The sequence below is a fragment of the Chelmon rostratus genome, chromosome 1 (assembly GCF_017976325.1).
Source record: "Chelmon rostratus isolate fCheRos1 chromosome 1, fCheRos1.pri, whole genome shotgun sequence".
Classification (NCBI taxonomy): Eukaryota; Metazoa; Chordata; class Actinopteri; order Chaetodontiformes; family Chaetodontidae; genus Chelmon; species Chelmon rostratus.
Genome location: NC_055658.1, coordinates 8,163,926 through 8,306,478, shown reverse-complemented (window position 1 = coordinate 8,306,478; position 142,553 = coordinate 8,163,926). Strand labels below are relative to the sequence as shown.

Genomic DNA, 142,553 nt, shown 5'->3' with positions numbered 1-142,553 from the left:
GAGTACAGTTAACGTTTACCTCACAAGCCCACTCGCTTGAATTGCTGCCATGTGGACAAACTGAAATTAGACAGCACTGTTATCATATCATTTTCTCTTCTTTTTTTTGAGACATGCAATGATAAGAAATTAAACGTGTGTTTTTGTGTTTTGTTGCATACATTCTGCTTATAGCTACGATACATGGACTCACCTGCGTATCAAAATCAGTGCACACCTTTTCCAGAGTCATTCCTCATGTATTGAAAACCACCTGTTGCTCACAGGATGGCATAAACAGGATGGTCATATAATGTGTATGTCATATGTGGAAATACTGTTTGTCTGAGTTAAAATGAAATCATCAGCAGCAGACAGTCCTCTGTCACCTGCTGAAGAGGAAGCACTGTGGAGCTACAGAGCAAAGCAGATCTCTGCAGTAATCATCCCACAGGAGGATGAGTGGCCCTGCATTGAGCTCTGGGATTTCCCTGTTATCCTGACCTTTGACCATGACCCCCTATCCCCACCTCCCAAACCTGCCTGCTTATTAACCTGGTCGTCATGCATGTGACCCATCGGCACTTCAGAGGAAGTCCCCGCACAAAGTCATCTGTGGAGGGTTAAACCGTTTCAGAGAGTGAGAGAGAAGGAAAGGAAGAAAGAGAAGCGCAGAGTCAAAGTGTCATAATTCATGCATTAACACAGGAATGCCATTGAGAAGTGGAACAGGCACGGTAGTTTGCAGCAGCGGGGGGGCAGCATGAGCATGCAAATGATAATCTAGTTAAAGGGAGAATCCGCTGCGAAACAACATCCATGTGTGCTGTTGTTGCTCTGATCTGGAAGGGCCCAGATAGATGAAAATAAATATAACCACACTCAGTTTATTGGCACCATTAATGGGTAACAAGGGCGTTGGCTGAAAGCAAATACTGAGATTTAACAAATACAGACTCATGTTTTTTGTTAGGATCCAGTGGGGGCCATCCATGATGGCAGTCATTCATGTGTGGAAACTTAAGTTCATGATATGTGATGCTAATTTTTGGATGCACAGTGTTTCTTGACCAGTGATGCTTTATAGGGTGGGAATATTTGATGAAGCCCAATTTGTTCAGTTACTGTAAGCCGTCACTGGGCCAAGGAGCAGAGGTAGGAAAATAAAATAAACATGAAATATTTAACTGTTTCATCGCTATTTTAAGGTACTGGACTGCATTGCTATGGTTCAAACTGATGTCTGTGTTGTGGACCATGGACGTAATACATTTTTATGTGTCAAAGTATCAATGATTTAAATAAATCAAATGACACAACAGGTCATTTGATCCGCTGGGTATATAAAAATACAGATTAAAGCAATTTAAACTGTCTATTCTTCAATAAATACTCTTCCTTTTAATAAGCACATTTCCCTCTAACACTCAGCGCTACACTGCATTATTTTTCCTTCATCGCCAAAAGATGCTCCACACCGCACTCATATGATCACTCACATTTAATGTGCATCACGACTGTGGGATTAAAACCCAACGGACATCTGTGGAGACGAGTGTCTCACAATAAGAGATGAAAACATTAGGATGAAAACATAATTGCTGCAGATGGAGGCAGTCCTTCAACACACACTGCACGCACACTGTGTCTCACTGCTCCAAGAGTTTCACAAAAACGAAGCAAACACAGGTACAACTGCTGACCCACAGTTACGTGTGTGTAAAGAATCAGACTGCACTGTGTGTGTGTGTGTGTGTGTGTGTGTGTGTGTGCACGTGCAGGGTTTGAATGTTATAACACGTGTGTCTCAGACCTCATGGGTTTTTGTGGATGTCCAACCAATAACACCCTATCAGACAGACAGGTACACATAGACAAACATTCCTTTCTTGACCCAGTGGAGAATAAATTATCTAAACCTCTTTGCTCTCAGCAGAACGAAAGACTTCTATTTAAAGTTGTAGAGAGGAAGGACAGATGTCTCTGTCACAGTTGTTAGGACTGTACAACTGCACCAAATTCCACAAAGCCTCACGCCGATTGGCCTAATAAAGACAGAGGAGGAAAAAGCAGAATGGAGATGAGGAGATTAAAAAACAGAGAAAGTGGCGAGACTGATCTCAGAAAAGAGCAAACAAAACAAAGGAAGACCTCAAGACAAAAAGAAAGAAATAAACAACCAAGTCGGAAAGTGGTCTGAGGCTACAAGAGTTTGCAGCTCACGAAGGCACACAACCAGATGTGTGATGCAGCTATAGTTCGCATGCTTACATGCAGAATGCAGAGAGACGTCTCGGTTAACCATGACTAGCTGACAATACTGTGGTCAGTAATGCTGTGTTTGCTGAATATTTTCTATGATTTGATAGTTGTTGTGCACTATTAAACCCCCCATACACAGAGATATATTCTGCTCATCATCATCATCTGTCAACCAAGATAACTAAACAACTTCTCAAGATCTGAGAAACAAAAAGCAGAAGCTCCAGAATCAGACCTGCAGGACAAAAATGAATTTGTGCTCACTGAGTAGAGAGGCAGAAAGTAATAGGAGACGCTGCGTGTAGCGAAATACTTCCTGACTAATATATATATATAATAGAATTTAATAATAATCCCTAATTGCACAGGGTGACTACATGTGTTTGCCACAACAGTCCGTACGGTAGGTCAGAGTGGAACCAGGAAATGGCTCTGTGAAGTGTACTGGATCTTCACACCACACAGTTTGAGTGATAAACTTTCCACAGGCCTTTGTTTTTTCTTGCAAATACATTTGGCTAATGGGGGTTTGTTTAAAACACACAGCCAATTAGCATCTGACTCCTCTTCCTCTTCTTTCTTGTTTTGTCAGACCTCTTTGGAGACGTCACCTGTTTGCCAGTTTCAAAGTTAACCTGTGCACGGTGTTACTGCTCCCTACAGGATAGAGGCCGGAACTGTGAAAACAAATCACAGTTGTAGATCACCTTTACCCGAGACAAACGAGTGCAGAGATATGAGACCAGTGGCTCTGAACCCGTACCCTGTGGACTGATGTCAGGTGTTTAACCGCTGCGTTAGGTAAAAATTCAGAGCTCACTGAGAGCTCATGTCAGAGTGTCTGTTAGTGGAAGGCTGTTGACCCTGACACACTCAGAGATCACATTCATTCTGTCCTCAATAAACTGCACCTTGTGGATTTTACAACAACTTCTTTCCACCGAAGACAGAGTCCAGATTAAAACAGTTGACAGTGAGGTCTGTAGGACATTGCACCTGTAAAGTGATTTCAGCTGGTTTTGAAATATCATTTTTTATGGCTTTGAGGAGCACAAATAAAACTACATTTAGAGGGTGGCTCCAACGATTGTTCACGCATCAAAATCTGTACGACTGGACATGAGAAAAAGCTCCAGATGGAAACGTGTAATTTCTGATAAACAGCCTCAAGTGATGTCATTTGAGTCAGCGTCGGTTGGGGCTGAAGACTACAAATATGATGATAAATCTGGGGTGGAGCTGCAAAAGAAGCGAGCTTATTAGACCTCTGTCGCCCAGTTCTCAATTTTGCTTTATTACTAGCATAATACACCCCAAATCGCTGACTGGTTGAGTTGCTTTGTGGGTAGCTGCCTTCTTCAGCTCTCCTTCATCCTGTCACACAACTTACATACAATCACATGCCCACAAAACAGGCACACAACTGTCAAACAGACTGACTAAAACTCACAGACACTGAACATGTCTTTCAATTTTCAAGCATCTATTTGTTTTTCTCTGTTGTTGACCGATGAAACCAGTCTTTAAGTCCCGTAACTCGGGAGACTGTTGTCTTATTTGTGGGATAAGCAACACACGGCATTGCTCTTCTCAATGACAACCAATCAGCATTTACACTAATAACAACAAAAGTATTACTTATGGAACATGCAACTGTATATGAAAGGCATGTCTGATAGTGGAGACAGTGGTAAGAGACCAACAGAATGGGAAAGAATTTAGGTGGTTGACATTAAACCAAGATGATAATTTGGGCTCGAACACAAAACACCACAACATGGAATGAGTCTCAGCTGCCAACCAACCAGCACGCTGCAGCTAGACCCAGATTGTTATAATAGAGGGGATCCCTCTGTTATGTTTTTAATGCTCTACAGCACAGAAAGTGATTACATGAAACTGTCTTCTGATGTCATTTACACACACTGTCTGTGAAACATCTCCTGACAACATTAAAAATGACTTCAAGACGTGTTTGAAGTTAGCCTGTAACTTCTAATAAGACCCATCTGAGCTTTATACTACTCCACCACGATCATCTTGATTTATTAAACTGAGCGCAATTTGATGGACATAATTTTATTAAAATTACGCCCATCAGGTCATGTTTATCTACTGAACTGATGTATGTGTTCATCCATCCCACATGGTCTTTTCTTTGTGCACATTCTGCAGCTCTAGAGGATGCAGAGGAGTTCCCAAGCCAGATGGGGTGCCTCTAACATGCTGGATCAGCCTCCCCTTCCACATGCATGCAGTACCCTCACATGGAGGCATCCACCTACAGAAACACGAAGAAGCAGCGATTCTACACTGAGCTACATCCACATGTCCGGCTTTCCACGCCGCCTTCAAGTGTGGCCTCTCGGAACATCTTTGAACACGTCTGATTTCCCACGTGGTCCAACAGTACATCATAAGAACCAGGTCCGATCAAGTATACCCCGGCGCTTGGACACAACTGCACCTTGAGCTAAGGGCTAGCATCAGTGTGCTAACATGCTCACAATGAGAGCGCTAACATGCTAATGCTAAACAGGTATAATGTGGAACATGTACAAATAAAAAGCGAATACAAATGTTTTAGCATAGTTAGAGTTAGCTATTCTAATAACTTTCTATAACTAATTCACCTTCACAGTTGGTAAGAAAAGCTTAAAACTCCCAACTGTTGAAATACAACACCATCATTCAACCATGCACTCAGCATCCTTCTGCATGAGATCATCCCACTATGTCCTTTAACGGAAGGACAGATTTTTTTTTACCCACTTAGATATAGTTAATTTTACAATGTACCTTGAATATAGAATAAATGTCTACAGCAGCATTTCCAGATGTGCTTTTTTGTGACACGAGCAGACATTTTTAGGAATTGACAACTAGTTAGTTGAGTTAGACAGCTGATGTGGCTCCACCTTCAGGAAAACTGGCCCCATGTCATATTTAATACAATATCTGGGACCACACTGCACAGCTCTTAAAAATTGGTGGGAGGATTTTTTTTTTCTATTCTGTGCTGTTTTTGAGTTTTTGCGTTCGCATTAATGTGTCCACAGTTAGACAGATGGACCCACACAGACGCCACTTTGACAACTCGCTGAAACCCAAATTCTGAGTTGACTGTCAAGTCTCAGGAAATCAATGTCAGTGATGCCCTGCAGGCAGACAAGCCACAGGACAGCCCACTGGCTTCAGCAGGTTCACATTAAGGCTTTGACGTATGCGGATATTTTGCCAAATGAACATTTTCCTCTGCGTTTGGGCCTCTCGTTTGGGAGATTTAGTTACCTAAAGATGCAGATTTTTCAAAAATCCAGTTTTTGTGTCTGTGTGTTCATGTTTGTTAAACTATCACCTTAATGCGTCATGAGCATGCATCTGAAACAACAATAGCAGACTACTGGTTAGCTTATGTTTGGTTAGCACTGCTAGGCTGTGTGCCAGAAAAGCATTAAATAACTATGAATAAAAACATAACTAGCTACTATTTTTTTGTTTTTAAGTTACTTCCGCCAATGGAAAACAAGGGGATTATGCCGGCTCTGTATGTTCTTCTCTGGTATTTGACATGTTCTGGCCCGGCATGCTTGTTTGAACATTTGGAATCGTTTTCCATGTTGCTGTGTGTACGAACATATTAAAAAAAAAAAAGTTGTGTGGACAGAATTCTTTTTAAACAGGGGGATTACTGCTTTAAAAAATATCCGTATTTGTGTGGTCAAGGCTTAAAACACATCCGCTGCTTTTACTTCTGAAACTCACAGCAGAAAATATTTTGTGGCCTCACCAGAGACCAGAATTTAAAAACAATATAAATGTTGTTTGGCCTGGTGACTTCTGCATGTCGGAGCAGAGCAACGTACTTGGTTTAGTGGTAGAAAATAAAGGTATAGCCCCATTTCATGTCATATGTCCCCTTTGTATGGCAAAGTGTTTTCACTTTAGTACCGTGGGGCACGTGGGTGATACCACCAGCAACTGTCCGAGGACTATTCTCAAACCCTCGTCCACCAACAACATGGTATGCCCTAAAAATCAATGATTTCAGGTGGGTGTTCACTCATTCAGATATTACGTTCCTTGAGTTGGGAGAGATAGCGAGAGGAGATGGTAAACACCTTGCAGAACACACACACATGCACACACACACGTATTCAAAAGAAGTGGGGGGTCCCAGGAGAGTCTCAGAGGAGATGGGCTAACATATGGCCAGCAGATCACCCACTGGGTGGAGCAGGGTGTGAGTGTAGTGGGTAGGTGGGACCAGTGTGCGTGTGTGTGTGTATGTGTGAGGGTGGGGCTGCTGAATGGTCTGACTGAGGGTGCAGATGAATAGACCAGTGGTTGCAAACAGTTAAAACTCGATATTCATTTTCACTGTTGCTCTGCTGCCGCTTGTTTGTTTGTGTGTGTGCGCGCGTGTGTGTGGTTATCCAAAAGAATCCAGATGATGGACAAATTTTGTTATTTTTGATAATAATTACTGGAAAGACTCAACACATTTCCACACATTATTAGAAAGACAGAAACAAACAGAGAGAGAGGGAAAAAGCACTGTTTCTATGAGGGCTACAGGAAGCATGTAGGATAGACGTGACAATCAAAAGACTTCAGCACTAATGAAAAACTACTTTATTATTTCTTATTGTTATAGTTGTAGAGTTCAAATTGCAACTAATTTGAATATAATAAAACAGGACTACCCCAATTTTATCTTTTATCTCCTTTCCTCTCTCCAATTAAACCTTAAAAACCAAACAATTTCTATCTTTGTTGATCAATTCAATTGTACAGTGTTTTCATCCTGGTTTGCAAATGGTCTGGCAGAGTTAGTAGATCTGCTGAAGACAAAGTCCTCAGTCAGCTACAGTATAAAAAAAGATCTGTGTGAATGTGGAGACCAAAGGGGAAATGGGATAACGTAGGAGCAGGTCGTCCTGGAGGGTCAACCTCATTTCATCAACATGTGGGAATTCCTCCACTCGGCCAGTCAACTCCTAAACATAAACACATAAAACACACATATACACACACACACACACACACAGCCAGGGGTTGTTTGACGGGCTATTTGACTGAATGGCCTATCACCATGGTTACAGCAGCACTCCATCAGTCCATTCAAGGAACAGATGGCCGATGTGCAACAGGAGGCATATGTTTCAATGAACACACACACACACTCACGCACACACACACGTATTCACACAAGGACAGACACACAAACACACACCCACGACACCCTCTGTCTCATTCACACACACACACACACGCACACGCACACACACACAGGGCACACACATGCATGGATGCGCCCCCACTCAGAGGGAGGGTATTGAACAACCAGCAGCATATGTTCCACTAGTCAGAGAGCATTCATTCAAGGACAGACAGAGAGAGGAGAGGAGGAGCGGGAGGAGGGGATGAGGCTGTGGAGAGAGAGAGAGAGATAGGCGAAAGGCAACGGAGCGAGGGTGGGATGGATGGAGGTGGAGAGAGATAAAGGAGGATGAGAGAGGGGAGGGAGGGAGCTGATTGGAGGAGAAGAAGGGAAGGAGTGACGGAGAGCTCCGACCCACCTCTGGAGCCAAACACGCTGGCCGTGTGTGCTGATGTTGACACGCTGGAGCAGAGAAAGGCTACACCTCTGTATTCAGCTGCTGAGCATGGGGTCAGGTATGATTCCTGAACGGTAACTGGCTGTGAAACGTGTCTACGAGCAAGCACACAAATCAACTTATGGAGAGTAAAGTGGTTTTCAACTGAGCTTTTCTGTGAAGGAAATTTCGATTTTCCTTTTTCTGAGTTCCAATTTCTGTAGTCATTTCCAGAAAACTTCCAAGGAACTGATGAGGAAATGAAGAAAGCACTATTTTATTACAGATGATGATTTTCGGTTAATGTCAGTAATCAATGAGGAAACAAATTCCTTTAGCACTCACTCAATAGTAGCTACAGTTTCCAAAGCCCAGATTGTTTTGTCTGTATGAATCCAACCAGGCTGATCAATCCCACAAAACATGAGCTTTAAATGAACACCAACAGCTTCCTGTTTACACGTTCCTGCACTCCACCACAAGCAAATATTGATTTGCTGAACACTTGGCACCAACAGTGTACTGCTGTGCTTCATCCTAAAGCAACAGACGGAGGAAAGCTTAAACATTATTGGATTATACACTTATTCATAGTGTTCCTGTTTTCGTGACAGCAGTTTATCGTATTATTGACGTGTACTGAACAATCAACTATATAGATGTTTGAAAATATCTGCTTACTCTGAATTTGATGCAGCAACACGTTTCAAACAAGTTGGGACAGGAGCAACTAAAGACTGAGAAAGATGTGGAACGCTCCAAAAACACCTGTTTGGATCATTCCACAGGTAAACAGGTTGATTGGTAACAGGTGATAGTGTCATGATTGGGTATAAAAGGAGCATCCTGGAAAGGCTCAGTCGATTACAAGTGAGGATGGAGCGAGGTTCACCACTTTGTGATCACGTGACTGTATAAATAATGTTACTGCATGAGCTCAGGAACACTCCTAAAATCACTGTGGGTAAACCCAGCCATGGCTTTTTGTTGCTGTGATGAAACACCAGTGGATTTTGGAGCGGCACTGGGAAAGAGTCGCCTCATGGCCAGTATGAGCAGAATAAAAATTCTTTCACTGAGAAGGTGGTGAGTGTGCAAGGTGGCATGTAAAGAAAAACAAAACCAGCAAATAATTCAATAGTTGCGTTTTCACTGTTGCTTTCTTTTTTGTGTATGTCTCATGAAGTGGAGTTTGTAATCAGTGGTGATTACAAGAAAGAACAAAGTGCCTGACGGTTGATTTCTATGGTCAGCGTTGTTGGTATAATATGGGACGTGAGACGTCAAATGAGAGGACGATCCAACACATTTGAGCTTACAGCTAAAAATCTGTTTCTCTTATCTGCTTTCTCTACAGTGTTAGTTTAGTCTCTTTTTCTTCCTTTGTTAATAACCTCTCTCTCTGCCCAATTCCAGTAACTACTACATCAGGCAGTAGTCTAGAGTATGCTGGGACTGGTTATTCACACACACACACACACACACACAGACGTCTTGGAGTCATTCGCTCTGTGTTTAGGCCTCAGCTAAAGAAAGGAGTTTATATTTATAGACTGTGCTGTAAATACAGAAGGGTTATATTTGGTCTCGATGGCTCTGCGTATTTTTGGACGCCTGTGTCACTTTGGTGCGTGCCTCTGTAAAATCGACTCAAACAACAACAAAATAACAGAGCCATTTCTGTCGCCAAGATTCTGCAGTTGTGTATGCGCACGCACGCACGCACACACAAACACACAGGCTCAGAGTCAACCAAGAAAAAAAAACGGCCTTCTTAGCATGTCTGTTCAACAACGGTTTGGATGAATAAAGAGGCATCGCTGCTTAAATACAGCTGTTCATTTAGACTAAAAGCTCCTCCAGGAATGATTTGCAATATACTGTTCTCTAAATGCCTTTAATGAGCTTCCCGCTGCGATCCTGGAGCTCACCCTGTACGCAAGAAGGTGAAAACACCAAACGGGAACACTTGAACCTGAAGGTACTTGTTAACTTAGTAGAACATATGTCATTCACCATATAATAATAACAATTACCCTCTATAACAGCTGGTTTGATGGCAGCGTGTTAACGTGTGGTGTTGCGGTTGAAGTAAATTCATGTCTGCACTCACATTTTCTCCCAAAATGCTGTAATTGGATGCCGCTCAGAATTTGAACAAACAAGGGAGCGTCATCCACCTCATACATCAAGACTGAGAGTCTACAGCCATGCTAGCTTCTCTGTGTGGCAGGGTGGTGCTTTCAGCTAAATGCTAACGTCAGCGTGTTAACACCGAATGCTAAGATGCCGATGCTCAGCAGGTGTAGTGTTTATCATGTTAGTTCAGTGTGTCAGCATGGTAATATCTGCTAATTGCTGAGGACAGATTTTTGGCCTGATGGCAGACAAGCACCATGCTTGGAAAGCAGGATGGGGACCTCCTGACTGGAAGAAGAAGAGCTCCTTTGCTCGCTGGCCGAACAACATGAAAAAAAAGAAAATAGTAATAATATAAAATTAATAATTTCATTAAAATCTATCAAATTGATTACGACTTTTTCATTGTTCATGTCTTGTAACTTTTAATTTCTACCAGTGCTGTAGTTGACTCATGCAGGAGTATGTACTGTATATACAGTATATATATATATATATATATATATATATATATATATATAACAAATACAGTCTGTACAGTTTGTATATTAGCTGTTTGTGTTGAATAAACACTGACGGGACTCCAGCGGTCAAATTCACATGAATAAAGGAAATTAAAAATTCTCCTTGACTTCAATCATAATGCTCGATTGTACAAACCAGATTGATGCTGGAAAATATAACATCCGAAACACTGTGACAAATACTACACAACATGAGCATGTCACACCTGTGCAGAGGTAAGTGTACAATCATTAAAGAGGAACTCTGCCTAAAAAGGAGCTATTCGCTCCGGCTGAATTTTAGTTCGTGGTGGTTTTGTGGTCACGACGTGACCATTTCGGTGCCACCCATTGTGGCCATCGCTGGACACCACAAGGGTTTAAATCAAATCCCCTGGGTCCAGCTGGGTTACACAAGCGGACGCCTAGTTTGATGACTTTGTCAGGACAAAAGCCTCAGAAAGTTTAGATAAGACGTAGAGAGAGCGTCAGGCAAAACGCAGCAGACGGCCTGTTGAACGACTGCCACCGGAGAGGAAAGAGGCCTGAGCCAATCCCAGGGAGGAGGCCTCGCAAGGGGGTTTGACTGTTTGTCTCCCTGCTGCTGGAGGGACCACGCCCAGACCTCCACCACGCACACACACACACACACACACACGCAGGAAGCTGATCTGTCAGGCAGCCAACAGGGTTTCCTGTGGTTGAGGCAAGACTACGGACTCAAATTGCTTGTGTTCTTAACTCCTCTGTCTTACCCTTTTCCTCTCCTCTAAATTCACCTCCTCTCTTTTCTCCACTCTCATCCTGTTTTCTGTTGTTTTCTCTATTCTTAGTTTTCCACCTCTCCATCATCCACTCCTCTGGTGCCTTTCCCCCCTTCTCAGTGTTTACTTATCCCCTCTCCTTTACACTCCTTCATTTCCGTCTTCCATTTTGTTTTTTTCCCTCTTCCTCTCTTTTTAACCTTCCATCCCTCGCTTCCTCTTCACCACAGAAAACATCCCTCCTCCTGTTATTGTTATTATGTAGAAAGGGGCAACTGGGCCCAAGTCATGCATGTGTGTTGCATGCCCCACCCTTGCCGCCCCTCCTCACGTACACACCCACACCCACTCACCGCAGTCACTAACCCAAAAAACACACACACGCTCTGTTGTTTCTTGTGCTGCCTGCAGACTGAGAGGAAAGACAGGGAGTGGACGCTTCGGTCACATCCCCTTAGAAAGGTTTTACATGTGACTCTAATAATCTCTGGGCTGCTCAGCTCTTTGTCCCTAACCCCTAAAAAACCTCAGCATGATTATAAAACAGGAGGAAAAAGTGATTTCAACACGTAAGATGCTACGTGAGGGATTGCAATCTGTGTGACCCATCAGCAATAAATATTCCCATCTGCTTATGCATTTTCCTGGACACATTATGATCCGACATCACATTGATAACGTTAGCTGAGAGAAAAAGCAAGTAGGCCCAGATGTTGATGCCTGTGCAGTGAGCCAACACGGCTATTACACAATGCTATTTTCTGTTTTTACTTTTGGTCGGAGACAAGTGTCTGAAATGGCTGAGCACTGAATCATGTGTATTTGGGAAGGTGTGGGTGGTTCGTGCACATTGACCCAAAATATGTTGTTTTGCGCAAGTCCTCATGTCCCCATATCTGTACAACGGAGGTGATGGGCGCAGATGGCATGGCTCGAGGTTCAAATATACGGAAAATGTCCTTTAACAGATGCAGCACACACAAGATTGTTTGACACAGAAATGTCTGAGCACGAGTTTTTTTAAAATATCTAAGTTGGCCTAACTTTCATTCCTCCATTGGTGCTGCCACTGTGCTGAGAAAAGAAACCTCTGCTTTACATAATGTTGAAGTTTCATGTTTGACGACTTGATTTTCTCCTTCCACAAAGCAGTGATACATTTTTTTTGCTTCAATTTTTAAATATTTATTGCAGTTTGTTTCCATAAATCTAGCACTTGACACATATTGATGTTTTTAAGTGGTTTAAATGGAATTTTAACCAGCTGAATTTTATTTATTTTGGTCTGTAAGTAATTCTACAATTATGAAACATATAAAAAGGCAATAATTTCCCCGAAAAGCCAGAGCACAGTAAAACAACATATAAGCTCACTACCTCTAACACTGGTCACGTGCTGAGTGAGCTGAGTTCAGGATCAAACCTACTGATGAACATGTACGTGCGTATCTTCAGTCCAAGTTAGATATATAGCTTGTATCTGGCCCTGTGTAATGAGTGGCTCATTGAACTACAGGGAGTAAACTCACGTAACTCTGTATCACTATGAGTTCCCCTCATTTGTTTACATTGGTTGAGAAATTCACTCTCACATTTCTTCTTCTTCTCTGCTTACAGGCAAACTGTGTCACACACACACATACACAGAGAGAGAGAGAGGGCGAGAGAGAGAGGAATAAAAGCACTCAGGCTGTGGAACTTTCTCTGCATCCTTTTCCTCTCTGGTGGGTTTTACGACGTTCACGGTGCTACAGGAAGACAGCCGGTCAGCGTGACTGCAGGGGCTATACATTCCTCATCAACCCAAGAACAGCATAAGAGTGGTTGTTCGAATCAGAAAGGATGTGCCGACATCAAGACTCTTTGTTTTTCCCCACAAGAACTCAAATTAGATTATGGTGAAATTGACTTAATAATCCACATTACTGGAATTCGCAGTGACGCGTGCAGTATGTTTGGGGATTGTTGCAAGCTTTTCCTGTGTTGTTACAAAAACGGGAAATAAACATTACTGATTTCAGATGCAGCAGAAAAATGAAAACTTCTAGTTAAAAACATTTGGTGATTTTGGAAAACATTTAAATATGATATTAAGCATGAGCAAATGATCAAATCAGTAATGTGAATTACAATGTGCAACTTGAAGCCCCTCTGAGCAGAATTAGTGTTGTTCATTTATCACAGAAAGCTCAGAACAACTGATTTGCAGACAGAGGGCAAAACAACTGTACAACTCCTGTCCTCCTGTGTAAAAAGCGTAAATTCAAGTTGCGTCACTCAGTTTTGGACATGTCACAGATGGCTCTTGGTATCAGTTTATAGATGCGTATAAATCTCCAGTACTGATGCCCTATTTCAGCCGATATCTGACACCAGCATCACTGTTTCTCTAGTCCTTTAAAAGGATTATGCCACTGGATACACACAGATTTTAAGATGTTTGCCCTTTTATTGTCACAGATAAGAGTTGAAAACAGGCTTGAGGATTGGCCATTAATCCACTTCTCATTGCATGTTTGAAGTGGCTCATGTCTGTGTTTGTTTGCTGAGTGCTCAGGCGTCCTGTTCATTTTCTGTCACAGTGAAACAGGTAAGTTGTCCTGAGATAAAGGAGAGGCTTGAAAACGACTTTAAAAGTATGTCTACAGGATTATTCTGAGACGTGCAAAAAGACATATTGAGGTTAAACTGGCAAATTAAATAAACGTCTTCCTAATCTCCTCATTCTGCCTCCTCTTGATCCCCATTTCTCGACCTGCTGCATCCTTTAGTCAAACATTCCTGACGGGTAATTCACTGATCAGTTTGTTCAGAGAAATTTGATTCCTTCACTCCTTTCATCATGTCTTTCCCATCCTCTTAACTCCTCAAATCCTCCCCTCTAATCCGCCTCATCTGTCCTCTCTGGTCAGGGTGGAGTTATGTTCCTGGGGCAGGAGGCTGTGACCATCTGAGAGGAGGAGAGAGGAGAGGAGGACACATGACATTAGAGAACAGATAAGAACAGAAGAAACATTGGAGAAGAAGATGTTTTACTTTCATAATGGTGTTACCTCGGAGCCAGCCGGTATCGCCCTCTGCTTTGGTACGATCCACCTCTGGACTGATTTGGTGGACGGCTCGTGTTCTGGGGTCTTCCATCGTGGAAGTTGGAATCAGAATGAGGACGAGGGTGAAAACGTGGGGCTCCTCTCATCCGCCCTGCTCCGTAACCTCCGCCTTCCCACAGTCTCTCTCTGTTTTCACATTCACTTCGGCCTCCCCATGCCTCCCTGCTCTCCCTCCATCCTCCCCCATGGCCTCCTGTTGTCTCTCCTCTGTCCCTCCAGCTCTCACCACCACCTGGAGGCCGACCTGAAAGTGAAAATGAGTATTTTGCAGAATCGTGAGTCTACACAAGCCTTTATATGTTTCTAAGTCTGGGAACGGACGACATGTAGTATATTCCTCTCTCTTTCTCAAACACACACACACAAACACACACACGCACACACACACACGCACACACACACACGCACACACACACGCACACACCTTTCCTTAAAAGTCTGTCCTAAATTATTCCAAGGCTACCCACAGAACAGCAAAAAAAAAAAAAAAAAGTCATTTCACAGCAGACATACACACTCATCAAGAAAGAAAGAAAGGTTTCATGAAGCTGAATGATGACAGACCTCTTTGTCAACTGTTATCTAAAAAAAAACCTCAACTCAGATGAGACGTATAGCATTCATTTTCTTTCTGATTAGCTGTTACCATCTATTCTTTTATTCAGAAAAACCTGTGACAGACTTTTCGCTTAAGGAACTCTGACAGATGTGGCTGATTTCAAGACAATTACAAAGTGCTTAAAATGAAACACCAAGTCCAACTTAAGGCCTTGCCAAAAGGGAGCTGTCCCCCCATAAATCCGCTCACTGAGTGTGAACGTGCAGGAAAAAAAGCACATAAAAGCATGCCATGCATAAGTGAATGTGTCAGTCAGGCCACAAGGACCGAAACCTTTTAAAGGTCTGTTTCTGTGGTCAGTGTGCTTATGGAGAAGTTTCAGTTTCTCAGATCGAGATTCAGACTAAAACCAAAAGAGGGAGACAAATAAGATTTGAGAAAATATGTTATCCCTGTGTCAGAGGAGAGTTAAACATGTGTTAATGAAAACTAACATGATTAGAGGACGGATTGCAGGGGAGAGTTGAGGTGCAACACTGATCTCAGCCAGAGTAAAATGTACTCCACAACCAATCTGAAAATGAGGTTGTTTTCATTTACTTTTGTAGTTTGGGGCAGAAATAAACTGAGGAGACGTGGGAGAGCAGCTACACTGGATTCTCTGTTGGAGTGTAATTGCAAGGGCAGGCGGGCAGAGGAGATATTTGCTGAGGAGACTAAACATCAGGCCTGATTCCAAACAAAAACCAAACCGGGCCCTCAACGATACCACATAGCGCCACCACTACTCTCACGCACACACATACTCTCTGTCTCTTTCTCTCTCTCTCTGTTCCACACACACACACACTCACTCCTCATCCCCACAGTTCTGTAGTAATGATTGCTGTCTGCGTCTGGCAGAAATGAAACACTGAGGTATAAAGAGTGTATAGCCTTCCATCTATAAAACCAGAAACATCCTCATGAGACCCACAAGGGTTGACTTGGGCAAAAAGCAGACAGTTCGGCGCAATTCAGAGACTCTGTGCCAACATGGCACACAGAGAGACGGCCTCAAAGGTTTACAAGTCACAGGGTTGAATAGAAACTACTGGTTCACATTTCATAAGCTACTGCTGAGTCGTCCTGTGAGACTGACAGCTGAGCAGGACGGAGTACCAACAGGACACAGTACAACTACGAGTGTCATGTACAGACAGGCCACATTAACACTTGCGCAAGTGTGCTAGAGGGTGAATATGTTAGAAAATGTGCGTACAATGAACTGGAAAGGCGTCTGCACGCAGCACCAGAAAGAGAACAGTGAGAAATACAAAAAAGAATCAGATAGAGTGTAAAGGAAAAAGAGAGAAAAATAAAAGCATGAAGAGTTAGACAGAGGGGAACGACTGCGGGGAAGGGGAGCAAAGCGAGGGGAGAGACAGGAGAGAGAAGTCTGTAATCAGTTAGTCTTGTTGTGTGTCTTAAAATAGAGCTCTCCGCCTATAAACAGAAACCTACTATTACTAGTGCACTGACAAAGCAAGTCTCGGATCCAAGCGTGCACGTGTGCGCGTGCACACACACGGCGGTATGCGTGAAGGCCGCAGCACACATGGAGCTCGTTACAGCACGGCCCTCTGGGTAATGTGGTACTGTGAGGGGCACCAGAGAACTACAACCACAGATGAACTGTCAGATTAAAACGCTGCTCCTCTGTTTGGCTCCAGCAGTATTTTCATCAGATTTTCAAATGAGCTACAGTATGTTTCTACCGTTCAGACTACTGGAGGCCTGTTTAGTTGTCTGTACTTTGAACAGTGATCAGAAACAAAGACTCCAAAACATAAAAACTAAACTACTGGAGCCTTAGAAATAATAGAGACATCATAACATCACTTTTATAATGTTTGTTTTTGCCATATTTGTCTATTTATTGGAAAGTTTACAGTACAGACGCAGACAGGAAACATGGGAAGAGAAAGAGGGATATGACATGCGACAAAGCTCCCCAGCCTGATTTGCACCAAGGACATTGTGGTTACATGGTATGCATCTTAACCACTAGGCCACCAGGGCGCCCTAGAAACACCATAACATTTCTTAATTCAGGTCACAACGTTATTCTCTCCCTGACCTTTGTTTAACCAGGATGGTCTGAAGATCAAAAACTCTTTTTCCAAAGAGTCCTGGCCAAAATGGCAGCATAATTATGTTAAATGAAACAACACAGAACCAACATTCACTCTCTGTGCATGCTGGTTCTGTGTTGTTTCATTTAAGAGAAAGGAAGGAGAACACTTAAAGGGCATGAAATCACTTTTAAAGCACACACTATCTCAACAAATACAAAGCTATTAATAAAACCAACTGAACATGCGCCTTTCAGGGCTTAAAATATCCAGGATTTTGTGTTTAAAATACTCATTTGAAAGTGTGGAAAATCTGGCACATTTAAAGACACAGTTGCCATGCTTTCATCGTGCACTGTGACCCTTATTCTGTTTGAGCTCTGAAGGTAAATGTGTCATTTTTAAATGTTTTAGATGTCAGTCATGCGTCTCACCTGTGTGTCTTTCTCTGTATCTGGGTCCTGGTGTGGTTTTATGACTTTGCTCAGGTGCATTGGGTCTGGACTGAAGGACTCTGCCTCGCTTCCTGCAGGTTTCTGTCACTTTCTCTCTCAGGAGGAGAAACAGAGACAAACAGGACGACTGGAGAGAGGGAGACAGATGGAGACACGTGTCTCAAAATCATGCTGTTGATACAGCTTAAAAACAAAACACCCAATCATACAAGTAGGTGCAACAGAAGACAACTTCATCGCTTTTTTCCCCTCAAAATCTTGCCACATGCAACACAAACACACACACACACACACACACATTCCCCTTTTTGTTTGTCTGCCCCCACTCACATCGCCGTCCAGCAGCACAGTTTTCTCTGTGCCGCTATGTGCCAGCAGGTACTTTGAGTGGAACAGCTGTCCATCGAAGCTGTGCCAAGGCATCAGGGCAGCGGCGGGCAGCGGGCAGCCGCTGGCACAGTTAGCACCCAGCAGGTGGCTCAGTCCTCGGACGTAGAGAGAGCCCAGCTGCACCGCACGGCTGGAGAGGAAAGCCAGCTGAGAGCAGGGGAAGAAAAAAGTTTGGTTTTACATTTGGTTGGTAGTATATCTTTATCATGAGGACTGACACTTTGGTGTATATTTTGTCAGTGAACTGGCACTTTACATTTTCAAAGCAACGGTGATTCTCTTTTGATCTTCCTGCAGGTCATACTTGACTTGACCACATCTCACAAAGCAAAGACCAGATCCTCACTCCACCACAGTGGCTGACAGCCGATCACTCCCCCATAAATTGACAGAGACCTCACTGTTTTATTTAGTAATGCAATGAACTAATTAAATTACATCATCACATCTAACGGTCTTTCTCAGTAGTATGTCCGTATTGTTCTATCATATGTATCGATATGGTTCACCTTAGACTCACTGGCATATTTATTCACATTAAAAAAACATTTTAAACATAACTTAATCAGGAAGTAGAAATCGAGGAATCCATGACAACTTTAGCTTCAATCAACACACCACAAGTATCTTCCTAAAATCTTGTAGCATCATTTAAACTGTCCTTCTGTTAAGAGTCATCTGTTTCTTCAGTACACTTAGCGTCACCCGCAAACTTTTACTAACAGCTGCTAAAATAATTCCTGTTTCCCAACCCCAGTTTGCACAACCTAATCTGCTCAATCCTGACACATAAATCACACAGTTACATACAACTCAGACCACCCACTCCACTGTCACCATCGATCCTGCTTGGTATGTATAGGCGACAACACTGATTGGCTGCCGTGGTTACTATATATGACAGTTTAACTGCTGAGATTTACTCACTGCAACAACATTTCACACTACTGTGAAAGTAAAATAATACAGTATATGAGGCATTTCATTGAGGCCTCATGCTTTTTTATGAAATGAAATGATACACCACAAATTTGTTTGCAAGTGTGACAGATGAGGAGCTGAAACGAGTGCAGAGTAAAGTGAGTGAGTCTTCCAATTATTAAATAGAAAAATTATAAATAACTAAGATAAATAACTTAAATAAAGACAGCATCTAATCTCAACATCACTGACCACAAAAGTCAGCAGCAGGGAGAGAAGAAAGAAGAAACTGGAGGAGGACAATAATAAAAAAGAAGATGAGGAAGCTAACTCTGAAGGCAGCAGGCAGATGTTCTCCGCAAGTGTGCGTGTGCTTTCAGCTCTCACCTGTCCTCAGGCAGATAGCACTGATAACAGTGATTACGTGTATACACACACACACACACACACACACACACACACACACACACACACACACACACACACACACACACACACACACACACACACACACACACGCATGCACACACACAGCCCTGCCTGCCACCTGCTTCCAGTCAAACACAGCTTCACCTTCTGAAAACAATGAACCACTGGACAGAGACACAAAAGCCTGAAGGCGTGCGCACGCACACACGCACGCACGCACGCACACACACGCACACACACACACAAAGAGAGAGAGAGAGAGAAAAAAGAGATAAAGAGCAACGTGAAGAGAGGCAGAAAGAGAAAGTGGTCGAGTGTAAAAAGTAGAAGAACATGAGAACACATAAAGTAAGAGAGACAAAGACAGAAACGTGAGTGTGTGTGTGTGTGTGTGTGTCCAGCGGGGCGGAGTGTTCTTGGTGTAAATAGCTCCATGTGGTGAGCGTCAGCCAGGACAGACAGGCGGCTGTCGCCAGCACACTCTCTGTGTCACACACACACACACGCACACATGCACACACACACCACAATCATAGTCCCATGGGGAGGAATGTTGCAATGAAACCAATGCATCCCAAAAGCTACCCACAACCCCTTTCCCCTATACACACACACATAAACACACAAATGGTGTGACTCATTTTTACTTAGTTGAACACGCACACACATGCACACACACAAAGTCTTTATTTTTTTTAAATCGTTGTTTGTTGGGGAGGGGGTTGTTGTGTGGGGACACAAAGAGGCAGGTTTTCAGTTTGCATTGTGATGTGCTGTGTGTGTGTGTGTGTGTGTGTGATTCTGCATCTTTCTGCCTGTTACACACACACACACACAAATGCATACACAATCAAATATCAAAAACTGACTAGTGTGTTAACCCACATCTGGGTGTATATGTGAGTTGAATTTAGTTGGGGTGTGTGTGTGTGTGTGTGTGTGTGTGTGCTGTTAATCCGTACACTAGTCACTCAGTTAACTCCCTCCTGCAGCTCTGAACCTCTTCCAGACAGCATATTCAAATCAACGCCCAGCCGTAATTATTGTGTAGAAAACAGACGAGCAGCAAAAATACAAATTACTAGACACAAGTATGGTAATTAAGCAGTAAAAATAAATGGGCTTACAACAAGGCAGCAAACAGCACGGCCGTTTTCCCAGAGAATGGAAAAGCACAGCTGATTCGCTCACTCTCGTATCTGTGAGAGCGCACGAGCCAGATCAACCGAGCTAACTGAAGACTGTGTGAGAAGACACAAGGATGACGCTGCCATGCTGATTTCAGCAACACTTCTGTCCTGATTACGACCGTCCACGATCGATTTACCCATGAATTATTGATTCAATCAAACAAGTTTCAAAGCCAACAGCCCAAAACCCAAAGATATTCAATTAAGGGTGATGTAACAGAAAAAATAAGCAAATCCTCAAGTTTAAGCAACAAGAGAAACAGAACGTACAGCATGTTTGTTTGATAAGCAACTCAATTGATTCTCATAAATGCTTTTGATTAATTTTCTCTCACATATCTATATTCTGATCAGTGGCTCTTCATTGCTGAGCATCAGATTCATGTTCTGCCAACATCTGCACGCAGTTTTATGTTGTACTTTAATACAGCACCAGTAATCATTTATAGAAGAGCTGAACTTTCTCATCGTTTGTTCATCAGCTGTAACAAGTGCTAAACAGTTATCACAGACATCAACTTTTAATTACAGCTAACTCAGCTTTAACTTCGTCGTCAATACAGTGATATCAGATTAAAACATGAGGTTGAGTCTGCAAGAATGCGTCACCATTACTATTAGAAACTGTATCATTTGTTTAACTTTATTTTTCAAAAATTACATGAATGAAGAAGAAAAATCAGGAAACGTATCTGCTTTAATTTTGAACCAAAAATTGGTTCTTTTTAACAAAAAAAAAGGTTTAATACAAAAATTACCATTTGTAATACAACCACACTGCTGTTCAAACATCGTTGTTTTGGTTTTGGTTTTTTATTTGTTTGTTTGTTTTTCTGGAGACTCCATTGGCAGCTTATTTGTGTTTTCTCCCCATTTGTCTCCTCACTTTCTATAAGTGGAAACATTTTCTGAGTTGTGTTTGCCACAAGCGGACCTTATTTACTGTAAACTACGGGGGACATTGTCTTCTTTTAGCAGGAAACTCGACAACATCATGGTGCATGGGGACAACGCATTCGAGTGAAAAATCTGACAACAGATCTGTGCCTCTTTTTATTTTTAAATTCTATTTTTGGTTGAAAATCAGTACAAATTGTATGTATGTTTGTGTTTGCACTTGTAACTGACCTTGATCTGTTGAAGCTCCTGAGCGGACTTACGTCTCAGACACACAGCCTGACTCAGGTAAGCGTCCACATCCTCTTGAGACAAAGTTTGTACCTGAAAACACACACGCACAAACAGGCACACAAAGACGCATGCATACAGAGGAAAATATATGGTTAGCCAGTTCAGTCGCATCCCAGTGTGTCTTCTATGTGGGTCAGTTTGTTTTGTCTGGTCTCTGTGCGGCAATTCAACAGAGAAAGAAACAATGCTGAATGCAGAAACAAGGCTGCCCAGTTGTGTGTACAAAACAAACAAGCCCTGAAGCTATTTAAATAGAAGAGTGACAAGGGAATGTGAATGCAGCGGTGATCAGACAACAACAGCTACTGTTGTCTGTCAGCCTGTCTGCTGGTCTTTGATTGTCCACTCATCTAAAAGTCCATCTAACAAGCTGCTCTTCTGTCTGTCTGTTGGTACTTCATCCATTTTAATTGGCTCCAAGTGTCCGTCCATCTGTCTGGTTGCCTAAAAATCTGCATCAGTCTGGAATTCTGTGTGTCTATTAGGTCAAAGAATGTTGTAAATGCTAAGCTGTACAGTAGGGTCAAGATCCTATTTCTTTGGTTTGTTGAAACTTCACTGATGGTATGTTTGACTCCGGCCACCCCTCTTGCTTCATCAGACATTTTCATTGTTCGCTACAGTTGTAGAGCTCGACTTTAATGACTCTTTAATGCCTTTATTGTGTTAAGTTCATTTTTACACTTACATGAGGTTACAGTGGGAGGCAACATTTTACTGTCAAGTAAATGCCATATTAGTGCATAGACTGTAATTAAAAAATGTTAAGACTAATTAATTTGGCAGGACAGGACAATGTGAATAAGTGGTTGTTTTGCTAGTAAAGGAAACTACCCCCATTAAAGTCTGTTCACAGGTCTTGGGGAGTACGACTGGATATGTGAAAAAAGTTGTATAAAGCCTTTGTAACTCCACAGGGACCTGAACAAAGTCTGATGAATTGCCTCATGTGATGTCAATTGAGTCAGTGTCAGTTGGGTTTGAAGACCACAAATTTGAAAATGAAACAAATCTCGAGGTGTGGATTTAGAAGGAAGTGACCTCTGCAACCCACTCTTCATCTCTGTTTAGGGATATAGGAACATGAGCCGCTACTAGCATAACACACTCAAATCTACAACTATAGGTTGGAGTTGCATTGTGGGTAATGTAGGCACCAGGTTCACCAGAAACATTGCTGAACTGGCACACGCATGCAAGCAAAGCCTGATTCCATAAGCACATTTTGAAAACATTTGAGATAAATTTCCTTGAAGACATTCCATTCTTGTGGAGGCATTAACGAGCGATTTAAAACCTGTTTGTCACACAGCTGATAAATGAATTTACAGCATAATTTTTGTTTAGCTTCTGCAAAGTGACGAATGCACCTTCATCCAGGTGATGTGAGTCTTTGATCTCTGTTGTGTTAAAGCTCAATCCGATGACGTCAAAGTAAAATGTACAAACCAAAGACACAAATCTCTGCATTTTCCCTTTGAAAACAAGGCATTACGACAGAATTATAGAGAGCATAAATGTCTATAGTGTAAAATTTACCACCAAAATAAGGACACAATTGCAGTAAGGTGAATTAAGAAATAGCTCCTAAGATATTCAAAGCCCCTGGGCGGTTATCAGAGCACTTGTTGACGTAAATGCTGGAGTTACAAAGACCAGTGTCTGTGGCTAATCCGGGGACTCAGTGGGTGATGGCGGCTACCATTAAGCCACGGCAAAACAACACAGAACAGACCCTCAATAAGTGATGTTTAACTTCAAATCACAAGTTGACAAAGGAGCTGAATAATTGTTGTATATGTTATAGATGTAAATCCCAAATCAAAAGCTGGCTTGTGTGTTTAATTGTCATCAAATACATTTGCTGTTTTATTTTCTGTTTACATAAATCACCAGGTGTAGCTTGACTACCCAGGCACTGGCATTATCTTGACTGAAATGCCTAAATACAAACTGACTCCATTGTGCTCGACTGTTTCATTTAACGTCTTAACTTATTCACTGAAGGGTGAGCAAAACATGCAGACCAACCAATGACAACCAAAACGTCTATCAATCACAGTGGTGACGAGGTTTATTTGTAGCTGGAACAACTAACACAACTCCAGAGAAGGTTGTGGTGGATTACGTGCTAGTATAACATCAGAGAAAATCACTTAAACATAATTTCAATTAAAACAAAACTAAATCACTTTTTCCATTCATGATGGTTTCTATACTGGCTCATGCATTTATAGGATTATTTCCCATAATGAAATCATTAGACTGCATGTACAAATCTTTGATTGGGGTTTTTGGTTTACCTTTCTTGGAGGATTACATGTAGTTAAACAAAGTATCTCCATCTTTTCCTGTCTAATTCATTTGACTTTTGTTTAATAAATACTCTCTTCAATTTGGCTAATGATATCTGTTTTCTCTCTTCTGGTTGCATTGTCATTACCCACTAAAAACTATCAAAGACACAAGAGGAAGTTGATACCTGGAGGACAATGTAAGTGACCAGGCAGAGAGCAGCCAGCAGAGAGTCTTCAATAGCACCGTACAACTCCAAATAGTCCCGGCAGTCAAAAACTGAAAGGAAGGACGTCAGGCGAAGAGCAGAAACTTCGGGACCGGTGCCAAACCATAACAGGTCCAGACTGGGCTGATCAACTATACATTCAGACAGAGAAAAAACACTGTGGCACTTTGCTTTGGATGCAAAAACACTGGATGAAATGTGACATACGTCTTTAACATATTTAACATAACCAGGTGCAACTTTTCAGAGTCATTGTGATGACCAGTCATATCTAAGAGGTCTACAATGAATTTAATTAGAGGGAAACATCGTTCCTACAAAACATCGGAAAAAATAGTATAACTACATAACTCATTTTGTTGTAACTGTTGTTTTTGTTGCTTATTTGGAGCACTGTAAACTTTAAGTGCAGTGCGCATGACTGGCACAGTGTATTGTCATCCTAGCGAGACAAATTCAACAGAACTAACAAAAATCTCACATCCCTTCATCTCGTAGACTTGCATCAGATACAGTAGCAGGTAGAGTACAGAGTTCGACCCAACCGGTCGAAGCAGATGGCCGCCCACCCAGAGCCTGGTTCTGCTCGAGGTTTCTGCCTCCTAAGAGGAAGTTTTTCCTCGCCACTGCCGCCAAATGCTTGCTCATGAGGGAATTGTTGGGTTTCTGTAGATAAAGAGTTTGGTCTGTACCTGCTCTATATGGAAAGTGTCCTGAGACAACCTTGGTTGTGATTTGGCCCTATATAAATAAAATTGAATTGAATTGAATTGAATACATGGGAGGCAGACAGGGACAGGGTGGACCATGTCAGGTTCCTTCAGAGGGTTTCCAGGGTAGACAAACCATTCCTTGACTGCTGGAAGGTCGACACTGCTGCCTGAAAACACCCAAATAAGTCAGGGTTAGAATTGGACCGATTTCGCACCACTGTCCAGAGAAGACAAAAAAAACTTGTCTTTATTTTTTAACTACAGTAAACACATGAAAGTAAAAAGTAAAAGCACAAACTCCACTGTCAAGCATGTATTTCTCCTGTGGTGTCTGTACAGTATGTATATGCCCACGTGTATATGCACAGTCTGCATGTTTTGGTATAGTACAGTACAAGTTTACATGTGCATTTGTTTTACTTGAAGTGTGGTTTTCTGACTGCGTGCATGGTGTTGCCAGACCACATGTGTATCTGCGCATGTGCGTTCATGACATTGACCGTGTGGGTGACCCAGCCACTAAGTTTGCTGTCCTACCATCATGCCCATGCAACAGCAGCAGCCCATAGATAAGTTGTCTGCAAGGTTTGTACACGAGGGCCTGAGGCAGCAATTCAGGATCCTCTTCATCCTCCAAAGTGTTGCTACATTCAATGACTCCCTCCCACACAACACTGTAAGCCATGAAACCCTCTGCTGCTACATGCTTCTTTCTACAGGCCTGGGGAAAACCACAAAGTAAAACATAATAAGCCAATGTGACATTTGATACTGTCAAAACAGAAGAGACGGAATGAGGCACAGAACATACCTTTAATATTTCTGGACTAACATGTTTCTCAAAGGCTGGAGCAGAAGGAAGTGTAGAGATGTCACCTCCCTGAAGCGCTTCCTGTCCAGGCAGTAAGTAGGAGCAAATCCCCCTCTTCAGGAGCTCTCTGTTAGGAGCTGACAGATTCACAGACTGAGGGATAAGCCCTGTCTCTTCTGCCTCTCTGCCCCACAAGGAGTTCACAAGGTGGGCTACAGCCAGCACCATGTGACCCTGAGGAGCACCAGAGTGTGGTGCAGGATTGTGTATCCTGGGAAACAATAAAAGTGTTGTCATGGAATGTCCTCATCTGAATTTTAATTACGTTGCTCTCCGTTAGAAAATATTATGAGTGGGTGCATCTCGCATTCATGTTCTTATAACTAGCTGTAGTCAACGACAAAAGGTAACGTTTATTTGGGACAGGATAAGAATGAGGAATTATATGAATTATTACACAGATAAAACCCCAAAGTAAAACACCAGACACCTGTATGTTGCCATAGCGTCATTTCTGATGTGCTGCATCCGCTCCTCTGACACCACATCATTACCTAGGAGACACGCCAGCACAGGCAGCTGGGTAACAGCCAATCCAATGGTTTGGCAGAGCCTCTGTCGGTCGTACAGGACAGTAGTAAGGCTGTCTATCCGCAGCTTTGCCACAGACAAGTAGGGGGCACTTTAAAAGATAAAGCTACATGGTCAGGTTTGACAGTTTATTCACATTTTCCATGACTTCCATGACTCCATATAAATCCCCAGAATCTGTTAATCTCTTCAAATTCAGCATTTAAACTGTGAACAGTAGTGTGATTCTGCATCAATTTTCAAGTATTTTGTACATCCGACAAAGTCTAAAAGTTTTGCATGATTACTGTAACAAACCTGTCATAAATAATGAAGTCCGAGTCCTGTCCCAGAATGCCCATACTGCCGTGCAAACGAGCATAGCTGGCAATCTCATAGTCAGCCTCCTGCACTGAGCAAAACACTTCCTGACCCAATGACCTGTAAGCAACAATAAAATCTACAATAAAAAAATAATATCAAAAAACAGGGACAATAATTCCACATAAACCAATACCACCAATAACAAAAAGCATTATCACATATCAGCTGAAACCCCATTTAACAAGTATAGTCTTTTAAGTACACTAACAACTTCATTATCACAGTGTATATGTGCAAGAGGGCTACTGCATCGTGATCTGTCTTGTAAAAGCTGACCTGAGAGCAAAGCATGTGAACGTTGCCAGACCAGAAGGAAGACAAAAGAGCTCTCTACCAGGCTGCTCTCCATGTGCCTTCATGTGACGAAATATTTTAGAAATCTCCCCATTCACTCTGCGTCTCCTCTTTACCTGTGGACAGGAGGGGATACAGGAGGTGGAGACTGTGCAAAATTAGCTGAGTATGCACCGGTTCTGCAAATTCAATATAATATCATACATCATATTTACTGTATGTGTTCTAAATAATATGGCAATATTAACATCTACACAATAGTACCACAAAAATTAATCTGTTATTAAAATGTAACTAAAGAAAGTCTTTCAACAGATGCTATTCTAAGGTGTGTTGAGTCACAGCAAGCAAAATATGTTTTCGGAAAGGAAATATTTGAACATGACAGGTTTATAGTCTCTTTCCTTACCCACTCCTGTCTCTTCTGCTCTCCCACCACCCCGTCAAAGAAGAAGACTAGTCTGATGCCTGCTAAACTGAAGGACTCCACCCAGCTCTTCAGCACATCCATGTACTCCCTCCACTGGCCTCCACACACCCAGTTCTTACATGAGTACCAGTGGCGCAGACAGGCCATACCATCCACAACGAGTGTGGGCCCTAGATGAGAGTGAAAATACAAATGTAGTAGAGAGTTGCTCTGACACACACATCCCCAAGAAATGTCCAGTTTCCTGTTCCTTTATCCTTCTGGTTTTACGAAGCGTACATTCATTAGATCATCAAAACTGTTTTTCCTCAATGTCGCCAGTAATGCCATAATGTTCATCCAGACAGCTAGCCTTGTCTGTCACTGATTTCACTCACACACTCCTCTTATCTTTCAAAATAATAATAACAATAAAATGAAATATTCACTTAGATTCCCAATTCCTTCCCTGACTAAAGAAGAATAAGTTTGACAAAAACATGAACTACATCAGTTTCAGGATACATCCACTGCTGATGATCTGTCATACTACTTGCACACAGAAATCAACTCAACTGGTTGTGTTAGCTGAGGTCGTGCAGCCTTGCTGGCTTTTGGCAACATGTTGTCTGGCCATCTCTCTCAGGTCCACAGTCACACAGGCTTCTGGACAGAAGCGGTCCATGAAGGACTGAAGACCTTTCACGCCCATTTCTACAGAGGGGAAACAGGCAGAGGGAGAGGGAAGTCATTGGAAACTTTGAAAGTAACTTAGCAAGATGCTAAATTATGACAGTTTATTGGGCTGCCACTTCAATTTCACGTGTGCGTAACAGCTTATGTTTTAGGTATTTAATGAGTGAGACTGTTTCGGTGTCACATCGCTGTATGACGACAAACACAACGTGACAGCTTGCCAAGTTATTTAGTTCAACTGAGAACAGACCTGAATGCTAACCGTTAGCTTAGCTTCTAGCCGCTAAATCAATTAATTCCTGGGCTGTCGCATTTCTTGTCCTTACAAACTATCACGTCTTATAGTAAGATATGCCTGTAAATGCTTTTACCCCGTAGTATTGCTTCGCGTGGCAAAAACTTACTTTAAAGTCACGCCGTATACGAGCTGTATTTATCCGTTTTGTGACTACTCGGTGAAAATTCAAATTACTTCCTGTGATATACGCGTGGCGTCATCACGTTGCAAAACAAAGCACACGTGCTAGGCGCTCGGGTCCCACCAGGACTGCAGTGCAGTAGTAGCTATGATAAGTTCACTGTGATTAAACCAAAACTAACAGAGTGTTCAGACTCAAATATAAAATGTATCCATGAAATGCAAATTGGACAGCTGATTTAGTTCAACACTGTATTGATGCTGTAATGAAAAAACAAACATCTTGATGTGGCATGAATGAGAATGGACCATTGAGTTTTTTTGTGGGCACAGTCCCCCATAATAACTCCCCGGGCTGGGATCAGAGATGGGCTAATTGCTCTCCAGGCTCTCTTGGAGAATAGGGACTCTTTTCTGGAGTCACAAGCTATTAGGTCTAGCTTCTCAACACAAAGCACCCCCGTCCCTTCCACTCTATTGTCTGAGTGGAGCAGGAATAAAGAAAGGGACATATGCTGGATGTCAGTCCAGCTGTCAGCATCTGTCGTTCCTCAGCCAGATGCTCTGTGTACTGGGAGGACAATCCACCCCTCCCAGTCAACTGATCTTCAAGTAGGGAGGAGCTGTGTTGTAAATCTGCCCCCCCGTGATTGCACTGGAGAATTATGACCACTGGACTCATGAAGACCACATAGGCATTTTGTTTTTAGATGGAACTTGGCCAGTGGTTTGTGCCTCAGTTACCAAAAACACCTGCGGCTATAATGGCACTGGTTTAATTTTAAGTTCACCTGATGGGATCACCTTAACCTTGAGGATACGTTTTGAAAAACAGGGCTGCAGATGTGTGCAGATGTTGAATCAACGGCTGCTTTACCTTTTCTCTGGGCCGACGTGTCTTAAAGTTACATATTCATATTTAGTACTGTTGCACTGTAGAGCCTCAGGTTCGCGACATATACAAGAACAGGTTGTTGATCAGGACTACTGGAGGATCAGCTCTCAAGTTAGAAGAAATGGTGACCAGGTCTAATGTTGTCCTGTATAGTGGCTGTCAATTTGTCCAGTGGAGTGATCTTTCAGTAGACTGAATAAGGACTAAATGGATGATTTGGCTTTATCTCACATATTCTTCTGATCCATCATTTATGCTATTGATCATGGTTTAGTCTGATATGAAGTGCAGAAAAAATGATATCCTATTAACTGGAATTTGGAGTTGCAAAAGGTAATATGATATGTTACTGCATATACTCTGAAATTTCACTTTGTTTTCACTTAATTTATTTGAATTGCTGAAGGAATCCGAGATGTGGGTCGCAATAGGCATGCTGTGTTGTATATCAAGATGAAAATATGCTTTTATTATAATTTTATTGAGTTGATACAGCATGCACCCCATCAAGCTCACCCACTGATCAAATGTGTCTTAAAGTTTTCGGATCCTGATATTGTTTTCATTGTCCCAGGGAAAAATGTGTCACAACCTGTACGTGTTCATGTAATACATAAAAACATACACACAATGTAACCTGGATGTGGACCCTTATACACACACTTTATATATTCATGTCCCTGCATATATCCTCTATATGCAAACACTAAATACCAGAAGTGGAATGGTGTTTGGATCTGTTGCCTATTCATGTTGGATCTTTTCAACTTCCTCCTCCTCCTACACTGGCTCTTCCTTCTCCTCTTCGATCTCCTCCCCTTTGAGTCCTTCCCCCCGTTGCCTCCCCCCTCCTCCCCGCTGCTGACCAAAGCTTGACTCAGGAGAAACAGAGGCAGATGTTCCAGGAGCACACGACTGCCCTCAGCCCAACCCCCCAACACCTCCCATTTGTACTGGATCAGCAGTTAACCCCCGGAAAGAATTGACCATACAAGCACGCACACACAGATACAAAGAACACCGCTGCACAAATCTGTACTGGCTCAACAGTTGTCCAACTGAATGAACAACACACACACACACACACATATATACACACACACCAAGTGCTGTCCAAATCCCCTCAGTGTCCCTGATAGTAGCCACCCTGGGGTCAGGCTTGGTGTCAGCGTCCAGGGCCCAGGGTCTCTCTGGGCAGCTGGCCTGGCTAATCCTGCTGCTGGAGGCCACTGGTTCTCAAACTAAAGGCCAAGGACCCCTGGAGGGCCACAGGGCAGGGATCTCAGAGAGCAGGGAGTGTGCGATTTGTTCAAAATGCAGGGTTTTTTTTGTTTTTTTTTTCTTGCTTGCTTTAAGTCCATTAAACATTAAACATTAAATTTCATGGTGAAGCGAGAGTTTAACTGTGACAACAAAGACGACTCATCATTACAAATTAATCTTTTATAAACACGCATTTTGAAAACTAGTGGACGTTAGAGTTTGAATTTTAGTATTTCAGTCATGCAACTAACAAATATTTTCAATTGATATTCTGATCATTTTTTTCCTCAATGAAGCAGTGACTTGTTTAGTATTTAAAATGTCGGAAAATGGTGAAAAACCATCAAGCATTGTAATTTCCGAAAGCCAAATTATTTGTTTTCTTTGTTTTGTCCACAATCAAAAATAACATGTGACAGAACTTTGTTCATCCTGACGGAAACTGTTGTGCAGCAGTTACGGCTTTAGATAGAAAAGAGCACAAAAATAAATAGTGTAATGCAAGACCTTTCAATTTAATATCGCTAAAGTAACAGAAAAACTGCAAATCCTCTCATCTGAGATGCTAGAAGTGAGCAACGTTTGGAAATTTGGCTTGCAAAATGACTGGAATGATCAATCAGTTATCAAAGTAGTTGTTAGTTGATTATTTGACAAGTTGTTTCATCTTCACACAAATGTAGTGGAAGCAGTGGAACAAGCACTCGTGTGAAACACACAGAATATGTGAGGCCAAGGTGGAAAAAAAAAGTTGACGTTTAAGAGGAATCTTCTAAATAGCAAAGTTCAAAATGTAAAATTACACAACTTTAATTCAGATTTTATACATATTTTCCAATTATACGCTCTGTCTTTAATAAAAACATTAATGATGGCACAGACAGGCGGTCACAATATCCTACATGTACTTTAACACAGGTAAACATTATGTTCACACACTGAGGTTAACAGGTGGTGTGAGTTGCTACAGTCCTGACTGGGATGGTCCTCAGGTCTCTGTGTATCAGATGGGGAGGGGACACGTGTGTCTCGAGTTTCTGACATCACAGTGTTGCTGTTGCTGGGGGAGTCTTATCCATCAAGCCAGAGGCCCAGCCAAAAGACTCTCCCCTTATCATTATAATCAGCCTGGAGACATCTTCACCGCATCATCTATCTATCTATCTATCTATCTATCTATCTATCTATCTATCTATCTATCTATCTATCTATCTATCTATCTATCTATCTATCTATCTATCTATCTATCTATCTGTGTGTGATGGAGCAAATGCATTATGTATGCAATGAATCAGACCAATGAAACAACATAGCAGCCCAGGAATTTGTCTAATTGAATATGGGTCTCTATTCAGCCATTCTTAAACCCTTTCAGCCTGGGCCCAAATTAAATATCTCAGTCAGCACCCTGGCTAATTAAAACCAGTATTCTTGTTGTGCATGTGGGAACTTGGCGTAGAAAGAGTTACGTTTGTTCTGGCTCAAACTGAACGATCCAGAGTCCCTGTGAACTTTGATTTCTATAACTGACCAGACCAAAGGCCGCCACGTAATGTGCAACGGTGTGTGTGTGTGTTCGTGTGTGTGTGTGGGTAGCTGGTGTGATGGCAATATTGTGGAGGTTCCCACGACAGCCATCCGTCCATTTCTTGGCACGAATGCACACACACACACACACACCATATGGCCACCTCATACCCCTTGCATGCCTCCACTGTGATTTGGCCCAGGGACCCATCAAGCAACTAGTAGCTTCACCTACAAAGGCATGAGGCCTGTAAATCAGACGATGGGGAGAGAAATAAAGGAGTAAGGGGAAGAGGAAGGACAGATAGATGGGAGGAACAGACTGATAGAATGAGGAGGAAGAAGGAGAGGATATAAAAGGAGAAATTAAAAGGCTTTATAGAGAGAGACAGAGATGAGGAAGCCGTTTGGTAGTTGGTTGGTGTTGTGGTGTTTGGTGAGCAGATGGCTGGGGCTCGAGGAGGGGCGTGTCTTGTCCTCGCGACCCTTCACAAATCACACGGTTTCTCCCCCGAGGGGCTCGCGACTCGCCGTTCAATAAGAATCAATGGGAATTACTTCGCAAGAGAAAGGGATGAATGGGCGGCGGAGCGCGAGACCTCATCCTTTGTTGTCCCCCTGCGTGTCACGGGGCTCCTGGTCTCACACACACACACAGGGACACACGCGCGCGCACGCAGTTGCACGTACACACATAGACAATAGAAAAGCACTTCAGTTAAACAATCGGCCTCCAGTTAAACAATTTTTTAACCTCACACGCGCGTACACGCACACACGCACACAAAGAGGGGGGTCAGATGGGAGGAGTTTCTCCCTTTTGCTGTTTCCTTTAGACACAATTAGAGAATCTCCTCTCATAAATGATGTTTTAGGGGAAAATGTCGTCTTGATGCTGGTGAAGGAGGGGGGTCACTTTCCATCTCATCATGCCTTTCAGTCACGCTTTGCTGGCGTAATCGGAAAATGTGTGCCACGTCATGGTGATGAATGACTGATAGTATATTGGCCTAATACAGAGAGGGAGAGAAAGAGCGCCGGGGACCTCTGAAAGTCGCGATGAGTGTAAATAAAAGGCTTCAAGAGAGGGATTTTACGCCACGCCACATAGGAGCATTGTAGGCCATTGAGAAGAGGGCTGAAATCAACTGGTTAAATGAAATGAGCAGCTCGGAGCGGCGTCCTATAGCTAAACACACATACGGGTATCTGGAAAGACTGTGGCAGGCAAGAATAATAGTGTTAAAGCTTAAGGTTAAAGGCCCCTCAATCAGCCTCAAGGGGTGTAAAGAGCACATCACGGACACGCAACCGCATTAAACACAGGCTGCTCATTTATCTATGCAGCGACCACTGCGGCCAGGCAGCGCCATCAGACTTACTCAATGGTTGGACGACACCAACCCCACACACACACACAGCAACGCACCAGCACTGTGTGTGTTGACATGATAGGCTGAGAGTTGCCCATATGGGATAAGTTAATTGTGGTGTGTGAATGAAGGCCCTGTGTGGGGACAGCAGCAGACCCAAAACAGTGATTCTGTGTAGAGGGAGCAGCTTCAATTAGAGTTGTTAATTAAGACCCCCCCATACGTGTGTGTAAACATCAGAAGTGGCGTACTTGTCCTGCAGTGGTAATAATGCAATCATTCAGACAGGAGACCCTTTCTGGATCTATGTTAAAATGTGTTGTGAAGGTTGAGTTAACCCACCCAGCAACTCGCCTCCCACCCTCTCATCTCTTTTATTTCCTTCTTTTCTGTGAACAGATAGCACTGACAGATTGATTTTTTTTTAAATTAAAATCTCATGAGGCATTAATGGCTCAGCAGCAGATTGAATCGCAGAACAGCAGAGCGCACTGGCCTCTGTTTAAGTTCGATGAAAGGTGGACAATGCTCATGGTATACGAGCATCTTCAGTTACTTCACAGCCAGAGATAAGCTCATAATAAAATCCTGCCAACAAGTGCGAATTCTTTGCCCACATTTTTCTGCGGATGCACACAGATATGCAAATGAGACCGCGAGTCCATGTGTGGAGTCAATGTTATGTTCTTTCTAATGTAAACAGAGAGCACTTTCAGGGGTTTCCATTGTGCGCAAGGTAGCTGTAGTTGTGATGTTTTATCTCTTGTGCTTGTATGCAGGGAATGTGATATTTTATTGTCAGACATATTCTAAGATTATACTGTTTGTGTAACCGGCCATGCTCTCTCTCTCTCTCTCTCTCTCTCTCTCTCTCTCGTTCTCTCTCTCTCTGGTGCTGTATTATTGTGGGAGAGCAGGTGCTGCCGGCCCTATTACCATACAGCTGAAAGCACAAAAAACTTTACTCCCTCTATCCCCCGCCCCCCTCCCCCTCCTTCTCCTCACAAAGTCCCTTAATGACAGCCACGCGAGTGACACACCAGCAAGTCTTTTTTACTGCCTCCACCAAAGAGCAAGTAAAGGAAATACCGGGGCATGCACGCAGTGGAAAAGGTTCAGGTGTGCTGGCCTGCAGCCAGCGTGTGCTCATGTTTGGTGCGTCTTGACGCACTTGGTTTGGATTGTCCTTCAGAAAATGTTTTACGTACAGCACATAAAGCTGGTCTTTATCCATTTCAAGCTGTTCAAAATATAATGAAGGGCTACAAACACAGTCAGTTAACAGGACTTTGGAAAGTGATTGCCGTAAACATGGGGTATGCAGTGAATTGCATGTTTACGCGCGTAACCATATTCTTGGCATTAAGGTGAAATGATAAAATTATATTGGATGCTATTTTCTACAGGAAACGACACGAATCGATAGATCAAATGCTGTTTATTTACTATTAGATTAGTAGAGCAGGACGCCAGCATTTATAGTGATTACACATTACGTAAGATGACATAAAATATAATTATATATATAGTGCGCGCATGTGGAGACGGACTTGGACAGGCATGGTATGGGGCATAAAACCAAGAAATAAAGATAAGTGCGAACAGATCGACCTGTTTTGGGGGGTGTGAACATGCGAAGTCCACGACAGGGGTAACACCATAGGAATGCGGCGGAGCAGATGGCCGTTGTAACGCAGTTGGGACGGCCGGCTGCCGGCTGGCCATGCAGGGAACAGGCCAGCCAAGGCTTAGCGTAACCCCAGATATGAAGAGCCACCGTCCGACTGGCTGCTGCGTATATAAATCAGTTGATGCTGCGATGTGGAGGATTTCGTGCAGAGGTTAAAGAATTTGTCGGAATGTAAATGGGCCCCGTGTGTTGTGTTGCGGAGGAGGAAGGCATCAGGGGAAGCAAGGGGTTGTTGCACATTTAACAGCTCACTAGCCATTTGGTCTGTCCCTTTGAGAGAAAGAGAGGAGGGGGTTGGGGCGGGGTGGGGGGGTTTACAAAAGTTGTGCGCACCCCCCCTCCTCCTCCTCCCCTCTCCCCTTTCTTTGTGATGGCCCCGGGGCGGACTTGTGGTGGTGGTGGAGGGAGGGGAAGAAGAGGAGCAGAGGGGCTCATTTGCATCTTATTACCGTTCGCCTGCTGGCCCGGTATAAAACCCTGTGCAGGGCAGGAGATCCATCAGACATACGCACTGTTACACCGAGAGAGGCAGAAAGAGACGGAGGCTAGGATCAGCATATCATTATCAATCAAGTGGGAAAATAAACAAGGCCATCGAGAGCTGCCTCTATCTCCTACAGCCACTGATTGGAATTAATTCTCTGACATTTCCATCGGGGATTTCATTCACGCTTCTCCACGGGGATCCTTCTGCTGAGGAATACTTATCACTGTAAACCTTTTTTGGGTATCTGTCAAAAACTCGTGCCTCGCATGGGGAAATAGAGGGGCAGACGACAGACGCACCGGAGGAAAAGTTTTTCCTTCACCTTCCCTCCTGCGCGTCACGAGTTCACCTTGACTGTGACATAACGGAAAGCTTTTAAAACTTTCTCCATGATTGTTTGAGCCGGGCGACACGGACCTGTGGAGCTTTCACTGCTTGTTGAAGGGCTGTCAACACAATGGGACGCCTGTGTCTGCTCCTGGTTGTCACTCTCTCCCTACTCACCTGCCAGGTAGGTTCGGTAATAGTCCGTAAAAACACTGCAGGGTTTTACCGCGCACGATGTGCGTGTTTGCATGCTTTCTGTGGTTGTAAAATACGTTTTTAAAGTAAGCATGAAGTATGCTCGTGTTTCCAAACACATGAAGCAACCTGTCTCAAACACGCCGGACTGACTGTGTGTGTTTGTGTTATAGGTGCTGTGCTCCGGAGTTTTCGAGCTGAAGCTGCAGGAGTTCCTCAACAAGAAAGGGGTGACGGGGAACGCCAACTGCTGCCCCGGAGGCTCTGCCCATCCGCAGGGCCAGCACCAGCAGTGCGAGTGCAAGACTTTCTTTCGGGTTTGTCTGAAACACTACCAGGCCAACGTCTCCCCCGAGCCTCCCTGCACGTACGGCGGGGCTGTGACTCCCGTCCTCGGCTCCAACTCCTTCCAGGTGCCGGAGACCAACGCGGACAGCTTCACCAACCCCATCCGCTTCCCCTTCGGCTTCACATGGCCAGTGAGTGTTGATACGCATCGTATGAGGGATATTATTTGTACTACTATTCCCTGCAACTTTTCCTTCTGTGCGTTTAATTGATAGTTTTGGTGTAATGTTTGTGTCAACTGGTTTATATTACGATTAGTTTCACATTTTTAAGGAGTATTGAAAACCTGTAGTTATTTTAGCCGTATATCATTGGGACATTTTAGCTTTGAAGAGTGCAAAACGCAACAGATGCTCCCAAACTCAACACTTGTGAGGGTCTTTGTCAGCAGTGTGTGAGAGGGGCTATTGTAGTATTTCTGTGCTCTTTGGTAGGATAAAACGGGGAGGGGAGGAGGGCGTGTTTGTGTGTGTGGAGGGGGGCTGTTTTCACCAAACGCTCCTCTCCTCCGACCAGCCGTGGTGGGAAATTTAACATCCTCTGAGTTGGCACATCATTGGCAGCGCAGCGTGAAATTCCGCCTCGTTTGGTTTTACGGCTGTGTCAGAGTGTGATAGTAGCAGGGGTGTGAAAAGGGAGCAGGTAGTAGCCCTTATTAGGCCCCTAATCAACACGGGAATTAGGCTGTGAAGTTTATTGGGAGGCCTCCTAATGGCCCTCTGCTGCTCTGCGGAGGGAGGGAGGCGTCCAGGCCCAGCAGCTGTTGACTCTCTCTGTCTCTCCTCAGGGGACGTTTTCACTGATCATTGAAGCTCTGCACACTGACTCCCTGGACGACCTGACAACAGGTGGGTGGCAGCCACAGAAGGCAGCAGTGTAACTCAAAGACAGGCCAGAAGGCTAATAGCGGCCTTGTTTTCTCCCAGTAGCATGTTTTTCACTGAGTGCTCAGCCATCAGTGCTGAACAGGGCAACCACAGAGTTTGATGAGGGTTTCAGCTTCTTCCCCTTTAGACCAGTATGCTGACACTCCAGTCAAGAGCAAATTATATACACTTATTTCCTACACACACAGATTCCTTCCCAAATACATGGCATGTTATTTGATTTGTCTGGTCTTCTATATTTAAACTGAAATGTCAAAACACCCAAATATGCTGAAAATTAAAGCAGCCTGTCATAAAAACCTGTAGATTTGATGATAAATAACTTGATTTGAAGACATTTTCCATTTGTCACACTGCTAGAAAAAAATCTTCTCTTTAACACCACACAGGAAAAAGGCTACTCTCACTGTTTGCAGGGGCCAGCTGACATTTGCACCAGTAATTGAGATATTTGCTGTTGTTATCTTTACGTCTTGCTCTTATCACTGAGCTAATGATGACTAACTGACCACAGCACGAGTGCGTGTGTGTGTCTGTTGGCCGCGGTGGAGATACTGAAAAAGCTGGCAGACACCAGGTGTAACCTACAGTCTATTTGTGAAAGGAGGGTGCACAATTCACATCTTAGAAGTTTTTATTCATACAGCAGCATCCAGCGCTTCACTGTCTGGCAACCATCTTAAAGTCTATTACTTCTGGGACTAAACCACCTCCCCTAACAAAATATTAGGTCAAAAATAATTCTAAATGTGTGACTGTCTTTCTATAGAAGGCTGAACAAAGAAATTGTAGTTATAAAATGAATGCAAGGTCTAAAATCTAGTAGGCAAATGAGCTTTAACCAATAATTTATGACAATGACAGGATGTCACCACATCTCATCCACTGTCAGAACATGACTCTTCTGCAGAACATCGTGATGTTGGCTTCCAGTCGCAACACATACAATAATAACATTCACTGACTTCTGCAGACAACCCGGAGCGCCTGATCAGCAGGATCACCACTCAGCGTCACCTCACCGTGGGAGAAGAGTGGTCCAAGGACATGCAGACAGCCGGCAGAACTGAGCTGCGTTACTCCTACCGCTTCCTTTGTGATGAGCACTACTACGGCGAGGGCTGCTCCGTCTTCTGCCGGCCCAGAGATGACGCCTTTGGGCACTTCACCTGCGGCGAGCGCGGGGAGATCATATGCAACTCTGGCTGGAAGGGACAGTACTGCACTGAACGTAAGTGGGTCTGCTTATTAATCCGACACCTGTTGTTCAGGTTGCATGAAGCAACACGAGGACGTGTCTTAAGTGGGGCGTAGCAGGGTCAGAGAAGACAAAAGTTCATCTAAGTAGTATTGGGCTAGTTAATATTTAAATTCACTGACAGGTGTGTGTGGGATAGGAAAGGTGAAGGAGCAGCACACTCAGTAGTAGTAGATGCTGATGTTTACATAAAGTGTCTGATCCCACAATACTGGCTCAATAATAATGCAGCTTTACATTAGGTTTGGCTTAGAGAGGAGCTGCTCCCTGCTTAAAAGAATATTATTTAACCAGTTACAAACTGGCACTGATGAGGCAGAGAGTTTCCGAAAAGTTTCTAAATTACTTTTCAAGTGAATCACTTGCCTGTCTTTATTGTTTAGGAGCTGTTTTCCACCTCCTAATGCGGGGCCCGTGTGCAACAGGCGTCAGTTAGTTATCCCATAGCACCAGAGGCCTCCATTCTAATGAGCCGCAGTGGCTCCTCAGTAATTCACACGCCGCGTGCCTTCCATTAGACCACTGGGGCCTCCTCGCCTCAAACCTCCTCCCCGATTGGCCAAGTGGGGGTCCTGTATTGTTGCGGCTCGAGCTGGTGATTGGCCGAGCGGGGTTGTGCATTGTTGTGGAGGGGGCAGCTGCTCGGTGAGAGGAGACAATGGAGCAGCTGTCTGGTGGTTAGCTCCACACAGACCAGCTGGCCCTGGGGGGAGGAGGAGGGGGGTGAGGAGAGACGGGAGGAGCGGAGGAGGGAAAAGCAGAACATAGAAGAGAAGAAGAGAGGAGGAGAAGAGAATGGGGAAAGGTTGATGGAAGAGGAAGGGAGGAGATGAGGCTCAGAAGGAGGAGGGGAGTGGGGGAGAGGAGGAGAGGGGCCAAGGGTGAGAAAAGGGACTTCTGACCCACAGTCAAGGGGAGAAAGGAGGCTTTGTGTGGGACGCTTCTGTGTTGGAGAGCAACCATGTTAAAGGAGAGGGCTTGTTGGCTGGTTCCCCGGTTTGGTGACTGAAGCTGCTGTAGCTCCCTGTAGGCTGTTAAAGCTGAAAGGTAACTTTCAGCAACTTTCACAGCGCTGACACATTTCAGCCGGTGGTCAGGGATGACCTGGTGACCCCTGATTAACCTCAAGATTTTATCATTTTCCACTTTGACAGCTGCATCTGGTCCAGAGTGTCTTCAACCACCGAACATGAGCCACAGGCCTCTTTGTTTATTGGCCCCTATGACAGAAAAGTACAACAACAAAGGGGGAATGAAAGAGACTGTAGACCGACAGGCAGGCAGGCAGGCAGGTAAACAAATTGGAAAGACAGACAGGCAAGCAGACGGGTTGAAAGACAGGCAAACATATAAGAAGGCCGGGGCGCCACCAGACAGGCAGCGCTTTGAAAAGGCCCTCTGTGAATGGGAGACTGATGGAGGGCAAACATGTTTCCAACACTGGATTTCCCATGATTCACCTGTCACTGTTTGTCCCCTCCCTGCAGCAATCTGTCTTCCTGGCTGTGATGAAGAACACGGCTTCTGTGATAAACCTGGAGAGTGCAAGTAAGTTACAAAAAACAATGAAAGTTAATTGTTCCATGAACCATAACTAGATACATAACATCTTTATCCTGCAAAACGTTTTCTCATGGTTGCTCTCTCGCGTTGTCTCGTCGTGTTCCTAGGTGTCGCGTGGGCTTCAGTGGGCGTTACTGTGATGACTGTATCCGTTATCCAGGCTGCCTCCATGGCACCTGCCAACAGCCCTGGCAATGCAACTGCCAGGAGGGCTGGGGTGGGCTTTTCTGCAACCAGGGTGAGTTTACTGAGAGATTTAATACTTTGTCGGGTCAGTCAACCCTTTTTGTTTCACTTCTAAGCTGTATTGTTTCTAAATGTTGCTTCTTGTTGATGTTTCCAGATCTGAACTACTGCACACACCATAAGCCTTGTCTCAATGGAGCCACCTGTACCAACACCGGCCAGGGCAGCTACACTTGCTCCTGTCTGCCCGGATACACCGGTGCCAGCTGTGAGATCCAAGTCAACGAATGTTCTGGAAACCCCTGTCGCAATGGAGGCAGCTGCACTGTGAGTATCAATCAAGACAACTGACAGATTGAAACAAGTATTTTTGTGGCAAGCCCGTGTGTAATTACTGTTTACATTATTTCCAATATAGGACAACGATAACAGCTATAAGTGCACCTGCCCACCTGGTTTCTATGGCAACAACTGTGAGTTAAGCGCCAACACCTGCGCAGATGGGCCCTGCTTCAATGGCGGGCGTTGCGCCGACAACCCTGAAGGTGGCTACTTCTGTCAGTGCCCGATGGGATACGCTGGCTTCAACTGCGAGAAGAAAATTGACCACTGCTCCTCCAACCCCTGTTTAAACGGTATGTTGTCCTCCGTGTTTCTAAGTTAATCTACACCCGCAATTAAAGCTAGACCTGGAGTTAAGATATCTGGAGACTAATCCTCTGTCTTTGTCTCAAACCCTCTCCCCCCCTGCAGGTGCAGAATGTGTGGATCTGGTGAACTCATACCTCTGTCAGTGTGCTGAGGGATTTTCAGGTCTGAACTGTGAGGACAGCAGCAGTATCTCTGGATACTGCCTGTCCTTCCCTTGTGAGAATGGTGGCACGTGTCAGGAGGAAGTGAGCGGCTACACCTGTACTTGCCCTCCAGGTACCTATGGCAGCACTCAACAGATGTGTTTTTTGTTAACATTATTTGTTTTTTATGTTGATTAGTTCTATTCTGGACTCTCAAACCCTGCTTCTCTCGCCACAGGGTATACTGGTGAAAACTGCAGCTCCCCCATCTCCCGCTGCCATCACAACCCCTGCCACAATGGAGCCACCTGCCACGAGCGTGATGGTCGCTACGTTTGCGCCTGTGTGCCTGGCTACGGCGGTCACAACTGCCAGTTCCTCTTACCAAAGGTGCCCAGGGTTCAGCCAGTCGTGGATGGACCGGATCGGCGATATTCTTCCCCAGATCGCGACGACGTTGTAGACGAGGAGGATGACGACAGCGGATTCCCCTGGACGGCTGTGTGTGCCGGCATCTTCCTCGTTCTTGTGATCCTGATCGGCTGCTCAGTGCTGGTGGTCTACATTCGGGTCAAACTGCAGGAGCGGCACAGTCACCACGGCGACAGTGTCCACAGTGACAGCCACGAGACCATGAACAACCTGACAACCACCAACAATTGTCTCCGCAGTGACAAGGAACTGGGCACGATGATGACAACGTCAATTAAAAACACCAACAAGAAGGCGGATTACCATTCAGACCTCGCTGGGTCACTGGGTGGTCTGAGTGGAATCAGCGGGCTCAACGGATCAGAGAAGAACGGCTTTAAGACTCGCTACCCCAGTGTGGAGTACAACCTGGTCCACGAGCTCCGGCCTGAGGAGCTGTCGCTGTGTAAAGAAGAGGGCGGCAATGAGCCAGAGGTTAAATGTGAAATGCTGGATGAGTCTGACTCAGAGGAAGACTACAGGAAGAGACATAACAGGTACGCAGGTGTTGACATATGCACACATAGGTATACTGCTTGGACATTTAGATTTCTTAAACTCAGCTAATGGAAAATACATAGATAAACTGCACACTTGTCAGCCTAAATGGAATGAAAGCATGTGTTGTGTGAAGGACAGCCCTCTCAATCTGTTTGTGTTCTTTGTCCCACAGCGATGCATCGGAAAAGAAACAAGCAGATGAGTCACCAAGCTGCAGCGAAGCAAAATATCAGTCATCCTGTGATTTGAACTGTCACGCGGCAAGTGATCTTAAATACCAGTCAACCAGTGACATCAAATACCAGTCAACCACTGATGTCGAATACCACAGTCCCAGTGACAGCAGGTACCAGTGTACCACCGACACCAAATACCAGTCTGTCTACGTCATGTCGGACCAGAAGGATGAATGTGTCATCGCTACAGAGGTGAGTACACACAGAGAGGATTATCTGCCTGGCAGTTATATACAGAATAAACTGAATACCTCCGCCTCCCCACTTATAAAAGCACACTAAACCCCGACCTTCTCTTTTACAGGTATGATACCAGTCCAAACAGACCAGTTTCCTCTGGTGGATGGCGGTCCACACGCACCAGCCCTGAGCAGTAGAGCTCAGCTTGTCTCCAGGAGGTTTTACTCCTGCTGTTTGCTGCTGTTCCCTGGGATTTACCAGAGGACTTTGAGCCAAGGTGCTACTGAGCCAGAGGAGTCAGTACCGACTTGGCAAGGACTTAGTACTACAGTAGTACTACGGGTGTTTTTCAACCTTCAATGGATGTAGGTCTAATGCTGACTCAGTGCTACGGATGAAGTACCAGAAGACGGCGATAGCACTAGTACAAACTCTGTACAGAAACAGTGCTGAATGAGAACTCATGCAGTCAGATGGTGATTGCTGGAGAACTGGTCGAGAGCTCATTTGATGTCTGTTACAGTAGTGGAAGATTTACTACGCATACATGGATGAACTCTTCTCCCCTGATAACCTATGGAGTATTGACTTGGATGTTGACCGATGATATTGTAGTACTGTGGAGTACTGATTGAATGAACAGTGTAGTACCTTTGGAGTACTGAGAACTTTTGAAGTACTGTTGTAGTACTGTTATGTGCTGTGGTTTTACAATGCAGTGTAAAAGCTGTCGTGGATATTGGACAGTTCCTGTTCTGTGCAGTGCCGCAGAGCCAAAGATGAAGTACTAGCCACAGTAGAAGTACTTCATTAGTATTGCAGCTGCAGCTCTTGCAGTCTATTTACTGTTAAGAATTTATTTGAAAACATTTCAATTGGAGCTTTCCTGGCAAAACCGAACCAAATGAACAGCAGCTGTACATCTTTGACTCTGCAGCACTGACAGAGACAGTGTTGGCTGAGCTGGTTCTCAGCAGAAAATAGAGAACTGAAGACTCCAGTAGTGACTGCAGATCGATCCAGCATGGATCCTGTTGGGCCATACTGGCCCCCTGACCCTTGAAGGTTGTGATACACAGGGCAATGTTTTGGGCAGGGCAACTTAGGAAACACAACAATCATCATAAGAGAATGAGCAAAGGAAGAGACAGTAAAACACATCAGACAAAACATAAGAGAAGCGTAATTATCCAGTTACATATTTTTTCCTGGATTACTTGTTTGAAATGACTGTTACTCAATATTGAAGCAGCTACTAGCGTCAGACACAATGTATTGACCAAATAACCTAAAAAAGTTGCTCAGTGCAAAATCATTCCAACATCTGATGATGCTGTTGTGTTTCCAAGTAAGCTAAGCTATAAATGACTAGTCATAACTGCCAAGACCTCATTGCACTATGGAGGCGTGTGTGTGTGTGTGTGTGTGTGTGTGTGTGTGTGTGTGTGCGTGCATGCATGGGTGCCTGTGTGTGGTGTCAAATGTATGCACTGCCCACTCCCGCTCCCTTCACTCCCAGTCTTCCACTATTAGCCAATTGAAGGACACCATCACCCTGCCTGCCCTTGGTTAGGATCAGTTGTTTTTATTTTATTTGTTATCTAAAGAAAGATGTATTCTTTTAATTTAATTATGTAATTATTTGTGTTCCATACTGTTGTGATTCTTTTTTGTTAAACCTGTCATAATTTAAGTTGGATTGTTTTTATTTGGCAGATAATGTATGTATGTAAGTATGTATGTATGCATGTATGTGTTAGGCACTTGAGACCCCTGTGACTGTGTTGTATTTAAGAGAGAAGTCGTATGTACAGAGCCTGTCATTTTTATTACTGGAAAACAGCGCAATATTTTTCCAAAATAAAAGAGGAATGAAATATAGCAGAACTGCTGTTGAGTGATTTTTTATTTCAATGTGGTTTACATGCACTTGAAGAACAAATAGAACTACTAGGGCAAATAATCAACTCCCCGCTGTGTGTTGTGACACTGGCAGTGGCTTCACCTGACAGTAATGGGCTGGATGTTGTATATATAGTGTGCACAACTAATAATTTAGATTAATTAAGTGGATGGCAGAGAGAGCTTTGCATCATCACAAAAGATGCTCTGACAAAACATTACCAAAAAGCTGCACTCATGTACAGCCATTTCTACATGTGTAGTTCCCTTAAAGGGCAATCTAACAAATTCAAGCTGAAGCATTTATTGTCACTAAGTGATAGTGTGTTGGCATTTGCATATGTGTGTGTATGTGTGTGTGTGCGTGTGTGTGTGTGTGTGTTCGTCTGACGCAGCAGAAGACTGTCTCCTTGTGGAACCACTAAATGAGACAAAGACACACCCCATAATCATAGACCGCTTGGCTAGCCTCCTCTGAGGCCAGAGCCATCTCTTTGTGTGTGAGTATTTGTGTGTGTGTGTGTGTGCGTGTGCGTGTGTGTGTGTGAGAGAGAGAAAGATAATAATCTTATGTGTGTGTATGAGAAAGAGAGGGAGAGAGAGTGCGTGTGTTAGGTTGCGTCTTGATGTGTTTGTGAATGAATGTTTTGTCTTTGAGCCTCTGTACATGAGTATCAGCGCTTGCGTGTGCGTGTGTGTGTTTGTGTGAGTGCGTGTGTGTGATCTTGTTTTAAGCAGAGGGGTATTTATAGCCACAGAAAGAAACCACCAGTCTGGATTTAGTCCCGGTTGCCCCTGCCTGACTATTCTGTGAGTATATGCGTGTGTGTGTGTGTGTGTGTGCGTGCGTGTGTGTGTATGTCATTTAGCGACCACTGGGAGTGTAGAAGTAGTCATCAAAGAAACTCATCTGGTTTGCAGTCTCATAGAAACACACGCACGCAAGACGATGAAATTGGATGACGGATGAACAGACATTCACGACAATTACAGAGGACAAACTGTATTAAGTGTCGACATGGAGCACATTTGAACACACACACTCAGACACACATAAACACAGGTCATGGCATTGCTGACTCGAGTTAGAGTCATATAACGAGGGAAAAAAGAAAAGAAAGTCCAGTTAGGTTCATTTATTCTTTCATATATTGAGTCACATTGCATATCAGTCAAGTTTCCCCCACAGACCGCCGTGCTGGAGCAGTGACCTGCCCAGTTGTTGCAGACACAGGGACAGTTGCCCGTCCAAAGACTGCGACTGTGACTGCTCAAAAAGTATTTGCTTGTATTACACATGCGGCAGGCAGTTGTTAGCACATACCATGCTAAGCTTTTTAACTTAACTTTTTTTCAGCGCCACAATAGCTTTTCGCTGAGTTGGAAAATCACAGGAGACAGGCTTAAAGCTGGTCCTTTGTTGTTGTTAGGCTGTCCTCCGGCCCCGAACGGTCGCACACACTCACATCCTCCCTCTCTGCATCTCTCTGGTGTCAATAGTCAGACAAAGCCCTGGTCACTGGCTGCCATATGCTGCTCTGCTGCACATAAAGAGCAGCACTCTTTGAACTTCTGAGGGGGAAATCGAAACTTCTTCATGGTTACATATATATGAGTGTTTATTAGAGCAGTCACATATTCACATGGATCAGTTTTTCCTTCGCATATGTTCTTTATCAGCCAGTTTCCATCTTCTCCTGTCTTACACATCCTTCTGAAGGATATCTAAGTTATACCGTCCTTTATATTGCAGGATTTTCAACCTCCAAACAATCATAGGTGATGCTGAGTGCCGACCCTACAAAAACAACACAAAATGTGCACACAAATGTGAAAACACACAAAGCATCCATGTGAGTCGGATAATATATTGTCTCTTTTAGTCTCCCCCTCTTTCTGTCCTCGCACACTCTCACACACACTTTTTATTCTGACAGGGAGTAGGCAGGGCCGTAGCTAATCCACAGAACAGGCTGTTTAAGTGTGTCTCTGCTATAATCTGATTAATCTGTCCATTCATACGCTTTTCTCCTCTCCTCTCCTCTCCTCTCACAGATCTGCTTGAATGTATATGTGTGCGTGTCAGTGTGTTTATGCGTGTAAGCACGCATGTCAATGTCCGTTGGTTTGTGTGTGTGTGTGGGAGAGAGAGAGAGAGATTGCTGGGAAGACGGTGACAAGGGGGCAAGAAAAGAGCTCACACTTGGCCATTGACCCTTCTTTTGTCCACACACTGGTCACCTGTCACACACTCACACACACACAGTTGTGTTTCCATCACTTTTGGGGACATTACATATACTTACACCCATTTCTTGGGAAACTTAGCCTAACCATAACCATAACCACTACTTGCCTTAACCTAACCTTAACCCAAGTCTGCACCCTTAAAACTGAATGATTTACATTGTGGGGGCTTGCCTTTTGTCCCCATAAGGAGGGCGAGTCCCCGCAATGTGACTGCGTAAACAGATTTATGTCCCCACAATGTAGGTAATCTATGTGCACATACACACACAGCATGTTGCAGAGAGCAGTTGAAACTCAGGGCCTATCGAGGTTATACTGTGTAACCTTGTTTCAGTCCAGCCAGCCCATCTCTCTCATTTCCTGTCAGCTCTCTCACGAAAGGATAGAATTTCTACATATGAGGGCCGTTGCGATGATTGGAATTAAAAGTTTGCTCTTATGTGAAATTTTGAAATGTTATATTATTAACATTAAATGAACTTAAAGCTGGGGTAGGCAGTTTTTTAGCATCATTTGCCAAAAACTCCATAATAACATTTAAGCATATTGTAAATCAAGTGGTCTGAGATAAAACTAGATTTCTGCACCTCCTCTTGGTTCTGTTTGGGTTCAGGTTTTAGAAAATCTAACCCGTGGTGGGAAATTTTTGCCAATCACAGTTCATTTCAGATAGAGGGCGTTCCTGCAGGCTGCTATGTATGTAGATGTGCAGGCTCGTCACTTCAGGTGGTGAAAGTGTAGTCTTGTCACCTTCAGGACAAAACACATGTGTGACACGTCCCGATCACACGGAGCTCCAGGCTCATTATTTTTGATTCCATGGTGCTCGTATTGACAAGTGGCAAAGAGGCCTGATGACAACCACCAGCTTTTGAGTGGGGACAGGTGTGTGTGTTTGCGGTGTACTACCAGAAATCAGGTCCGCGGTTGTTCCTTGTCCCTTGCTGATACATTAAGCAACGTTCCCCTCCATCCATCTTCTCGTGCTAGGAGGATGTATGAGAAAGGAAAGCTTCAGTTAAGTCTTATTCAGTTTTAAGGAGTATAAAGTAGTCATTTTTCTGCATTTGCATTATAAGTAAAGATAAAAATGTGGGAAATAATGTTTTATAATACTGTCTCCAAGCAAACCTTACAGTGTAAGCCTCACAGATTTCTTAAAGTAATAAAACAGTTAATTGCTGATTATGACCCTAATAACTACTAAAGATGCATTTGCTTAGTTGCAAATTGTCTCTGGTTATACACAACAAGCTGAGCTCTACATGTATTCTTCTAAAATCATTTTATCTCGACACTCGTGAGTCATGTGTTGCACTTGCATTATTTAAGATTCCAATTTAAATGCCACTTCGCCACTGAATGCAAAGCGGAAATGCATGAAAGTCTTTTCTAAACGTAAATTGAATTGTCAAAACACAAAGCACATGTGATCACATTTCAGCCGATCTTTCAGCCTCTGTCGCGACAAAAGAAACAGAATCATAGCGGTGACTCACTGACTTTACACCTCTCTCCACTCCATCTTTTATTAGCATTTCAATTTGTCACCAGGACAAATCCCCACACACGGGCCAACACTGACTAGTGATTTTTTGGGGCTAAATCTTGTGGGAAAACAGAGATTTCTCTCTCAGCCATCCTCCATTGTTGGATTTGAACAAACGAAGTGACCACAGCAGCCTGAGTCACACAATGACAGACAGCTTATTCAGCTACTTCATCTGTCGCAGCTCCCCAGGGACCAGGCTCTGATCTTTTCCCAGAGCTCCATCTCTCTCTCTTTCACTTACTCGTTCTCCCCCTCTTTCTTCCTCTTTCCCTGATTGTCTCTCTCCTCTGACTCTGTTCATATCCGCACAACGTGACTCTATTAAATCTCTTCGCATTAATGGTCATATATTCTTCTTTTAAATTATAGTTTCGGGTGTGTACTTGCTAGTCAAGGTACTTAAAGCAGCACACATGTCTCAGTTCTCTCTGAGTGCATTTTGGAGCATTGTTTTTGTTTTTTTATTTTGTTTATTGTCGTTTCTCCCTGGGGGTTAAGGCTGTTGTAAAGACAGTCATTCCTTCAGAGACACCAGCTCCCATCAGCGCCTTCTGGTCATTACTGGTGCATCGTGGGAACAGCTTGGGGAGGACAATGATTGGCTAGAACAATGAAGTTGGGGGGGCAACACAAAGGACACGCCCACTGCATGATGGGAAAGAGCAGCGGAGGAAGCAGATGTTGCTACAGAGGACACACAGGAGGGGAGAGAGAGAGAGAGAAGAGAGCAGTGGACAGCAGATGTCTCTCTCTCTCTCTCTCTCTCTCTCTAAAGAAGAGAAAACGGCTTTACCTGCTTTTGACCAAGTGATGCTACTGAGCCCAGCAGGACGGTCAGACTGTTGCACTTCTTTTATGGTGGTCAAGTCTCTCTGTAGCGGGGGTGTGGGATAACCACAAGGTTCCTGACATTCCCCTAAAAATTTCTCCATAAATCAACCCTGAACAACTGACTTCCCAATTAAATGCCCCTGCATGTGAATATATATGATAAGTGATATCACACACAGACGGTGGACAACTAAAGAAAAAGGCTGATTAAATGAGATCATAAATGTAACGATGAATGATGATGATGCTTCCATGCACGGCGCAAGAGCTCACTCAATAGTTTGACAAGAATGAAAATGATGGGAATCATGTGCGAAGGGACTAGATGCCAAACCAGCTGAACTCCTCCTTGGAAGCGGCATGTTGGTTACGGTTGGGGTTAGGGTTATGCTAAAGAGCATTACAGCTATTCTGGGGACTCGTGGTGGCCCAACACCTTAAGAAGACACTTTATGTTGGTTTTCCTTATCATTTGTCATTCATCTAAGCACAGTCTGCATCAGCATAGTCCAACATTTGATTAAAGATGTATGATCCTTTCAGTAAATTAAACATTCAAGCTCATAGAAGCAGGTTTTTGTTAATTGTTGAACCATCAGATGGAAATCTGCAAATGTACGCGATTTTACAAACTTTCCTGCAGTTTTAAACTTATGTATTTGGTATCTTAAAAACTGCAATTTCCGACATCCCCGTTCTGTGCGTTGGAACAACATTTGATCGCAAAACACGGGTTTGTGATTTGGGAGCCGCAAAACTCAAGAAGCCTCGAGTTTGTTTAACTTTTTCACACTCTGCAACTTTTACACACATGGTGTATTTAGTGGATATCTTGTCAGTCATCAGTTAGCTGATAAACCAAAGGAAAGTGAACTGACATGCAGCCTTGAATGTCTCACACCTTTTTCTCTCCTGCATCTGTTTTCAAATGTACCAGTGATAACATTTCTATATCTGAAGCGCCGCTGTTTGGATCCAGTAGTGACCTTTGCGTAATATCTCACCTGGAAGCCACACACTGAGCTTCTCTGCGTTACTCTGTGTGAGCTGGACTGACGGTCGAATTGTTGGATGTCTGGAAGCGTTTATCTTTGTTTCACAAGACACAGCGGAGAAGGCTTAGAAAGATTGTCGGGGGAAATATTGTGACTGCATGACATAAAAGTCGTGAATCAGATTGAGACTAGAAGTGTTAACAGTCACTGTTTACACAACAAGTATGGAAAGACCTGCAGCCTTGTTACAACAGAGGGATTTAGAATAAATCAAGCTTTTTTTTTAACTCTGGCTTTTACGTCTTCTTGGTCAGGCTACAGCAGCTCAGTCTCTTCCTGTCTCAGTCAAAACTCACTTTCTCATCTTGAGTTCATGCACAATGCAATGGGATTGAAGCTGATTTTAAAAACTACATCTCCAATCATCTTGTTTCCTCTGCTTACGACCAAAACTTGTCACATCAAATGTCACGTTTTACTTTGAAGATCACTTCACAGCTTTTCTGATTTTACTGATTCTCAAGGTTCTTAGTTTGTGTCTTTGCTTTTTGGAGCATTTTTTGTTTTCCCTCATCAGGTTTCTTTGGAGGGCGCTCCCTGCTTTTATACCTTCCTCATGTAGTTTACTGTTTTCTGTATTCACTACATTTACATTATGCTATTATATCAAATTCAGAGTCATAACAACTTTTTACTTCCTAACATGGAGGTCATTTGGTTTCCTCTCAGTTCACTGTTTTGTCTTCACACTCACTTTTACACACAGTAGTCCGTTCATGGGAATACACTCTTGTCTTCAATGTGGCCATTCATGGTGGCTAGACAAATTAGATAACAAATTCACACAATAGTACTTGCCAATTCATCCCATGAAGGAGAAAAAAAGAGAACAGCTGATGGGAACAAGTGTCCTTGTGTTCAGTGACGGTGCCACAGGGGAACAGTCGTCACTTAAAGTAAAAAGCGATTGAGACATCACTATAGGTTGCCAGATTTGATGGGCAAAAATTTGCGTTGCCGGGTCTGATCCGCTGAGACGAGAGGTGTGGTCGAGATCTGCTAAAGCGTGCGCTGGGATGTTTCTGTGATTAGGCTGTGTCTGTGTGTGTATGGCCTTTGTTTTCATCTGTGTGGTGTGTATGTGTGGGAATGGACCCTGGTCTGACTTGTTGATTAATGGCCAGTGTGTGTATGCGTGAAAACGCTCCGGGTCCTCTTTCCATACTAATGAGTAGCAGCAGATGGGAGAGAGGAGGCCGGACCAACAATGAACAAACACACCAGCAGCCGCACAACTTAAAAAGACCGAACAGACCCTCCTGTAGGGTGTGTTTCCTTACACAGAGATACTAAACGATGGAGCATGTAAACACTGAATACAGTCAACTCTATCCTGATACGATCATGGCATGTTGGGATATGTTGACTGCAAGCAGGACACTCCAGGTTAAGACTAATACACTTTGCTATTAGCTTATATGGATCGTAAATGAGTTGTAGGCAGTCTGCAGACTGGGAAAACACACATGGTTTTCAAAGTTGACTGTCTCAAACAACATATTTATAACCCTTTGATATTTAATAAATGCCCTGTACAAGTCTTGGCGTGGCTACAGTCTGTTCCACATAATAAAAATGGGTTCATCTCTCTACTTGCATGGATGCATGCAGTTCTTTTCTATGTGCAGCTTTATAAAATGCCCACACAATGTTTCTCCATCAAAGTTTGGTGTTCAGTGTTGTTTGGATTTATTGTAGCCTGGCAGAACATTCGAACACAATTTGTCTTGCTGAGTCCTCCCCTTCTCGCCAAAGATGACAGCGAGGCCGACTAATACTGCAGTTCCACACAGGAGACGGTTTCCTGTCTGGCCCTGCACGAAACTAAAGAGTTGCTGATATGAAGTACCAAAATATAAATCTAGCACTCACACTGTATGTGTGTGTATGTGTGTGTTAATAGACGTAGGGCGGTGGGAGAAGAAGGGAAGGGGGAATACGTTATGGAGAAGACCTGTGAAAGAGACTGAGGGAGAAAATAACAAAAAGAAGCGAAGATATGAGGAATGAGATGGAAGGATAAAAAGGAGCATAGTGTGAGGAAGTGTGTGTAACTGTATATGCGTTATATGTTTTTGTGTGTATGTGCTAGTGTCAAATGTACATGATGTTTGTATCCGTATGCCTGTGTGTGTGTGTGTGTGTGTGTGTGTGTGTGTGTGTGACACTCCCAGCACTGTGTGGTGGTTCAACCTACTAGACAAATATAAACACTTCCCCCCAAAAGGCCAGATAATACAGCCACTGATTAGAAACAAGACTCTGTGTGTGTGTGTGTGTGTGTGTGTGTGCAGCACAGGAAACCATGCCTGTTTCCTGCCAAGAACCTTCATTGTTGTTCATTCTTTCTTTCTCCATCCTCACTCATTCTCTTCATTCAATGTCAGATTTTCTTTTCAGTGTCATTTTTCCATCAAACCAGACTCCGATCCAAAGTCTCTGGCCTATGAAAAGTCTGTCCGGCCCAGCTACCTGTGCAGCCACCAGCTGTGCTGCAAGTGAAATTAAATCATGTTTGAGTGTTTAATCTCCCCCTTTTTATAGTCCAAGTCAGCTCTTTGTCACCTCAAAACTGTCTCAATGTTAACCTTCAGACAGCAAAAGGAAAAGGCTCATTGTGTATGACCGGCCAACAAGACAAACATGTTTAAGTTACTGGAGAGGACTGCTGACAAGGGGGCCCTCAGCCAACACACACCAATGACCCTTAGTCAAAGGAAAGCAAATCTCACACACACATGCAGACACACACAGTTATGTTTCCATCACTTTTGGAGACATTACATAGTCTTACATTCTTTTCCTGGAGATTTACCCAGATCTTAACCTAAACTTAACTCAACCTTGACCCAAGTCTTCACCCTAAGGTGATTTAAAATTTAATGATTTACATTACTGGGACTTGCATTTTGTCCCCATAAGGAAGGTGAGTCCCCATAATGTACCGTGTAAACAGATTTATGTCCCCAAGATGTGAGTAATACTTACTCAATGTGTCTCACACACACACACACAGACACACACACACACACTCAACGTGAGCTGTAAGACAAACTAGTCTGCAGCGCAGTCAGTAAATGCTTAGACACGTGTATTGTGTGTATGTGTGTGTGTGTATGACAGAGAGACTCCTGAGGAATGCTCTTAGTGCTGTTGTATTAGCTGCGAACAGGAAATGGATTCCCAGAGACAGGAAGTAACTTCGTGGAGAGAGGAAACGTTTGCCAGCATCCGCCCTCTGTCTGCTGGATGGGGAAGGAAGGTGAGTGGGGGGGTTGAGGGGAGGAGGGAGAAGAGAGAGAGCAACGGAGTGTATTAGTAGGTACGAGGGAGAGACGGATGATGTTTGACCTGCCCTGAAAAAACTGTGCGTGAGGCTGCATTACACATCCACAAAATGTCACTGTTGTGGGTGAACCCAGGTGGATCAGCACTCAGGTGGTTTACCTGTTGTACACTAAACTAACAAACTCAGGAGCAGAGAGATCTTCTAAAATAATACATAACATACACATCAAAACTTGCTAAGCAGAGGCCAAGCAATTGAGTTGTTGTAGTGGGCACATTGTATATATCAAGTCGAGACAATTTTATTTAAATAGCCAGCTATCACAAAACACAAATTTGCCAAAAGGGCTTTATAATCTGTATGGCATGTAATACCCTCTATCCTTACTGACCTGAATGTCAGAAGAAAAAAAAACCCAGAAGAGCAGAAGCAGCTGTTCTTGCAGGAGATTAACGGCCATGTTTTTTTAATGAGATGTTCAACAGTCTGTTCAGGTGTCTAAATATTTCTGGCCATGTAGCGTAGTTACATCACTGTGAAGCACATTGCCGATTAAAAGAGGTCTATGTCCAGGTCACCTCCTCCCTCTCACACTCCCAGGAGAGAGACTGTTTGAGGTGAAAGGTCAGCAAATGTGTGTGTGTGTGTGAGAGAGAGAGAGAGTTTGTGCCTGTATGCATGCCTGTCTGGTAGGTAGCTGAAGAACTTGAGTTTGCAGAGGTCAACATACCACACACACACGCACACGCACAGTCCATCTTTGCCACATTGCCTCTGTTCTGTCACCATCACGGCTTCTCCGGACTCGCTCCCAACGGTCTGTCCGTCTCTGAAGACATGAAAGTCTGACTCTGCTGCTCTGACGGGGTGGAGACCTGTGGAGTAAAGCCAAACATCATACGAGGCTGGAACTCAAAGCATTTCTTCACACACTCATACTGTAAACAGCCAGCTAACACTAACTCAGCCAGCCAATCAGCCAGTGGAGAGGAATAAACTTTGAAAATAAACTTGGGTTTTTAAAAGATGGAAACAGATGAGGAGAAATGAGCGGCTCTGTTGAGGCATGTTGTTGGGAGGAAGAAAGTTTAATGTAGCGTGTGTGTGTGTGTGTGAAGATGGCACTCGATGGACAGATGGTCTTTTGTGACTCCTGACACCTGCCAGCTGCTGCTCTGCTCCTCTTCACCTCTTTTTCCTTCTCCTCTCACCTCATCGTCTCTTCCCTTTTTCTCCTTCTCCGCTCTATTCGTCCTGCCTTTCTTCTCTTTTTGCCCTCTAATCTTAGCTGCTATTCTCTGAAAAGACATTTAGAGGATCAAATGGTGCAGCCGGGAGGAAGGAGGCGTGCCATGTACGGGACATCTGGGGGTCAGTGAAGGTTGGATGCATTCAGGTGTTGTAGGACAAACTCATATTCGCACAAACTCTTCAGCTGGTTTATGAAGTGTTTTGTTGGACTGGCAATGTTTTTAAAGCTGAAATATGACAGCTAAACATGCCTGTGTTATGAGGCTTCTACAAGTTATCCCAAATTCAAAAATTCTTTTTGGGGTTTAATACAAATAACATCAGTTGACTAGTATGCCCAATATAACCATGACGTATTTAGCTGCAGTGTAGTGGTGCAATAAAAGAGAGAGTGGGACAAGCTGAATGCTGTAGATGTGCAGAGCAGCAGCAAGAAAGGCCCTTTCCCCACTAACGCTGCTAAATCTGAAATGTTAAAAACTGCTTTTATATCCTCATTAAGCTGGTGTTTTCAACCACCAAAAATAGATGTGTGTTTCTCTTCAAAGTGGACAAACTTGGAAACGATGGTCTGTGTGTTGCACTGTGGCGAGGTAAGAGGGGTTTTTACAAAAACGCTGAGGTTTGACGGTCATGTGACCACAGGCGTTTGACCTGTTCCTGAGAGTCCTGACTCACTGGCACAGTCAGGTTTTTTTCATGTTTGTTCTGTAAACAACAAACAATGCCAACAAAACTGCAGTTAGCCACTTGTCTGACATTGCACAAAGCTGTTGGCTCATGTGTTCTCCTGCACATCACATGCCCAGTGAAACAGACAGGAGCAGTTTTGTTGTAGGGTTTACGTACTGATGGTAAACTGTTGTCATGGTATTAGGTTAAAGATGAAACAAGTGTCAGCGATAGAGGTTAAAGTAAGAATCTGCAATATTTTACACACATGCAAAGATCTTGCTTTACTGTCTACTGTTTGAAATGTATGCACTGTATGTATTAAAACAGATAAAATTCAACCTGTGCTGACTGGCAGTTCTGGTAGAGGCTGGAGGGTCAGCACAGAGGCAGTGATGCATTTTATGTTGCAAGCAACGTAGCTCGGGCTTATTTTGTATAAACAGGCTTGGTAGTTAGATCAAGCAACAATATTCACAACCGTAGCAAAAACAAGCTGGAAATTAAATACAAAATGTCTTAAGAAATGGGAATCTTGCAAGATCTCTTGGACACAAGTGGCAAAAAAAAAAAAAAAACACAACAGCAAATGATTTGCCGTGCACTTTTTGACAGGCATGTTGAAATGCTCATAAAAAAAAACACCAGAAATTCAATAAAATGCCAAAACAAAGAAATAGTACATTTTAGAAAATATTTACTTTCTTGACAGACTCTCCCTGTCTTATTTCTGCAGATGCAGGATTGCTGCCAGAGTTCTGCTGCACCAGAAGAAAGCCACCAGAACAGTGACAGACAGTGATCAGTATGTGCAAACAGAAGAAACAAATGAATTCATGAGAGCAACATAGTCAGAAAATTACATTGTGAAGCAACAATGCTGATAGTCTGTCTACAATTACAAAGTTACAAGATGCTCTTTTGATTACATAATTATGTCAGGCCTGATTGGGAAACCGAATGAGGGTCAACGCCACACATTAGCAAAGTAAAGTTGTGAGGGGGGGACACTTTGAGACTTCAGTGACAGAATAGGGAGGATTTTGGTGTCTGTTGGCTGTTTACTTCAGCAGCAGCCAGTACATGTGACCTCTCACAGCTGTTAAGGAGGTTTCATTTCTTCCTAATTCGTGACGTCACAGCGGTCCACAGTTGGAAGACATGTTTGAAATGGGAAAAGAGGATCTGCTGCTGTGTGTCGTTTCCCCTGCTGGGAGACACATGGGTTTGAAAAAGTTCGAGTGAATTCCAGACTCACTCTCACAGCCTGAGAAAACAATCCAGTCTGCCTGCCCGACTGTCACTCTCACCTCCTCCCTGTCTCTGTGTGGGACAGTCAGCCAGCAAGGACAGCTGGCTGGCTGACTGTGGATGTATATCTGTGTATGTGTAGGTATCTGGGTTTGTGTGTGTATGTGTGTGTGATCCTAAGAGGTCAGAGGTCAAGCTGTGGTTCACTGAGAGGCACGTTGTTCCACTCCCAACAGGAAGGGAGGGCACTGTCCATATGCTGTCTTCACTCACTCACTCACACACACACACACACAAACACGCACAGGTTCACACGCTCACACACCATACGGATTGGTACTGTTACAAATACCAGCAGGTACACGCATGAGCTCACATACACTCACTCAAACATTGACGCATCATACAGACGTGCTCATCCTTACACATGTGAACACTTTAACACATTGACACACAAATATGCACTGTTTTCACGCCACATAAGTGTCAACACATGTGCACAGACACACGCAGCAGCTCACACTCTGTCGACACTGTGCTGGATAAATCTAAAAAACAACTATTTCTCTCGTTTGGCTTTCAGTCAACGTTAAGTCTGTGATTTTCACACTCGAAAGTGAGCTTTTAAGGTACCCTGTGGAGCTTTTGACCTCTAGTAGGGCTGTGGAGCAGTGTTTTTATGAGTGGGTGCACGTTTTCTTTGTAACGTGCATGTGTATGAGGATGTAATTCAAATTCCCGCTGCCTGTTTCAAAGCAATTGATGGTGGCATCAAGAAGCAATGTGAAAAAGCAGTCTATCAACATGCATGTGAACAATGTAGGAAGTAAATTATTACACTTACCTCGTTATTAGTGGTACTACTATATCTATTTTTCCAGTTTTTCTTGAGGAAGTAAAGAATTCAACGCACTTATTAGATCTCAAGGATACACACCATGTTTTTTAGTAAGCAACACTGAATGTATTTTATCTTTTGTCTATTAATTCCATCTATTAAGAAAGTGTCTCCAGAGTGGATAAAACTAAGCCTTTGATGAACAAAACGGAGCCCTAGGCAAATGATTATTCAAATGTCTTAAAATGTTTCAAACAACCCAGATTGTTTGAAGGCATACGGCGATCACATGGTGACGACCATCCACTGAGAGACACTGTGAGATGCCCTTAAAAGCCTGAAAGCATAAAAGTATTTGGAGCACAGTGAGATCACACGTGTTAAAAAGACAACTCGTTTTAGAAGCCATTATAGCTGATCACAGAGCACAGGTATTGTCTTTGTTGTCTGCATTTATATCGATTTCTCAGCATGCGTCCGCATGTATTCAAAAACAGTCTCGATGATAACGAGCCAAGCATCCGTGTCTGGCGCGCTTGTCGCCAGATGTTGGCTGTGATGTCAAGGTTTGTTTACAGACTGGGAGAGGGGGAAAAACACTTTCCTTTTGCTTTTGCATATCAGTGGTGATCTTCATCAAAACAACCTGAAAATACAAGTGAGGACACACATGTGGTTTTCACGTGTAAACTGCATCCACGCAGAGTCTCAGTGCCAAAGCTGTTTGGGACAGCAGTGTGAAAGTTTGGGACTTGGGAGTAAAATGAAGACACTTCCCTCCTCAACCTTCTGTCTCTATTTTGTCACCCCCTCCCCTCAAACACAAACCCTTTCGCTTTTTAAACACACTCACTGACACTTCTTTGGCTCTCTCTCTCTTGCTGATTAGATGCTTCTTTTCCTTCCAGATTACTTTATTTTCTCGCTCTGACAGCTGGGTCCAGACACATGCACAGGACGTGTGCAGCCAGCAGGCAGCTGCGTACAGCTGTGTCCTCATGGCATCTGACAGCATCTTTTACAGGCTTTAGAGGTATCACACACACACACATAGGGGGGTAGGGCTTAGAAGTTATTGTATATTCAGGGCAGTTTCCAACACACACAACTTGTTACTATGCAAATAACAGAGGAGATTCAAAGCAGAAAACAACAAGATGCATCAAAGGTACAAATATCCAAGACAAGGCAAGAGAGTCATCTCTATTGTATAACTGTGACTTCTGGAAACACATGACGAGACCACAGGTTAGAAACTACTCTGCAACGCTGGCTGTCAGCAGAGAAAATATGGCGTAATTGCTTCCTTTTTGGCCTCATCAGATCAATTTAAAAGCAATCTACAAGATGTCTCAGTTAACAGGCCAAGTTTGAGGACAACCCCCCCCCCAACATCCCACTATAACAGCTCCACTGTAATCAATGTCAGTAATCAATAAAACATGTGTTCACTGGAGGAAGTACATATTATATATGTCAACATACAAGCTACATTTTTATCAGTGAGAATGTTAAAGGGACAGTTCACCCCAAAATCAAAAACACATTTTCTTTCCTCTTACATGTGTGAATGTTTATCCGTCTAGATTGTTTTGGGTTGCTCAAAGTGCCAGAAAATAAGTTCGGAAAACTCAACAGCAAGGCCCCTTCCCAGAAATCATGACCCAGTTACTCAAGTTTTATGCAGGAACTATTTTCCTTCTACCAAACTACGCCCGTCAGAGGGAAGCATGCATCTACTCTCCAAATCCTGTGCTAGTGCTAGTTTGTGGAGATCAGTTCATAGCTAACAGGCGCCATTAATGTTTACATCCCACACTGTTACAAACATGAGCCTCTCATCCATGAGCAGTGACTGGCGTTTGTAGTTTGAGGGGTTTTTTTTTGGCACTTTGAGCTGAGTGCCGTCTAGTTCCATTATATCCGAGAGAAGGCAGATGATGTCTCCAAAACTCGGCAACTCACGGCAAAATAATCGAGGATAAATAGCACCACAGGGAAGAGAGGAAAAGAAATATTTTTGATTTTGGGGCCCCTTTAACTATTTATATTTATGGGTCTGTCTGGTAGTATATTATACAGCACTAAGGTCCACTCATCAATTCACATCATGTTTGCTTTTGTCATTTTCTTTGTATTATTCTTCAAACTCTGTTCTCTATCTGTGGTAATAGAGCTGTGTGTGCAGATTGATTTGGAAAGTGTACAGTGTCCCACACAACCATCTAAGATTAAGCTCTCTGAAAGTCTTCCCAAGCCTTCTTTTCTGACATACAGCATAATATATTCAGCACGGACCATTTGGAAGCTGTCAGTGCAGAAGCACATCTATCATAGAAACCACTGACCAGAGCTTCTGGAGTGGACTTTTAAATAATGTCTGCAAAAGAAAAATAAGAAATATGAGAGCCGTGCCTCATTGTCCTCACAACACTGAATACACTGTTTTGGGTTTTTTTGGTTTTAGCAGCAGGGGGAAAAAAAACATACTCTTTAAAATTGAAATAGACACTGATTGGACAACATATTGAAGCAAATGGTTTGACAAGTGATGCCTGATCTCTGAATCTGCACTGATGAGTTTTGTCATTTTTATTGCAAACAAAACATTTGCTCCGAGCACAGTGCAGCTACAGCCTGCAAGATCGTGGTTTGTGCTGCTCAGCAGACACACAAACAGAAACAATGGCCTGTTCTCACACCTCCCCATCTGGACTGATCATTTCCAGCACAACAGGCAGGTGGGACACACACCCACACACCCACACACACACACACGCACACTTAGAGGAATGCTAAAGCAAATGTTTACTGTTTACACTGGACCTCGTGTTGTTGTTATTGTTTTTGCACTTTCCCTTGTAATTGTTGCTGTGGCTGTAAATCTGACATCAATAATAATCACAGGTTCTGTCTCCAAAATCATTAAATCATTAAAAAATCTAAAAACTACACTTCAGACTTCAGTTATGGATATTTTTTTTAACCCACAAGCTTTTCCCATAATCACAAGAGGCTATTTAATGCTTCCAGTTTCTGACTATTTGTAAATGATAGCAATAAATGATTTTATTAATACCAAAAGATCTCTTTTCTCTTGCCCATCTGAGTGTGGAGTTCAGAAGCTGTAACAGCATCTTCCAATTCTAAACAAATATTTTCTCTCCTATAAATTAGTTTGAGCATCCCAACCTCAGATTACAGATACAAAAGTGAACTAATAACTCACCAGCCAGACTGTCTTGGCATCAAATGGTTATTTCTCAGTCACTATTATTCAGTCTGTGCTCTGTAATTATTAATCCACCCTGCAATTCTGCTGAAGTTCCCCTCAGTTTCCGTAATAAAACAAGTTGGAAAGCAGATAAAGAGACGTTTTAAAATTGCTGTGACGAACTGGAGAGAGGCGTCATGCTGCACAAGACAATTGGGCAAATTCATTTTTAAGAAACACTAGCGCCCCCCAATGGTCTACCCCATGTAAGCCAGGGTGACCCATAATTTCCATCATAAGGGAAAAACGCTACAAAATAAGTGCTGGCCCCGCTGTCACAAAGCACAAAAGGTCTTCCTATGGTACCTGCCATACACAGTGGACTGAGGGATGAGCTTAAAAGACAATGATATAGCAGTAATCAACAAAAACGATCATTAGAAACACAGAATTAATCATCTGCTGTCCTGGTGTAACAAGTCTCCAGTGAAGAGAAAACCACTTTAAAACAGTAAAGCGCTAATAGAACCAGTGATTATTACACTGTTGGCAAATGTGCATTCTTAACAAACAAAAAAACAAAAACAAAACAAAACTCCAACATCTATGATTACCTGATTGGATACTAATGTCTCCAGAACAGTAAAGGCACCTTACCTCAGTGTCTCCCACTGTTGCACACCATCAGTTTTGGAGGTCTGTTTCCTTAAAATGTTACTTTTAATCTTTTGCCAGTTTATGAGGTACACCAAGCAAAACTAATGCAGCCTAATATGATAGTCCTGCAATGAATGTTACCCACAGGAAAGTATGTGCAGGTGCTGCTGAATTGTATTGAATCATACAGGTGTTTCTATTAATTTGCTCCCCCAGCTTGATGAGAAACACCTCTCTGTATGATAACAGTACACACTACAGCCTAAAGAGTTGTCATAGACATGCATTAGTTTATCCACAGGTGTCCCAAGTAAACTGGCTACTGAGTGTATGTTTCAGCTCATTAAGTGTGAATCATCTGAACATGCTTTTGATATTTTATTATTATGTATATAATTTTTTACTGCTTGTTATTTCGATATTTTATTATATATAGTTTGTTCTTACAGTCATGGTACACTTTATTTTCACTGCCATTTGCTTTTGATATTCTTATTTTGATATTCATTTGCATTTGATATTCTTTTTTGTGCAATACTTTTACTACTGTTTACTATTTGGCTATTTTATTATTATTGTTATGTATGTAATCTTTTTACTGCTCGCTATTTTTTATTTTTTTTATTATGTATAGTTTGTTCTTTATAGTCTTATTTTCACTTATTTCACTGTGTGTAATGCTGCTGCTGCACTGCAATTTCCCAGCTTGGGATAAATAAAGTCTGTCTGTCTGTCTGTCTGTCTGTCTATCTATCTATCTATCTATCTATGCAACAGCTTCAACACTTCAAGTGTGGTTGGATCAGACTGAGTGAGTGGTGTTAACGTGCAGAGAGCGCCCTCTGCTGGGAATCATCATAATATCACAAAAGCCTCACGATCTCATCTCTGGTGAAATAACAGACAACAAATTCCCACACTCAAGTCAAAAATGAAGGAACGAAAATAAGAGGTGTTAAGGAAATTGAACTTCTGAGGCAGTGAAGCTGAGGAGGGAGATGACAGAAACCACGTGAGTATCAAGAATACATCAGTTGAAGTGACCCAGAAATACATGAATCTGATTTATTACTTACATTGCACTGTGGGGACAGGTCAACCTGGCTGACTCTTTTTAAAGGTAACTAAGCTTTATTGAACTTATGATACATATTCATAAAGCCATCAAAGCACGTTTTAGCATAACTAACAAAATTTGTCGGAAAAGGTTAAACATTACTGAACCAAAACAAAAAACAAAACAAAACAGAAGCCCTGTGGTTGCAGAACAGTCATTTTACAACATTTACATATTTTGGATTTCATGAGAATTAATTAGTATTATTTTATAATTATTGGGGTTTATTATCTATAAACAAGATGAAAAGTGGGCTGACAAACCACTAAATATTCAGTGAGTGAAACTGCCTCATGTCCACCTAGCTGCTACCGATGTCTTTTAAATGATCTCACTAGGAGTGAACACAGAATAGACTGTAATAATTTTGGAGTAATGTCTGTTTACAAAATAATGCAAATTTGAGTTCGGTTCAGTGAGGCGCCTTGCTGCAGACCTCCCTGACAGCCTCCTGCAGTTTCTTTACGGACTCCATCACCAGCCGGAAACTTTCATGGAAGCTGCTGTTACCTTCCCTCACCCAGGCCACCTGGAGCTCTCTGACCCACGTCAGGAGTCCATCCAGCTGCTTCTGCACCTCCCTCTGCTCCTCCAGCTCAGCGAGCAGGGCCTGTCTGGCACACACTTCTGCTTCGTAGGCTCTCTGGAGGTCAGCAAGGGACGACTCCAGCCTCAGCACCTCCTGGATGGAGCAGGGCCACAGTCAAATCATAGACAAATACATCACTTAGCATTCTGTTTTCAACAACATATGTAAGCATTATGAGAAGTAGAATACACCATGTCTGATAATGACTGCGCTGTAAGTTAAACATACAATCCTCAATAATGATAAACATAAATGTTGATAAAACGTGCTATATTGCTAAGTGACCATTTGTTTTTATCAACAGACAAAGACCATCAATAACCTTTAAACCAGGCGTATCTGCCAGCTCATGTTTTATTTGCTCTGGCAGATGTGTCTGGTGCCTGTCCTGGTCAGACAGATTTCCATCCATCCTGGTCTGTGTCGCGCCAGTCAAAACCATTTATCTAATATGGGGTGGGTTCGATACGAAAAAACCAAGACAGCTGCGAGAGGGAGGCTGGGCATCAGAGAGGCGGCGAGGAAGAAAAGCATGTAGAGCCAGAATGTTTTCACATCAGTGAATTAAGGCTATATTTAGAGCAAATCAGAGTTGGTGGTTTTTGCTGGAACAGTGGAAAAACAAACCAAAACAATTTTATTTTGGTTCTGTCAAGTTCGAATGAAGTGTGTTTTACAGTAATGCAATGTAAAATTACTAATTTATCAATGGAATCTGGCGGCTTTGATGAGAGCAATATAGTGGCTTCTCTAGTTAAACAAAAATAATCTTCCTCTTTAACAAAATGGTCTGTCTCTGTAGGGATCCTTTCCATAATGCCGTCAGACACTTATAATAACAATCTGAGCCTGTCAGTGGTAAAAACAAACACTTTCAGTGGACATACAGGGATAGATGACCTCAAGGATTACACTGCAGCCATTGCAGGCCATTTTGTGGCTGCCAGCTGAAGCGCTCTACTGGACCAATCTCAAATCTATTTGTACCTATTAGTCATTTAGACACCAAAATGTTCACACACATATGTACTACAGCCATCACAGCTCAGCTCTGCACTCTGTAGTCTGTTTACATCTTTCTATAATGTAACTTTTTTTGACAAGGACCCATCACGTTTTTTTTTTTTTTTTTTGAGTATATGTACCGAGAGGAACCGGATGCAGATTAAAAATAAACTTGAAATTAATAACCAATAACGTTACATAAGCCCAGACAATTTATCGATCAGGCTCTAATAGAGAGGTATGGACTACACAGGTATGTAATGACAGGCATATGAGGTATCATAACACTACTGAGGCCAAACTTTGATTTAAAAGTGTTTACATACTGTACATGTTAGGTGAACAGTGTGCGATGTTAATATCATCAAGGGTGTGTGAATTTAGCTCTTTTACATACTCCTTACCCACCTGTGTGTTTTGAGGGTGTTTGTTGTGGGACTTGTCCTCGGGCAGCAGGACATTTGGCGGCACGGAGAAGCAGCGGCTCAACAGCAGCTCCTCCATCCGCTCCGACAGCTGCTTGAACCGCTCCTCGAGGTACTGCTGCAGTTTCCGGCTGCACTCTCTGGCCCGGGACCGGAGCAGCTCCTCGGCGCCGTCCGACTCGCCTTTGCTCAGCTGTCTCACACACACCTTCTCCACGACGGGTAAAATGTCATACAGGCTGTCCTGGAAGGCGCTGTACACCCGCAACATGCAAGTCTGCGGGGTGAAGCCAAAAAACTGTGTCTCGTACAGTTTTAAAGTGGCCGCCTCCTCGTCCACCATTCCGGCGGTGTCCATCTCTTCTTCCCGGGTTTCCCGCGCCATGTTGAATCACTGACGTTATAAATTTCCTTCTTCTTGTTGTGATGTTTTTGGCTGTTGACACTCAACGGTGGTGAAACACCGCCACCAAGTGGTACGGAGTGTGCCTCAGGAATATAAATCTAGGTTGCTGCTAATGAGAATATTAATATATAAAATATGTAGTTGATATACAGTAAATGATATAGATAATATCTTGTCAGTTTGCTTCTTCTATGATAATTTACAGAAACAAAATAGCAGCTAGTAATGGAAATAAGGGTTTTGAGATGTGTGTGTGTAAATATTGTTATTGGAATAATTGAATACAGTTTTGCTTTTTGTAAACCAAAATTGTTATGCCCAAATAGCATGTTTTACTAGCATATCTTAAAGTCAGAGTCAATGTTATCTTTTACAACTCCTGTAATATTGTTGTGCATTCTGCATGGACAGGACAAAAACAGAACAGAGTTCCTGGGAGCACTAAAAACTACAGTCAATGAAAATGTTACTCTGAAGTGTTTTGGAATTTGCTGGATGTGTTCAAAGGTGCAACAAACTTCAAACTTTCAACCAGAGACAGCAGTGTAACACTGCTTTTCAGTCTGGTGTTAAGCTACTTGAGAGAGAGTACGGTAAGTTTTTGGTTCCTGAATTCATTTTGGAGTGTATCTGACATTTTATAATGAACTCAAGAAAGGGTTTTGGGTTTTTGTAGAACTGTGATGACATCCAAATTTTCTGTGAAAGATTATACAACAGTGGGAAACCAAAAATGTAGTTTCTAGATTTTCAATTTGGGGTTTCATGCAGAATAAATAACTAAAATACTATGTAGCAACATTGTGTCTCTCTCTCTCCTGCCCTGTATGTGGCACTGTTTCTGAGTTCACAAATGAATAATAGCATTTTATTATTAATTCTAGCAGTTTGGTATACACACACACACGCACACACACACACACACACACAAATATATGTTTGTTTGTTTTATTGTGTTTTTTTTTTTTTTTTTTTTTTTCTTAAGAAGTTATTGCTGGGATTATGCCCTGTGAGTTTTATGTAGTGCTTGCGTGGAGTTGTTTGTTCGTTAGTTTAAAAAAAAGGACAAAAAATGACATCGTGACGTGATGACGTACGTCTTGGACACGCCCCCGTGTTCGGACGAAAGGGACATGCGCGCGTGCTCACTTCCTCCACGGCTCCAGTTTCTTTTCGGTCTGTCTGTGTTGATAGCGGCTTTTGCATCCACACGTGTAATCTTTCCTATGTGAATCTCTCTCTTTGGGACCCTTTTACAAGCTCATTCTGCTTTGCCAGATAGGTAAATTAACCGTCGTCGTTGAGTGTTTGATCTTTTTACAACTGCGCAGCCGCTTGCATGGCGGGGGCAGAGGTTACGGCTGGAAGTTTAGCCGGGTTTGCTCCTGTTAGCATGGTGATGTTAGCTAGCTGATGCGTCTACTTTTTTGTTGTGGTGTTGCTAACGCTAGCTAGCTAGCAACCTCGACTAGCCAAGCTGGTTAACGCAGTTGAAGTGTGATAAATGCACTTGGTTACACTTGTGGCTCTTTATATGCTGCTAAAATGTGATGTATCATCTGCGTCTTCTTCTCCTCAGGTGTAAAGCCATAGAAACCGACAACCATGGGGGCTTATCTGTCGCAACCTAACACAGCCAAGACCTCTTCCGATGGCGGCAACGGCAACATGAGCTACGGTTTCTCTGCCATGCAGGGCTGGCGTGTCTCCATGGAGGTGAGCCGTAAAATGAATGGGCGGATGAAAGACAAACACGTTGACCGCTTTGTATTTTCGAACGCATTCGAGTGAAAATGTGTCCTGAGTAGTAAATGGCAGGATAAAGGCATTTGCGGCTTTTCTCCAGATTTGTTTGTATGGAGTTGGTTGGCGTCCTTCCAGAGCACCCTGAAAGTTCGTCACACGCCCAGAGTAGCTTTTCCCTGAGCATCACCTGTAGTGATGGATGAAAGCCATGATTTATCCTCGGGTGGTTTTGGCATCTCCCACAACATCCATAATGAAATTAGTGTCTGCAGTTAGTTTGACTTATGTCGGCTGGCACGCGAGGAAGGTTCCTCACTGCAGTTGACAGCATTTGGAGATTCAGTGTCTTCATCTCATTGAAGTCACTTCTGATGAGGAAATCAGACACATGGCCAAATCATATCAGTCAGCTACCAATAATACAGCAGCTCTGGTGTACAGTTAGTGAACAGACATTTGTCGCTAGATTGAAGTGTTTTGACCAATATAGATATTTCAATAAAATGTCAATGAGTGAAGATAATGTGTTGAGCTTCGCATCTCATCCCCCCTGACTTGCGTGTCGTAAATATACACGTTCCTTCTTTCAACAGAAGAGGAATTGTGATTGCTATGATCTGCACCAACTTGTAAACTGCTGTATTGTCTGAATTGTAATGTGCATTTTTGTGTTTTGTGTGTGTGTGTGTGTGTGTGTGTGTGTGTGTGTGTGTGTGTGTGACAGGATGCTCACAATTGCATTCCAGAGTTTGATGAGGAGACAGCCATGTTTGCTGTGTATGATGGACATGGAGGTAGCACACACACCCACACATTTATACAAATAGACTTATATTCATATAATCTGCAGTATACATTGTGTATTTACAGCATTTAAACACTAACTTAACAGTATTTTGTGACTTCTTTACCTAATCCTACCACTGACAATGCACAACACACACTGCCCACAAATCCTTTTCCAAAAACAGTCTGGGGAGATTCTCAGAGCTACAAACAAGTCCAGTTGCCCTTTGGAAAAACCCCAAATTTCCAAAAACAGTTTCTCCCAGAGACACAACTGTCTTCGGATCATATACACATACACAACATACCCAAATTTGGGAAGTGTGTCTATAGTTTCCTTCATTTTATTGCTTTATTTTTACGCCTGTCTGAATATCATGTGTACACACACCTGTCAGGACAATTTATATAATCTGCTGTTCCCGTGTAGGTGAAGAGGTGGCTCTGTACTGTTCAAAGTACCTTCCTGACATCATCAAAGAGCAGAAAACCTACAAAGATGGCAAACTCCAAAAGGTGAGAAGCCATAGAAGCCACTACATGACCAGTCTTAAACAAGTTTGGTAGAGCAGCAATATTCATGCTGCTCAACTGTGGCGTAGTTATGACTCAGGGGGGATCAGAGGTAATGTATGCAAGTATCATTACTACTTCTCCTCTGTTCCACTGACACATTGGAAACCCACTCTGAACAGACCGCTACATGAATCTCAGCCATCTTGCATCCACTATTGCTCTGTGTTGCTTGATGTACACTGGCACATCATTTTGCATGTTGTTTCCAGGCTCTGGAGGATGCATTCTTGGCCATCGACAGCAGAATGACCACAGAGGAAGTCATCAAAGAGCTGGTCCAGATTGCTGGACGGCCCACTGAGGAACCTCCGGCTGAAAAAGTGGCAGAGGAGGATGACTGTGAGTACGCTCCTGACAATAAAATGTTTGGTATTCTTGTGAGTTGTAGCAAACATATAACAAAGCTCATTCATTCATTCTGATGGTGATGCAGAATTGAGAGCATTAACTGTAGAAAATTACCCCCAAAATGAAAATAAAGCACATTAAAGCACAAAAAACACACATGACTTTCTGAAGTGCATGCTTGTACACTGCTGGTAGATTAAAAACAGCGATGTCCTAATATAATTGATTGTATGATTCTGCACTCCTTTCAGTGGAGACAGAGGAAGCAGCTTTGCTCCATGAAGAAGCCACAATGACCATAGAGGAGCTGCTTGTGCGCTACGGCCAGAACCGCAATGCTGTGAAGCATGCAGCTGCCATCAGGTAGTCGAACAGACTTTTTATTTTGTCTTTTTATACAAGGATGAAGTATTTTGAGCCTTAATGAGCCTGTCATATGGGGACTTGAACTTCCTAGAAATGTTACTTGTTTAAATGTTAAGTGGTGCTTCCTCAGTGGTCACCTCATGTAAGTTGACCCTTAGAGTGATCACAATTCTTCTATGTGTTTTGTTCTTAGTGCGGCTGCTAAGAAGGCGACCTCGCACCCCGAAGCCTCAGGAGACAAAGGGGAAGGTGGGCATGGAAAGAAGAAGGAGGGGGTAAATGGGGAGGTGGAAGAGGAGAGCAACGGGAAGGTGAAGGAAGGCGAAGGAGCTGCATGCTTGTCTAAGCTGCGAGCCTGTCGGAGAACGGGAGGAGGAGACAGCAGTGGTGCAGGTATGGTGCTGCGACTCTTTAACATTGCAACATAAGTACATTTTTGTCTATAAAAATATGACATGATGTGAAAAAACTCTTGGAATCATGTTTTAGATAAAATAAATGTTGAAATGACTATCTTTTTATGTGAAAATGGACAAAGTGGCCTGTCTGCAGACTAAAGGCCTTTCAAACACCAAATATCTCTTGGAACAAGAAAAAAAAGCTTAAAGTGGCTTAACTAAAAGTACATGAAAATCGAAACCTGAGCACAACCATTTTGTCCTTTACTCTCTTCTACACTTATTCTTGCTCTCTGTTCTCTTGTCCAGCATCACATGTTGTCCTTGTTTCTCCTCAACAGCAAGTGACTGTGGCGGGTCAGGAAGCTCCAATGGCGAAGAAAAGGCTGGTAAGGCAGAAGGAGATGCAGGTCCCTCCTGCTCCTCTTTGTCCTCCAAGGCTGCAGGAGATTCCAAGTCCAGGTTCTTTGATGACAGTGAGGAATCTGAGGAGGGGGAAGAGGAGGACGGCAGTGATGAAGAGGTGAGAGCAGGAGACTGAAATAAGCCCATCCTGTTTGGCTGCTAAAGCGCACTCACACGCTTGTTTTCCCTTTTCCTTTTTGTAAGGATGGCAGCGAAGAGGAAGAGGGTGACAGCAGTGAGTTGGAGGAAGAGGAGGACACAGAGGAGGGAGAGGAAGACTCTGAGGATGAAGAGGAGGATGAAGTGTGTCTACCTGGAATGGACGGCAAGGAGGAGGTGTGTACAAAATGGCATGTCTTGGGAAGCGTCCAGGTGTGATTGTGATCAGGATGTTCCTGAAAGAGAGCATTGCTCTGAGAAACTCATAAAGTTTAAAAAAAACCCATCATGTCTAATTTCAGGGATATAGGCTGCCATAACTTTTTAATAACCGTTTTAGATGTCCAGTTAAAAGATTACTTGTAGGTGAAATGTCTTCAGGGTGGAGCTGATTCAGTGTAATATTGAGGTTTTGGGTAGACACCACCTGTCGTCATCGCGTGTTTATTTTGACTACAGTATAATAAAATGCTCTCTGCTTCCTCATTGCTGACTGCTAGTAAGAGATGAATTTAACTTGGTATAAACAGAGCTTGCTCAAACAGAACATATTTCCTGGATTAAATATTATCCATGACCACAGTAAAGCAGAAGAACAAAGCAATCATTTGGATGTGAACTAGTCAACTGAAGAGTGGGAAAGACGAGTTAACGTACTGATAATTAACAATTTCTATTGTCACAGTTGTTGATTTGTTGTCATAGTCTTGGTTGACACAAGAAACTGACTTTGATCACACTGAGTTACCAGAATTTCAGGTCTTCTTGTTCTAAGTGGTCTCATATACTAATGTTCATTGGTGGAATTAGTCATATTTGAAGCCTGTAGGCAACGCTTCCATCTACGAAGCCAGCTCACAGCCTACAGTTTGGTGGACGGCCACATTGCAGCAGAAGCCAAATGTAATGATTTGGGACGGCTTTGTGCAAACGGAAGAAGCTTTAGTTGCTGCCTTAAAATCTTCTCTGCAAAAGCTTTTGTTCAGGTCATGGGAGGAAAGAAATTGTGAATTTCAAAAAAGATCCCAATAGTCCAACAGTCTTTGTCTGCTATGGTTGGAGAGCTTTGTCTTTTAATCTTGTATTAAAACCAAATGGACATTTTAACTGTGTGTCACGCCTCCTATGTTCATGTGTCGACAGCCTGGCTCAGACAGCGGCACCACAGCTGTCGTGGCTTTGATCCGAGGAAAACAACTGATCGTGGCCAATGCTGGAGACTCTCGCTGCGTGGTGTCTGAGCGCGGTAGGTCCAAACCATTTATACCTGTTTACCTTGATAGAAATGTTCAATTGTAAAATCAAAATGTGTATCAGTTAAAGTCAGGACTTCAGCCATAATGTCTATGTCCAGCACAATATATCATATGATGCTTTTTCCGTCTACAAGCATATGAGCAATTAGTTTGCTGGTACACAAAGCTCAGCAGTCTGTTACAGTATTGTAGTGCATGATGTGAGAAGTTTTGAACACTCCCATATTATAAGCACATTTAAGTATTTTATGAGTATAGATAATTTTGAGGTGCTAACTCCAATGACAGAAAGATTTCGAGGTTGTTGCTTTTTTTAATATCACTTTGAAACCTAAAATCAAATTAGATGTCGCCGTTGTTTGTTTGAAGATGTTTTATCTTGTGTATCTTGTTGATGTAAAAATGCACAGTTTTTCTCCACAGTCTGGTCATGTAATCGTGTTACTGGGGAACAGCCAGTCAAAGTGTGGGGCTCTGAAATGGTTGCCACAGAAATGCTTAGTGGCAAATCTTTTTGATAAAAGGCTTAATCTTGAATGAAATGTAAGAGGTCTGTTCTTATGCTGGTGTAGGCAAAGCTGTCGACATGTCATATGACCACAAGCCAGAGGACGAGGTGGAACTGGCTCGCATCAAAAACGCTGGAGGGAAAGTGACCATGGATGGACGGGTCAATGGTGGACTGAACCTTTCCAGAGCCATCGGTATGCCTGAACTTTCACATGACTTTTAGACAAATCTTTCTAGACTAATCGTATTTGTTACATCACAGTTAAACTTAGCCTTTTGTTCTGAGACGACCACATCTGTGAGCAGAACAGGTTTCTCTTAACAAGCTGTTTACCTGGATTCTGACTCTCAGGCGACCACTTCTATAAGAGGAACAAGGCTTTGCCACCAGAGGAGCAGATGATATCTGCGATGCCAGACGTCAAAGTTCTGACACTTAATGAGGACCACGACTTCATGGTCATCGCCTGCGACGGCATCTGGTGAGTTTCGTACCTCCAGACGGACAAACGTCTGACAATAAAGCAGAAGAATGACGCAGTCATTTGAGTGCAGCATATGCAGTGTTGGCAGGATGAGCGGAACTGTAGATTTTATCATGCCAGTTGCCGTATTCATGCATGTGACATTTTTTTTCCTTTCGAATCATCATCTACCTGTTGATAAACCCTGTTTCCATATGTGCTGTGTGCAGGAACGTGTTGAGCAGTCAGGAGGTGGTGGACTTCATCAGTGAGAGGATCAAACCTGACCAGACTGGCAATGTCAGATCCCTCTCATCCATAGTGGAAGAGGTGAGAGAGGGCTTCTGTTCCACACTTAATTGTGTTCATAATGACATCTTACATAAATACATAAATCAGTTGGTCAGAGTTTCTGTAACCAGAACGAGAGCTCAGGAATCACAATTACATGTCACCACTTAAAACCAATTGACTTTAGTGGAAAAGTATGGAAGTTATTTTTCATTTTTTCCACGTTCAGATAAGTATGGAAATATTAGATATTATTAATATTAGAATATTTGTGTTCACAGGCTGTAGAAAATTCTGAATTTTCTAAATGTAAAATGATCCTACAAGCAGAGTGTTTTTCATGGCGTCTGCAGCAGGCAGCCAGCGCAGCCACAGTGTTTACCGCTGTGTGAGAGTGCGGGCCACAATGAGCTAGATGTCTTCGAAAGCGAGGCAAGAAGTACGGCAATGCGACTGAATGCATAATCATGCACAGCGTGCATCAAATATTTGTGTTTGTGAAGCGAATTTTTCCAGGTTTTAGCATCCAAGTGACTAATGGAGACAGCAGTTTTTGAAATTGGTCCAGTATTGTGCGAGAGTGCAGCAGCCATGAAACGGGCCGCACTGTAATACCAGCGGTGCCTGCCAGGCACTGATGAGGCACCTTCACACGGTGCGCCACGGTTTAAAGTCAAAATTATGCAACCAATCGAGGCAGTACCGTATAATTAATATTGAGAATTAAACTCTTCCAGTGATTTCCACACAATCAAAACAAATTGTTTTTTGGATTTATCCCTGGATTGTTGAAATTTGATCAAAGATGTGTTTCTAATTTTTAATTATTTTATCAGTCACATAGATTTGATTTGAAACTATTTTGTAGTCATTATGCTTTCTACCGTGTAGCCTTAGTTGGCTGCTGAACAAAGATAAAAATACATATGCTTGTACATCTTTAATTTCAAATGTCATCAAATCACATGTCCTCCTGACAGCTGTTGGACCACTGTTTGGCCCCTGACACATCTGGAGACGGAACAGGATGTGACAACATGACCTGCGTCATCGTCACCCTCCGGCCACACCCGTCCTCTGCTCAGTCAGACGACACAAAGAAGAGGAAGCATCAGGAGGAGGCAGAAGGGACAGAGCTGGAGGAGAATGGAAACGACAGCAAAAAGGCTAAAAGTGACTAAAGGCAAAGAGAATCTGTCCCAGAGGGAGCAGCTGGTCCCAGGCTACCCCAGATACTGTACACCAGAGACACATTCTGTTCAAAATTAAATCCTGACCTCACAAACATCAGCTCACCCTAAAACAGAATTTGCAAATGCTATACGGATGCTCAAAGATCAGCAGAACTGAGATCATCAGTATGGTTTTTCTGTCGTCTGTTTTAGGTGGCTTCTCACTTTAACACCCCCTCCAGTTGTTTCTTTTGTTCGCTCTCGCCGGACAGAAGCTGGACACACCTTTACTTCTTAAAATCAGAAGAGGCAGACTCGCCATTCACTGGCATGCTGAACAGCACATCATTTTTCATCTATTTGTATCTAGAAGGAAGCTGCAGGAAGAACCAGTCTACAGAGACTAGTGTGTATTTCTAAATGCTTCAGAGACGTCTCAGCATCTCTGCAGACGTGCTCTGCTCGCTGTTACTGTTAAAATCTTTATCCACGCGGTACGCTTTGTTTTAGTGGAAGTATGAGGATAGCTCTTGTAGTGATGTGCGTCTGGGTGCTGTTCACATCTGTCAGTGTGACATGCATTTTCATGGCAGTTTTGCAGCATGAAATGTGCACGTTACTTTTCCAATATGAAACTGCACAATGCTCTCAGTGTGTTGTTCCCAAATTACAAGGCAGCCATTGTATCTCAACAAAGTGCCATTAAAAACCACAAATTCCTGTCATAGGCACCATTTCACATCCTCAAATTAACTGAACCCGGTGAAGGGACCCAAAATGGCTACAGATAGATTTGCATAACGGCAACAGTTGAAAAACTGATCGAATGAGAGGATATTTATGTCCTTTTTATCCCAAATTGAAGATTCAAGATGCAGTGATGCTAGCTTAGTGTTGTGCTGAATGTGTTTGTACCCTGTTTCAGGTTCCCCTCTGATGTTGATTTCCAACCTCAAGTTTATTCAGGGGCAGTTTGTGTGACCACAGCTGGAGGAACTGAAGGATTTGGGGTACTAGTCCAATTGCTCATGTTTGCATTTCTTTCCCTCCCCCCCCCCCTTTTTTTTCATTAGCACCCATTCACAAGGATATTTTCTTCAGTCTTGGTCAAAGAACAGCTTAATCGTCTCCAATACATCACCATCATCTTGCCTTTTTTCATTCCTGCTTTGTGTCTTGTCTTGATCAAAATTCCAGACAGAAAAGATGCCAGGGTTTTTTGGAGGTGGTGTACTTCTCATCTGTAAGATCTGATGGCAGGGAGACATACAGAGACACGAAAGACTTCCTTTTATGTCTGTGTATGTCCATGCAGAGAGAAGTTGGGATTAAAGCCCTGGACTGGCCCTCCACATACAGCTCATCTCCAGGGCTCTACCATCCTCCCCCCAATTTACTCTCCCTGTCTGTCCATTTCCACTGTAACACCTTTTTAAGATTATCTCTAGGACGTGTTTCAAGTAAAAAGTATTTCCACTCAAACGTTTTTTGATGAACCAGCTTTCTGGCAAGTTTCTTTTTAAAAAAAACAAATCCTTTGTGTGAGCACACTCTGAAAACACCCTGATGCTGGACTGCAGAGAGGATGCTCAGTTTTTTTGGTTTTTTTTTGAGTGAAAATACAATTTCAAGCTCTGAGCACCAAGACAGTATAACTGTTCAGAAGATCTTTTTTTCCTTATTTGCAGAAGCCGCATTTAAACCACATTGTGTGACTGTAAGTTTGTTTCTAGTGTACTATCTCGTCACCATGCTCTTTTTTCTGTACATAGTTTTTTCAATACTTGTAATTGAAGAAAAAGAAAAGGCTTTTTCTTTGTAATTGTGAGTCAATGTGACATTTTTGGTGCATACTCTTTTGACACCAGTATGTAAGTACATACAAATACATTTTTTTAAATAATGAGACAACTGTATTCCTGTGTTTCTTTAAAAATAACCACTGTCGTGTCTGCTTTTTAATCAGGTTTCAGAGAAGTTTTTTGTTAAAGTCTCTTCGGCCACGGCCACTCAATTTTGGGGTTAATCAGTTTTAAGTCTTCAGTGGTTACTGAACATCAGTCCCAAAATACATAGAATATTTTAAATATTAAGATGAATGAAAAGAATGGTTGTCTACTCTACATAAAGCAGTAAATGTATTTTTCAGTGGTTTTCTACATATTGTGACATGACTAAATTGTTAAGTGTAATTGATTTTAAAGAATGCTGCTAGCTACATTTAGTGTCTCACCTCTCAAAGCCTCAATATGCAGCTATACAAAGCAAAGTTTAGCTTTGGATTTCTGCCCCATGGCAGCAGAGGCTATGGATGATCTGTTCATCATCTGATCTGACTGATAAAAAATGTACTCAGTACATTGATGTGTCCTTGAGGGTGAACTCTTTCTATTATGAGCTTCTCAGGCTAGAATATCAACTTTGCACCTAAGATGACAATGACAAATTGTGAAAAATGAAATGGGATTACTGTACATACAACTAACCACATTGTGTGTACATTCATATAAAGGTATGGAGAAGTGAAAGGAGCATATACAAATGAAGACATTTAAATATGAGTGTTCAAATGAGGAGTCAGGGAGTATGGCTTCTTTAGAAGCTGAGTCAGTTTTTCTATTTGTACACATGTATATGAGCGTGAGATTGTGCGTGCCTATGTGTGAATGAGTAGACAAGTTCAAGAAACAAAGATCAGATCAAATGAATGTGCAGATGTTTACCACCAGGTTCACCGTATATTTGACAAAATCACACGCTTTGACCTGCTGATGGCGCTAGTTGGAACGTTAAGGGGTCTCCACAGACATTACAATTCATTCTGAGAGGTCAAATAATGTGTATATCAAATTTCTGCCATATGGTTTTCAAAACATTTCAATCAAAGCCTCATGGCGGCGCTTTGCTGCACACGCAGACTTCTCTTTTTTTTTTTTAAATGAGTTTTTTTGTACAGCAGGTTGTGTACAGACGTTCCTGCAGATGGCAGCAAAGACATTTGGACCAGTTACGGCGATGGCTTATGATCCCTTAAAGCAGGAAGAGGTAACCATGTGTCATAAAGGGCAAAGAGTCTGTCGGGTTTCATCTCAGCAGAAAATAAAGCTACTGACCCCACTTACGCATGCACCCCGTCAGTCAGTGAGGACATACTGATCAGTGGGCTGAATCAAATGAAAACCGTTTACCCTCCATGGCACACGATCACAGTCCTTGTCATGGAGATGCAGTGGGTAGACTTTAAATCTCCATAGAAACTGCAAAGCAAAAGAGGACAGACTTTAGCTCCTATCAACCTCGGGGCCTCTCTTTCCTGCCCTGCCATTGGCTGCTGGTCTACTGTCCTGGTGGTTGCTCTGCTCCCAGCGGATCACTGTTGCTGCAGGAACAATTGAAAGCAAGAGAGGAAACACACCCTGTCCTTGGAATCTAAAAATGTCATCTCTCTCACACACACACATCAAAATACACACATTTTCTGGCTGTCTTTAACAGGACGGATGTTTTTTTTTCTTCTTGTCTGCAGATTAGCAGCTTCAGTGGTGTGTGTGGACACAGGAAGTGCGTGCGAAGTTTGTTAGTCTGGGTGTTCATGCTCATGCTTGTCCTTGGATGTAAGATGAGTATAATTAAAACCGCTCTGTTCTGTTCTTGGCCAAACCACTATCCCAAAAGTAAGAAGCATGACTGCTTCTTCACCAGCCAACAAATACACGAATCACGGCTGCAAGACCTTTTCGGCTATTACAAATCAGCTGTTGTTTGTCTGTTTCCCACACACTGAGACTACTGTAGGTGGCTTTTCCAGACTGATCTTTCACTGCGGTAACGTTTTTTTCTAAAGGGCTACTACTGTGGAGCTCAATGTCGGCCTTGTCCAGCCGTGTGTATGTTGAACTGTGGGGAGTTACTTCAGTCTCCAGACTCTTAAACTTGACTGATGGCAGTGGAAGAGAACCACAGGAGTCCAACTAGACCTGGCCTGCAATGGTACATAGAGAACAGTGTGCGTGTGTGTGTGCGTGTGCCTTCTAGCCAACAGGTCTTATATAGAAAGCTGGACCACAATAGCAGGTTGTAGTTAGACACTGTAAGTATTCATCAAGATCTTTTTCGATCTCCTGCTCTCGCTCCTAAAACTGCATTGGCCTCGTTGCCCTCATATTGAGTTAACACACACACACATTCCAGTGGTCACTGTACTGCAGTTTAGATACTTGCTGTGACCAAAATAGTTTAACTATAAGGTCTTTTTCACACACCTCTAATCTGCATTCCTGTTCCTAATGTTGTTATCATTTTCAGTGGCAGTGGTAGTTAAGGTGTATAGAATTACTATGAAAGGACACCACAAGTTAAAATAGCATGATCTTATATCAGGTTTAGTTTTTATGACAGAACAATGAGTATTTTCCTTAGTCAGTAACCCCAAATCCACAACCACAGATATATTTTTGCATTAAGAATGAATTAAATAACAAATAATACACAGAATTTATCACCCGACTCTACAGTTCCTGTTAGCTCTGTGGAGCTCTTTAGCATCTTTCACTGTTTTTCATTTTGTTTTCCAACCCACAGCTTTGCTGCTTAGGTTTACTCTCTCCGCACCACACCACCTCACAAGTTCTGTATATGCACACACATCGCAAGGTGCTCCTAGCATCAGCACAACATTTGTAACCCCATATTGGCCAGCAACACACACACACACACACACACACACACACACAGAGTTGACATAAGAAGATGTCACAGTCAGCTGTTCTGTTGCCGGCAGGATGTACCAGTATGTCAGTTCCAGATACATCCTCTGTGTGTGTGTGTGTGTGTGTGTCTGTGTGTCTGTGTGTGTGCGTCTTCATGTGTAATTCATCAGCATCAAGCTAAGCATGCTGGATAAACTGAGAAGCTGTAGAAAAACAGGAAAACGCCCCACATCCTTTTTTTCTTTTCCTCTCTTCCCTTTCACCTCTCTTGCGCCCCTCTTCCCATGTTTCTTCTCCACCCACTGTCACTTCCTGTCACCTCTTCACTCCACTTCCTCTCTTCTTCACTCCCTTCTTTTACTATTAAATCCCTCCTCTTTGTCCTCCGACATTTTCCTTTCTATTTCCTTCCTTGCTGATTACTTTGTCATGTCTCCTTTTTTCTGTCCTTTTGTCTCCTTCTTTGACAAATCTCATCACATTCATGTAGCTTTTACCCTCCAGCCTGATTCTAAGCTCTAACTTGCTGATTTCACTGTTGGAGACGATCCATAGAAAAGAAAAATGTCCACCTCATGATTATTTCATCAGCAGGTTTTATTAACCACTGTGGTGCTAACACAAGTAGCACGCATTAAGAATAATGACCATTTCAGACTTTTTCACACAGAGTTGATTTGAAATACAAGGTTTCCAACACCTTCTTTTGTCAGGCATCAAATTCACAACAATAAAAAAACATCCTTGTACAAGAGCTTCAGGCCTCAACAAGAGGAGCTCAATCTCAATAATATTATGTCAAGATCTATTAAATACACATAAAAGTAGAAAAAGAAAATAGTAAGTGAAACAAAAAACAGATGTGCAATGCAAAATACATTTTATCTTTGAGTGAAGCTGAACTATGAGGTAGAGGAGAAGTGGCGGCAGATCATACAGGTTGTTGCGCTATAGGCAACATTTAGTTTGATGTATGATGGTAATACACACACGTACACACACATGCAGAAACTCATACTGTACAAGCAAGTACACATCTGCACCCGAGCGCTGTACTTTGTTTGTAGGAACAAATATGCGCTGAACATAAACATTTAGCCATGAACACCAGGGATCATCAGGGCAGCACATTCCAAGACCTGAAGCACAGACCCCCGCTGCTCATTCACAAACACACCTGTGCACACACACACACACACACACACACACACACACATAGTGTGCGTGCTGGAACTGATTGAGTCGTATCAGGACATCAGTATGTACAGTAGGTAAACACACACACACAGACAGACACACACAGGGTGCGGTCAGAGATAAGAGAGAAGTGGAAACAAGCAGCTGTCTGATCAGCGGACATACTGCTGCTCTTACATCACCTAACTTTTCTTCACTCTTTCTTTCCTTCTCAGCCACAGATTCAGCTCCTGTCTGACTCTCCCCGACAGCATTCAGCACATTTGACCTTTTTACCACCAAAATGGATCTTTCTCCTCTGTTTTTTTTCTTCATCTCTTATTTCTCAGTCAAATACTTGTTCTCATTTTGACAGTAAAGTGCAGTGACACTCCCTTTGCCAACAGGCCACTGTAAGCTGTGCACAGAGAAACATGCCTTTATTATGCAGTAACATCCTTTTATGCAGTGAAGGGGTGGGAAGTTGTTTTGCACACATAATCTCTGGTTGTGCCCTCTCACAAAGAACAGCATCTGTGCTCCATTTGGATTCATGGCAGTTACAGTGAATCAGAAGAGTGACAAGCTTTCATGCAGAAAAACACCAAACTATCCAATCAAAGTTTTAAAAAGCAGGCGCACTCGATGGTGTGTAAACCAAAGCACGCAGCCTTTTTTGAGGACTAAGCAAAAATCTATGAAAAAAGTGATTCAGAAGTGGTCTGAGAAGTTTCTGCCGACCGTTTGCAGAATCTGCGCTGGCTGTGAAACTCAACAAGAATGCAAAAGGAGCCAGTTAGAGCCAGTGTTTGGTTTGTTCCTTCTTGGCTACTGTAGAAACATGGAGGAAGCCATGGAAGAGGGCCCGCTCCCTCTGTAGATATAACGAGCTCATTTTAAGGTAATGAAGCACAACAATCTTTATTTTTAGGCGATTATACACCAGTGAAAACATCATGTCCTATAGATCCCCCCTAAATCAACCCCCTGGACCATTACACAACACACAGGCTGTGTATGTGAGTGTGCTGGTTAAAGCTGTAAGTATAACACGACCTAATTTGGACAATACTCTGGAGTCACACTGTGAGCGTTCACACTGAGGACATTTATTGTGAGGTTTCATTGTAGTGTGTTCAGAGATAATGCTGGGAATGCTTCCTGTTACCTACACGTCTGCTCTCTGTCAGTGAAAGAGCTGTTGTTCAGCTGTCTTGGGCATTAACGCAGAGAGAGACCTTTCTCCCTGCTATGCTCAAGGGTCATATGTTCAACCAGAGCTTCGTCCAGTGTGGGACACAGTTGTCAAAACTGATAAGACACTGAAACAAGATTAAGCTTTGCAACATTAACTGCTGCAGTTATTAAGCGAAACTTAAAAAAAAAAAAAGAAAAGAAAAGAAAAAAAAGCTAGTATTAGATATTTTTGGCTATTCTTGAATGATCTTGTGATGGAAAAAATCTTGCTCCCCCACACAGCTGAATCATCTTGTGACTGTGTTGAAAACCACCGTCCCAGAAGCAGCAACGGAAGCCCTGAGGTCTTTATGTGGTACAGATCATATGAACGGACGTCCAGTACCTCGTGACACAGAACCAACTATTGATAAAAATTCAATCCTAAGAAAAAAAGCTGAAGAGTTGATCTGCAGAGCATTAGAAAAGGGGTTGTACTGGAAATTTTCTCCAAAAATAACTCAATGACAGCATCTTTTTTTTTTTAAAAAATTGAAGGCATAGTGCAGCAACCAAACATACATTTAGGTCACAGTTTTGACAATGACAACAAGCTGATGGGCTGAAGGTGTAGTGTTTACCATGTTCCCTGTTCACCATCTTATCATAGCCTGTTAGCATGCAACATTGGCTAATTCACAACAAAATGCAAAGTAAAGATGACGCTGGTGGGAATATCATTAGTCTTAGATTAGGATGATATTGAATGGGAAGTGACAACAATTTATCCAGGATTGTTAAAACTTTTTAACCCAAAACCACAAATGTAAGCATGCTAGTGGCAATAGAGGAGAAGCCACAGGATCGCCGAAGTCATAATGATATCATCTGGGGATCATGAATGTCTGTGCAAACTCTCATCCATTCACCCATTTCTGTCTGGACCAAGGTCGTGGACTGACCGACTGACATTAGCATCTACAGCACCACTGGTGTGGCTAGGAAGTCACTAGAAAACCATTTTGCTCAAGAACTCCTCAGTATTTTCATTTCAAGCTGGAAATTCCAGCACATTGCTGATTCGGTGCCTTGTTGGTGTCAGTGCTCTTCTCTAAGAAAGTATGCTTTATTCATGTACCCTCCTTTGAAACCCTGGACAAATGGTCCATGATCATTTCACACAAGCAGTTAGGGCAGTGTGTGATGATCAGATGATTGCAGAGGATGAGACTGCCCATTTATGAGTAAACACAGAATAAGCTTCTTAAATTTTACGGTGAAATGGTAAAAAACAAAACAGAAACATCGAATCCGTGAAGAATCATCCTCCCTCTGACTCTAAGGACAAAATTCCCATGACTCATAGAGCTGATCTGATGAACTCGACTCCCTGAAGTTACTACTTCAGCATCACATCACCCCCCCCCCCCAAAAGATTCATTAAACTATCAGACCTGAAATGGTCTAAAAGTCTAACTGTTAAAGACCTTCAAGGAGCTGTTGTCCTCCACCACGCAGAGATTCATTGGCTACAGACACACAGAGCTCTGCACAGCTGAAAGTAGGCCTCTCTCTCTCTCTCTCTCTCTCTCTCTCTATTATGTGTTGTCAGCTCACACGGCTGAGAAAAGGACAAAAGTTCTGGCCATAAGCCTGGTCAATGGGGGCTGTGTGTGTGTGTGTGTGTGTGTGTGTGCGTGTGTGTGTTGTGTGTGCGCCAGCTGGTTACATCTGGTTTAAGAGGCCACAGAGGGAGGCTGCTTTCTCCCACCTCTCAGTATCAGTTACTAATCCCTGTTTCCCAGAAGTGTGCTTTTTTGTGTGTCTCTATGAGTGTGTGTGCGTCTGTGTATACGAGCATTCAAACCAATATATATATAACAAAAATGTAAATATCGCAACAGACAACGAAGATAAACTTGAAATGAGAAATTTTAACATTTAAGAAGATGATAATCCTGAGAAAAGTGTTGTGACAGCTGCTCCATCCTCCTCTTCCCTCTTTGCTTTATGTGATTCATCTTCGTGTGATACACACCAGCCTCTCCCTTATCCTACACCTGCAAGCTACTCCGTTTCCCACATCAGCTCTCAGTCTAGATTGTCTACTGTCTGTACTTTCTGTTAGATCATCTATATTCCCTGAGTGGTCTGGTTTTTACTGTCCTGAGTTTGCTGTTCAGTACCATATCTGTGATCCAGTGTTACAGGAAAGATGAATGAAAATCATGTTAAATTTTGTATAATCATTATACTCATCCACCACAATTTGTAAGATATGATTAGATATATAATATAAGCCTTTATTAATCCCCAGAGGGGAAATTCAGGTGTTGCAGCAGCAGAGGGATGTAATTAGTATAATATAGTATAGGATATGAACTATAAGGTGTGGAATGATATGTGGTCATATAGTATAACATGATATACTGTGCAGTGTAGCACAGTAATATTGAATATGACATAGTATGTACCCAACCCTGTGAAGTCAATCATTATACATTTGCACATTTATTGTCAGCATGTGCACAGCCAGCGTGCTGCAGCGAGCCTTAAAGTCTGACCTTGTTCGTGACGTCCAGCAGAAAATCACATAAAAATCCAGTCTGTGTGGATTAAAATCCACATGCTTTGTCTCTCATTAGTCACCTTGATCATTAAAACTGATTGGTCAATAGACCCTTTTCACTGTAGACGTTCTGACACGTCATGGTAGGAAAAGTAATTAATAATTTTAATGGTGGCTGCATGTCATGTAGGTGAGCCAGTTCCAGGATCCTGCTATTGTGCACGCAGGCAGGCTCGTGGTCACGGCTCACTGGAACACTTAATTGACCGGAGCGGTCATTAATGTTATTAGTTACACCTGTGTTTTTCCTGCTATGTCTGCCATAAAAAGGTCGGCAAGCGTAGCCTGGGGCCACTTTCACAAAGATACGCTTTGTCTGTGGCTGAGATCGAACTGCTAGTCAGACTTTGCATAGTTGTCTAAGGTTATCTTTTACACAAAGCTTCTCTTAATCAGGACTAATTTGCCATGAATTCTGGGTAAATTAAGACATTTTCCTAAAAAACATGGCTGGCTGAGCAGCCACATCAAATCACTCAGCCCTGTTCACCCCAGCATCAAGTGTTTGCCTTCTGGGAAACAGATCAACAGCTACGAGGAAATTTTAGTGGGGAAATTCAGCAAACAGTGTAGCAGCTCAAAAGATTAGCATTGAGGCCTCAGCGCAGTGCAGACCAGCATGAAGCTGCTTCTTAAAGTCGCGGGGCTCAGTACCTCTGCTGACTCGTCACTTGGGCGAACCACAAATTACGAGCCATGTTAAGCTCAGTTGTCATTTGGTGCCACTGGTTAGCAGATCTGCAATTGTCTCTTAGCTACCCTGGAGGTAGTGAGGCTAACTCTTTAGCCTTGAAATAATCCAGTCTTTATTGTTGTGAAATCTCTTTTGTTAAATTCAAATAATGAATTAAGTAAAGCATAATGGCAGCCAGGCTATTTACAGAGGTTGTGCAATTTAAACTTCAAAAAAGAGAGAGGAGAGAGTTTACTATTTCAATTCATCATCAGCTGTTTGGTCTGTAAATTTCATGAACTCCTATTTAAAGGCCCTGCACACCTGGTGTAGCCACACAGGTGATTTCACTTCCTTTGTCTGATTCCGCCTCCTCTCTAGAGAGTGTGCACACTGACATCTCCCTCGCTGTCCAGTTAGCTTTGTTGCACCAGTTTGAGCTGGAAAGCACCTGTGTGTGTTCTATTGGTCTATTGCAGGTCCACTAACATAAGCAAAAGCATTATATATATTATCATCTGCTTGTTATGATGTTAAAGTTTTTCCAGCTAGATCTGAGCAAAGTACTTCCTTGTCTAGTGCTACAATATAAAATATTGATATCAAATATTAATATAAATCATAAGACACATACATTTTTTCTTTCAGCTTGTCACCACTGACAAAAAAAGTGACTGAAATTAGTAGAAGCCTCCAACTGATTTAGGTGGTAAGATTGTTTTTGACATGTGGTCCATGTGGTGTTATTCCAGTTATTTCAAGAAACCCAAATATAGCTGCTGGGAGGTGTCCATATTATCTGAGAAATGTTGTGAATACTGTACCTGACTCTGCTTACCACCTATTCCACAGAGATTTGACGTATCGTGTTTATTCACACGCACAGGGAAGTGGTCGGGATATGAAAACGCTCTGCATCTTGACTTGACCCTGATGTTTGTGGCGTTACCTGCAGTAATGTGCTTATGTAAACGCGGCGGTCAGCTGCTGTTAGCAGTTCACAGGAGAGATGCATGTGGGCAGGAGGTCCAGGGGTGTTGAGAGGGACCTCAACCCCCCCCCGTGTAAGCTGTATGTGTCACACTGTTTCTCAACTGTGTGAATGCCACATGACACGCTCTGTGAACTCTGAACACACATGCAAACACGTATGCAGCCACAAACACAACACACACATTTCATCACCAGGCTATTCAAGTAGGCAACCTGTAGAGAGAGAGAGCAAGAAACAGAGAGGCAGAGAGAGGGGAGGACAGAGTGTGACTGGAAACTACAGAGGAAGACGCCAAGTCATAAGGATTGGAAGAAAAAATGTGTTTGCATGAGAGCAAGAGATGAATGGGCGACGATAAAGCACATTCAGGCAGCAGTTTCACTCGCTCCGGAAAGATTCCAGGAGTGTGTGTCAGTCTGTTTGAGTCTGTTTCGTTAGCTGTGTCTGCACACTGTGTGAACCTGTGTTAACCACACCATGGGGCCAAACGTCACATTATCAGGACTCACCTCCTCCTCATGTTGCTGATTAGGCTAACTGAGGTTGGAGCTGTGTGGAGTTTACGTGAAGTCACCATGTATTTACTGTACAAGTACAGTAAAGCTGTACATCTTCCCACGACAATATTAAATGTAATGTTTTTATCTTGTTGCACAGAATAATAACTTGTGCATTCAGAAGATTTTCATCCATAAAATGAAATGAAATGCTTATGCAACCTCAAGGGCTCATTAATTTATAGAGTGAGAGTTTATCAGTGTGTAGGATTTAGTGGCATCCAGCTGTGAGGTTGGAGATTATGTAGTTTACATCTTCCATTACTTTAAGCTTACGAGACAATTATTTACTCTTTTTGTGCTCCCTTAAGGAAAGTGAAATATCAAAGTGTGTGATTACTAAATAGGAGCTCATTACAAGTAAAAGCTGGAGTTAGGCATGTGTTACAGTGGTTATGGTTAAGGTTTAGTCTCCAGATATTGAATGGAAGTCATTCTAAAGAACAAATCTTAGGAGAATTCACTCATCACTAAAGTTAAAGGTTGATCTGTGGATCAAACTGATGCATCTGAACATTTACTGCACATCAGTGTAATTCAACATTAATGTAGCAGGAGGTGCTTCAGACTCTGTAATCTTCTTCTTTCTCTCTCTCCTCCTTCTTTTTCTTCACTTTCTCTTAACTGCTGTCTCTTTTTTTGAAAACACACACACACACACACACACACACACACACACACACACACACACACACTCACCAGCTGTCTACACACACATTGATTAGGTTTATAGCTCGTTGGGAAAGTCGAGATTGTATTTCAGCTTTGCTCATTAAGAGTCAGCACTGATGTCACTCTGGCCACTCTTTATGTTATGTAACACACACACATACACATACACACACACACATACACACACACACACACACACACTGAGACAGAGAGAGGCTATAAAATTAGAAAATGGGCTGGAACTGAGCCTGAGACCGTTGCCTTGGGTGCTGGCAGCTTTCCTTTCATGTGTATGTGTCCACATGTGACTGTAATACTTCACAATAAGAAAATAATCATTAGTATACTATATGTGACTCCACGTGTGAGTAACAACTATAATAATTCAACACATGTCTAATATATATTTAGTAAATGTGTTTAGTCAAACTGCAGCATACTAAATTGGACATTTTGGACATTATTAGATGAACCAATGGTTGTAAAATGTTTATTTTCACAATTATAAATCTGGAAATGACTAAAAGTAGCTGATATACAGCCAAACATGTATGTCATTCTGTGGAAGTACAAAACTTGACATGACATGGTGAAAACTCATTAAAACAGCTGGGGGAACCATTCTGAGGAAAGACCACAAAGATTTTACAGCCTGATTTTACATGATGATTTCAACTTTCATACTGGTATTACATGTGTTACATGTTTCCAGCAGTGAAAACAGCCGCTCAGTTTCAAAATGTCTGTGAGGTGTTCATACATGTTACATTAATAGGCCTGATCAGAATTAGGGGGACTTTTTTATTACACTTTGATTGAATATTTAATTATTTTCTGAGTTTTTCCATAATCATTTGTTACAGGTCTTGTGAGGTTTCCACTTCATGATTATTATATTTTGGGAACTAAGCTATAATTTGCATCCCACTCATGGAGGAGAACAGAAGCTGAATAGTATCAGTAAATGGGACCTGGGCCTGCTGAAGTACCAGAGCAGCTGATCTGACCACAACAAAGTCGGCCTTCTCATAATGTACAAACTCTGTATTGTCAGGTAGAGCAAAGCGGGTTGTTTCCCAGACAGACTTAAGTCAGGGCATGCCCACCCCCCCAACACACACACACTGCCTCCAGGAGTGGAGACATGCCTCTAACCAAATGTCACATGACAGCCTTCAAAATAAAGCTCTTGCATAACCATGAGGGCCTGGAAGCGGAGAGCCTGTCTACAATGATCCAGTCTGAAGTTGGATGACGCTCTGTGGCCGTCTGTGTGTGTGAGACACTTTGTCTGTTTTGTACGTGCGCGTGTGTTAGTGCGTGCGCGTCTCCATGCCCCCAAACATCGCTCGCATCTTATCCCCTCTCTCCTGATGTGCATCAGCTGAGCACGGCATGGTTGTTGCACTTGGTTATCGCAAAGCGCGCTGTCCAATTCCAAAACATTACTTCAGCCACAACAACATGAAAAAAACACACTCAGTTTGGAGGCCTGACAACCAACAAGAACCATGTGCTGAGGGCCTGTTTCATCTGCATCATGTACTGACTGTTTTTACGCTCTCTTCCTGGTCAAATTCAAGAAATCATGTTGGTGAACAGACACAGAAATATACAAATATGATTCAGACAAACTCTATCTTCGTGTGTCCCTAAAAAAAACATATCCTTTCTTCAGGCTGTGGGCTCACGCAGTGTGGCAGAGGTCAGAGGTCACATACGTGCTGGTGTACTATATTTAAATATACGCGTTCCCAATCCCACCAGCGAGCGCCGAGCCTCAAAATCAACAAAGCACAGCAGGTATTATACCAAATATTCTTTATTTCTCACAGTATAAAACTTCTGTACAAACACATCCTTCTGTGATTGACATCCTCTGTTAAACAGAGAATACAAGAATTTTTTTTTCTGAGAAATTTTTGCATGCAGGGCGAATAAAAAGCACAGTAATGTGTCCCACAGGCTGAGCTGGTTGGTTTTCAGCTGGTGTCCCATGTGAGTGAGCTCAGGTGTGCTTTAGTGGGTAAATCTCAAGAGTGAGCCGCTCTGTCCGTTTCCCCAGGACCTCTGCTTTTGTTCAAACTCACTGAACTTTATGGGATGTTCTTGTGCAATCAACATTTAGGAATATATGTCTAAAATGACTGAAAGCTGACTTGCTTACAGTAATCTGAGGCCGTTCACATGCAGGAGCAGTTTCATTTTGACTCCAGACTCATGTTGACTGCTTACTGACATCTTGTATTTGAGTCAGAGTCACTCATTTTTATGCATCGTCTGTAAAAATAAATGGCAGTAGGACTGTGTTATGTTCAGTCCACTTTTCTCTTTTGTACCTCACACAGCGTGTCACACTCATATTGTCCAGTAGCAAAAAATCCCATCCACACTTTGCACCTGTCCTCAGCATTTCTGTCTAACCTTCAGCTAAACACTCTGACTGCATGGTGGACAGTCACCGTCTCGTCTCTTCCCTGAATGTCTTTCAGCACTATAGTTCACTTTCAGAGACCCATCTGTTCAACATTACAACGCCATTCATCTGTCACACAGGACATTCACTGCTGTGGATCAACCAACCTCTTCTGGCTTCTGAAAACCAGCTAAAACATTAAAGCAGAACTACGTAACTTTGGAAAGAAGACATGACACAATCTGGCTTTTACACATGAAGTAAAAAAGTACAAGTTGAATTCATAAGAAAAAACGCACCATTTTCCAATTCAGTAGAGTCAGGAGTTTACATGGCACAGCCTTACTTGGTCTGGCATGACCTTTTGCTTTTGTCGGTTTACGTTTGCTGACTTGCTGTATAGCTAACATCGCTGAGTCAGCTGACGCTCTGACTCCTCTCTGCTTGTGTTACTGTTAAAATGTGTTTATGCATGTGACATTATCACTAATGGCCTGAGTGGATGCTGTTAAGGAAAAGTTACATGAAGTTGTTTTAAGGATTTTAGCACATTGCTTGATTTCTTATAGGCCCCAAGAGCTGAGACCCAAAACAAAGATGGAGTCATCTTCAATCCTGGTCAGAAGCACAATGTTATTTACTTACATAACATAAATAATGGATAGAATTTTTTAAATATACATTTAAACAGTAATAGATTAATGCAGGTTTATAGTTATCTCAGTATAAATGCATGCTGCATGCCCCCCCCCCCCCCCCCCCCCCCCCCCGATGGAAACTTGCTACGCTCTCCATAAATGTAAGTGACCTGACAGGGGAAATGCCAGCTATCATAAAGGTCTGCCTGACCTTTACCCTACTTAAATCCACCATCAGCCAAAACTGCACACAAACAGCAAGACAAGCAACTTATTATGCCTTTTCCCCAGCAAGAAACAATGCGTTTGTTGAGTAGCTAAAACATCGACACAGTGAACCCATTCAGCCGCAGTTGTAACATCTTCAGCAGAAAACTACCGAGCAGCTCCAGCAGTCTTCAAATCAGGAGTCACAGTTTTACACTCGAGCCTGAGCTCAGCATGAGTTGAGACACATTTCAGATGAAGTTCTGAGATTCCTCTTATAGAACAACTCTGTACATGCACATGCTCATACACATCTTGTAGCCAGGCTGTAGAAAAGTCAGCAGGTGAGTTTGGTTTACACACAGACATCTTTGCAGAGGAGTCTGGTAGGAAGCGATGATGTATCACGCTGTAGTTGCGTTCAGTGTCTTGAGACGCTTAGTAGTGCATAATTGAAGTGTTTAAAAGAGAGAAGTTAATTAATTGGGTAATCGGGTGTTGGGAATATTAATATTCCACAGATGTCTATAGGATCGTACAAATCCTCTACTATGATTGTACAAGTTCTGGCAGACAGAAAACACTGCATGAATGCCAGACTGTGAACGTTTAGTTTGCTAGAATCAGCTTAGATGTTATAGTATGTGTGTCTCTTAACACATTTTCTTCACAGTGCAGTTCAATTTAAGAATAGTTATTATCCACTAAATTACAAGGCACACCACAGCTCAGTCCATTTCACACCAGTAGAAAACTGACTTTGAAGCTCACGCTATAAAAATGCAATGCTAGCCAGCTCTTCAGGACAATAGATCAGAAAAAACAAACTTTAATGAACAGGGTTTCACATAACTGGGATTTACTAAAGCTGGTGTGAATTAGATAGAACAAAACAAAAGCAGCAGAGTGTATTGTTTGTCAAGTGATGCAGTCCAACAAGCCTTTGGGTTAGTAGTGAGACTTGGTCAGGACAGGGGTTTGGGTCATAGTTAGGGCTAAGAAATGCAAGAGTGAAAATCATTCTTTGTGTTTATGTCCGATCAGTATGAATGATTATGTTGCACATGCACTAATTAATGGCAGATTTGCATTGAATCCATTACAGCCTGCACATGGGTTGCACCCTTTTCCCTTTCTGCTGCAGTGACTCTAATACAAAGAGCCATTCAGACCCACTGTAGAGAAATAGCTGTGAATTATTGGTTTTTCTTCTTGTTTTAGTAACTACAATGTACAAAGGAAGGTGTGGCAGTTAAGTGTTTGACAGCCACACAATTTGTGTAGTTTGCCTTTTTATTTCTGCTTTACAACATACACAACTTAATCTATTGGAGGGAGAACAGGCTGCGGGGGCAGAACAGAAGAAATGATCAATGCTTACCACTGTAATAGAGGGTAAAGGGAACAAATGCAGAGCAGCAAACATGAAGACTCAATGTCAAACTTCACAGTCTTAGATACACAAAAGCTAAGAGATAAACCCATGTTTGTTTTTTCTGTTTGTTCTGAGTTATTTTCTTGCTGCAAAACTAACAAATAGCTGCGTCCATTTTGTAAATTCAAATGCACGGAAAGGGCACTTGGTTAATCTAACTCTGTTAAGTGCTCGCACTTAAGGCTGTTGAAGTGTCTGGAAAGATAAATCAAACACACGTAAAGCAGTACAAATATCTGAAACCATATTTCAGATGCATAGGAGCATTTGTCTGCCTTGCAAGTGCAACTTGTGCCTGCAGATGCAAGTTACTAGTTAGCAGGATGAACGTTCTGGTATGTTCAGTTTTAGACTGAATCTTTCTCTGCCTCCTCTACAGACGCCACTTGGCTACTATACTGAGCAAAGGAACAATGTGATGAAGATAGCAAAAATATTAAAACTACAAAATGTCCACATGCCCGAAGTGTCTCTCTGCAGTCCACCAGAACAGTTCAATCAAACCTCATTAATACAGCACAGACTGTGGAGTTCTTCAGTACTAATGTGGGACAGATGAGGACGATACTGTACGTACGTACAACATGCTTTTACAGAACAATGCTTTGTTTTTATGTCTTGCTTCATTGTTCAGCATCTTTTGCTACGGGGATATGTGGTCGGTATTATTTTCCAATTATTTTTGGAAATCTCACTGAAGAGAAAAAATAAGAAGGTGTAATTTTTGATTAAGACAAGAATGTCTTTTTGGCCACATGAGGGAAAAAAGACATTGGCATTAGTTCTCTTTCACATAAGACATGATATGAGTCTAAAGGCTGAGCCTCACCAAGCTCATTCACTGTCTGGCTTCATTCTGGGCCAAACAGTGGCAGGACATGAGGAAAACCACAATAAAAACCAAGCCAGACCTATTTTCAAAAAAATAGTTCAGATGGCGACTAAAGTAAAAGTTAATCGTGATCTGGGTTTCAGATTAGATTTATAGGCTGCACCACAGCACACTGTGCATGTGACCAGGATAAAATTACTAGTTGCTTAATAAAGGAAGCTCTGTTATTAGAACAATAACTATCCCAGTTATAAAAGATAGCTCTAAAATGAAGAATTATGACTAAGTTCTGACTTAAATTATGTTCAGTGATCATGTCTGGGTCAGAAAATCCAAAATCTTTGTTTCACACGTAAAAAAGGACAAAGTTTGGTTTCTAATCAAAACATGAAACCAGACTGAAGTTAGAAACAAGTTGTAATAAGGACCGAGTTTAGATGCAGTTTCACTGAAGTCACTTACAGTAACAAGCAGAGTCTGCAGAGACTCCGACAGATCAAGGCAACATGAATCCATACTCTGTGATGGTTTTACCAGAACACCAGACTAAACACACGTATGTGTTAAACACAGGTGAGAAAATCAAAGTCTCTGTTCTTGTTTAAATCTGGACTGCTCTCATTATAAACAACATTGTCCCCTGTACAATGACGTAGAGAGGGTCTTTTGCTAGTCCCGCAACAGTTTTGGTTCAAACCTGTTTTAACTCCAGGGGAAGCAGGAGGACCTGGTCCTGCAGAGGGCTCAAACTGGAGGCAGGCTAAGATTCAGAACAGCTGTATTCTCAGAGCAGTTTCTGCTCGAACCAGGCCGGGCTCAGTAGGAAATCTCATCCACGATAAGATTAAAACTCCTCTCTGAGCAAAAACAAAAAGGAAAACATTTTAGATCCGTGGCAGTCTTACTTCCAGTTGAGGCCCTGCTCCACATCAGGCTCCATTAGAGAGAAACCTATACTGGAAATCCACTCCAGGCAGAACCCAGACCCAGCTGAATGCAGACCAGGATAAAGTCAACAGAGGATCAGTCTTAGACATCTAGACCCAAACTGATCACAATTGGTCTGCTCTAGGCCACACAGCAGTACCTTTTCCACCATGACTTGGACAGACTCTTCATCTTGTCCGGTGTCTGCCTCTGCTTTTTCCGTCGTTTCTGTTTCCCTCTTGGGTGCTTATGGGAGCTGCAGTTCTGCAGGCTGGCCAGTATGGCCGTGTCAAACACTTCTTTCAAATTCTTTTGGGTCAGCGAAGAGCACTCCATGTAGGCCACAGCTCCAATCTCCACCGCGCAGTCCCGGGCATCTGCTGGGTCCACAGGTCGCTCCCGGTACTTAGCCAGGTCAATGAGAACCTAAAGGGACGAGGCAGCACTAAGTTAATCGGCTTTGTCGATCTCGTATCTGATTTATCAGCCGAAGAGACAGCAAACACCTACAGAATTTTCTTCCATCAAAATGTTTGCACATTTGGTACTGTGAGCATCCTACAAATGATTTGTATCTTCCAATTTTCTGCAAATTTTCACATAAATAGCTGAAATGTCCTTCTATTTAGAGAAAAATCTCAACCTCAAGGTCAAATACACAATAGAACATGCTTAAAGATCACAACACTGGCAAAACGTTGATATTTTCAGCAAAGCAATAGGCATAATAACACAAACAGTGTGTTAAACGTACGATATTGAAATGGTTGAACTTGAATGGAACAGAGCCATCATTAATGTCATTAGTAACACCTGTGATTTTCGTGTTTGTCAAAATGAATGATAATAGCATTATTTTGTCTGGCGTTTTTTAAAGTGTCACCAACATTAGCCAGTAGGGGAAACCGTGTAAGCCTTTGCATGTTTGCGCAGCATCTTTCTTTTTGACTGCACAGTAAAACTTTGATTTCCTGCAACTCTAATGAGTCATCTTGTTCACATGATAGCATGAATGTCTACAAAATGAACTCCAGCATTAGAATCCCACAGACAGGGACTCGCGTATGTGTAAGCACATTTCCTCCACCTTGACGTCTTCTCGGAGGTCGCACTGCGTCCCGACGAGGACGAGCGGAGCGGCCGGAGCGTGTCTCCGGATCTCCGGAACCCACTTCTCGGGAACGTTCTGGAAGGAGGCGGGACTGACGACACTGAAGCACAGCAGGAACACATCCGCGCTGGTGTAACACAGAGGCCGCAGCTTGTCGAACTCATCCTGGAGAGGTCGAGACAGAGAGGGAAAAGAGAGTGTTCACCAGTTGAAGTGTGAAGCAAACGCTCTGATCTACCAACCAGCACAATAATACTCTTGCTGAGGTGTTGCATCCTGTCAATCCACTGGTGCCACCGAGTGATCTGTTTTTAATGACAGATGATTAACTATGAGGACATGTCTAGCTTCTCCTTGACCTCCCACTCTATCCTTCCTCAGCCTGTGATCCTCCCGTTCATCCTGTCCTCATGTCTGAAAGCACACTGATAGAGATAGATGACAGAGAAACAGCTGTTCCTCCACACACAGACAGTGTGGCTACGATACACACCTGACAGCTGCAGGGAACTATCCTTCTACATTCTGTTTGTATGCTATTTGTTTTAACGGATTACTTATTGCTTGTTTCAAGGTAAACATTAGCTATGTGTAACCAGTCGAGGCTCATTCTGCGCAGACCGTATTTCTTGCATTCATTTCAGACAAACAGCTGCAGCAAACACAAGACGTTAAATGCACCACTTCCTGTGTGCCTGAGAATTGTTCCTAGGAAAGACCGACCAGACAGCTTCCTGGAACTAAATTTAACTGAGAGATCCATTGTAAGACATGTTTGGTTCAGGGCTTGATCTGTGTACAAATTATCTATGAAACCTGCCCCCTGGACCAGATTCTCTCTCTTCTGTTACACGAAGTGGAGACTAGCAAATAGATGAGGATGGAGCAGAAAAAAAATATGTGAAAACTCTCAAACAGGTTTGAGTTGCCATGAGAAAACGGTAGATGTTTGTTAAGTTTTTGTCTTATTTAGTCGATTTTAGTTTCCAATTAAAAAAACTTAGCCATATGGTTGGTGGGGGGAGGATACCATGCAGCCACAGCACCTCGGTTTGATTCCAGCCAGGGAACTTTGGCACATGCCATACCACTTCTTTCTCCCCTCACTGTGTAGCTGTACACTGTCAATTATCAAAAAAAGGCAAAAATGCCACAAAAACAAGAAGCTGTGTTTGAGTACACAATTTAGAAAGACAGAAAGAAAGATTATTCTCTCTCCATCACTTCCCCCCGCCACAGGCATTGTTTCAAGCACAAATTAAACAACAACAGGAAATGCTGCTGCTCTCTCTCCCTCTTTGTGTGTGTGCTAGTGTGTGTGTGTATGTGTTTGTGTGTATATATATGTGGGTGTGTGTTCGTGTCGACATCACTGACCTGTCCGGCGGTGTCACACAGTTGTAGTTTGACTGGCTGCCCGTCCACTGATACCACCGCTACACACACACACACACACGCACACACAAGACTTCACTGAAAAACACATACAGCCAGTTCTGTTCTTACACAATCTGTTGACACCAGCTGGTAACTATTTAACAACTTTAAAGCTGAGACAGAAAGATCAATCAGTGGGTTGATCGGCTGACAACACGATAACATGAATCAATATCTATCTCAAAACTGAGGATTTGCTGGAGTCAAATTATTCTTTTCACAACTTCAGAAGTGTTAGTTGCTGCTATTATCAAATAAACTATGACGCTAAACTGAAGTGTAACATCACATTTGACATTTTATTGACCAATTAATAAAAAAAGTTATTAATCAGTGGTCCATAAATAAGTGAAATGTGTCTAGCAGCTGTCAGATATGCTCATTAAACACCACTTTATATAATAAATGTGCTAGTGAAGCTCTGATGTGATCAGACCTGTAGACTCAGTCACATGACTCCATCCTTTACCTGAGAAGTTGTCAAACGCGGTCGGGATGTACTCGGTGGGATAGCCGTTGGTGGTGTAGCTGACCACCAGGCTGGTTTTCCCCACAGCTCCGTCCCCCACCAGCACACACTTCACCCGCCTCTCCGCGGCTCCGGCTCCCGCTGACCCTGCCCCTGACCGCCGCGTCCTGCCGGAGCCCCTGTCCCGGCTCCGGACCCTCCTCGGTGGGACGGGCGGAGCAGGGGACACCGGTGCCGGCTTGTAGCCTCCAGTGCCCCGCGGAGGCATCTGGCAAGGGGAGGAGGGCGACATGAAGCCGGGGGAGACACGGACAGGAGACTCAGTCCCGGTTTGGGCCAGTTTTCACATCGTCCATTCTTCCGTTATGCGCCGATCTGTCAACCGCTGCTTCCTTTTAGTTTCCATGTTTAAATGACAAAAGGTCTGGACTCGTGTTCACCCTCACAGCCACAGACTGAGTCCTCCATGTTAACACCCCGCGTTCATTACAGTGGGAATTAAAGTGCGACTGAAAGAGCGCGGATTCAGCTAGTCAGCCGTTTGTGAGCGTCTGTGTCCGGACAGCCGTCCAATGGACAGACAGGGCCGTCCCAGACCCCCCCTTCACATGACACCTCGGCCTGCGTGCGTGTGTGTGTGTGAGTGAAAGAGAGAGAGAGAGAGAGAGAGAGAGAGAGAGAGAGAGAGAGTGTGTGTGTGTGTGTGTGTGAGAGAGAGAGAGAGAGATAGTGTGTGTGTGTGTGAGAGAGAGCTGCTTAATTTAAGAGCTCTTCTCCAATGTTTTCCCCGTTTTTCATCACTGTTCTATAACTTTTGTGAAGTGTATTTTAAAGAAGCCTGTTGGAGTTGTATTATATTATATTATATTATATTATATTATATTATATTATATTATATTATATTATATTATATTATATTATATTCATTGACAGCATGTAATAATATTGTAGCTGGTCTAGGTGGAACTAATGTTCACTTTAACTATAACTATGCATCATATTTTATAAGATAATCGAATGTGATTCATGAGTGAAACATTTTAATCTGCATCACAACAACTCATCATAACTTTCAGATTAGTGTCACAGATTAGGAAATGCCGTATATCCGTCTGAAGTGCAGTTCAAAGTATCTAAAATGGAAAATGCCTGTGCAAAATACAAGTGAAACGCAAAGCTGTTATTGTTGTTTGAAATCTAAAACATAGAGGCTATGTGCAAAAGAGTATAAAACAATATTGCTTTGTGATTTTGGCTCAGTTTCACAGTGGGTTTTGAATTGCACATGATATAATGGAGCAAGGTTCGTGATGTGAAACAACCTTATGTCTTGTGTGGCTTCCATCTTTTGTTAATTTTGGCCGACCCAGCCTTGTGTTCTTTGTTGTTTGGGTTGTGGTTTGTCATTTTCTTTTTCTTATTACCGTACTGATTTTTTAATTTAATACACTTCATGTTTTTTTCATACAACTCTGGGACTCTTGTTGGGAAACATTTACGTAAAAATAGAAAGACTGAACATGACCGTAGAAATCTACACTGTGGCGTTATACTTCAGTTATGCCTGCAGTTATATTTGTGGCCACTTGGGAGCAGTGGAAACAAGCTGTAAACACAACATGCACACATCATTTGTTTGTATGGTGGACTTGTTTACAAACTGCTGCGCATTTACGCATAAAGCAGACACGGAGAAACACAGCGTTTAATGAAGTCATTACTCTGGTCACCTGACAAAGGAATAATTGTTTTAATATCAATGTCGTTCATAAAACGCACACAAATAAAAGCCAAACATTTAAGTTTAGACAAAATACTTCACTGGTTAATACCTGTGCATTTACTGAAAACAAATTGCGCCCATACAAAATGAAGTCACGTGTCATTTGTTTTCCTCCTCACGTGTCATCGGCCTGCATGATCTCCTTCATCGGCTTTTCCAAACGGGGTCACCATGTCTAGGTAAGTATGTTTTTTCTTGCTTTTTAAAGATTTAAGGAAGTAAACCGGAGAAATAATCGGTACTGGCCACTGGATTTGCTTTTTGTTCGTATTTTGACCGTTAGTGATATGTGACTTAAGATAGGAGTTGTGTACTTATTTCTTGGCACAATGGGAGGCTAAAGTCACCTTATATTGACACCTTGTCCCTCCTACCAGATGTCTTGATATTTCTGTGCAGGTATGTACTTCTAGTGTCATGACTGTTGTGCTCCTGATGCACTAACAAGCAAATGTCCCTTTTCAGTCAAAGAGCCGAGCTCCTCCAACCACCTCCCAGTGGTCTGTGCCTGAGGAGGATCACTTGATTCAGACCAGAAAACTCTCTGAATATCTCAAGTCATGAGGTGTATTTGAGGATGACTTTGTCGCAGGTATGATACATCTTTTTCCACTTCACTATTTTCATATTGTAATTAATAAGTTTGGAGGGGCAGGGCTGGAAAACACTTTAATTTTTAGTGTGTTTTTGTGACTCAGTGTCTTGGATCTTATGCCACTGTTGAGATCTCTTAATTGGGTTGGTTACTGCAGAAAGAGAAATCAGCTTAACAGCAACATCCTCAGTGAATGAAGTTAATGCAAGTGGTAGAGCATAAGTTGAAGGGACCAGAACATTATTTGTTTCATAGAAACGATGATGTTTGAAAAAGCTCTTCATGTTTTTTTTGCAGAGAGACTGTCATCATAAGACTGGAGTCACTCGATAAGGAGAGGCTCACAGAGACCTGTGAACGAATGGTAAGACATCTTTTTCATCTATGTTGCTGTTCCAAAGGAACTACAAATATGGCACTGAAAACATGTTGCTGCAGAGAACACACATTGTTTTGCATGACTTTTTTTTTACTTTAGAATGTCCCTGAAATAGTGACAAAGTTGGAGGCAAAATCTTTCATATTACCTGGGAGTCCACTCCAAAGGTACATTTTTCCTTCCTGAGCTGTAGGAGCATGTCAGGACTGTGGCAGCTTGTATTTCACTGTGGCTCATGACTTTAATGTGCTTCATAACGTGTGATCAAAACTTTATTCATTCACAGTAGGTCAGTATATGTGAAGCTGCTGCTGTGTGATAAATTTGCGAGCCATAAATTTCACAGGGGGCTCTTTTTATTCAGGGGACACACAGCACAGGTTATTAAGTCCATAGGGCTTAGAGGGCTCAGGACTGAAATGCAGAACAGACTTCAACAAAGGGCGAGGACAGTGGCTGAATTAAGTAACAAAGATTCTCACCAAAAAACAGGCAAACAAAAGGCGCTCAGGCAAAAGGTAACTTAACAAAAGGCGCTTTGGCAAAAGGCAAATAACAAAAGGTGTTGAAGTTCAAAAATGCAACAAGACTAGAAAAGACTCAGAAACGACACAGGACAGCAATGACAAAAGACACACGATGTACAAGACAATCTGGCACAGGACAAAGGGTGATGCAGACTATATATACGCAAGGTAACAATGAACAGGTGGAAACAATCAGGGCAGGGCAGACAATCAGACAGGCGGGAAGGACACCAGGAAGTCAAGGGTCTGAAATGAGAGGAGAGTTAGGGTTTCACAATAAAACAGGAAGTGCATAACAAGACATGACAATTTGAACAGACACATCAAGGCATGACACAGGTTGTTTCAGTGGTGGGTTACCCCCTCTGAAAGTACATGGTGGAGATAGTGCTTCAGAGCATAATGACACATTTAAATGTGGACTTTCCTCTCACATGAATCTGTGCTGTTTTGACAGGTGCTGATATTGACGCCCTTTGTGTCGGACCTGGATTCCTGACCAGAGAGGACTTCTTCACCTCCTTCTTGGAGAAGCTGAAGACTCAGAATGAGGTTAAGGACATACGGGTTAGCCATACAAGTGGTTCAGGAAGTAGAGTCTGCTCATCCCCTTCTTGTACACAGTCTCTGTGTTGGATTTCCAGTCCAGTCTGTTGTCGATCACCACTCCAAGGTATTTGTAGTCCTCCACTACATTATTACTACTTATTGATCCCTAGAGGAAATTCACACCCACCCAACAGTATGTAAAGTAATTTAAATCAACCCCACCTTTGCCAGCTACAATATTAAAGTCATGTAGACATTAATGCATTAATATATTGCAGTTTGATACAATAATACGCAGTACATTATTCTGAAAGGGGTCATTCTGCATAACGAGTAACTTTATGTACTTTCAGTATATTTTGATGCTTATACTACAAAGTAATTAACTGTTTGAATGCACAACATTAAACTTGCGACAGATTATTTCTACACTGTGGTATTGCTACTTTTACCTTTTATTTCTTGTTTCCTTTCGACATTTGAATAATGCTGGCACAAAAAAGTTTAAGTTTAGGTTTAAGGATTTGTATTAAAGAGAAATCCCTGTTATACATCTGTTTTTGAGAGTTTTCACAGTTTAATATTAAATTCAAGTTGTTTCCCTGTAAATCAGTGTGTTGAATTTAAGTTTTTATCAAAAGTCTTACAGTACCATTTGTTTGTAATATACTCATCTGTACATTGTGTCAGCTGTGTTTCTATATGGATTCACTGTATAGTTATTTTCATCTAAGCAATTCTGAACAACTTTACATTGTAGTAAGTACTGCAAGTACTAGACTTGCACTATTGACAAAATATTACCAGACACTATTTCAAGTTTTCAAATATTAGTTCAGTATCTGGTCAAGATTTTAGATATTTGCATGTTTTTTTTCTCTGATCCACCTCTTTGAGTATATGTGCTTTCTGTATGTCTGACGTTGCTGCTGTTACATTACAATAACAAGCTTGGATTATGAAATCTATTCAGCTATTTTCTTCAGGCATTATGATCATGTGAGTAGAGCAGAAGCAAATCCTTTCTACAAGGATTCAGATCAAACCTCCTACATATTATTTTCTTACACTGTCCTCGAGTCAGCTGTTAGGCTGAGCAACATTTCACAAGTACATGCATGAAGAAATGCATTAATTTCGATGCATCCACAAAACATTTAATAGAATTTGACACTTCATGTTTTGGTGCGGATGTAATCTTCATGTTGAGCATATGCCATTTATTTTTCTCAGATCAATAGAGAAAACTGCTATCCATAAAGAACATACCTCATGCAGTTAAGTAATAAAGTGAAGCAACAAGCTCCATTAGGTGTCTCAACAGCACATCCTCACATCATATAACTGTGAATGAAAACACAGAAATTAAACTATAATTATGCAGTCTATTTACAGCCTATCAGCATCACACACTGGCAAAGAAATACAGGTATCAACCTAAATGTTTTACAGTATATGTTTAACAGTGGCTTAGAATATAGTGTGAGCAGAGCAACTGTCCCTCTAGAACAAAGTATCACTGAAAACTACTGTCTGAAACTGCACAAAGCAGTTTGATACTTGAAATGAAGGCTGGGATTGATCTTATTTGAAACAATCACTGCATGTTGCATTGAGGTTACTCGCGCCACTGGTTTATATTGGCAGCAGCAGGAGCTGGGTTGGGATGTTTGCCTGTGAGCTAGCGTATAGCGTTCATGGTTTCATGTATGTTTCAGTGCAGAAAACTGTCCACACTTTTCCACAGCATTATATTCAGGGCCTGTTGTGTTTTACAGCCAAATATGAGTTCAACTTTTGTACACATGAGGGCACTTTGTGTGTATGTGTCTATTGTGTAGCCAAACTTGGTCAAAATTACAACAAAATCAAATAAAAACTTCACACTTGTGAATGTGTTATGTTTTGGTGAATCAGTCATGTTTTCTTTATGCATCTTCATCACTCTGCCCATATTATGTTTCTTCTTCCAATTTTAGTTTGTTAAGTTTTTAAACTCATTCCCTGATTTTCATACAATGTCATTCATTATTCAGAAGAAATGGAGTCTAGCAACAGCAGTCACGTACTCAAACACCACCTGTCGGCCAGCATGAGACACCCACTATCCCTCCCTTGGGCCAATGTGAATACCACACCCTATTTTAAACCAGACCAGTGTCGAGCCTCGCTTCTCCCCAGGCAGTTCCCAAGTCAAGAATAAAGACCACCTTCAATTGATAAAAGTTCTGCAAGTGATGCACTGTAACACCTGCTGTTGTAAAAGTCATTTGGTAAGTAACGTTCAGGTAATTTGAAATTTACAGTGGTTTGTCATTTCAGCCTGGTGTGGAGTTCAAACATCTGTTGAACTCCACTGCCCCCAAGTGACTAAAGTGAGCTGAGCAGCAAGACCATCTACAGTCAGAACATTTTAGATCTGAGTGAGAACCAAAATAATAACCGATCTAAGGCAGATATGCAATTTAAAGATGTTTATCAGTGGCTTGGAGTGCAATGTTAGCAGAGTAACTGTCCTTTTACAACAAGGTATTACTAAAACTAATGCCATGTGAAATTACAAACCAGTTTGATACTGCCCAAGATAGCAGCTGCCCTTAGCATTAAACTACAGAAACTGCACTTCTATTTAAAATGATCTCAAATTGTATTTCTGCCCTATGGAAAAAGCGTTCAATTAAACAGTACTGCAGTCAATGAACAAACTTTATTTTTCCACAACAATAGAGGCACAGATCAGAGATCAATACAGTGGAATGCATGCATGCTCAATACTCCTCTCCTTCATCATCCTCTCCAACACTATCAGTTCCAACCTCCTCATAATCCTTCTCCAGAGCTGCCATGTCCTCTCTGGCCTCGGAGAACTCTCCCTCCTCCATACCCTCACCCACATACCAGTGAACAAAGGCACGCTTTGCGTACATCAGATCAAACTTGTGGTCAAGCCGAGCCCAGGCCTCTGCAATAGCAGTGGTGTTGCTCAGCATGCACACAGCCCTCTGGACCTTGGCCAGGTCTCCACCAGGAACTACAGTGGGCGGCTGGTAGTTGATGCCAACCTTGAAACCAGTGGGGCACCAGTCCACAAACTGGATGGTGCGCTTGGTCTTGATGGTGGCAATGGCAGCATTCACATCTTTGGGCACCACATCACCACGATACAAAAGGCAACAAGCCATGTACTTGCCGTGGCGAGGGTCACATTTTACCATCTGATTGGCTGGCTCAAAGCAGGCACTGGTGATTTCTGACACTGTTAATTGCTCATGGTAAGCCTTCTCAGCAGAGATGACAGGGGCATAGGTGGCCAGAGGGAAGTGGATACGGGGGTATGGCACCAAGTTGGTCTGGAACTCTGTCAGATCAACATTGAGAGCACCATCAAAACGAAGGGAAGCGGTGATGGAGGACACAATCTGACTGATCAACCTGTTCAGGTTGGTGTAAGTGGGACGCTCGATGTCAAGGTTCCTACGGCAGATATCGTAGATGGCCTCGTTGTCCACCATGAAGGCACAGTCAGAGTGCTCCAGGGTGGTGTGGGTGGTCAGGATGGAGTTGTAGGGCTCCACCACAGCCGTGGACACCTGTGGAGCTGGGTAGATGGAGAACTCCAGCTTGGACTTCTTGCCGTAGTCGACAGACAGACGCTCCATCAGCAGGGAGGTGAAACCAGAGCCGGTGCCACCTCCGAAGCTGTGGAAAACCAGGAAGCCCTGAAGGCCAGTGCACTGGTCAGCCTGAGGACAGAGAGGGAGACACAATGATCACACATCAGATACAGTTCTGTCTTTTCATTTCATATTCAGGACCAAAATCTGCTCTGAATGTACCCACCAGTTTGCGGATCCTCTCCAGCACCGGGTCGATGATCTCTTTGCCAATGGTGTAGTGTCCACGGGCGTAGTTGTTGGCAGCATCCTCCTTTCCAGTGATCAGCTGCTCAGGGTGGAACAGCTGGCGGTAGGTCCCAGTGCGCACCTCATCTAAAGGGAAGTATCGTAATTATAGGTGGGTTTGACTGGCTGGGGGATTTTTAAGAAGATCTCCCCTCCACCCTCAATATTCATTATAATTTATATTTCATGAGTTTACCAATGACAGTGGGCTCCAGGTCCACAAAAACAGCTCTGGGGACGTGCTTTCCAGCTCCCGTCTCACTGAAGAAGGTGTTGAAGGAATCATCTCCTCCTCCGATGGTCTTGTCACTGGGCATCTGTCCGTCCGGCTGGATCCCATGTTCCAGACAATAAAGCTCCCAGCAGGCATTGCCAATCTGGACACCAGCCTGACCCACGTGCACTGAGATACACTCACGCTGTGGAAAGAGACGAGAGAAAGTTTAAGAATATAAAATACACACTTGGCTGGCGGAAAAGCTATCTTGTAACATCTGTAACAAACTTAATTTGACGCTGAAGGCTACTCATCACATGGTGAGAACTTCTCTACAGCTAATGTAATATCTATGGAGGAGGCTTTTAAAAAAAGGCTCTTTGTAAAGAACCAGATCATCATGACTGAGGTCACCTGATGGCATGTTGCACATTTAGTTATTTATTTGCAGAACAGAAAACCCCTTAGAAACAAAGATGCCACAAAGATTCAGTTCAAAAGGCCGGGCTTTGAGTGAATAGGTTTGAAAAGCCTGTGGTTGCAGTTACATAAAGGCCAGGCCGCTTCAAACAGGAATGTTTCAGGCTGAAAACACATTGACCTCCGCCAACTGGGTCGACTGAACTTCAGTTTGGGCTGTGCCCTGTGGAGTTAACTTACACTAAAATTACTAAAGTTACAATTAAAACGACCCACTGAAGGTGGAGTTTGGTGAACACTTTTTTAACTCAAACGTTTTATGTGTTTATTTTAAACAAAGCTCAAATGTAGACCGTTAATGGTGCTTATTTAAATTAATAACGGTCGACGGTTAAACTGTGTAATAGTTGCTGCCGCCTGACGACACACTTCAGAGTTTTTAATTTGCTTGAATCAACACGAAAAGTGAAGAAAAGGTATGTTTTCATACTCACCATGTTTCCTGAAGCTGTGAAGTCTGTTGGGGTTGAGATTAAGAAGAGGAACAGGCTAAATTAGCTCTTACCGCTCGGCCTTTATGAGTCCTGTGTAAGAAGTGACTGACGATTTTCGCTGGCAGGGCCCTTTTATACTCTGACCGGAATGTGCTGCTGAATCCGATTGGTTTCGGCGGTCACATGGGGGGAATTCTATTGGTTAAAATTAACTGCCATATTTGCCACGACCGCTGCTTTCTTTTTTCTTTTTTTTTTTTTTAATTGTCACACATGACAAACAACACAACACAACACACAGCAAGCCCTATTTACATATATACATACATATACAGAAAAAAAATGTCCAGGGGTATCTCACTCATGTTCAGTTCATAAATAAATCATGTAATTCCCAAGGCTTCACATATTTGCACAGTTTTGATCGCCTTTTGGTTCTTAAGTCCTGTCAATGTCCCAATATAATGTCCGACTTCAATTTTAAATTGCTGGATTTGTGTTTTTTTTTCCATCCATTTGGATTTGTGTATGTGGAATTTTCCAAATAATATCAAAAGGTTTAGCACAAAAATTTCTTTGCTTTCGAAGTTAATTTTGACATACAAAATAATGTCTTTTCATATTTAGGCAATTGCTGAGTCTCATTCGGTCTTGTACAAACCTTTCCACATTAATCAAAAACAGTTTAACATAAGGACAATTATAAAACAAATGAAGCACAGTTTCTGCTTCAGTGTTACAGAAAACACACATTTCATCTATTTCTCTAAATCTAGCAAGTGTTTTTTTTGACAGGATAAATCATATGAACAATTTTAAAAGAAACTTCTCTTACCTTTTTGGTGACACAATATTTTTTATTAATATTCCATACTAACGTCCACTTAATGTTTTGAATTTTTGCCTCCCAAAAAGATTTGATAGCAGGAATTGAGGTTTCCTGACAGTGCCTCCTGATATAATAGTTGTTACATCTCTTGTAATACATTTTATTTATCAGCACTTCAAAACTCACAGACACTTTACAAGATTATTGAGAGCTTTGTAAGTGATGAGGACGATCTTGCAGTGGATGCTGTTTTATTGGGAGGTGAAGTGAAGGTATTGCAGGATAGGCAGCCTATAATTTGAGCAATTTACACTTTGACTTCAAAAGAAGTCTCTAATGATGATGATGCAGTACTGTAATTTTCTAGAGAGAGTAGATTTCTTACCTGATCTCATTCAGAAAGTCCGGATGATGGATGCTACAGTGCACCTGCTCAAATTTGGCTGTACTCTTTGCCCAGCCTCCCTCATTGTTGACCACATGATCAACCAAAGTGATTCGAATCTCATCAGAGATTATGGTCTTTGGTCTTCCTCGTCCTCGTCCTCTTACTCTCTCTCCTCTGGCCCTGGCTCTGCCTCTGTTTCCAATGTTGGCATCCATTGCTCCAAAACAGAAGAGCTCACCTGTTGCCCTTTTATGATAAAGCTCTGATTGCTAATTGTAAAACTGTGTGACAGGTGTTTGCACATGTGATGAGTCAGTGTGCATAGTAGGTCAATTAACTTTAGAATTTTGAATGACAGTGTGTTCCCTGTGAAAACAAGAGATTTTCTTCATGAAAATTGTGCCAAATGCAGAGAATTGTGTGTAGTGTTTTGAAAAAAGTGTGTTTTAGAACTGGAATTTGATTGTAAAGCAGGAATTGTGCTTGTAGTTTAGCAGAATTGGTTCAGGGGGTTGGTGCACGAGTTACATGTTGTGGTCAGTGTGCCTCAAGTACCAGCATTTGTGTGTAAACAGCTGAGAAAAACTAATCCACCTTGTCAGTAGTTGTAAATGTTGATAAGATGCTCTATTCCAGTAGGTGAGAGGTCAAAAGGTCCACCGGAGGTGCCCATCTGAAGAGCTAAAATGACACATTTTTCACAGCCTGATAACACCAAAACTTGATCTTATTAACATCTTATTAACTGCATGTATGAAGTCCCAGTAAATAATTTATTAATAAAGCAATAAATTACATCTTGTAAACCCTTCATGAGAAATTTGTACCATTTTTTTTACCAACACTAGATTAATTACCACTGACAACATGTTATAAATATAATCTCAAGAGAAAAACACCATGACACATCATTACAACAACATGTTATATTTAGTCCTTGTGTGTATACTGACGTAGATTCCAGCAGGAGAACTCACTTTCACTCCAAATGCAACTGCAACAGCTGTTTTGTGCAGTCAACGCAGACACAAACGCACCCCCAGTGGTCATCTACAGTAAGTATCTATGCTCTTCTCAACCCAATGTTACTGCTGACAATGTTGTTTTTGAAGTATTTTCAGTTCTTCTTTGGAAGTGTTCTTTGATATATGGTTGTGTTGATGACTAACTGACCAGTCAGCTTGAAGGAAATACCTCTCATGCAATCAGCAAGAGAAGCATTGACAACCTATTTAAAATCCAGTTTCGGGTGTGTGAAACAGGTTTACTCACTGTTGTCCCTCTGTAAAGACCAAGGCTGGATGAAAACCTCTATATTGACCATGTGATATAGCCCACTTAAATATAGGCAGAGCTGTTATCACCTTAACACATAAGAAATTGAGAACAATGAAAAATTGTGTTAGTTGTATCTATGTTGTGTGACTCTGCATATCAAACAGTGTGTGGGATTCCTTCATTCTTCTTCTCATATCTCTTATCTTTAACCCCCAGTTTACACACTTTAGATACAAGATACTTCCACAAGTGTTTTAAAGCTAGATAGATATTAGAGGGCATTTTCCAGACTTGAATATTGTTACAAAAAAGTCTGAAGGCAACTTTTTTCCCAATGAAATACCAAAACCAAAAAATATCAAGCAGACTTACTGTGTATTTAAAAAAACATCAGCAGAAGAAAGCAGTTCTAATTCCATGAACCGCTGCAACCCTATACTGAGGGTCCCAAGTTTCCAAAGATGCCAATATGTCAAGGCGAATTTTGGCAAACAGGCTATAAAATATGAAGACATCTAGAATGTCATGATGGAACATATGATACAGTGCAAGCAGATAGAGGGGAAAAAAGTGGCATAAAAGGTGGAAAAGCTAAAGAGTAAAGTAATGTCATTAAAACTTTAGGAGAGTGATGACATAATATATTATTTTTTACTTTGTGAAAATATATCCCAAATGCATGGCCTTAAAACTTATTTAAGTTAAGATAGACTGAGTACTTTATTGATCCCCTAAGGGAAATTAAGTCAGGATAGTTAATTAAGAACTCGTTCTAATTTGAACTAGGCCCGTAAATCAGTTACACGTTCTCAGTTGATTGACGTATTACTACATTACAACACAATGCAGCACAGTCAGAACGATTTAATTTTGAAGGCTCAGACCGGAAGTGGCGGTTGTGATTGAAGCCAGTTTGACCTTGGTACTGACTGCTGTACCCAAACAAGACTTTCTGTCACTGTTGTTCACTTCTGTCCTTTAAATTTCACAACGTCTGGACCTGGCTGATTTGGTGAGTTTTATGTCGTCTTAAACAGTGAAAGAAGCGTTAGGGGAAAATGTCAACACGGTTTACGTTTAGTTACATGGATTTATAATCAACATTAGTTAGCAATTTTTCGATAGCCTAAGCTACGCACGCTAGCTACCAGTGCAACTAACGCTAACTTAACGTTAACCCCAGCAGCTCAGAAAATACAAACGTCAAGAAACTTTAACGATACATAACCAATGTACAGGTCAGCTAAAGCTCTTTACCGAGAAGATAAAGTTCCAGGATGGTTTACAAAGGAACTAACGTACTGTAAGCTAAAGCTAGCAATGCTGCTAAAGGGATAAATGTTGCGATGCTTACGAGCTAACACACTTGTGTTGCTGGTTATCTATAATATAATTGTGATAGCCGAAGGACTATTGTAAGTTAACCTTGCTGTCTGCCATGGCCTTGTCTTCGTTGCAAGGTGTTGATTGCTGTATTAAATACCAACCTGTGTTCGTTAAGCTATATACAATTTGATAAATAGCATTAGTAACTTACTTTCTAAAGATACGACTGACTTAAGAGCAGCACGGTATCTTCATTTAACCTCATAAAAATTAGATAGTGACGTGTGCACTGTTGTGCACATTTTAAGGTAGCTTTTACTAGCCTTGAATTCTTGACTACATTAGCAGAATATGAGGCTGTGCGTGTGTTTGTGGTTGCAGAAAGCACAGCTATGTGTAGCTGTGTGCGGAGCACCAGGGCTCTGTCCCCTGTCCTGCTCCCTAGGCTGCTGCTTCCCCAGACTGGGTACAGACTGGCCTGCAGGGGCCTCTGGACCTCCCCCCACTGTATGGCTGTCAGCGGAGACTCCCAGCTGCTCCCACTGCCCGGTCAGGCCCGTGTGGTGATCTGTGGAGGAGGAATTGTGGGGACATCAGTAGCCTACCATCTGGCCAAACTGGGCTGGACTGATATAGTGCTGCTGGAGCAGGGCAGGTGAGATAAATGCTTGTCATTTCATTTGCAGGGGAATGTGAAGTTGCAGAGGTGGTAGGAGGGCGTATTGTGAAGTTTTGACTTGCTAAATTGGTCTTGTGAAAGACACTGAATCCCCTCTTGCTCAGCAATTTGTGTTCAGTCACCAACCTTGACCTGTGACATCTCTGTGGGGGGGTCAAGTAAAAATAGTAGTGTTCTGGAGATTGCTGTGGTAATGCTGTATTGCCTGACCTGTTGCCTTATTGGCAGACTTGGCGCAGGAACAACCAGACTGTGTGCCGGCATTATCAGTGTGGCCAAGCCTATTTCCATTGAGTGTCAAATGGCAAACTACTCCAACAGTCTTTACCAGCAGCTGGAGGAGGAGACTGGAGTCAAAACAGGTCAGCCACTTTGACTTTTGACATTTTTTGATACTTTTCACAAAGACAGAGGTTAACTATATGACTCATATTACAATTTTTACTGCTAATAGATTACATAATATGACTACCTTTTATTGATTTGTTATCTATTTTACTGCAGTTTGTGCTTTTATCTCCAAGGGGATATAGAGCTGTGCAGTAAACACTTACTGCATTCTCATAGCATTGCATTTCATTGCAGTATTTTTTTATAGTAAAGCAGCTGAAACATGTGGCATGCTCTACTGGCAATTTCCAAGATATCAGGTGATGTTCCTGACCATAACACTTCCTGTATGTTTTGGCCTTTTCCGATTCTAAAATAATAATTCCCCTACAGTGACTTTGATTTGTGTTGTTATCATTTTGGCTTTACTCTGTATCTGAGTGAGCCTTGAGTGGTTTGAGAACTGCCGAGTCACATAATGTGGGGTTTGGTGTGTTTGTCTATGTGTTTCAGGATATGTGAAGACAGGGTCTCTGTGTCTGGCCCAAAATCAAGATCGCTTCATCTCTCTGAAGCGCCTGGCGTCCCGATTAAAGTAAGAGCCCAAAACCTCATGTCAGTATTTAGTAGAGATACCTTTGGCAGCACCTACTGCTTTGAATCTATGTGAATGAGGCAACTTTGCACATGGGGACACAGAAACTTTTCTCATACTTCTTTGCAAAACTGCTCAAACTCTCTCGAGCTGCAGAAGGCCTTTGAGTGACCAAATTTCAAGTCTGGCCACAAAGTCTTCATTTAATTGAGGTCATGACTCTGACATGGCCACTGCTGGACATAATCTTTTTGCTTGGTGATAGCACAATGTTGCAATTTCATGTATCTATAATCTATTATCTTGTATTCGTATTAGGCCTTCATCTTTATCTTTTTCACTCAATTTTTAGGGTAATGGGGATCAGCTGCAATATCATTAAGCCTAAAGAGGTGGCCAAACTCCACCCTCTTGTTAACATTCATGACCTGGTGGGAGCACTCCACCTGCCTGAAGACGCTGTGGTGTCTCCACCTGATCTTAACCACGCCCTGGCTGTGGCTGCTGCTGGACAAGGTAAGAGACTCACTCTCACAACTTGCCTTTGATTAGACATTAAAGGACCATAATGTCCAAAATGTTGTACAAGCATTCTCCCCCTCTTCAATGGCATCTCCTCTATCCAGGGGTTCAGATCCTGGAGCGAACCAGTGTTCAGCAGGTTCTCGTAGAGAAGGGTCAAGTGATGGCGGTGGAGACTGACCGTGGCTCCATTGAGTGTGAATATTTCATCAACTGTGCTGGACAGGTAAATCTCAGACTGGGGTTTTTTCTGTGTTTTATAAACAAAAATCTTGGTCTGATTCCCACCTACATTATGCAAAACTCAGTCTGACTAAAGGAATTGTGGACTTACAAGATATATTGCTGTGTCTCCAAAAGGGAATTAGTTGTGTTATCTCTTATGATGTTAGTGGAGCCAGTTTTCAGTCTTAGGGGGACAACTGAAGTGATTATTCATCCCCAGTTTTGAGTTGGTGTCACGACACTAAATAGCTAATCTTATATGTTTGCATAGTCAATATACCTGTGTTCAGAGCAGCAGATGTGTGGTAAATTTGTTCCGTCTCTCTCTGCTCTAGTGGGCTTACGAGCTGGGCCAGGCCAGTGAGATGAAGGTGTCTGTTCCTCTTCATGGCTGTGAACACTTCTACCTCCTCACCAAACCTCTCCAGGAGCCACTTCCACTTAGTACACCAGGTCTCACACATCGAACACACGGGAACGTTCACTTTTTCTTGCTGCAGGCACAGTTGCCAAAGGATTTTAAATTCCAATCATTTTTACTGATTTGCCAGCTAAATATGATGTCTGTCTTAGAGAGAAACCTACAAACTTTGGCAAATTGGCTGATAGAATTACATTTTAAATTACTGCAACTAGCATCTCCTAGGCTTTTCCTCTAAGATGAAGATGACACAGTGATACAAAGTCTGCTCTCTACTCCATTATAGTACCATTTGCACATTTAAACTAATGTTTTTATAGCCAACACCTCCATTTGATGAGTAATTTCACCATCATTGCAGCAGAGTGCCTGTCAGTGCTAACAATGTTAAATGCATTTATAGACTGGAGGAAGGAAACCGTAACTTCCCTTGACTCTTGTGACTCTACTAATAGAGAAAGGAGAGAAACACAAGACAAGCATTATTTATTAAATTTAATGTCTTTCTTTTGCGGAGGTGACCAACAGACTGAATGCTTTTTTATCTGGTGCTCTAAAATTGATTTTAGAATTTAATCTTTGGCCTATACATACGTGATTGAAAACAGAGCCAAGCCTGTCAAAATTGGATAAAAATGATTGATTATTCCTTCTATAAAACATATACTGTACGTGCGATCCATTTTGGTATTTCAACAGAAATGGGTCTTTTAAAAGATCTACACACCAACACATTACAATATAAACCAATAAAAAAAGTGACGTCTGCAGAGTTTCTGTTTCTGGTAGAAATTCAGATGAAATATTATCTCATCATTTTTTCTTTGTTTGTATGTTACTGATTTTTGTGTAGTGAACTCCAAACAGATCACCCCTAATGGGATTTTTTAAGTTGTTTTTTTTTTTTCTTACTGTGAAATTATTCTGCCACTTGGCATGGAATGATTAATAATATGAAACTCTATCAAATTTCCTTTTTTTTTCTTCATGTCAATGCCTGTTACATGAGGTAACAGGTTGGCGACAATCAAGCCCAGAAGAGGTGATCTGACTGAGCCTGTGTCTTGTCTCCAGTGGTGACCGATATGGACGGCAGGATATACGCACGGCCATGGCAGGGAGGCCTTCTGTCAGGGGGCTTCGAGAAAAACCCCAAACCAATCTTCACGGAGGGCCGCAACCAGCTGGAGATCCAGAACATGCAGGAGGACTGGGACCACTTTGGTAATGGAGGGGGATCATTAATTGTGTCAAGTTAAAGTTTAATGACAGGTTTTGGTGTCAGCCCCTCTGAATGAAATTGCAGTACTCTTCGTAGACCTACCATTTTTACCTTAAATTCAGCAGTTGCACAGACTGCTGAGACAATTTAGCCGTAGACAAGGTGGACACATCAGTCATTCCAGTCACTGTCAGTAATGTAGCACAAACAGAAGGTGTGTTTTGTTTTGCATAATGGTTGGGTGTCTCAATTGTACTTTGCTGATGTGAGTGAAGTTAAAATTTCATCCCAGAGAGTCCAAAGAGCACTGTAGTTAAATAGTGGAGTAGTGCTGTTTTAGATGATTGTACCATGACAACACATTGAATAAACTGAGTGTAATGGAGGTGTAACAATTTGTGGGCCTGGACAAAAGCAATTGCAGACTACTTATAGTAAGACTGAGAGATAGACTTTTTTTGCATAAATTTGCATGCTTTTGGACCTGTTAGGAGCAGGGTTGCACTGTTATTTGTCATCATGTGATTTTTGACCCAAGTTTAGGCCTACGGTCGAGCTTGCTTATTTACACATCTCAATATAATTTCTGTACTGCTAAACCCAGATTTCTGCATTTCTGATTTTTGGCAAGGCTAAAGTAATGGTGTGCCATGTATTTTTAGGTTTTCTTTATATTATAATTGGACCGCAGCCATAAACAGTTTAGTTCACACACACACACACACACACACACACACACACACATGAACACACTTGTCTTTTGGCCTTGGCCGGTAATCTGAGACTCTTTCTGCAGTGTGACAGGTTGTCGTAAAGACAGCAGTATATCACCATCCACCTCCTGTCAAGAAGTGTTATTATAGTACTGGAAGGTATGAATGGAAAGTTCAGTAATGAGCGGAAAACAAGATGTAGGAGCAGGAAGACAAGTAGCAGCCCCATTTTGGTGGCAGGAAGCAGTGGGGGTTATTGTAAGGCTTTAAATGTGGACAAATACTGAGACTGTAAATAGTTGTTCTAAACATGCTGTAGCCTGTTCATGTAAATTATATGAAAGCATTACTGATTTGGAAATCCATTATATTGATGTGGACCTGGCACCTTTTTGAGAGAGTTTCTTAATGGAGATATTGTAGCAACCTTCTTGTCTTCTACCTCCAGAGCCAATGCTGAGTTCCTTGCTGAGGAGAATGCCAGCTCTTGAGTCAGCTGAGATCCATCAGCTGGTCAACTGTCCGGAGTCGTTCACACCTGATATGCGCTGTCTGATGGGGGAGACGCCGGGTGTCTCTGGCTACTATGTGCTGGCAGGGATGAACTCCTCTGGCCTGGCCTTCGCAGGAGGAGCCGGCAAGTAAGCATGGGTATAAGTGTATTTGCCATAGGATACGACTACTACTGTATTTGTAAGGACAAACATTACCAAATGGTTTTGAGGACGAGACTGGACTGCATTCTACACCTGAATACATTATTTGGGGGGGTGACTGAAGTATTATAGTGAGATTACGGTGAGTTTATTCATTTCTGTCATCTGCGTTGTAGTCAGAATATGTTTTGATTGCATTAGAATGAAGCACACATGGCATGTTGTGGGATTTGGTATCTAGGTACCTGGCAGAGTGGATGACCTATGGCTATCCCACTGCCAATGTCTGGCCACTGGACATCAAACGCTTTGGCAACCTTCAGAGCAGCCGAACCTTCCTGCGACACAGAGTAATGGAAGTTGTGCGTAAGTAGTGAACTCTTTATACTATACTTTATATGTTTGGTGCATCTGAAAACAATCTTGTGCATTTATTGGTGACTGTGGTTGTTCCTCTTATCCATACTGGCAAAAAATGCACTCTAAAGTTTAGCTGAGGATAATAAGGATTCATTAATCTAGGTCAGACAAAACAAGTAGAGAACGTGTTTGTTTTTGTTTTGCCTCCATTAAAGACATAGAACTGATCCCTTTATGGCCAGCATGTAGAGGAGTGCTACTACTACAACTAATAAAGCTTTTAACCAGAAAGACATACAAAAACTACTGCCTACGTTTCAATTGTGACAGGCTGGTTAACATCAGCATACAGTGGTGAAGGTAATAAAAAAAATTACACACCGTATGATTGAGCCATTCTCTCAAGACGAGCAGCACCACCCCCACAATTAACCACCTGATAAGTTACAAATTCATAATGAAGCATTTACAGTGTGTTAAAGCTGGACTTGGTAACTTTGGAGTAGCCAGAAAGAGTAAGCTAGATGTTGAAAGTATCCTACTGAAGAATCCCCTCCTGTCCCTTCATGCCTCCCCCCAAAACACAAGAACGTGCACTGCCTGACGACTGGTGGAGGACGAGTTCACGAGAGAGAGCTGGGCAGAGGAATAGTGATGAGAAGACCAGTTCTTTTAACAAATACAGAAATAAACATCTCTGTTAAATGCCACACTCATGAAAACATAAGCAAAATAGGCATCAGGAACGTACCTGTCAGTATCAATTTACTTCCCGGCCTGGCAGTTACTGCTCACTGCTGGGGGCGGGGGTGTACTGCATCACTGTCATCGCTAACTCAATCCAACTACCTTGTGCCTCATTCACATGTAAGAAAACAACCACAGTATCATTTGCAGCCAAATTTGTTGGTGGAAAGAAAAGATTTGCTGGGCTTATTACAGGCCTTCAACAGCCTGTAAATACTGGATTTACTGCAGAGCAATTGATTCATTGCTTGCTGACTGGATGTAAAGAGGATTTCAACAAATATAAGAAAAAATGCCTCTGATTCTTATTACCTACTCTGCTTTAAAAGTAGTTAAATCTCGTGTAAGCGAGTGTATTTCAGCTTTGGGTTTGTATGGTGAGGCCTGTGATTCCAGTGTTTTTGTGTTTGTGTCCAGCTCTGCTGTACGAACTAAAAGTTCCTCGGTGGGACTTTCAGACTGGGCGTCAGCTGCGGACCAGCCCTCTGTATGACCGCCTGGACACCCAGGGAGCTCGCTGGATGGAGAAACATGGTTTTGAAAGGCCCAAATACTTTGTTCCCCCGGGGAAAGGTACAGATTACTCACCAGTAACATGCTGCATGGTCTTAATGTTTGTCTTCAGTTTTCTGGGCCAATGTCAGTACAACCCTGTAGACCTGATGGTTTTGATGTGACATGACTGAGAATGACTTTTATAAAAAACTTGTACCCTTAAACAAGGTATGGTTAATAATACCGTTTCCTGCGATGAACTTAAGAGTGTGCTGGAACCAAAGACGGCAGCATGCCATTTCACAGTTGTTATATTTTGCTCTATAAACTTTTGCACAGGTTAGAAGGGATTCAAATAGCAGTTTAGTTTTTAGGTTGTGTTTCTTAAAATAGGGCTTTGTCAATCTCAGCCTATAATCTAAGGCATCTTAATGAGTGAAACCACCTGGTGTAGTTTGCTTGTATGATTTCAATCCTACACGGCACACATGGTATGTTATCTGTGCATGATTGTGTCTGTTTGTGTGCAGATCTGTTGTCTCTGGACCAGAGTAAGACCTTCTACAAGCCCGACTGGTTTGACATTGTTGGAGCAGAAGTGAAATGCTGCAAAGAGGCTGTCTGTGTCATCGACATGTCCTCCTTCACCAAGTTTGAACTGACTGTAAGTCTTGATGCACTACAGACAACTTATCAGGCTTAAGCAGCTGATCTGCTGCTGCACTGCCCTCTGTGAGTTCAGACTTCTAAACATACAGCATGTGTTTTCCATCAGTTTTCCATTTATCTGTGCCAGAACATAGAAAAGTCTTGTGCGTGCATTCTGTCTTTTTAAATGAATCAATGAGTCAATGAGGAATACATCCATGGTGTTAACGTGATTGAAGTCAAACCTTCTGGTCTGTCGTGATGTCCCAGTCAACGAAGGACCAGGCCCTGGACCTGCTGCAACATCTGTGTGCAAACGACCTGGATGTTCCAGTTGGACATATCGTCCACACCGGCATGCTGAATGAGAGGGGAGGCTATGAGAATGACTGCAGTGTGGTCCGACTCAGCAAGAACAGGTTTGTGACACATTGATAGTGATACTACAGACATGCATTTGACCGTGACCATTTAAAAGAACTCACATGTTCCTTCTCCAGCTTCTTCATCGTCTCTCCAACAGACCAGCAGGTCCACTGTTGGTCCTGGATAAAGAAACATATGCCCAGTGACCCACACCTCCATCTAGAGGATGTCAGCTGGAAGTACACCGGTAAGCACTTTTGTGACGCTATTGTTGAGTTCCTGCAGTGACGTCGCCATCTAGTGCCCACACAGTATTAAAGGGGGGAAGCAAAGCACCAGTATCCCTCATCCACTCTCTTCTCTTAACCTAGTTATTTAAGTGACCTCATTTTGGGTTTGGTGTTAGCAATATCAGATACTATGGGGACCAAGAGGATGGTTAATTACTGTCCAAGATATAATTTGTATTTGTAAATGTAATTACCATAACTGTGAAGTGTGAGCAACACTTTGCCTTGATTCTAGTTTTTCTATACCATGCAAAACACCTTCTGACAATCTCTATCCCAAACCTTTCCCATGGCATCATACAGTGTCCCTACCCCATGATCAATTCTTTTCGTATTTCAATTGATATTAATTTCCTACAAAGGTATATGAGTTTTCTAGTAACAATAACTGTGAACCGTCAGGGTGAAAGTACCTGACCTTGGCTGAACTTTGTTTGTCAGAAGATAAAGTGTTTTTAACTCTGGTTCTTTACCCACAGCTTTAAATCTGATTGGACCTCGTGCAATGGATGTTTTGGCAGAGTTGTCATATGTTTCCATGACCCCTGACCACTTCCCCTCCATGTTCTGTAAGGTAGGAAACATAGTTGCAATAATATGAAAAGAGTAATAGTAATAATAATAGTGGTGACAACAGAAGGAAGAGTGATAATATCAATCATTGAAGTAGCTGAAGTTGTAGCAGCAGCTGTACTTCAGTTTTTGTACCTGTGGTTGTAGTAGTGAAAGTGTTGCTACCAGTAGCACAAGTAACCTTATACCTGGTTATTATCCACACATTGACTGTGTGTATGTGTGTCTACAGGAAATGAGTGTTGGCTATGCCAACGGGATCAGAGTGATGAGTATGACTCACACTGGTGAACCGGGTTTCATGCTCTACATACCTATAGAGGTGGGTTCACGTCTGCACACACACAAAAATATGAACCTAGTCACCATTCCACAGGCTGATTGGTAAAGTCAGCATTTAGAAAAGGCTCCATACTGTACATGAAGTCTAACTTAAAGTATTTCCCTCTGCTCTCAACAGTATGCTCTGCATGTGTACAACGAGGTGATGTCAGTCGGTCAGAAGTACGGGATTCGTAATGCAGGGTACTACGCACTGCGCAGCCTACGCATAGAGAAATTCTTTGCCTTCTGGGGTCAGGACCTCGACACCTTCACCACCCCGCTGGAGTGTGGACGAGAGTTCAGGGTCAAGTTTGACAAGGTCTGTTGCAAGTTCAGCTGTGTAACCACTTCAGGCTGTGTGATGTCAGAGTGGATTTCTTGTTTTTGGTTACAGAACAGCAGCTCATTGCTGTTATCAAGCTCACTTCAGTGAAGAGATTTAGATCGAGCTCTCCCGATGTGCTTGCTTCACGTTTTTTGTACTTCTAAGCAGTTGGAAGACGAGACAGAATAATAAAATGTAGGATGATATAAACCTTACATCTGTTATAGTCTTTGCTGGGAAAAATGGTCACCAAGCTGCACCTGCAGGCACAACAGGTGGCACTTTACACCAGCAGCGGTAAAGTTTCCCCTTTTGAAAACAGTGGCGCATCAGGTGTGCTTCCTGCTGCACACAGTGATAACGTCAGTACAGTATTGATGATTGCACCTCACAGTGTAAAATTGGTTGCACAGATTGCTTTCAGTTGAGACGCCATTAGCTGAATGTCTTTATTGTGAAGTTTATTGAAGAAATGTATGAAATGAAAAGTTGTTTCCTGCTGCTCCCAACAGAGCCACATCCCATAACATCTAACGCTGCTCTGTCGTTTATCTCTCCTCCTCTCATCTTTTACCTTCTGCTCTGCTCTACTTATCCCTTTCTCCACTCTGCACATTCCTCTTTCTTCCCATTCTCCTGGCTTCTCCCTGTGCCTCCCTCAGGACACAGATTTCCTAGGTCGTGAGGCCTTACTGCAGCAGCGTCAGGATGGTGTGTCTCGGCGGTTCGTCATGCTGGTTCTAGAGGACCACGACACTGAGCTGGACCTGTGGCCATGGTGGGGCGAGCCCATCTACTGTAACGGTCAGCTAGCCGGGGCGACCACCAGCAGCGCCTACAGCTACACTCTGGAGCGCCATGTCTGCCTTGGCTTTGTATCTCCACCGCCAGGCCCGGAGGGGCTCCCCACACCCATCACCCCAGACTTCATAAACCGTGGGGACTATGAGGTGGACATTGCTGGCCAGCGCTACCCAGCCAAAGCCAAACTCTACCCCTTCAGCTCCCTCTTCACCCAACAAAAACGGCGCAAGGAAGACATGGAGCTCAGCAACCTCCAGGGGAAGTGATGCGGAGCAATGGAAGGCCTCGCGTTTGTCCTCAGTAGGGGCTTTTGTGACACTCCTTCAGCTCACCAAATCCACTCCTGCACTTACCTCGCAGTGCCAACCTATGGTCCCTTTTCTAGCACTTAATCTGAGGGCTGTATGCACAATCACTCCTTGTCCCTCTAATATTTAACTTCCACATTACATCTCCCTCTTTTAAAGTGCAATATTTAAGAGGCACCAAATGCTCGAGCTGTATCAAACACAGAGCTGCTGTGTCATCGAATTCTGCAGTTCTTCTTCAGCCCTCACTCAAACACAGTCCACACAGTCTCAAAGGCTGGTTTACTGCGACAGCCTGCGGTTAAGTGCCTTTGTCAAGGCAACATTGACAATATGTGCTGAGGACTCTCTCACTTTGTACACTTTAACCCATCCAGAAGGGATTTTGACCGACAATCTTCTCTGGTAGTGTTCAAGTCACCGCAACGTTTGAGCGCTGCACAGTCTAGAAGAGTCTGAAAGAAATGTCAGTCAGTGCTGTTGAGCAAATACCTACACAGTCAATGTAGTTTTTTGACTTCAGTGTCATTCTACACATTTTAAATTTGCTGCTGTAAAGAATGTGAGTGGTGTGGCGTGGCCTAATTGACATACATACATACATACATACTATCATCCCCACTATGTTATCGATAACAATGAAGGGATGTCCCGTCATTAAATATCCTTCCCAGTTGGGGAAAATGCCTGGACAAGCCATGGAAAAGAATCGGGAAGCCTGATTTAATCATTAGTAAACTGTTGTCTCTTGTGCCGCACATCACTCCTCATCCAGTCGTGTTAAAAAGACCTCCCAGTCTCTCCTAAAAGCTTCAGAGAAAAGCAAAACGACCTTTGTCCGTTGATAATGTCTTTATCAACAACTTTCAGCTCCCCTGGTGTTATTCTGCTGCGTGTCGAGCTTGTAATGTATCCTCGGTAAAATACTCCGGCCTGTTATTTATGTTTTGTGCTCATTTTGAAGCAGCGTTGCTCTTGTTTTGTTTTACTGATGTGCTGCTGAATGTGTGGCTGATGTCAGCTGACCCACAGATGAAGGCAGAATGGGAAAGCTGTGACCACAGCTGTAATCCAGAGTCCACGATATCTTACGATGGTGATTCGATTTTTTGCCTGATCCAGAGCTGCGCTGTTTCTTCACTGAAATAAAGCAATGTATTTTTCTATAGCTAGTGCATATAAAATCTCTATTTTCAGTACTGCACATTTTTTCTTGTCAGTCAGTTTTAAATTCTATCAACCATATGAGTCATCGAGGCTTTGGTGAGTCATTTCATTCTTGCAATTCTGATTATTTCAAATGCTTTTCAGAGTTGTTCTGTTCATGTAAATGCCATTTGTTAGCAACAGCTTGACATTTTCCTACATGCACATTTGTATACATCTTTAAAGTAATTTGGTCCTTTTGGATGCTGTGGAGAACAATGTTCAGATAAGAGTGGCAGTTAAAAGTCCGGCCAGTCACATCGTACTGGGCAAACATTTGACCCATGAGTGTTTCATTAGTGTGTGAGTACTGTGTGTTGTCAGAAGGCTCTGCATCAAACTGCGTGCAGACCTGCAGGAAACTTAAAGTTATCTTGACTGGCGATGGAGCAAAAACCACAGCTGCCACACACACTGAATGCCTTACTGACTGTGAGGGGTACACAAAACTACAAGAAGATAATGGAGTGGGAATGTAGATACAGAGCATAGATTATAGAGGAATACTTTTTTTTTTTTAATTGTGAAAAATGCTCATCACAATTGATGTCCAAAGTGACATCTTCAGATCCAACCATCAGTCCAGACGCCTCTCCTCATTTACCAGAAATGACAAAGCAACGTTTAAGAAGGTGGAACCAGCAAATGTTACGATGCTTTTGCTTGAAAAGTGAAACTGTCGACCGTGATCAACCTGAGATTTTCATATTCAGATGATCTTGTTTAATATTGACTGCAGCCAGAGTTGTAATACATGGATGCGGATCGCTTTACAATCTTTACAAGTGTGCTTGGGGAGGGTAGAACATGCTGAAATGTAAACGTAAGGACAGACACGGCAGGGAAGCCACCGCTGTAACTGCAGCGACTGACAGGCCTTTGAATAGACAGATTAAGAATTATGATCAGTTGAGTAGCAAAATGCTTATTTACAGTGTAACTCCTTCTCCAAACCCTGTAATTTATATTCTGAAATTGGTCCTTTAAAGTATTTGCTCATTTACTGAACCACATTTACCTCTGAAAGGGGAGAAAATTGCGTTGGTGTTTGCAATTGCACACATATCAGAAATATGAAAAGCCTCACCAAACCTTCATACTTGTTTTCATCTGACTTACTTTCGATTAGTTTGCTATCATCTCAGGCTTTTCCACTACAAATGATGTACATTACAGTCTCAGCAGGGAGTCTGACATTGCTTATGAAGGGCTAGTTTCTCTTTAGGTGGTTTCTGTTTGTAAAAAGGCGCTAATATTAATGAAGCGTTTGCACGTGAGAGCGCAGTGGATCATTATGAGTCTTTGTCTCGTTCAGCCTCAGTGCTGTGACCTGACCTCCTGGTACTGTAGCACCAGTGGTACTCTGCTTTGGCTTTGTGTGATAAACTTTTGGGGCCTCATTATACAAAATGCTAACACATTTTATCATTTGTAATATGCTGTTCAGTTTTCTCATATCATTATTGGATAACTAAGGCTCCATTAATAACTGTTAATTAATGGTGTCCCTGTCCCAGCTGTAAGGACACCCCTGGATTCTGTGCGCCGGTGACAAACACACAAGCTGTGTTGACAGTCATCATGTGACCCTTAAGGTCATTTCAGCTGTATCTTTTTCAGCTGTCCAGCTTCATTGTTGTGAGTGAATGATTGAAGGGAAGTGGCCCCGAGTATTTGCACTAAACAAGGCCAGCCTGCTGTTACTGCTCTGTATGTGGTCACATGGCTTCTATGGTTAAATAAGTAATAAAAAAAATAATCTGAGGGTCTGTAAAAAAAAAATTGGAACGGCCTCTGGAATCATTATTGCTGAATAACAAGTTTAATGTATATCATCTAAGAAGTTGAAGGCAAAAAACAGTGAATGGTGAAAACGGAACATCATGAGAGTTGTGGAAAAGTTGTATTGATCACTAATCAGTGGTGAAGTGATAATGTGTATGTCGATCATAGTGACTCCACACTGGGTTTGGTGCATGTTTGTCTCTCGTATCATGTTTCCATTTTAACACCACCTGTACTTGACTGATCTGTAAATGCCAGCTTTTTCTTCAGAGCTTTACAAATGTGTATTTATATCATGTTAAACAGATGTTTGGCTGTCTAATGTACTTAAAATAAAATATAAGGAGAACTTTGTTCATACAAGAAGGTTGAATTTGCTTCATCTGTTCACTTCGGATACAGTACGTGTGGCGTGGTAAGGCTCGAACACGGCCAGATCCAAGGGTTTAGTCTCCATGGCTACCAGCGGAGTCCAAATAGAAGTGTGTGCAACACTGAAGCTATGAAACTGTGTTCTGTGCCTCTTCCCACACAGAGCCATCAGCCTGTTTCTGCAAACATCAGCCTACTAATGAACATCAGAGTGCCTGCAGTGAGACTCAAGGTTTATTCATGTGTCAACAGTTGCAGCAGAGGAGTGAGACACCTGTTTTCTGCTCATTAATAACACCATCTGTAATTATTTCCACAAATGAATTACGTAAGGTCATCTGAGAGCCAGGAAAGTTCTACAAAACACCGCTTGATTAGCATACGGCAACACAGCAGCTTCCTCCTGTTGCATTGCATTCTGGTTTGTGGAGGTCACGTCCTTCTGGCTTTGCGTGGCCGGCATCCATTGTGTGGCACCGGGGTGTTGTCAGTGATCGATACAACCTTCAGGCCCCCCATCGTCAGGCCTTTCATCGCAGACTGCATGACAGAGAAAAATATATTCATTGATCAACAAAGCTGATAGGAACAGATCAAGATGTCTGAGGGTCTTACACAGCCTTAAATGATCCTCATTATAAAAAGACTGACTTTCTTCATGCAGTGACAGGTTTATTTGAGTTGCACTCCCACTGTAACATCAATACAGACCTGGGTCAGTAGTACAAGAAGCAAAACATGTTTCACTCTCATGCTATGATCCATAGAAAATATAACACATATAATGTGCCCCTTTGTAACTTTGTGATATGAGGCCACTTTTGATAATGAAATAGCCAAGAAAAAAAGTGGATACACCTTGAGCACTGGGAAACAGCAATGTATATTTTTCACTCAAAAATAGATCAACAGATGAATCACTTATGAAAAGAATCTACTTGTAGCAGCAACAACATGACAGATTTCTAATGGCTGAATAACAAGAATTACTATCATTGAAGACTTTCTGGGGTTTACAGATAGAGTGTAAAGATCACAAGTCAATAATGCCCAATAGAAACAAATTTTCTGCTTGTACTCACCTGACGTCCAGGACCAAGACCTTTTAACACAACACGGACAAACGTTACTCCCTTTGTTTTGGCTTTCTGTGCAGAGAAAGACAGACACACAAGATTGATGTCTATGTGTACAGCCCACTTTCTTCACAGCAGCTGGATACGTTTCAGCATTAGGAGGAATGAGAGATTCAGAGGTTAAAGGTCAAAATAGCGAAGCAAGAAGGTCATCAAAATGTAGTTACATTTAGAAATCTAGACAAGGCAGGAACAACTTTAGTCTGTTGGCGGTAGCTGACATATTCTGACACTCAGCTTTATTTCCATTTTTACCAGCCACCTACATGTTTAGAATAGACTGGGACTCCAGTCCATGTGGACTGTGTTAAACTCTGGTTGATTATATGCCCTAGTTACAGTTTTGCAATTGCGAGGATTTGCTGCTTTTCTTTATCTAATGTGACACTAAACTGAAATCTTTTGGTTTTGGACTCCAGTCACAGAAACCTTGGCCTATGTGAAGTTGAACCGCAGCGGCTGACTATTTTAATTATCTGTACAATAGAAGAAGTTGCCATAATGGCTGACCAGCATTACTTTGTGTTTTTTAGTCATTTTCCATCTGGGCTTTTAATCACTAGCAAAACAAGAGATAAAATTGCTACTAAAGGCAGTTACTATATTTTCATTTTCTGCTACAGTATCTAAAAACAACAGATCAGAGGTCAGAATAATCTCACATATCTGCTCATATGATAAAAGACCATGGTAGCACTATGATAAAACACTTCATTTCTCCAGGGTGTTCAGTGTGACCTTAACCCTGGTAGCCAGCAGTCTTCATAAATCAGGCTAATATAAAGTCTAAATGAGCACTTAACACCAAGTGCTGCACTCTGTCAGAGTCCTTAGAGAGGGCATCTTATCTACAACAAACATTTAATTTTCATAAATTACATGTTGTTACACAGAGTGAAAGAGCAGGATGTGGCCTTCACTAATGGTCATTTCTTTTAAAGAAAAGCCCGTCCTGCTTGGATAACAGGGAGGCCTAGAAGTGAGTGTTAGAGAGCTCCTGTGCAACACATACAACACTGATCTCTCACAATAAGTCACGAGTGTCACATGTAACAGGTGAGATCTTACCGCGGCTGCAGAGATGCCCGCAGCTTGAGCAGCAACGGGCGTCGACTTCTTGACGTTCCTGAAGCCTTCTGTCCCGCAGGACGTCCTGACCATCGACTGTCCTGCGCCATCTGTCAGCTGGACGTGTGTGCTGGTACAGGACAGGACAGGACAATTTCCTGGGTCACTGACTCACAACTGATGGGCATGTTCATTTTTGAATGGTCAAAAATATGTATTTCACACACTGTCACGCTGATAACAAGTTATATGTTTCAAGATTCAAGATTTCTGTATTGTCATTGAGCATGACATATCAATGAAATTTGCATTGCAACCCCCATGTTAGAAACAAGATAATAAGAAAGATAAGAAAGATTTTAAAATAAAATTAAGATACTAGAATAAAATAAACCAACATGCAATAAAAATATTCGTAAATGCAATTAAAAATATACCAGAAATGAAAATATACTAAGACAATAAAAAAAGCACAGCTCAAGAAAATCTCAGCCAAATGTTCTGTTGTTGTCTGTTTTACTTTCACCAGCCTCTTCTGGTTCAGGAGTCCTGTCCTACAAATCACTTAGACTCCACTGGATCATCAATAGCAACTATCTTATACAAGAATTAAAAGTAGAAACTTGACTTCACCATCTATTTTCTTTTTTATTACCTGCATCTGATCCTACTTGAAGTGGCAGATGGAAGTTACAATCTGCTCTTCAACGGCAGGATTCATGTGTCTTTTAAAGGCACACACTGAGCTAGAACACATGGAGCATCTCTCTCATATATGAGTCTTTGACTAGATCTTTAACAACATTTCAAAACACTTTGCCATGCATTGTCTAATTAGGCTTTTCTGTGGCACAAAGATACAGAACTTCTTCTTCTTCAGTCCACCAGGAAGCACTTACAAAGCTGAACTTCTGCTTTGCAGGAAGCTGAAGGTGGCAAAATAAAATGCTAGTTTGTGTTTGGTTTTGACTTGTAGATTCCACTTACTTGTTGTACGTGGCTTTAATGTGAGCGATTGGTAACTCCTCAAACTTCTTTCCATCCCATGTCAGTGAACTGTCCTGACCGGCCAGTGGAGAGAAAAGGCTGAGGGAATAAGATTAGGGTTAATATCTCATCAGCATTATTACACTGCAGTGCGTCGAGTTCCTATTTAGTGAATGAACACATAAGTTAAAAGGAAAAGACTAGAACTAATCCAGAAGCCTTCTGTCAGTAGACATGTACAGGTGCGTGTGTCGTTGTCTGCGTTGTCTGACCTGAATTCTTCGGAGCTTTTCCCAGAGTCTGTGCTGGATGCTGGGTTCTCCTTAAGTCTGACGGCGCTGGTACACAATGTTCGCTGCAACCCACTGCTTCCACATCTACGCACATCAAATGATCACCATTGTCATTAACCAGTATCTCTTAGCTTAAAACGATGCTTACGTAAAATTCCTACTTGACACTCAGAATGCAGTAAACTCAAAACTAGCCATTAGCTAACAAGGATACTAGTAAACCATGCCCATAAAACACTTACAGAGAGTTTCCACTTGCATTTAACGGCGCACACAGCTGTCGACATATGTTATTCACAGAACTAACTAATACACAATTTAATTTATACATGTTTCATATGTTAAAAAACAAGTTCGTGGTCACTTAGTCAGCTATTTGCCACACTACTAACGTGACATTGAAAGGTGCGAATCCAGACCAGACTAGTACTAACTTTATTTTTTGAGGGATGGAAGAGTCATAAAAAACATTATTATTACCATTCAAAATAAATTTTTACTTAAAAAACTGAATTAAGTATTTAATTATTATTGTAAATAATATCTAAACGTATTTCTGTTGTACGAACAACAACATAGAGAAATATATTTATAAAGTATCTTAGTATATCCCCCCGCAGTTTCGTGTGAATAGATCGTTCGCTTTTCTGCACAGAATTATGGGTAAGTAAAAACATGCTGCCTTCATGTACTGCGTAAACCCTCGTAAATATGCACAGGTTGTGGTGAACATTCGCGTGAAGCCGTCTACCACATATGGTCTAGCAACAATCAGTGTACCTAATTATTCAGAGAAAAGAAAAGAGAACACTCGCATTAGTCACAATAATGTTTTTATTTTTTTCTAATATGACCAAAGGAATAACTTGTTTGAAATCTTTCATGGTTTCGTGGGTAGGGGCAGCGTTACGATTTTTTTGCAAATACATTGAATGTAGCAGAAGAAGATGGCTGCGCCCTGCACAAGGATGGCGAGTCGGTCTCTCTTACAGTTTCTATCTTGTTTTAGCAGGACAGCAGTCGGGAACACAGGTTTCCGTCCGTTTTCCAGCACCTCTGTTTGTCGTGCGACTTTGCAGATCAAAAATGCAACAGAAAGAGCGAGTTCTCCGTGGACTTTGATGGCAGCGGTGTGTCTGCGAAGGCTTCCGGTCGTTTCAGCGGACTGCAGCCCGATTGAGCAGCAGTTCAGTCAGATGATGCAGCAGGTAACTTTGTTGAGCATTTAAGAGGTGTAAACAGTCCACATTCCCTGTGTTGAGGCAGGTGTTACCCTGTGAAATACGTGTCCCGTCACGTTATGTGACGCTAAAGACTGAAGGGTTGTCATATGAAGTCCTCTACAACAGACCTGTACTCTACAGGCCACCATCAGCCAATAAGCGTAATCAATTTATGCTTCACAGTTAACAGCTAACAGCATTTGGAACCCAATCTGGTCACCATGAAGGCATAAATTTTGTCAATTTGATTATTTTCTGTTAGAATCATATCCTGAATTCAAATATTACTATACTTTTATTGCCTGAATGAATGACAAAAAATCTGCTTCAACAGTCTGTCTCAAGTTGGGATGTAAAACAAATTAGAGGATTATTTGAAAAACAGAATTTTGTCAAACTTCATATGACCATGAGGATCATTGTGATAACATTTGATTACCATAGTTGTACAAGTACTATGTATAGGTAATTTAAAAATGATTATGATATACATTCTTTTATTTTGTGACACTTTTATGCAGCTGTAGACTCTCTGATATTACACATATTTTGACATAAGCTGTAGAATAATGTCAAGCTGCAGGAGGATATGAGGCGGAACACAATCACATTGTTTCACCACAATCATCAGATGACACCCAGCAGCAGTTTCCAAATCAGGGCAGTAAACAGAGTTTTGAGATGCAGACCTGCTCTGACACCATTTCAGATGGAGCTGGAGAAAAGCTTGCTGTCAGACCACGAGCTGCAGCTGCTGGAGGATGCTGAGAGAATGCATCGTAAGCAGGCACACGACTATGACTCAGACGAAGAGGACGACCACAGGAACCAGGAGATCGTGTTGGCTCAAGACCTGGAAGACTCCTGGGAGCAGAAACTGAAGAGCTTCCAGCCAGCGGCGAGGGTCAGAGGTCAGCACAGGGAATGTTTGACCAGTGGGGTGAACAAGTAAAGCAGAATACACGCTGTATGAAAACATGCGTAAATATCACAAATGTGCCTGATGAAATACATCAGAGTATTCAGCCTTTTGTCTTGTTTTAATCATCAATCAAGTCAAAAGAGTAGAAAAGAAAATTGGATCATCTGAAGGTGTCTCGTACATCTGGGTTTAAAGTCAGTAAATTACCAGGGAGGAAAGAGACTTGTATTAATTTGAAGTGCAGGATTCTAGTGTTTTTCTGACATTCAGAAAATCTATTCGCTCCAGCACTCCCAATTTGCATTTTATTCCCTGTGACATTTCCAAAGTTTGTGTAGATTTTGCTCGACAGCCACAGAGAGACATATCTGTTGCGAAGCGGCTGACGGTCCTGTCTGTTGTGTAGCTGATGTAGATAAGGACCTGACCTCACCGGAGCGCTGCCTGGCTGACTCGCTGCTTCTTCTGGCCGAGCAGCAGGTCAGTGGCAAGAAGCTGTGGCTGCTGCCTCAGACTCAGTGGCAGGAAGGAGAATCGCTGCGGCAGACGGCCGAGAGAGCCCTCGCTTCCCTGCCAGGTAACATGAGCTTTTAAAGGCTGATACTAGTCATGTGCAAATGAAGGCACTGATATCTGGAGTCCCTATGTGCAGCGTTTGTACAGAATGTGATTATACCATAATCTTTGATGCTTCCTGTGACAGTGCCTTTTTTATAGAACCACTAGGGGGCCCCAGAGAGAAAGTTTTCAAATCCTGCAAGCAGGGGCTTTAATAAAACCTCAGGTTTGCATGGACATTTCTGCAAACTGATGACAAAGGCAGTAGTCAGTGTACATACTGTTTAGTAAGTGCTGCAGTTATCAACATTATCTATACTATATAAAGCACAGTAACCCATGCTTTTATCCCAAAGGTATTGATATTGGAATATATATTATGACTGGCATGATACCCTCAGCGGGAGTCATCTGCAATACTCCTGATATATATCAGATATATCTGTTCTCCTTAAATATAGAATTATTTTTTACTATTCCTGAAAATCTTATCTCCTAGAAATCTTAAACATTCTGCAATCAGCAATCATTTTGTCCTTGAAACAAGTTACTCCAAAGTCCTTTGCATGTAAAATGTAAAATATAGCAAAACATGACATCTGTGAAATAAAAGGGTGTAGGTTTGGTTTGGTTTTAGAAGACAGGAGGACATACTGGAGTCTGTGTAAATGCTATTTCATGTATTTATGTCGGTGCATTATGATGAAATGGCTGTAGTGCTGCAAAAAAAGCTATGTGTCTCTATTATCAATGCACTAACGCTACTTAAAATCACATTGCTGTTTTTTACTGCCTTGTCTTTAGTTCACGGTCACTTCTAGTATCTCTTTAGGAGGATATTACCTGTCAATACAATGTAAGCAAAAAAAAAACAAATAGGATAATGAAGAGTGACAAGGGCGTGTAGAAATTGCTCTTAATGTATTTCGATTAACCTCAAAGCCATAGCTTACGGCAAGATATAAAGTACTTTACAGGTTGTGTTATTGTCAACACACTCCATTTGCTGCATTATTACTGTATCTACATCCTAATCTCTTTTGCTGCAATGACCCAGTTTTATCCTCTGGATCATTTAAGTTTAATGCGATCTTATCTAAAATAGCTGAGTGGTGCTCCCAGCACAATCATCTATATTAACTGCAACAAGAGGGTCAAACCATCCTTAAACCTCCAAACAACAGTTCATTTTACCAATCATATCCAGTCGCAGCTGTCATAACCACTTAGACCTCCACTGGTGTCAGCTGTAGATGAGGCTTCAGCTCATGGATCGGCAACAGAAAGCCAAGGACAGAAAGGGAGTTTGGAGACACTGCTGACAGAACCAGGATATGCAGCTTCCCCCTCTGTAGATATAAAGAGCTCACTTTAAGGTGATGAAAACACGAGTCTTCTTATTTTCTGGTGATTACACACTAATGAAAACACAAGTATGAATATTGTATTCCATTTCTGCTAATAGATCCCACTAAATCCTACACACTGGTCCTTTAAGCTCTTTAAATAAAACGCCAGTGTCTGAGCGTGTTAAACTGTTTCACAATACTGCTCATGAACTATTAATGTGCCGACTCCATCAATCACTCCCCATTCAGACTCTCCATTTGACATCAACGTGTGTCAGTTGGTGAAGGGTTTTTTCTTAAGTGTCTTAGAGTAGCAGGAGTCAATCCATTTTTAATATAGCTGGACTCAGTGGGAGTTGAATGTCTAACATGGCCATGTTGCTGCCTTACTCTGCATGTTGAGCCAACTGGGAGCATGTGATTTAGATGACACGAGATGGGATTAAAACTTAATTCAGGAAATGTGTGTTGTTGTCGCAGCAGAAAATGAGAAACAGAGCATTAGAGGAATACCACACTTGATTATGCCATTGTACGACTTCATTAAATTTAGGAACGTCCACACTTCAGCTCACCCTTTGTCTTCAGCTGAATTAACTCACAGTCTGTTCACTTCCCGCAGCAGCTGGCTTCAAGGCGACTTTCCTCAGCAACGCCCCCTGCGGAGTGTACAAGTACAAACTGCCCAAAGCTGTTCGGACGGAGAGCTCGGTCGGAGTAAAGGTGTTCTTCTTCAAAGCCATTCTGTCGGGCGGTGGTCCTCCCGTAGCCCCAAATGCCTCTTTTCTGTGGCTGAAGAAAAGTGAATTGCAGCGCTACCTGAAACCGGCGTACATGATGAAGGTCGACAGATTTCTCCTCGAACTGTGACGACTGGGCATAGAACAGGGACACTGAGTTACACACCGATATTTATGAGGCTTAGAAAGTTATGCTTGCCTCTTATCTGTCATCTTGTGTCATAAAATGCTCTTCATTCAGTACATGCATTTCATTGTATAAATAAATTGTTTTTTTCACACAAACTTTGGACATCGTGGGTTTTAAGTTTGCAGAACCGTGAGATCTGACCTGCACTTTACATGACCAAGCAATACACACAGTGGTATGTATCAAACGTAAAGTCAAACTGCTTCTCAACTTTGAATTTTCATTCACGGTAAATGTAGGCCTTAAATGTTTTGCATAAACAAGATATTGCAGAGTTATGCACACCCTGTCATGAGTAACAACACCTATCACGCATTGTGTGTATACTTCAATTTATTGAAATATGAAAAAGAAAAGCTTAGATAAGATATCGCCCCTCCTTTTACATTTTTATGAATAATTTCCCACATAAAATATCTGACTTTAGCATAACTATTACGGGAAATAGCTTATATATAAGCTTTTTTCTTGAATTTTTGAAATTAATTAATTAAATTAAATTGAAGCTCATATCATTTTGGATGCAATACATGATGGCTAGTCCTAGTCATGACAGGGTGTGTATGATGCGATACAGCCATGACGTGACACTCTGCAGGCCTCCTCTTGTCAGATTTTATGCATTGGTGGGAGCATTTTGGGCAGACACGTTTGTAGTTCCTATTTTCCAGAGACTTTGTTAAAAGGACGTCTAGGACTTTTTATGAAGAATTTTTGACTAATAAGTCAAAGTTTAGGACCATTTAAGACCATTTCTTCAAGGTTTTATACCTACTGGACCAGAGCACCTGACCAGCCATCAGTCAGAAATTCACTGCAAATCAGGACGCTTTCGAGCAAAAACAATTATTAGCACAAACAGCTGTCATATTAACTTGGAGCGACAGGTGTCTTGCTTGTCTTTTTCGAGCTGCAGCAGTTAATGAGTACACATTGAGCACTGAAAACTGCACACCAAATGTTGTTGCTGCTGTTTGGAGAGCACTCTTCATGCTGAACTGTGTGGGCCCGGCAGGCCTGCTCAAGGTGAACTGTTGAGCTCCAGCAGTAGGCACATTCTGGTTGACTGACAGTAGATGGCAGCATTTGCACACCGGCCACAGAGGAGCGCTATGAGAGGCTGTGTAATTATGCCTGTGTGGTGACCTCAGAGGAGGACTGCAGAGAGAGCTTTTCTGATCAACTTGGCTTCCTCTTATTCTGAAAATATTCATCATAGCAGGCTAATGTTCCTGTGGAATCACTACGATAATTTGTCATAGGTAAGAGCATTCTGATGTTCCCGGCCCATTCGCAGGGACCAGCCTGTGCGTTCTATTTGTGTCTGCAGGGACAATGAGTTAATGTTGGAGACACTGACATTGGATTTTTCCATCTTTATTTTTCAGGGCTCTCTCACTGCTCTGTCAGTTGAGATGTGAGATGTGAATGTCAGGGCAAGCTAATAAAGGCCATTTCTAACTATTTGGTTTGGGCACAGAACCACTTATCGTTCTGCTGGCTGACAATGGCCCCATGCTGCCCTCCTGCTGCCCTCAGTCCAGTTCTGGTACCTGATGTCAAATCAAGGTATAATCACAGGTACAAAAAGAGTAACAGCTGTGGCTTTCATGTCCAGGGGGAGTCTGATGAAAGCGTCTTTACCCAGTTTGTAGTGCATGAGCCTCAGAGGTTAGTGAAATTGGCCAGTCTGAATCCCGAAACCATCAGGCAGTTGTATGTGGCCAAATGTCTCTCTACCCTCCACGGACTGCTGAGGTGCCCTGAAGCAAGGCGCTTAACCCAAACTGCTCAGTGGAAAACAAGAGGATACCGGTTGTTGGGCAGCTCATGGTGTGAAATAGCTATAAATGCAGAGTAGATAAATGTTAAAGGGGCACTCCACACAAACTGCACTCTAAATGTCAAAGTCAATCAATAGTCATTACTATCATTGCATTTCCAAATTTTGACCATTCTTTTGTGATCTGTCTCTTGTGAGTCACTCCAACTTTATGGAAGAGCAATACTGAACCCCTGAGAACTCTTTAAAAGGCTTTAAAAAGGAAAATAGTTCTTTGCCCAAACGCAGAAGCTAAAGACCTAGTCCAGCAATATTATACTGTCCTTTCACAAAGCTGGGGGAAAAGGAGGATGTTCAAAAACAAAACAGTAGAGGCCAACGTTTTTAGTCCCCATTTTGGGTTAAGCTCTACTGGACAAAAATTATCACTGGATCCTACGTTTCCCATAATGCAACTCACTAACATCTTATACTTGACTGCACCTCAACAACTCAGTTTGTAATACAGGCTTTTCCTTATAAGCTCTTAGTCTCCAAGCCCAAGATGAGGTAACCCTGATGACATCGCTGTGACATCAACAGGGTTACTTTATAGAGAGCTCATTCAGGAGCATCAGGAGACATTATACTGTTTTATTAACTGTTTTCACAGGCCAAGTAGTGTCCTTAATGATGAGTAAACTGGAATTTGTGTAAAAATTGTGTAAAAATCAAGTCAAATCTTTTTCTAATTTCCTAGAACAACTGATTCATTTTCTGTGAAAAGCAGAAATTAGACACACAGATTTGTAAACGTGTACTTTCAGTTCTGTTGGTTTATCTAATGAACAGGGTTTCCTCAGATGAATGTTAATCAACTGTTACATTTCATGCAAAGGTACAGACCTGCCGACGCCAAAACACCTAAACAGGTAGAGACAGATAGAAGTGGAAGATCACGGCTTCACTTCAGTAAAGTGTCTTACCTCCTCCTACTGCCAGAGGCTGCCCCACAGTCTACTTCTTCATCCAATTAGATAGCACATGATAGCACCGGGATAACAAATGTCAACAGAAAGGTCTTGCAGTTTTTTGCCACTGAAAAGGGTAAAAGAGAGACGGTAAATGCCGAGGATGAGGCGCCTTGGAGGCGGCTGATGGCCGCTTCTCAAGCCCTGCTGCAGCTTTGGAAACGGTTGCACGTAGAGCAGAGCACGTTACTGCCCTGCTACACTGTCACTGGCCTCATTCTCACTTGGGATTTCAAACTGATTTTAAAGCAGCCGCTGAATTTTTTAACCTTATTCTTGTGATCCTTTGAAGTTCATTGCACAGAGCAAGGCACTGCCAGGCTCAGGGGCTCAGCTCCATTAGGGTGACCTGTGCTAATAATAGCACTCTCACTTATGGCACTGTCGGGCACTATCAGGGGTAAAAGCCTCTGCCCACTGGTAATCCGAATCTCCTCTTCAGTGACCCTGTTGGTAGATGCCGGACATTATATTCTTTAACTTGAATTCTTCAATAAATATCTCTGAAAACATACTGTACAGATAAAGTCTACACAGCAGCACTATGGCAGGGCAGTGAAAATGGGCTCAGAACAACAGAGCACACAGTCAAACTTCCCCATTCTGACCCGTCAGTGTCATCTGTAGTTATAAACAAAGTCTGGCTCCAGAAGACAGCAGCCATCTGCAGAAAACAGGGCAGCGCTGTTCGGAGTCAACCTGACTTAGTAAGATTAAAGGACAGCGCCACATCTCCGCTCACATAAAACATACAGCAGGACACCCCCTCAACTGTGTTTACACACGGCAGCTTTTTCATTTTATTTTATGCAAATGTATTTATGACTGAGAGGCATGTAAGCAGGCCAGTTATTCACCACAGCTTACCAAAACACTTGATAAAGAAGCTTATTAAGACTCTTTATGTGACACACAATAAAGCACAGAAACACACAGGTAACGCAGTGCAGCTCTGAGGAAGACTTCTGGATCCTGACTGAGCCGGACCACATTAAGCACCTAAACCACCGCCCTCCTTAGTTCCACCCTCCCACCATGCAGTGCTACCAGCGCTGCACTATATTTCTTACCCTTAATCATTCAGTGACAGTCAGCTAAGCAGGCTCACTTTCGGCCCCATCCTGGCTGCACACGCTGAAACAGAAGTCTACCAGGGCGGTTTTGCCTTTCGGTTAAGCATCATTCAAATGCGTTCATTCACCAGTGTTCCTTCTAACCTAAGCACCAAACAATACATTAGATTAGATTCAGTTTTATTCTCATGGCACACACTAAGTACCAGTACAATGAAATGCAATTCAGCATCTTAGCATATAGTGCAAACAGCTGTAAAAGTGTATATAGTGATAAAGACAAACTAATGCAGAAGTACACGATGCTAACCCAGCGCAGCCAGTTTACAGTAGCAACCACGCTCCAAACAAGCAAACAAACAAGCACAACATTCAGTAATCTACAGGAATATCATTAAACTAGGCCACTGCAAAACCATATCTGACCTTTAACTAGTAAAATACATAAGTCAAAGCAATGGAAATTGAGAAATTGCACGGAAATACATATTTTGTTACAGGTTACAGTTAAAAATGTAGTCAAATCTTTTGTTTTTGTTGATAAAATTAAAAACTGATATGAACAGTATATAGAAAAAAAACAAGTGATTACTGGTTAAAAGTTTAACACTCATCAGCTAACCTGCTTCATTAGGACTGTGTCCGTGTGGTTTGATCAGAGCCTGGCAGAAAAGCGTAAGACTAATTTGAAATAACCAAAACTGCTCCAACTCTGGCAGAAAATTTGTCCGTGTCAGATCCCGAGGCTCACAGCTGATCGAGCTGTTTTTATGGCCTTTAATATCTTCAACCAGGACTGAAGATGAGGCTCAGACAACCCTGAGAGAAGACATGAGTACTTTGGTGGTAAAGAGCATCACCAGCAAGATATTCTAACGCTTGTGAGCTGCTGTCTTTTGAGTGGGCTACTGCCCCAACGCTGAGTACAAACCCCCAGAACCCACTATGTCTACCCCAGTAGCCAGTTTTACAACCTCAGTACACAGCGTTTGTATGAGAGCAGACTCTTCAACTGCGGTCGTGTTTGGAGGAAATGCAACAAACGCAGTTCCTGCTGTGTCGCTGGCGGCTTTCTCACAGCCAGGGTGGGAGACTGGAGGAGGAGGAGGTGGGAGGAGGAGGAGGAGGAGCTGTATTTTGCGACGACCCGTTGCTCTCTCTAAGGTCTGCCCTGTGGCGGAGATGTGATTTCTGTCCCTCCACTGGCTGGATAAACATCTTCATCTCCAATCACATGCAGCCAAAGTATGGTGCGGGGAAAGGAGAGTACATTTTCTTGTGGCCTTTAGGGGAGAGTATGGCTGAAATGGCTGAGAAGTGAGTCTCCACAATATTTGATGGATATCTGAGTGACAGCGATCACTGAAGCCTTACCTGCTTTATTGTAAATCACATCTGATCATACATTTTATAATAATCTTTAAGATACTGTTAATAATATAAAGAGTCTAAAATACACTGTATGAGTGCAGGATGGTGATGTTCACTTACTCTCACAATACTCTCAAATAAGAAGGTATACAAATAACCTTTCTTTGAAACTACATCCTACAGAAGATGTGGTCCCTGAAACTGTTCACAGGGAGGTCTGTACCTATTGGCTTTGTGTTTTCAGCAATACAAGCAAAGTTCAATTTACCTGCACTGTTTTACAGCGGCTCTGGAAGTTTAAGATGAAACCAAAAGGCTGGATATTGCTAATGTCAAGTGACAAAACGTGTTGTTTATTTTTGTAATTTGGTTGAGCTGATGCTTTAAAATGAGACTGCGCATCCATAGGAAGAAGACATAGCACGCCTTCACCTTACAAATATATAAAAGTACAGCTGAATTCATCCACAAGACAAAGCACCCGTGCTCACATCAATACACTCCAACTACTGGTGGCAAACTTTAGCAAGGTGCTGTGTGACTGACATTAATGAGCAAATTCACTGACTTTATGGCTCTTCTCAGCTCACACTACATGTTAAACATCATAACAGATAAACATAATGATGGCTTTGAAAGGCCGTTTTTTATTTTGGACACCAAGGTGCAGAAGAAACAAGCGGTAAACACAACACTGACATAAGTCCGATAATTACTCTCCTTTTAGCTCTGGTTTGGTCTCCATCAAGTGCTGTGGGAAATATCTGGCTTTTCAGCAGCAACATGCTCCACTATGATAGCTGCTAGCTTTGGGAAGGTAGCGATGTTTGGCTGGAAACAGTTGCCTGCTATGGCTGTCAATCATGAGAGTGGTGAGACTGTAACAATGAGTTAAAAGACACCGAAACTGGACCCAGGATCAAGAGTTTGTGTGTGTGTGTGTGTGTGTGTGTGTGTGTGTGTGTGTGTGTCAGTCTTCAGCTAAATTGAATACTACTGGACCCATTGGCCTAATATTTTTTGTGCACATTTATGACTGTATACTGGAGGATCTCTTGTGGTTGCGGTGATTCACAGTTTTTGATAAACCTACTTTATTGACTGCTGTGTTTTATGGCGCCACTGGCTGCAGACTCCTCGCTCCTCTCAAGTGGCCGGTTGTTTTGGCTTGAGGCATCGAATGTGGTGGTCACTTCACTGTTGGTGGTTTCTTTTGTTGGAATGTTCATCTTGAAACTGATTTTACATCGCTGGTGTTTTGGAACCTGCATATTGACACACCTGGTTGAGATCTCTTCTAGTTATTGAAGAGTTTGTCACTGCAAGTGTTCCTTATCACATACAGTCAGTTTTTTGATCTGTTTTTAACTGATAAAATAAAATTACAGCCATTTTAAAGCAACTGACACAAGAGAATCTTGGGGGCAAAAAAGACAAATTCAATGTGCCTTGATCCTGTAATTCAACCTGTGAGCAGAGTGACAGCTGTTTAGCAAAAGTTGCACAGTCAGGTTTTAAAGGTCCAGTGTGCAGGATTTAGTGGCATCTAGTTGTGAGATTACAGACTGCAACCAATTGAAAATCCCTTGCCTTAGCTCCTCAGCCACCAGAGGCAAACCTGCTGGCTTCTGTCTGGTCACACCAGGCAGTAACAACACTGGTTAATATAGATGAATTATTTGGTCAAAAGTAAACTGATGGCATTAAATTTATTACGTATAATGTGCTGTTCCTTCATGCAGTGTAGCCATGCACGCAAGGGCAACAATTTACGCTAAAGAAAACTTGATTCTCAGCAAAGTTCTGAAGCATCTTTTGTCTCTGATTTCTGGACGAACAATTGGAGAGTTCATCCTCAGGAAGTTTAATCACACTGAAAGATACGCTGTTTCATGTTCCTGTATTGAGATGTGAGTAATGATTTATGACGTTCTGTTGAGTGATGCATTGTAAGTACTCATGGCCATAATACACAGAGCTACCTATAGGTCCATAGCCCCACCTAGTGGAGAAGTCAGGCCATGCCACTGTTTTAAGGTAATGAATACACAATGATTCTTATTTTCAGGTGATTATACACAAACGAAAACATAAGTATTAATATATTCTATTTCTGCCAATAAAGCCACCTAAATCCTACACACTGAATGTTTACAGCAAGCTACTGCATGTAAGTAGATGAAGAGGCAAAGGTCACATCACTGTAATATTTCAGCGCTCCACAGAGAAAACATATACAGGCTTACATCAGCGGTAAATGGTATCTTTTTCTGGGCCATATTCCTAACCTATAAAATGCACATTTTCTCGAATGGGTAAGCTTAATGTTGAAAAATGGAAATGTGTGAATTTATGCAGGAATGTGAATTTAGGACAGATGATTTATGTGCAACAGAGTTAGTGTACTGTGATGCTGTATCTCTAGTAGAAGCAACCTATTAAATCATCAGATTAATTGTTCCATATTTCACTTTTGGCTGTTCCTGCTCTCTGTAAGTCTAGCTCCAGTGAATCTGCATGTATTAGGAAAGAGCGAGAGATTGTGTGTGATGTTGTCGGGGTGGAACAGTTGGAGATGGCAGACGCTCCTCCTGCTTCCTCCTGTCCCAGTCTCCACTCTGCAGGAGGAAGCTTTAGTCCTCCACACCTCCATCTATCTGTTCTTCTTGCCTTCCTCCTCCCCATCCCTCTATCCATCCTCCATTTTCTATATGATAAATACTTACCATATATTGCCATGTGTATATAACACAATTTTTTTTGTCTTTTTCCCTTTTGTATTGATTTCTTACTCCCCTTATTTCTTCTTCCTTTCTCGCCAGTTACCCATCCAACCCTCCTCTGCTTCATCCGTCTTTGCCTCACTTCCTCCAACACACAAACACACACACACACACAGATCCGTTCAAACTGTGTCTGGCAGGCAGACCTCCGGCCTGCAGGGCGAGTCCTCCTCCCCTTCGCTGACTGTCTGGATCCGCCACCTCCTTCGTATCACCCCAGATCCTTTCCCCTTCCCTGGGAGCTGTCAATCTAAAACAGACTGTTGTGTGGGTTGGGTGGGGGGAGATGGAGGATGGATGGATGACAAATGGGGTGTCGGGGTTGGAGGCGGGGTGAGGAAAAAGAGAGTGTGAACGGACAGCAGGAGGGTTAAGGTCATATCCTACTGTGCAGTAAGATGGCATCGTGTCAGGACGGACGATCCCTTTACTGACCCCGACTTCCTCCATCACCATCACAACTCACAACACTCCCCCTCCTCTCCTTCTAGGCCACAGGCCGTCTGATTGGCTGCTGGGGTTAGAGGTTCACCACCAACCACCAGCTGGACGGGAGCGTCATCACACCTCCAGGTCACTGGTAGCATATGGAAGGAAGGCTGGAACAAGTTCACCCGTTCCAGACTGTATAATAATGCAGAAAGAAAGGAGACAGAGGTGTTTGCTTTCAAGAGCTACAAATGTAGAACAACTGCTGACACAAAATCAAATGACTCATCTGAATCAGATGAGTGATGTTTAGATAGTATGCAGTAAATAGAAAACAGGAAAGCTTCACACATGCACTCTCACACAGTACATTCATTGATTGGTGTGGATGATTTGTTGGCAGTGGCCTGTGAAGGGGCGAGTCCCCTTCCAAAGACCTTTCTGATGACGATCAGTGGCCCCTGAGGGATTTCTGAATGGCTCTGCTTTGGCAGCAGCTCTTGTCCATGTCCCCTGGGATCAGAGGGACGACAGCTGCTGCAGCAGGACCAAACATCTGGCAGAAAGGTAGGAAAGTCAAAGTCTTGTCCGGAAGGTTGTAAGTAGAGATGGCGGCACCAAGGACCGCGCGAGACGGCGCTGCCATTGTTAACAGAGACCGTAAACAGCACGGCAGACTATTCCCCATGGAGGAGTCATCTGAATCTTTCCTTTAAAGTGCTGCTGAACATTTCTGCTAAGAAAAAAGACACAGCACATTTGATAGGCAGGCCTCAGGGACTGTGTTAGATTGTGTTGCATACTGCATGCATGGTGGCAGCCTGTGTAGAAGACCCATTTTAATCCTGACTGCCTGTTGAACTACTGCTGCAGTCTAGCTTCTTTCTTATGAGAGGTCACTGTGAACGTTTAGTTTCCACTCATATATCCATCGAGGTCAACAGGGTTATCGAAAGTCGTCAGAGTCACAAGAAGAAAGATGTGTTTTTTGTGTGAATACAACCTGTGATGGCGTGAAAGAGGACATCGACAAAGCACTTGATAGTTGAGAGAAAGTACAACAATAACTGGTTGTAAATCAGTCTCTTGAGGATTTTGTGAACATAAAGATAAACTCAAATTCAGCCTGTCCCAAAAGAAATCTGTTGTGTTTTGGACCGCTTGCAGCACTTCTCTATTAGCTTGTTTTTTGTGCCTTTTCACTGCATGTGTTGCCAAACCGGTAAATGTGTGATTTAATTTGCCTGTGTTTTATTTGTTTGCAGCGTTTTTAAGAAAAATTGCCAGCGTGTCATCACAATGATGAAGATGTTTTCCTCCTTTACTTGTGTCTATTTCTGGCTCTTAAGTTGCAGGTGAGCTCCCTGCCTCTGTGCAGTGGTTAAGAATGCTTGCTAATTGGACCAATCAATGCAGTTCAATAGATAAAAAGAATCCAATTCAGACGCACTTTCAAAAGCCAAAGTGAAATAACATTCAACCAAAACCAATCTCCATGAACGTTCTTGTAACTACAGCTGGAAGGACTTTGTTTCTTCTCAGGCAGTGCCTGCACCTACTTTAAACAGGCTTGACAATTGACAACATTTTTACCGCAGCTGGTCCAGATCTAATTTAATACATAAACGCACCATTTTTATGCGGCCTAATTGCAAGAAAGCAAAGATGAAATTTAGGGGTTACGACACATATCTATGATGCCAACAGATTGAAAACTTGATTTGACCACAGTTACTTTTTTTTTTTTTTTTTTTTTTACAGCTGAGTTGCAGTTTGTGAAGGTTATTGTAATTTATCTCAAAATAAACACAAAAATGGTTGTTGAGCACAATCTTTTGCAAAAGCAGCAATAATCACTGGAAACAGAGATCCTGCAGGGACTGAAAAGTTGCTTTCAGCTCAACAGAACTTTAAATGCTCCGGTGTGAAGCAACACCTCATGCAAGGCATCCGCCGGCAGAAAACAGCCGGGCTACAAAAAAGATCGACTCCACGCATTTACTCCGCCTTTGATAGTGATTTCAAACACCATCTCTGGTAATGTCGGCGTCTTGTAGCTTTCATCCCATCATGCACTATGCATTATCGTAGCTAGTCAATGCTCTTTTCAGCCATTTTTATTTCATTTGCCCTTGTCAGTACTTACCCCTCTTCACTCTGATGGAGAAGTTCCACAGGAGGTTGCTGAGCATACATTCTTAACAGAATCCCTTTTCAAATTAAATTTAAATGACCCCCTCAGCTCATAAGCAGAGGCTCTCCTGACAACTTAATTCATAATTCAGTGCTGAGCCAGGGCCTTGAGGGCCATAATGACGGCCTAAATGGAGGAGAGATGCTACTAAATGGGCTGTTTGTTTGCACCTAAACCTCTTTACAGGCCACAAGTCCAATGCTCAGCACTGTGGGGTGAGGAGGAGAAGGGCTGATGTAGAGAGGAGGTGGAGGACCCAGACAATTTGCTGACCAGCTGCTTTCATGTCTCGGGTCGCCGTGTGCTGCTTGACCACAGTGAAGTTTGGGCAGCTTTCCCGTGTTTTAAAGTGCATCTCCACTGTAAGGTGCTCGTGAGTTAATGGCTGAGGTTTATTTGTGCGTCGGTGTAGGCGGTGGGAAGAGGCACAAACACACTCTTGAGAAATTTATTAGGATGGTGTAAATGGTGAGACAGTCAAGTCCCCGAAACAGGCCAACAGTTAGAAGAACTGGTTAATGGGAGCGAACATGAGTCTGTCGCACAGCCGCCAACCTTACGTGCAGCACGTAGACTCAGGAGAAGGAGAAGGTGGAGGACCAGGACAGGACGGTGCAAAGGATGTGGAGCAGATGAGTGCTGATAGATGGATACAAATAATAGGGAAATGGAGAAGGAGGGGTGGAGAACAGTAGTTCCCAGGCAACAGAGTGAACACTAGCTAGCTAACTTGCTAGTTTGTTAGCTAGTAAGCTAGCTAACAAAATGTTAGATGACAAAAACTGTAGCAAACACTGAGTACAGGACGCCTCAACAGGCTGAACAGGCAAATGGTTCGTCGACATACACACCCTGTGACGGTCCCCCTTGTCACCAGAAGCTGTGGAAAATAATTGACCGGAGATGTGAGCTGTCTGTCCTTAAACGTCTCTCTTCAGACGACGTACACTACTTCTCCACCTACTCAAATCTGTAGATTCAAACCAAACACGAGCCCCCAGCATCCACCGCTCAAAACGAAGGCGTAGGAAGAGCTCACATCCTGAAAGACCACACAGGCGATGCTGTCAGGGTTGAAAGTGACCAAAATGAACTGATGAAACTGGAGGCGATGAAAATGCATGTGAATTGAAAAATAGAGGGGTAGTAATAAATGTGAAAACTGGGGTGATAAAATATCAAGTGATTTGATTCATTTAAAGCCCACTTCTTTAAAATAATCGTAATATGATGAAAACAGACCGTGTTTCATCCTTTTCCCCATCTTACATTCAGCATTCACAACACAAAATTGCCATTTATCATTTAAGGAAAGTGTCAACTTCACTGACGTTTATTTTTGAAGC

The 142,553-nt window shown here is 42.5% G+C and overlaps 9 protein-coding genes across 10 annotated transcripts; 4 read left to right on the top strand and 5 right to left on the bottom strand.

The window, feature by feature from the left end:
- Positions 1–12,438: 12,438 nt before the first annotated feature.
- On the bottom strand, positions 12,439–28,507 carry fam120b (family with sequence similarity 120B). 2 transcript variants are annotated; one of them, XM_041943120.1, is made up of 15 exons: positions 28,412–28,507; positions 27,888–28,025; positions 27,312–27,502; positions 26,885–27,018; positions 26,543–26,665; positions 26,145–26,336; positions 25,655–25,925; positions 25,381–25,564; positions 24,909–25,010; positions 24,089–24,261; positions 21,544–21,636; positions 17,816–18,022; positions 17,465–17,612; positions 14,301–14,601; positions 12,439–14,197 (listed from the first exon to the last, which is right to left on the bottom strand). In XM_041943120.1, exons 2-15 carry the CDS (start codon positions 28,021–28,023, stop codon positions 14,167–14,169), a joined length of 2,286 nt encoding a protein of 761 aa, XP_041799054.1. In that variant the 5' UTR covers positions 28,024–28,025; positions 28,412–28,507; the 3' UTR covers positions 12,439–14,166. The 2 variants fall into 2 exon arrangements, with proteins under 2 accessions (XP_041799054.1, XP_041799062.1); XM_041943128.1 differs by lacking the exons at positions 27,888–28,025; positions 28,412–28,507 and having other exon boundaries at positions 26,885–27,050; positions 27,312–27,444.
- Positions 28,508–35,811: 7,304 nt separating this feature from the next.
- LOC121604306 (delta-like protein D) lies at positions 35,812–44,446 on the top strand. The gene is made up of 12 exons (XM_041933793.1): positions 35,812–36,171; positions 36,356–36,661; positions 37,318–37,378; positions 38,391–38,648; positions 40,163–40,223; positions 40,346–40,476; positions 40,582–40,751; positions 40,843–41,059; positions 41,178–41,351; positions 41,457–42,186; positions 42,363–42,618; positions 42,731–44,446. Exons 1-12 carry the CDS (start codon positions 36,118–36,120, stop codon positions 42,734–42,736), a joined length of 2,424 nt encoding a protein of 807 aa, XP_041789727.1. The 5' UTR covers positions 35,812–36,117; the 3' UTR covers positions 42,737–44,446.
- Positions 44,447–62,437: 17,991 nt separating this feature from the next.
- Positions 62,438–64,889, bottom strand: mis12 (MIS12 kinetochore complex component). Its single transcript, XM_041941410.1, has 2 exons — positions 64,488–64,889; positions 62,438–63,167 (listed from the first exon to the last, which is right to left on the bottom strand). The coding sequence occupies exons 1-2, from the start codon at positions 64,887–64,889 to the stop codon at positions 62,898–62,900; spliced, it is 672 nt and encodes a 223-aa protein (XP_041797344.1). The 3' UTR covers positions 62,438–62,897.
- A 1,157-nt stretch (positions 64,890–66,046) lies between these two features.
- Positions 66,047–75,293, top strand: ppm1g (protein phosphatase, Mg2+/Mn2+ dependent, 1G). The gene is made up of 14 exons (XM_041935776.1): positions 66,047–66,192; positions 66,490–66,626; positions 67,381–67,450; positions 67,873–67,958; positions 68,228–68,357; positions 68,618–68,729; positions 68,926–69,125; positions 69,472–69,653; positions 69,740–69,871; positions 70,838–70,940; positions 71,523–71,654; positions 71,813–71,942; positions 72,155–72,254; positions 73,196–75,293. Exons 2-14 carry the CDS (start codon positions 66,516–66,518, stop codon positions 73,394–73,396), a joined length of 1,689 nt encoding a protein of 562 aa, XP_041791710.1. The 5' UTR covers positions 66,047–66,192; positions 66,490–66,515; the 3' UTR covers positions 73,397–75,293.
- A 12,409-nt stretch (positions 75,294–87,702) lies between these two features.
- LOC121610983 (rho-related GTP-binding protein RhoU-like) lies at positions 87,703–96,014 on the bottom strand. The gene is made up of 4 exons (XM_041943335.1): positions 95,446–96,014; positions 94,917–94,975; positions 93,516–93,704; positions 87,703–92,854 (listed from the first exon to the last, which is right to left on the bottom strand). Exons 1-4 carry the CDS (start codon positions 95,735–95,737, stop codon positions 92,570–92,572), a joined length of 825 nt encoding a protein of 274 aa, XP_041799269.1. The 5' UTR covers positions 95,738–96,014; the 3' UTR covers positions 87,703–92,569.
- A 5,931-nt stretch (positions 96,015–101,945) lies between these two features.
- tuba4l (tubulin, alpha 4 like) lies at positions 101,946–104,406 on the bottom strand. Its single transcript, XM_041942933.1, has 4 exons — positions 104,312–104,406; positions 103,377–103,599; positions 103,119–103,267; positions 101,946–103,021 (listed from the first exon to the last, which is right to left on the bottom strand). Exons 1-4 carry the CDS (start codon positions 104,312–104,314, stop codon positions 102,047–102,049), a joined length of 1,350 nt encoding a protein of 449 aa, XP_041798867.1. The 5' UTR covers positions 104,315–104,406; the 3' UTR covers positions 101,946–102,046.
- Positions 104,407–107,723: 3,317 nt separating this feature from the next.
- Positions 107,724–120,636, top strand: pdpr (pyruvate dehydrogenase phosphatase regulatory subunit). Its single transcript, XM_041934453.1, has 18 exons — positions 107,724–107,818; positions 108,514–108,787; positions 109,040–109,173; positions 109,655–109,736; positions 110,089–110,252; positions 110,363–110,484; positions 110,819–110,936; positions 111,979–112,128; positions 113,288–113,480; positions 113,737–113,861; positions 115,020–115,175; positions 115,628–115,761; positions 116,016–116,164; positions 116,246–116,358; positions 116,881–116,975; positions 117,207–117,296; positions 117,435–117,617; positions 118,286–120,636. The coding sequence occupies exons 2-18, from the start codon at positions 108,525–108,527 to the stop codon at positions 118,691–118,693; spliced, it is 2,679 nt and encodes an 892-aa protein (XP_041790387.1). The 5' UTR covers positions 107,724–107,818; positions 108,514–108,524; the 3' UTR covers positions 118,694–120,636.
- An 841-nt stretch (positions 120,637–121,477) lies between these two features.
- On the bottom strand, positions 121,478–125,984 carry mrps11 (mitochondrial ribosomal protein S11). Its single transcript, XM_041934466.1, has 6 exons — positions 125,825–125,984; positions 125,562–125,666; positions 125,290–125,388; positions 124,303–124,432; positions 123,181–123,246; positions 121,478–122,638 (listed from the first exon to the last, which is right to left on the bottom strand). The coding sequence occupies exons 1-6, from the start codon at positions 125,911–125,913 to the stop codon at positions 122,531–122,533; spliced, it is 597 nt and encodes a 198-aa protein (XP_041790400.1). The 5' UTR covers positions 125,914–125,984; the 3' UTR covers positions 121,478–122,530.
- A 545-nt stretch (positions 125,985–126,529) lies between these two features.
- Positions 126,530–130,653, top strand: mrpl46 (mitochondrial ribosomal protein L46). Its single transcript, XM_041941019.1, has 4 exons — positions 126,530–126,790; positions 127,515–127,716; positions 128,134–128,304; positions 130,260–130,653. Exons 1-4 carry the CDS (start codon positions 126,530–126,532, stop codon positions 130,502–130,504), a joined length of 879 nt encoding a protein of 292 aa, XP_041796953.1. The 3' UTR covers positions 130,505–130,653.
- The last annotated feature ends 11,900 nt before the right edge of the window (positions 130,654–142,553 follow it).

Excerpts from the sequence above, each read along its gene's own strand:
- mrps11 (XM_041934466.1), bottom strand. The coding sequence starts at position 125,913 with ATGTATAAATTAAATTGTGTATTAGTTAGTTCTGTGAATAACATATGT. Across the intron at positions 125,389-125,561 it reads AAAAGCTCCGAAGAATTCAG|CCTTTTCTCTCCACTGGCCG; the intron begins GTCAGACAACGC and ends TTATTCCCTCAG. Across the intron at positions 124,433-125,289 it reads ATTAAAGCCACGTACAACAA|CACACACGTCCAGCTGACAG; the intron begins GTAAGTGGAATC and ends GTCCTGTACCAG.
- pdpr (XM_041934453.1), top strand. The coding sequence starts at position 108,525 with ATGTGTAGCTGTGTGCGGAGCACCAGGGCTCTGTCCCCTGTCCTGCTC. Across the intron at positions 113,862-115,019 it reads CAGAGTAATGGAAGTTGTGC|CTCTGCTGTACGAACTAAAA; the intron begins GTAAGTAGTGAA and ends GTTTGTGTCCAG. Across the intron at positions 115,762-116,015 it reads TCACCAAGTTTGAACTGACT|TCAACGAAGGACCAGGCCCT; the intron begins GTAAGTCTTGAT and ends GTGATGTCCCAG.
- mrpl46 (XM_041941019.1), top strand. The coding sequence starts at position 126,530 with ATGGCTGCGCCCTGCACAAGGATGGCGAGTCGGTCTCTCTTACAGTTT. Across the intron at positions 126,791-127,514 it reads TCAGTCAGATGATGCAGCAG|ATGGAGCTGGAGAAAAGCTT; the intron begins GTAACTTTGTTG and ends ACACCATTTCAG. Across the intron at positions 127,717-128,133 it reads GCCAGCGGCGAGGGTCAGAG|CTGATGTAGATAAGGACCTG; the intron begins GTCAGCACAGGG and ends TCTGTTGTGTAG.
- LOC121604306 (XM_041933793.1), top strand. The coding sequence starts at position 36,118 with ATGGGACGCCTGTGTCTGCTCCTGGTTGTCACTCTCTCCCTACTCACC. Across the intron at positions 41,060-41,177 it reads CTCCAACCCCTGTTTAAACG|GTGCAGAATGTGTGGATCTG; the intron begins GTATGTTGTCCT and ends CCCCCCCTGCAG. Across the intron at positions 42,187-42,362 it reads TACAGGAAGAGACATAACAG|CGATGCATCGGAAAAGAAAC; the intron begins GTACGCAGGTGT and ends TTTGTCCCACAG.
- tuba4l (XM_041942933.1), bottom strand. Across the intron at positions 103,268-103,376 it reads CCTGGAGCCCACTGTCATTG|ATGAGGTGCGCACTGGGACC; the intron begins GTAAACTCATGA and ends ACTTCCCTTTAG. Across the intron at positions 103,022-103,118 it reads TGGAGAGGATCCGCAAACTG|GCTGACCAGTGCACTGGCCT; the intron begins GTGGGTACATTC and ends CTCTGTCCTCAG.
- mis12 (XM_041941410.1), bottom strand. The coding sequence starts at position 64,889 with ATGGCGCGGGAAACCCGGGAAGAAGAGATGGACACCGCCGGAATGGTG. Across the intron at positions 63,168-64,487 it reads AACACCCTCAAAACACACAG|GAGGTGCTGAGGCTGGAGTC; the intron begins GTGGGTAAGGAG and ends TGCTCCATCCAG.
- LOC121610983 (XM_041943335.1), bottom strand. The coding sequence starts at position 95,737 with ATGTCGCCCTCCTCCCCTTGCCAGATGCCTCCGCGGGGCACTGGAGGC. Across the intron at positions 94,976-95,445 it reads CGCGTTTGACAACTTCTCAG|CGGTGGTATCAGTGGACGGG; the intron begins GTAAAGGATGGA and ends GTGTGTGTGTAG. Across the intron at positions 92,855-93,515 it reads ACCTCCGAGAAGACGTCAAG|GTTCTCATTGACCTGGCTAA; the intron begins GTGGAGGAAATG and ends TCGTCCCTTTAG.
- fam120b (XM_041943120.1), bottom strand. The coding sequence starts at position 28,023 with ATGGGCGTGAAAGGTCTTCAGTCCTTCATGGACCGCTTCTGTCCAGAA. Across the intron at positions 24,262-24,908 it reads TGTCCCTGTCTGCCTCCCAT|TTGATCAGCCCAGTCTGGAC; the intron begins GTATTCAATTCA and ends CTGAATGTATAG. Across the intron at positions 21,637-24,088 it reads TCACTTACATTGTCCTCCAG|GTACAAACTTTGTCTCAAGA; the intron begins GTATCAACTTCC and ends GTGTGTTTTCAG.
- ppm1g (XM_041935776.1), top strand. The coding sequence starts at position 66,516 with ATGGGGGCTTATCTGTCGCAACCTAACACAGCCAAGACCTCTTCCGAT. Across the intron at positions 69,126-69,471 it reads AGGAGACAGCAGTGGTGCAG|CAAGTGACTGTGGCGGGTCA; the intron begins GTATGGTGCTGC and ends TCTCCTCAACAG. Across the intron at positions 71,943-72,154 it reads ATCGCCTGCGACGGCATCTG|GAACGTGTTGAGCAGTCAGG; the intron begins GTGAGTTTCGTA and ends TGCTGTGTGCAG.